This window comes from Phacochoerus africanus, chromosome 8 (genome assembly GCF_016906955.1).
Source record: "Phacochoerus africanus isolate WHEZ1 chromosome 8, ROS_Pafr_v1, whole genome shotgun sequence".
NCBI lineage: Eukaryota > Metazoa > Chordata > Mammalia > Artiodactyla > Suidae > Phacochoerus > Phacochoerus africanus.
In genome coordinates, this window is record NC_062551.1 from 84436983 (window position 1) to 84565346 (window position 128364).

Genomic DNA, 128364 nt, shown 5'->3' on the forward strand with positions numbered 1-128364 from the left:
TAGTCCTAGAGCAGATGTTTATTGTTACAAGTTGTGCTGTGCCAGGACTGAGAGTCAGAGGCACTCTTATGTTCTTTATTTGATGTGTGTTTGCAATATGCAGGGCCGCCTAAAACACAGGCCCTAGCTCCAGGGTTAGAAGTGGTGTAAGGGATCAGATACTGAAGGATATTTCAAATATTTACCTGTGTCTTTTTGGTTTCTGACTTTGGATAACAGGAGTTCAACTAGAGAGGGATACCTAGCATTTATTGACAGAGCAGATGTGAGATATGAGAAAGAGAAGTCAAGGATGACACCAAATTTTTGGCCCAAACAACTGGAAAATGGAACTGTTGTCAACTGAAAGGGGGAGTACTTCCAGGACATGATACTTTTTCTGCCAGTTGAACCTCACATGAACTAGCCTCAATCATGCAGATAGTGGAAGGAACCTGGGTGCCTGGATGACAAGAGCACAGCCACCAGGTGGTCTGGACTATTAATTGCCTTAGCAATTCAGGCTGTTAAAACAGAAAACCATAGACTGGGTGGTTAATCAACTATAGAAATTTATTTATTTCTTGCAGTTCTGTAGGTTTGGAAATCCAAGAGCCCGGTGCCAGCAGATTCAGTGTCTGATGAGGACACCTGCTTCCTGGTCCCAGTCTTCTAAATCCTCACACAGTGGAGCGAGCAAGGGAGGGCCTTTGGCATGTGGAAGTTCTGGGGCCAGGGACGGAACCTGTACCACAGCAGTAACCTGAGCCGCAGCAGTGACAATGCCTGATCCTTAACGCCCCAAGCCACCAGGGAACTCCTAAGGCCTCTTTTATAAGGGCACTAATCCCATTCATGAGGGCTCAGCCCTCTTGACCTCATCACCTCTCAAATTCTCCACTTCCAAATATTATCACGCTCTGGATTAGATTTCAACATATGAATTTTGGGAGGATATAACTATTCAGTCCACTGCAATTACAGAAGAGAAAAGAAACTTCTAACTTGTTCAAGCCACGGAATGATTGTTCATTCTCCTTGTTACAGCAGCTTAGCCTTGCCCTAGGTGGCAAGCCCTGAGGAGGTCCCCCCGCCCAACCTAATCGGGGAGCAGTAGAGAAGGAATGGTTGAAGGATGGGACTCCTCATGCTAGAGGGTGGCACAGGCAGCGGTGGAATATTTTCTCCAGTGGCCTTGAGCAGAGTATGGTACATATTGCTGTCAGACATGAAGAGGCTTTGTGGTCTAGATGAGGACACAGCAGCAAGCCACATGGACAGATGACACAAGCCACACGGACAGATGACACCAGAAGAAAAGGAAGATGTCAGTAAGGACAGATGATGAAGACCGGATATACTTTACCCTGCTCCATTCCACCTGTGTATCTTAGCACTTAGATACAGGGGAAAACTCTAAAATTCTTCCTCCTGCTCTGCCCATGGTCACCTTTTAACTTGTATACTGGAACTCATCCCCACTCATCTACTCAAAGACTTTGTTTCTACAAAATTTTCCTCTTTCTCCTGTATCATCAATTTCCCTTTTACTGTAATAAGAAAGGCAAAACTTCCCTTGACCCCCCCCCCTTCAACTATTATTCTATTTTTGTTTTCCTCTTGTCTAAGTGCCTTGTTATACTCCCTGACTCCACTGCCTCACCTCCCATTCTCTTTCTCCTTTTCTCCCCGTTCTGTCTTTAAGCCATCTCAAGTGGGCTTTTTCTCTGGCCAACCCAAGAAACCAGTCATGTCAGCATCACTAAACATCCCCATCCTTTAGGGCCAGTGATCCCTTCTTCCCTGAAGCCCTTTCTTCACTTGGCTTTTGAGACTCAAAACTCTCCTGGTTTTCTTCCTACCTCATCAGCTATACCTTTGCAGTCTCATTTGCTTATTACTACTCCCTCTGCTCCACCCTATCCTCAGTTCCCAACCTCCTAATATGTGGAACTCCAGGCCTGTCTTTGGATTTCTTTCTTCACTCTCCCCAGGTGATCGCGTAGCTTTTGGAACCATCTACATGTTTGTGCCTTCCAAATTACACTTATGGCCCTCACTGGTACTCTACGCCCCAGGTTTGTACCTCTGCCCATTCATCTCACAATCATCTCAAAATTATCATGGCTGAAATGGGAGTTTTGCTTTTCGCTTCTGAATTTGCATGTCCACTCCTATTCCCAGCTCAGTAAATGCCATCACTGTTCACCCAGTTGCTCAAGCCAATAACAGAGAACATCCTTCATTTCTCGTTATTGCTCACACCAGTGTCCAATCCTTTGGTTGGCTGATTAAGTTCCAGTCTCAAAACTTATCCCACCTTCATGATCTTGCATTTGGCAATAGTTTCTTTTCTTTTCTTTTCTTTTTGTCTTTTTGCCTTTTTCTAGGGCTGCTCCCATGGCATATGGAAGTTCCCAGGCTAGGGATTGAGTCAGAGGTGTAGCTGCCGGCCTATGCTAGAGCCACAGCAACGCGGGATCCGAGCCACGTCTGCAACCTACACCACAGCTCACGGCAATGCTGGATCCTTAACCCACTGAGCAAGGCCAGGGATCGAACCTGCAACCTCATGCTTCCTAGTTGGATTCATTAACCGCTGAGCCATGACAGGAACTTCAATAGTTTCTTAAGTATCACAACAAAACATGGGCAACAAAAGGAAAAAAAATTGATAAATTGGACCTCCCCAAAATTAAAACTTTTTTTTTTTTTTTTTGCACGTGGAGGGTCCCAGGCTAGGGGTCGAATCCAAGCTGTAGCTGCCGGCCTACACCACAGCCACAGCAACACAGGATCCGAGCCACATCTGTGACCTACACCACAGCTCAGGGAAAACACTGGATCTTTAACTCATTAAGCAAAGTCAGGGATCAAACCCACATCCTCATGGACACTAGTCGGGTTCATTAACCACTGAGCCATGGCAGGAACTCCCGAAACTTAAAAATGTTCATGCATCTAAAGACATTATCCAGAGAGTGAAAACACAAACCACGGAATGGGAGAAAATATTTGCAAATCACACATCTAATAAGGGATTAATATCCAGAACATGTAAAGAACTCCTACAACTCAACAAGAAACAAACAATGAAATTTAAAACTGGGTAAACGGAGTTCCCATGGTGACTGAGTATCAGCATCAGTGGAATTTTTTTTTTTGTCTTTTTGCCATTTCTTGGCCCGTTGAGCACATAGACCATAATTCTTCCTTTCCCTCACCACCTCCTAAATCCCATTCATTGCTAAGTCCCATTGACCCTACCTTCAAAATATACCTTGACTCCTTCCACTTCTCTCTGCTGCAAACTTGTCATCATCGCCTCTCACCTGGTTGATTGTAACAGACTCCTCAGTGATCTCTGTGCACTTAAACACTGGCGCCCTACAGTCTATTCTCAAGGCAGCTAGATGAATCTTTTAAAAATATAAATCTGGAGTTCCCACTGTGGCTTACTGGGTTAAGAATTTGACTGTCCAAGAGGATGCGGGTTCCATCCCTGGCCTCACTCAGTGGGTTAAGAACCTGGCATTGCCACAAGCTGTGATGTAGGTCACAGACGTGGCTGGAATCTGGCGTTGCTGTGGCAATAGGCTAGCAGCTGCGGCTCTGAGTCAACCCCTAGCCCAGGAACTTCCATATGCCTCTGGTGCAGCCTTAAAAAGAAAAATTTTATATGTATACACAAATCTGTCAGGGAGTTCACGTTGCGGCTTAGCATTAATGAACCCAACTAGTATCCATAAGGACACAGGTTCAATCCCTGCTCCGCTCAGTAGGTTAAGGATTGAGCATTGCTGTGGCTGTGGTGTAGGCCAGCAGCTGCAGCTGTGATTCAACTCCTAGCCTTGGAAATTCCATATGCTGCGAGTGTGCCCTTAAAAAAAAAAAAGTCTGTCGGAGTTGGTGGCATTCTGGGGCACTGAGACTCAGGCCAATCCCTGGCCTGGCACAGTGTATTAAGGATCTGGCACTGCCACAGCTGCAGGGTAGGTCACAACTGTGGCTTGAATCTGATCCCTGGCGCAGAACTCCATAGGCCGCTAGGCGGCCAAAAAAAAAAAAAATCTGTCACTTGTCTACTTAAAAACTGCCTATGGGAGTTCCTATTGTGGCTCAGTGGTTAACAAATCTGACTAGTATTCATGAGAACATGGGTTTGATCCCTGGCCTTGCTCAGTGGGCTAAGGATCTGGCATTGCTGTGAGATATGGTGTAGGTCACAGAGGTGGCTCAGATCCTGAGTTGCTATGGCTGTGGCATAGGTTGGCAACTAAAGCTCTGATTCCACCCCTAGCCTGGGAACCTCCATGTACCATGGGTGCAGCCCTAAAAAGACAAAAGACAAAACCACCACAACAGCAGCAACAAAAAACCTGCCTATGACTTCTTTCCCATTGCACTTTGAAAAAGAAATCATATCCATATCAGAGCCTACAGGCTTTACACATCTGGCCCTGCTGACTCCTGCTGACTTCTCTACTTACCCTCCGTCAAACTAAGCCCCAGCTATGCTGGCCTCTCCTCCATTTCTTTTTGTTATTTCTCTTCTTTTTTTCTTTTCTTTTTTTGGTCTTTTTAGAGCTGCACCTGTAGCATATGGAAGTTCCCAGGCTAGGGATTGAATCGGAGTTATAGCCGCTGGCCTATGCTACAGCCAGATCCGAGCTGCACCTGTGACCGACACCACAACTCATGGCAACAATGGATCCTTACACTGAGTGAGGCCATGGATTGAACCTACATCTTCATGGATTCTTCAGATTCGTTTCCTCTGAGCCACGACTGGAACTCCACATTTCTTGAAAATGCCAAACAATATTCTACCTCAAGGTCATCACCTTCCCCTCTGCCCAGAACATTCTTGGCTAAGTCATATGTCTAAGACCTTCTCAGAAAAATTTCCTGACCTTCTCTCTAGCCAAGTGATTCCCCCTACCTTCTCCATATCCCAATTTTGTTCCTTATCCCTATAGCATGTTTTTTTTCATTCAGAGTTCTGGCAATTTTAGCTGTCTTTGCCATTAGACTCTTCATTTTGCAAGGACGGGGGTCTCATCTGTTCTACACACCAGTATATCTCTCCTTGGTGCCTAAGCCAGAGACTGGCACATAGTAAATACTCAAAGATTTGTTGAGAGAATGGATTAATTAGCCCTGCCCCCGGGGGGAAAAGGATAGAGGACCCAGATACAGTCTTTCTGTCCCATAATGCCATAGTCTAATGGATGAAAAACAAGTAAATAGGTAATTGAAAAACTGGTAAATGGTATGGTGGAGACCAGAAGTGGAGGCAGTAGAAACAGAGACCCATCCTCTGGGGTGGAGTGTGTGTGTGAGTAGACAGGAGGCTGTATTTACATGCTCCATGTTACCAGTGTCTCCCTAGAAGAAATTCAGTTTCTTCTTTTAGTAATACTTATCTAGGAGTTCCCACAGTGGTGCAGAGGGAGTGGCAGCGTCTTGGGAGCGCTGGGTCAAAGGTTCAATCCCCGGCCCCGCACAGTGGGTTAAGGATCCAGCATTGCCACAGCTGTGGCTTAGGTCTCGACTGTGGCTCAGCTCTGATCTCTGGCCTGGGAACTCCATATGCCTTGGGGCGGCCAAAAATGGAAAACAAATTATCTACTGTACCAAGTTCCGTGTACCGGCGCTTTTTTTTTTAGGGCCACACCTGTGGCATATGGAGGTTTCCAGGCTAGGGGTCGAATTGGAACTACATCTGCCAGCCTACACCACAGCCATAGCAACCCAGGTTCTGAGCCACGTCTGTGACCTATACCACAGCTCATGGCAATGCTGGATCCTTAACCTACTGAGCGAGGCCAGGGATCAAACCCGAAACCTCATGGTTCCTAGTCGGATTCGTTTCTGCTGTGCCAAGATGGGAACTCCTGTTTGTTTGTTTTTAATATGCCCAAAGTCATACTGCTTCTAAGTGTTATAGCTGGGATTCAAAGCCAGGCAGTCCCTCTCCCAAGCCTGCATCTTTTAAAAAAAAAAAAAAACAAACAATTTTGAGGAGTTCCCGTTGTGGCCCAGCAGAAACGAATCCAACTAGGAACCATGAGGTTATGGGTTTGATCCCTGGCCTTGTTCAGTGGGTTAAGGATCCAGCGTTGCGGTGAGATGTGGTGTAGGTCACAGATGAACTTCAGATCTGGTGTTGCCGTGGCTGTGCTGTAGGCTGGCAGCTGTAGCTCTGATTTGACCCCTAGCCTGGGAACCTCCATATGCCACGGGTGTGGACCTAAAAAGACAGAAAGACCAAAAATAAATAAATAAATAAATAAATAAATAAATAAATAAATAAATAAATTGAGGTGAAATTCACATAATACAAAATTAATCATTTTAAAGTGAACAATTCAGTGGCAGTTAGTACATTCACAGTGCCGTGCAACCACCACCTCTAACTAGTTCCAAGACATTTTCATCATTCCAAAGTAAAACCCCTTACCTATTAAAACACTTTTCCTCCATTACCGTCTATGTACTATTTTTGACCCCCCACAATCACCCAATTGTACCACGGAGGAAAGTGAGGCTCTGAGAAACTCAGCCAAAGTGAGAAGTTCAGAAGTTCGTTTACATAGCTAGTAAATATGGAGCAGTGACTTTGAACTTCAGTTTTCTGACTCCAGCGCCTAAATATTTGATTATACACATCTTTGGGCAAACTCACAATTGGGGGGGGGAGGTGGGGGCTGGATTTGGATATCAGGGAGAGTAATTTTGGGGAGGCAGGGATTTATAAGCCACAAATGCGCCCTCAGTTGCTGTGGAAAAAAAAAAAAAAAAGCACGTTGAGGTAAAATTGCAGTTAGTACTGTTCAAGCGGCTGGCAGAGCTAAACCTAATCTCAGCCTAAGAGCAGCTATAGGCAGAGACTTGGAAAGGTCAGCACTGCAGGAAGCTTTGCCAAAGCCTCAAGAACCAAAAGTATGGGAGTTCCTCTTGTGGTTCAGTGGTAAGGAAACCCACTAGTATCCATGAGGTTGCAGCTTCCATCCCTGGCCTTGCCCAGTGGGTTAAAGGATCCCATGTTGCCTCGAGCTGCGGTGTCGTTCCCAAACGCAGCTCAGATCTGGCATTGCTGTAGTCGCGCGACTCGGATTCTTGACCCCTAGCCTGGGAACTTCAATAGGCCCTGGGTGTGGCCATAATAGGACAAAAACAAACAAGCAACAAAACAAACAAAAAACCACAAGTTTGCAATTCCTTGGACTACCCCTAGATGCCCCAGGCAGGGAGCAGTTAGGACACGTAGCTAGGATAGGAGGGCGTAGCTCGCCTTCCGGTGGCCGGGCCTAACCAGGAAATGCCTGGCAGTTCAAGAAAGAAGCTGAGGGTGCGTCTGGATTAGACACAGTAGGAAGCAGGCCTCAGACCAGTTGCATCCCACTCTGAGGGGGCCTGTGGGGCGCGAGGGCTCTCAGAGGTGGAAGGCCTCTCCTTAGTATCCGCCTTCTCCCTCCTAGAGGAGCTGTCATCACTCTAGCAGCCAGAAGGCCCTGTGTAGAAACAACACAGGGGTGCTCTCTCTGGGGCCTCTCTATTTCTCTCTGCAGGTCAGCGACCCTAGAGTTTTTCCGTTTTTAGGGGTCTCAGAGGGCACTCCTCTAAGTTGCCTCTCATGGTTTCCTCCTGGCCCTCCAGTGGGAGGCTTCTTCTCACAAGCTCATCTTCTTCAGGGACCGGGTGGCGACAGAGGTTTGGTTCAACAATGCAACACACTCCACCCAACCCGCTGCCAGGGGGCAACTCCATGGAAACTGAAACCTCACAACTCCGTGGAGGTATCGCGAGAAGCGCGGTTGCGCCAGCGGCCGGGGAGAGGAGGAGCGAAGGCGGGAACCGAGAGCGAAGTGGGAGGAGCCTTAGGCGCTTCCGAGGTTCCCGGCGGGAGACCGTCCCTCCCAGCGGCGCCCCCGCGTGACTGCGCTTTACATAATCGAGGCCGCGCGCGTCATAAGTGGCGTACTCGAGTCCAGACCGAATCAGAGTCGTAAGAAGCTCCGTGTCCCGCCCCTTCGTGCTTGATAGACATCTAAATGAACCAGTGAACGGGCGTTCAGCGCCGCCGCGCCCGCCCTGGTCCGCCCGCACCCGAGGGCCCGCCCGCCTGCCGCAGCCCGCAGCCTGCCGCCGCCAGGTTGTACCTCAGACTGTCAGATAAAGCGGCGGGCCGGGCCGGCGGGGCGGTGAGCACGGCCCGGGCCGGACATGGCGGCGCTCTACGCCTGCACCAAGTGCCACCAGCGCTTCCCCTTCGAGGCGCTGTCTCAGGGGCAGCAGCTGTGCAAGGTGCGCGGGCTGGGGCGGCGGCGGGGAACTGGGACGCTGGAGGCGCGGCCCGGAGCTCCCGGTTCTGCGGGGACGCCCGGCGGGGTCCCCCGGGCAGGGCGTGGCTGGCTCGCAGAACTGAGAAACCGTACCCGCCCCACTGGGGCTCGGCGAGGCTTGTAGGGGAGACCCAGGCCCTATGCGGCCCCCCGCGGCGGGCGTGTCCGGGCGCTTAGCAACCGCGAGGGATTGTTCTCCGACCCTCCGAGGTCGGGGGAGGGGACAGCGGGTCCCCCTCACGCCCCTGACAAGCCGCGCCCTAGGTCGCTCTTGGGCTGGCTTCCCCGCTGCCGGGGTCTGCCTGGTTTCAGGCTTAGGGACCCCGTGCCTCGCCTGGGACTGAACTCCAGAGTTGGGTGCTGCCTGGGAGGATCGTCTCGAACTCGGGCGTCTCGCGGGCACCTCTCAGCCAGTTTCGGAGTGGGAGATAGTGAGGCTTTATAATAAAGCCCCACTGTCAAGCTCACGAAGCAAAAGGATGATTTTTCAGCATCTAGTTAGTGACCTTCGGTCCTCGCCCTAACCAGCTGCTGATCAGTTTTTACCCCGAAGGTCCAAGTTCTCTTTTTTCGTTTTAAGTTGCTTCATCTTGTTTTGCCTATTTAAATGAGTAGAGGTGTTGTGAGGATACAGTAAAAGTCACTAAGCCAACTGGAGAGTGATGTTGAGATATCCCCAAATAATCCAGAGTTTGTGTCTCTGGTATGGATAATTCATAATTGTATGTCATTATTGCCTCAAATAGCCAGGACTTCTTCACTTTTTGTTTACTATTTATGAGAGAACTCAAATGTTTGAGTGCCTTTTTTGGACATATATATATATATATACATGTATATTTAATCATGTGTTTGTGTGTGTGTATATATATATATGTTTTTTAGGGGAGTTTTATGTTTGTAAGCAATAATGAATTTAATTCAGCACTTTGATTTCAAAAGTGAACCTGCTGAAAAGAATCACACAGTGGCAGAGGGAGAACCGGACTAGAATCCAGGGCTTCTGATTCCCTAGTCTGTGACTTATTCATACTTTTGTTTCACAATTTATGACTAGTTCCATATAAATTCTTACTTAACTCCCACATCAATGCAGGGTGGTGATGCCAGAATCACAGAAGAAAGAAATTAGTCCTAGAAAGTTTAAGTGACTAACTCAAGCACAGTGGATATGCTTGGAATAGTACCCAGGTCTCTGCCTCCTACTGAAGGCTGTTTCCATTTCTGACTGCCTTTTAAAATTATATCCTCATTTCATTTCAGGAATGTCGGATTGCACACCCTGTTGTGAAGTGCACCTACTGTAGGACTGAGTACCAGCAGGAGAGGTACAGTTTTCCTTAACCATGAAATATGTTAGCAGACTTTTCTTCTTAAAATCTGTAATTGATTGCATTTCAATATCCAGATCTGTAATCATTTGCATTGTAACATACAGATCTGTAATCAATTGCATTACACACATATTCTGATAATTTACTGTTTATAAGACAGTCAATGGAGGTAAAATACACATGTTGGTTCCCTAGTTATCCAATGATTGCTTAAATTATTATTTTTCAGATTTTTGATAGTTTTATATTGTGGCTTTGATCTTTTTGATAGTAAGAAACCAATCCCATAACAATAAACGTAAGCCTCATGTTCTAGTATGTTTTCATACGAAGCTTGAAGAATTTATAAGCCAAAGGAAGAACTTTTAGAAATGTGATAATCCTGATAAATGGTTTGTTAGCCCTGGTCACATCTGAGACTTATTTGCCTTTACACTTGCCTTGTGTGAATCTCATTTTGAAAAGTGTGAAAAACACTTAGGTGTGAATGAACACACATATTTGGTGGACTTTTTAATAGCAAAGTGGCTTATTGGTATAGTAGTTCCACTTTTGTGGAACTGCAACTGTGGGTGATACTGTCTTCAGCAGGGTGGAGTCAGTTTGCAAGCTCACACATAGACCTAGAAGCCTAATTTTAATCAGCCTCATTTCAATTCTAGGAATATTTTCCCCATTTTGTTATGAGTATTTTCAAACAAAACAAAGGTTGAAAAAAACTAGAAAAAAACACCCATCTACCCACTATTTAGATTCTATAATTTACATTTACTATATTTGCATCTATCCCTCTCTTTCAGTATATTAATCTGTCTTCTTTGTGATGCATTTGAAAGTTGTGGACATCAATGTACTTGATCCTAAACACTTAAGCATGCGTATCATTAACTAGAGTCCAGTATTTGCTTATGGCTTTTAAATTATTTTATTTTATTACTATTTTTTTTAGGGTCACACCCACGGCATATGGAGGTTCCCAGGCTAGGGGTCTAATTGGAGCCGTAGCCACTGGCCTATGCCACAGCCACAGTAACTCGGGATCCAAGCCATGTCTGCGACCTACACCATAGTTCATGGCAATGCAATGCCGGATCCTTAACCCACTGAGCGAGGCCAGGGATTGAACCTGAGTCCTCAAGGGATGTTAGTAGATTTGTTTTCACTGAGCCACAATGATAACTCTTAAATTTTTTTAGAGTTAAAATTTTGTGCACAGTGAAGTGCTCAAATCTTAACTGCATCATTCAGTGAGTTTTACAAACAGTATACATCTGTGTAACCCCAAACACCATCAAAATATAAAACATTATTATCACCCCAGAGAGTCTTTTCACACCCCATCCCAGTTAATTCCTACCTTCCATGCTTTTTCCAAGTAACTACTGTTTTGATTTTCTCTTCCACAGTAGATTAGTTTTACCTATTCTGGAACTTCATATAAATGGAAATATATGGAATATCCTCTAGATGCTTGATATTTTAGCTTTTACATTTAGGCCTGTGATCCATCTCAAATTAGTTTTTGTGTGTAGGGTGAGATATGACGTTTAACCGTTAACACCATACATAAAAATTAATTCAAGATGTATGATAGAAATATGGGTTTTGCATTTTTTTTTTCTAAAATGTCAGGAACATTTGTATGTATTGATATATATGTTTCACTCATTAAGTAGTAAATCTAGGATAAACACAGACGTTCAATACCACAGAATCACTGATGGTAATTCTCTTTCAATGTGCTTCCTGAACTGCCTTTTTTAATCTAATGTTTTCTACTTTTTTTTTTTGTCTGCTTTTTAGGGCCCCACCTGCAGCATATGAAAGTTCCCAGGCTAGGAGTCAGTCGGAGCTACAGCTGCCAGCCTATGCCACAGCCACAGCAACTCAGGATCCAGGCCGAGTCTGCAACCTACATCACAGCTCATGGCAACGCCAGATCCCCGACCGACTTAGCAAGGCCAAGGATGGAACCTGCATCCTCATGGATACTAGTCAAATTTGTTTCCACTGTTCCACAGCAGGAACTCTTAATCTTTTCTACTTTGAGGTTTTTCTTTTGTCTTTTAACTTTATAGTCACTTTGATAGGAATTGTATGGGAAAATAATCACAAAGTATTTTCACGTGATTGTATTTTAGCCCCAAAATGTTGTTTAAACTGTTCTTAAACATCAGGCATTTATTTGTACCTCCCTTTGTGAAAAGTTAGGCTTAATTTGAAGATGACTTTTCCCCCAAGGCAGTTTATCAGTTTAGGCATTAGTCAAGTAATCTCGTAAATTGATTCCTCATAAGGGAAAGGGTAATTTTATTTTGTCACTGCTTCACTCTTAGAGATCCTGGAAATATTGACAAAATATTTGGTGTAAGCATGTTTCCCTACATCTGGGATTTTCATATACATTTACTTAGAGAGGGGAACGTAGACATGGATAGAACCTCAGAGCTTATATTCCAAACACAAATACTTTATTCTTCATCTCAAATTTCTCAGCTAGGTGTCTGAATTGAGAATTAATTTCTCTCCTGATAGTCCATTTTGGTCTAACATAATTTTCTTTTGAGGGTCTTCTCCATATCTGATAATTTTACTGAGTGATACTTAGAGATGTCATAATCAGAAATAACTCACTCTCCATTTTAATTAAAGCCTTGTTTTATTTGAACTAATAATAAAACTCATAACTGCAAAATAATTAACAGTGTTACTGAACAGGTACTCAACTTTCAGTTAATCAAATATCCAGACCATATTTCACCTTGGCACTTACTAATGAACAAATTCCTTGGACTTAAGGAAGAATCAGTTTTCAGATGTTCTAAGTAAAATGACTCTTTTCTTATAAAACCTTGTGTCTCGTTTTTCCCTAACAGTAAAACCAATACTATATGCAAGAAATGTGCTCAGAATGTGCAGTTGTATGGAACGGTAAGTTTGACTTCTCCGTACCTAACAGTGAGTACTCAGGTCTCTTGGGATCTTACATTCTGTGGATTATTCATATAATTACAATATTTTTATTAGAAGACTTAGTTATGTGTGAAAATGTTACCAGAAAAATTTAGTGTTTTAGTTTTCAAACTTAGCAAATACCTAGTAGTACGGAGTTCTTTGTTTATACAGAGTTATACAGCAGGATTGTGATCATAATTTTCCTTGAGAAGCTTCAGTAACCAGTATGTAAAGAGAAGGGGAAGAGTTCTCTTTTGGCACAGTGGGTTAAGGATCCAGCATTGTCATTGCAGCGGCTTGGGTCCCTGCTGTGGTGCGTGTTCACTCCATAGCCCAGAACTTCTGTGTGCTGAGGGTGCGCCCAAAAAATAAAAAATGAAAAAATAGAAGAGGAAAGATGAATTCTTTGACTTGGCCTCTTTAGTAACAATTAACTATTCATTTTGATGATTTTTTTTTCAGTATTAGTGTTCAGTATACTCTGTCCTTAGGCATTCTTCCATTATGTTTATATACTGATAATGGCAAAGAGGCTTTTTCAGAGACTTGGAAGCACTTGCTGGTTTTTCCAAAGAGCAAATTTTGTTGAATTTGTTATAGAAGTGATAGCATATATGCTAAGTGATAGCATATATGCTAATGCTTTTTGTTGTTCATTTATTTACTTAAAAATCAATAGTCCTGTGCAGAAAAACACTTTACATGATGTTAGGGATTGGGCTATGTTTTATCATTGTAAAGGGAAATTTATGAAGTTGAGAATGCATTTTTACCATGACTAATGAACTATGTATAATAGAAATCATTGCTTTTAAAAATGCACTAGTGTTTTGTGGTATACTTACTTGATACTTTTTTTTTCTCTTTAAGCCCAAACCTTGTCAGTATTGCAACATAATTGCAGCATTTATTGGCAACAAATGCCAGCGTTGCACAAATTCAGAGAAGAAGTATGGACCACCATATTCTTGTGAACAGTGCAAACAGCAGTGTGCATTTGACAGGAAAGATGATAGAAAGAAGGTAAATCTCTCTGTTTTTCTTGATATGTTTTTCCTTTTAGGGAAATTAAAGTGAGCCAATTTCGTTAAAAAGATGGGAGTTCCTATTGTGGCTCAGTGGTAATGAACCCAGCTAGTGTCCATGAGAATGTGGGTTCGATCCCTGGTCTCACCCAGTGGGTTAAGAATCTGACATTGCCATGAGCTGCAGTATAGGTCACAGACATAGCTTGGATCCCACGTTGCTGTGCTGTGGCCTAGGCCTCAGCTGCAGCTCCTATTTGACCCCTAGCCTGGGAACTTCTATATGCCACAGAGGCAGCAATAAAAAGAAAAAACAGGAGTTCCCGTTGTGACTCAGTGGTCAACGAACCCAACTGTTATCTATGAGGACTCGGGTTTGATCCTTGGCCTTGCTCAATGGGTTAAAGATCTGGCATTGTCATGAGCTGTGATGTAGGTCACAGATACGTCTTGGATCCCGTATTACTGTTGCCAGCAGCCACAGCTCCGATTTGATCCCTAGACTGGGAACCTCCATATGCCACAGGTACAGCCCTAAAAAGACAGAAACAAAAAGCAAACGCTCTAGTGGCTTAAACTTGCACTTATAGTAAAACCTCAGGAGTTCCCATTGTGGTGCAGTGGGAATGAATCCAACTAGTAACCGTGAGGTTGCAGGTTCGATCCCTGGCCTTGCTCAGTGGTTTAAGGATCTGGCATTGCCGTGAGCTGTGGTGTAGGTCACAGATGCAGTTTGGATCCTGTGTTGTTGTGGCTGTGGTGTAGGCTGGGAGCTACAGCTCCGATTTGACCCCTGCCTGGGAACCTCCATATGCTGCAGTTGTGGCCCTAAAAAGCAAAAAAAAAAAAAAAAAAAAAAAAAAAAAAAACAGACAAAAACCCCAAATCCTTCCATAGCCTGCAAGGCCTATACCTGACTCTCAGTCTCATCTTCCATCACACCTCACTTTTCCCCTTGGTCAGCCACACTGACCACCTTTCAGTCCCCTTCAGACATGCCAGTCTCATTTCCATCTTTGTGCTGACTGGATTTGCCTGATACACAGCTTTCTTCAGAGTGTCATAACTGGATGCTCATTTCAGGTCTCAGCTCAAATGCCACCTCCTCACAAAGGCCTCTTTACTATCATATCTATCATATTACCCAGTTTATTGTCTTTGGAAAATGTAACATTATGAGAAATTATTTTATTTATGTTTTTACATGTTTTGTCCATCTCCACTAGAATATGAGCTCTTTATCCATCCTGTTTTCATGCTGTATTACCAGCAGCCTGGCACATGTAGCTGCTCAATAAATATTTTTTTGATGAAAGGGTGTAGTACCTATACTCTATCCAGAGGTGCTTTTCAGAGATGCTTAGGCTCTCAAAAGGTGACTCTTGCTGGAGTTCTGTTGTGGCGCAGTGGAAGTGAATCTTACTAGGAACCATGAGGTTACAGTTTGATCCCTGGCCTTGCTTGGTGGGTTAAGGATATGGCATTGCTCTGGCTGTCCTGTGGGCCGGCACCTGTAGCTCCAATTTGACCCCTAGCCTGGGAACCTCCGTATGCCTCGAATGCAGCCCTAGAAAGCAAAAAAAAAAAAAAAAAAAGACACTTGCTAACTGAATTCATTAATTTGCAATGAGAGGAAATAACTTTCCAGTGACCAAAATATCCTACCTGCCAACTAGGGCACCCCTTCCCTGAATCAAGATATTGGAGAAGGTGAATTAGTAATCCGAAGGCCCCATGTAATAGTTGTAGCATGAGTGTTTCAGTCCCACAGACCTGGGTCCCATCCCACTCCTGGTTTAGCTGAATGTGATTATCCTGATCCATAACTTACTCATGTTATCCATCAATTTTGTCATCTTTCCAGTGGGAATAACAGTACCTGCTTCTCAAGGACATAGGGAGATTTCATTGAGATAGATATATAAAACACTTAAGTTTGAGCCCAGCAATGCTATGTATACCTCAATAAATGGTACCTATATTATTACTAGTAGCATTACACCAGAATTAAGTTTCTCCTTTCTAGTTACAATCTTATCATAAGAGTGTACATATTTTTAGATATTCTCAATCACATATTTATAGACTTTAGGAAGACTGAGTTTAGGGATTGAGAGACGATGATTTAGACTCCGAGTACCTGGGTTGAAATCTGTTGTTCTGTCATTTGTTTGTTGTGTGACTTCAAATCCTTCCTCAGTGAAAGCTCTTTCCCAGATAAGGTCTCCTAGAGTATTTTATTTTTATTATTTATTTATTTATTTATTTATTTTTTTGCTTTTTCTAGGGCTGCTCCCACAGCATATGGAGGTTCCCAGGCTAGGGGATGAATCAGAGCTACAGCTGCCGGCCACAGCCATAGCCACAGCAATGCAGGAGCCAAGCCATGTCTGCGACCTACACCACAGCTCACGGCAATGCCAGATCCTTAACCCACTGAGCAAGTCCAGGGATCGAACCCACAACCTCATGGTTCCTAGTCGGATTTGTTAACCACTGCATGATGGGAATTCCTCCTAGAGTATTTTAAAGTCAGGCCTCAGGCTGTATCCCATAACCATGAAATGCACCAAATTGAAGTTGAATTTCAAAATTCATTTATACATTCAATTATTAATTAACAATTAGTAATAAATTAATAAATAGATGCTTATCATGTATCAGACAGTGTTCTGGGTATTGGAAATACATTAATGAACTGAACAGGAAAGACCTTATTCTCTCAGAACTTTTGTTTGTGTGTGTGAGAGATGGATGAGAACAAACAAGGAAATAAATGAACCACAGATTTTAGATGTAAGTGGTATAAGGAAATAGAGTATACGATAGAGAGAGACTGGGGAGGACAGTTTAGATTGGGCAGTCAGGAGGACCTTCAAGGAGATAACATCTGAGCTGAAACTAGGATGATAAGAAAGCAGACCGCAGGAAGCTCTGGAGGCCAGAGATCCATTGCCCTCGAGGTTAAGAAAGATCAGCTACGAAAAGACCCTGAGGCAAGAATGAGCTTGGCAGATGGGAAGAACAGAAAGAAGGCAGAGTGAAAAGGGGGTAGAGACAGGCAGGTAGGGGCTACCTTTAAGTCAACATAGGCAGGAAGCATGGTAAAAAGTTTAGACTTTATGGGCATTCCATGGTGGCTCAGAAGGCTAAGAATCTGGCATTTCTGAGTGGTTCGGGATGCTGCTGTGGTGCATGTTCAATCCCTGGCCTGGGAACTTTTGCATGCTGTGGGCATGGCAAAAAAAAAAAAAAAAAAGTTTAGATTTTACATTAGAAAACAATGAGAAACCATTAGGTTTTAAGGAGAAGAGAGGTATAATGAGATTTACATTTAAGAAACCCTCTTTAGGAGTTCCCATCCATGAGGACAAAGGTTTGGTTCCTGGCCTTTATCAGTGGGTTAAGGATCCGGTGTTGCTGTGAGCTGTGGTGCAGGTCACAGACGAGGTTTGGATCCCAAGTTGCTGTGGCATAGGCCAGCAGCTGTAGCTCTGATTGTTGGACCTCTAGCCTAGAAACCTCCATATACCAGGAGTTTGGCCCTAAAAAAAAAAGAAGAAGCCCTCTTTAGCAGCTATTTGGAAATGGTTTATATGGGCCCAAGAGAAGTAGAGAGATCATTTGGGTGGGTCTTGCAGTTGTGAGAGATAAGATTGGTTTTACTTCAAGTTCCTATTGTGGCTCATCAGATTAAGAACCTGACCTAAGTACGTGAAGATTTGAGTTCAATCCTTGGCCTTGCTCAGTGGGTTAAGGATCCTGCATTGCTGCAAGCTGAGGCATAGGTCACGATGTGGCTCGGATCTGATGTTGCTATGGCTATGTTGTAGGCCTGCAGCTGCAGTACTAATTCAAACCCTTTTCCTGGGAACTTCCATATGCCACAGGGTGACCATAAAAAGAAAAAAAAAAAAGATAATAGCTTTACTTGGCAGGAAGCAGTGAAGTTGGAAAGAAGTGGATAGATTTAGTGTGATGGACTTGATAATAGGTTGGGAGAGTGGGTTGCAAAGAGGTTTTTGCTAACAAGATAAAAAATACTTTAGATAAATGATGGTGTGGCCTATCATTTATCTGGTTCAAGATGGGGCAGAAGATCTAATTTAGAAATAAGACATGAAAACTAAAACTAAAATTCCATAAAATGTCAGGACACTCCCTCCCCAACCTGAGTAATTCCACCCAGTTCTACTGCCCTCCCCACCTGCACCAGGCCACCCCATCAACCGTTTTGTAGTCTGAGTGCTATTCAGAGGCTCCCCACTTTCAGAGAATTATGGAAACCCCATTCTGCTTTCCTAGCCCTGTGCCCTGGTGCAGAGCTGCTTCTGCCCAAAGGGATCAACTTTTCTAATTCAAACAAAGTGCCTGGGTAGGCCACCACCAGGAGCTGGGGCCCTGGAAGCCACTCACCCATCAGTCTTTTTCTGGGGACATTCTTTCCGGCAGAAAAGATATCTAGCAGACCATTTTATGAGCCGTTTATAAGGTAGTAAAACAAGTATAAATTTTATGTTTCATCTCTGTCTTCTCTTCTCCCTGCTGAATTTTCCTTAATGAGCACCATGGAGATACTTGTGTCTTTTGGAATTCTCATGGGAACTTTGTTTTGGTCTATGTTAAGTTGAAGAAAACCAAAATTAAAAGATACATATAAAATTAGCTCATATTTTATTGAGCAGTTTTTAATGTGCCTGGCACCATGCTTTACTTATGTCACTTGCACCAGCCCTCTGAAGTAGGTACTGTTATCTTTTTTTTTTTTTTTGCTTTTTCGGGCTGCACCCGCAGCAAATGGAGGGTCCCAGGCTAGGGGTCCAGTCGGAGCTACAGCTGCCAGCCTACGCCAGAGCTACAGCAACTCGGGATCCAAACCGTGTCTGTGATCTGCACCACAGCTCACGGCAATGCCAGATCCTTAACCCAATGAATGAGGCCAGGGATTGAACCTGCCATCTCATGGTTACTAGTTGGATTCGTTTCTGTTGCGCCACAACGGGAATTCCAGGTACTATTATCCTTCACTTTATAGATGAAGACATTGACCCCAGAAGAGCCCAAGCTACTTTGTATCAGGTCACAGAGCTTCTAAGTGTCATATCTAGGACTTAATGAGAGGTTCTAGCTCCAGTACATGTGTTTTCAGCCACTACACTAGCATATTCCTTTTTTATCTTGGTCTCCTCGTCTTTCAGGTAGATGGGAAATTGCTGTGCTGGCTGTGTACACTTTCATATAAACGGGTCCTTCAGAAGACCAAAGAGCAGAGGAAGCACCTGAGCAGCTCTTCCCGTACAAGCCACCAGGAGAAGGAGCAGTACAGTCGACTGAGTGGTGGCCATTATAACAGGTAACCCCAAGATGCATGAGATAAGACTTAGAGGTGCTGGGAGGTCAGATGTCATACAGAATGTAATGCAGAGTTAGCCATGGAATACCATTTCGTCTAAATTTTCCTATTTTCTCTCTAGTTACTAGTCTATAGAGGGACTCTCCTTTGTTGTGTTTATGTTCATGTATCATTCAAGGGCCAGAGAGACATCTGTAAGGATTTTCAGACTGGTTTTTGTTGTGTCTTAAAAGTTTGTGGAGGAGTTCCTGTCATGGCTCAGTGGTTAACAAACCCAACTTGGACGCAGGTTCAATCCCTGGCTTCACTCAGTGGGTTAAGGATCTTGCGTTGCTGTGAGCTGTGGTGTGAGTCACAGACTCAGCTCGGATCTGGCATTGCTGTGGCTGGTGGCTACAGCTCCAATTGGACCCCTAGCCTGGGAACCTCCATATGCCACGGGTGCGACCCTAAAAGCAAAAAAAGAAAGAAAGATTCCAGGAACAGATTTCCAAGAGACAGAGGCTGTCCTCTCTGAGAACTATGACCTCTTAAGTCTCAGTTCAGTCAAAATGAGATGTTTTTGGGAGTTCTCTTGTGGCACAGTGGGCCAAGGATCTAGCATTGTCACTGCAGAGGCTCTGGTTACTGCTGTGGCGTGGGTTTGATCCCTGGCCCCAGGAACTTCCGAGTGCCATGAGTTCAGTAAAAAAAAAAAAAAAAAAATTTTTATAGATGGCCAATAGGCACATGGAAAATGCTCAATATTGCTAATTATTAGAGAAATGTAAGTAAACAACTGCAGTGAGGTACCACCCCACACCAGTCAGAATGGGCATCATTAAAAAGTATACAAATAACAAATTCTGGAGAGGGTGTGGAGAAAAGGGAACCCTCCTACACTGTTGGTGGGGATGTAAATTGGTTCCTCAAAAAACTAAAAATAGAATTACCATCTGATCCAGCAGTCCTCTCCTGGGCATATATCCAGACAAAACTATATAATTCAAAAAGATATATGCACCTCTGTGTTCATAGCACCTCTCTGCATACTAGCCAAGACATGGAAACAAATATCTATTAACAGATGAATGGATAAAGATGTAGTACATATATACAATAGAATATTACTCAGTCATAAAAATGAATGAAATAATGCCATTTGCAGCAATATGGATGGAACTAGAGATTATTGTACTAAGTGAGGTAAGTCAAAAAGAGAAAGACAAATACTATGTGATAGGAGTTCCTGTTGTGGCTCAGGGGGTTAAGAACCCAACTAGTATCCATGAAGATGCAGATTCAATCCCTGGCCTCGCTCAGTGGGTTAAGGATCCTGCATTGCCATGAGCTGTGGTGTAGGTCACAGACAAGGTTCGGATCTGGCATTGCTGTGACTGTGGAGTAGGCTGGCGGCTGCAGCTCCGATTCGACCCCTAGCCTGCGAACTTCCATATGCCGCAGGTGCTGTCATAAAAAGAAGGAAAAGGAGTTCCTGTCGTGGCACAGTGGTTAATGAATCCAACTGGGAACCATGAGGTTACAGGTTTGATCCCTGACCTTGCTCAGTGGGTTAAGGATCTGGCGATACCATGAGCTGTGGTGTAGGTCGCAGATGTGGCTCGGATCCCGAGTTGCTACAGCTACAGCTCCGATTAGACCCCTAGCTTGGGAACCTCCTTATGCTGCGGGAGCGGCCCCAGAAAAGGCAAAAGGCCCCCCCCCCCCCCAAAAAAAAAAAACATAAAAAGAAGGAAAAAAAATCTGATTTCATGGAAGTAGATAATAGAATGTGGTTGCCAGGGGCTGGGGGGAGATGGAAATAGGAGGTGTAGGTCAAAGGGTACAAACTTTATAAGAACTAGTATTTATGAGGATCTAATATACAGCTTCATGACTGTGGTTAATAATTGAATATTATATGCTTAAAGTTGCTGAGAGTAGATCTTAAGCATTCTTGTAAGAAAAAAGAATTAAGTATGTTAGGTGTAATGGGTGTATTATTTTGATCTTGGTAATCATTCCATAATGTACATGTGTACCAAATTGTCACTTTGAGTGTATTCAGTTGTATCAGTTATCCCTCAATACAGGGTGGAGGGAAAGGATGGCATGGTCAAGGGTGTTAAATATTGAAAAGAGGCCGAGTAATAAAAAGTCTGAGGCATCTTTGGGGCTTGGCAGTTGGACATTCATTAAGGTAAAAGGGTTGCACACCATTTTTAGGGAGTAAACTTGTTGGGATTAAAACTGATTTTTAGTGTTGTTGTGGGACTCAAATACCAATAGATTCACAGAACTAGAGTAAAGAATAACTAAACTTGGGAGTTCCCGTCGTGGCGCAGTGGTTAACGAATCCGACTAGGAACCATGAGGTTGCGGGTTCGATCCCTGCCCTTGCTCAGTGGGTTAAGGATCCGGCGTTGCCGTGAGCTGTGGTGTAGGTCGCAGACATGGCTCGGATCTGGCGTTGCTGTGGCTCTGGCGTAGGCTGGTGGCTACAGCTCCAATTCGACCCCTAGCCTGGGAACCTCCACATGCCGCGGAAGCGGCCCAAGAAATAGCAAAAAAGACAAAAAAAAGACAAAAAAAAAGAATAACTAAACTTGGAGTTCAAATATGTCAACCTGGTGTCTTGTCCCTGCTTCACTGCTGACTAGCTATATGTGTATCTTGAGTAGGTCAGTTAAACTTGATGAGCCTCAATTTCTGTGAAGTAGAAATAATCCCTTGTATATACCTCACAGAATTATAAGATGCATATGAAACAATGAATGGGAAAGTACTTTAAAATTATAAAATAGATTATACTTCTTATTTAGATTTTAGTAACTGTTCTCATAGTTATCAGTAGAGCAGGTGGTATTTAATCAAAACCAAGAATTTGAGGGAAGATGATGGAAACAAGCTACCCCGGCATCTAAGACATATGAAATCAATACTTTGGTGGATTTTAATGAACAAGAGTAAGTAGCTCTTGCATGGAAGAGCTGCTTTGGTCCAATTGACAATGCTTTCATTGTCATGTTTTGTTAGTCTTTGATTTCTAACGTGTGTGTGTATCTTTTTTTTTGCCATTAAAAGTCAGAAAACACTTTCTACGTCTTCAATTCAAAATGAAATCCCAAAGAAAAAATCCAAGTTTGAGTCAATAACAACCAATGGAGACAGGTAAGCCAATTCAAGTTGTGTGCATGCTTCTGCTTGAAACACATGCACAGTTCCTGAAACAGGAATACATTTTGGAGTGTGCATGGAGTCAGTCTGTGATTGTCAGTGAACTTCTTGGGGTCACTACACTAGCCACTTGGTATCTTATAAATAAAAAATACTGACATTTATTTATAAATCTATTTTGTCATTAAAAGGCTAGAACATATAACTGGATTTAACAGAAATTGAATTTTGCAGTCCACAAATAACTTTCTCACACGAATTCTAGGACGTCAACAGCTAGATGGTTTTTATTGTGATCTGTGCCTGTAGCCTCCTCCAGGTAGAGCAGGAGTTGGTTTCCAGAGGCAAAAGCAGAGACAAGTTGGAGTGAAGGTAGTATTGCTCAGTCTGTGAGGGATAATTCATGCTTCCTTAGCATTAAGAGAGATAGCCCAATGCAGGTGCCTGCTCAAGAGAAAAGACGCTTGTAGATATCTTTGTTTTGAGGAGTTTTCTGGTAGTCTAGTGATTAGGACTCGGCACTTTCAGCACTGCGGCCCGGCTGTGATCCTTGATCCGGGGACTGAGATCCACATCAAGCTGCTGCAGCCAAATAAATAAGTGAATAAGTAAATATTTTTGTTTCACTGTAAGCCTTTCTAAATGTATTTTTCTATTCCTCCCTTTCCCTTCTCCTTAGTGATGCTTCCACTTATGAGCTACTTTCTCCTAATATCCAGAGTGCCCCATCCATGTTGGTGCAGTGGACTGCTTCCCAGTAGTCCCGGGGCCAACTAGTTTCCTCTTCCTCCAGGCCTGGGTGACCTGAAGTGAGACCACCTGGCAGACTCTTCCCTAAAATCCTTGGAATCATCTCCATTCTGAAAACTCCCATTCTTGGTTCTTCCTCCCAGGCAGTGGTGGGTAGGGGAGCTGACCAGCATATGGGGTTTCCAGGGCTGAATTTTATTTATTTAGGGGAGTACACAGTGGCTATGAGGTTGGCTCTTTTCCTGTTACCTTTTTCATTAGCTTGATGTGAGACTCTGCAAGATATGTTTTTAACGTTAGTGTCACTGACTTTAAACTTCTTGAATTGATCCTTCTAGATATGCTTAATTTAGATATTGATTACATAGGGGAAGGAACCATACAGACCATCTTCCTGGTTAGCCTTACTGTTCTCTGAACAGCTAGTTTGACCATTCTGAAGAAAGTAGATGTGGCATCAGTTGTTCGATCACCTCTTCCAGGGTGCATGATCCTGTAAAAACTGCTTCAAGGAGTGAGACATTCTATATGCCCTGCTTTATAAAGGCCCAAGCCCCAGGAACCACAGACTTTAGATTCATCATTTCTGTTTTGTGCTGTTTATGATGCAGGCTGTGTTTGACCTGGAAAAAGCTCATTCATATCCTTTATTTTAACCAACACTCCTTAAAGTTTGCCTTCTACTTGTTTATTTTGTTCTTGAGATACTGCCAATATTCCTGCTGTCCATTGCCATGGAGACATCAAGCCAAAGACTTAAACTTTCCATTCTGGAGTTCCCGTTGTGGCGCAGCGGAAACGAATCCGACTAACCAGAGGTTTCGGGTTCCACCCCTGGCCAATGGGTTAAGGATCTGGCGTTGCCATGAGCTGTGGTGTAGGTCAAAAGTGCTGCTCAGATCCTGCATTGCTGTGGCTGCGGCATAGGCCGGCAGCTGTAGCTCCGTTTGGACCCCTAGCCTGGGAACCTCCATATGCCATGGCTGTGGCCCTAAAAAGAAAAAAAAAACCTCCCTCCATTCTGAGTGTTTTATTGCATTTGGTTACTAGCAGTGATTGTTTTCCTCAAGTAAGATGCTGATGCTTAACTTAGGTGCATGGTCTTTCACAACATCCTCTGGAAAAGATTTTTAAAAATAATTTTTCCTTGAAATGTACACAGTAACTTAATAAAATAACTTCCCCTAATAAATTGAAAATTTGGAAAATTTTTTTCTGCCACAGAGCTTACTTTCATACATATATAAGTTCCATTCAACTGTTCCTGCATTAGCAATCTAGCAATCTTAATCTATTCTACTTGTTTGCATTTCTGTCTTTTTAAAGTTCGTATACAACAAGGTAAATTACATTTTTCCTTTTTACTTTTTGTGTTTTTTTTTTCCTTGCTTTTCCTTTACTTTGAAAACATTCTGACAATACGTTTTCTTTTCTTTTCTTTTGTCTTCTTTTTTTGGGGTCTGCACCCATAGCATATGGAAGTTCCCAGGCTTGGGGTTGAATTGGAGCTGCAGCTGCTGGCCTACACCACAGCCACAGTAATGTGGGATCTGAGCTGTATCTGTGAACTATGCTGCAGCTTGTGGAAACACTGGATCCTTAACCCACTGAGCAAGATCAGGGATTGAACCTTCATCCTCATGTATACTAGTCGGGTTCTTTACCCACTGAGCCACAATGGGAACTCCTTTTTTTCTCCTTTATTTAAATTTTTTTAAAAATTAAAAAAAATTTTTATAGCCCTCCTCCCCCACCCAGGCTGTACCCTTGGCGTATGGAAATTCCCAGGCCAGGGATTGAATCTGAGCTGCTGCTTCGGCCTGTGCTACAGCTGCAGGAACACTGGATCCTTAACACACTGTGCCAGATGATGGATTGAACTCATGCTGCCACAGAGATGCTGGATCATTAACCCACTGAACCACAGCAAGAACTCCTACAGTCCTTTTTTAATGTCATGCAGACCAAAAAATTTTTTTCTGCTGAATATCTATTTTGTGTTTTTCTCTCTTTCTTTCTTTTTTTTTAGTGCCACACCTGCAGCCTGTGGAGGTTCCCAGGCTAAGAGTCGAATCAGAGCTGTAGCTGCTGGTCTACACCACAGCCACAGCAATGCGGGATCCAAGCCACATATGGAACCTTCACCATAGCTCATGGCAACACCGGATGATCCTTAACCCACTGAGCGAGTCCAGGGATAGAACCTGCATCCTCATGAAATGCTGGTCAGATTCGTTTCTGCTGAGCCGCAACAGAAACTCCCAAATGTCTGTTTTGAATTCAGTTCTGTAGTAAATGTTAGTTCAGTTTTGTTTCTGAACTATCTATTGTAACTGCCTCCCAGTTTTTAAAATTAATCACAATCCACTTTCCTGGTCCCACTCTTAAAAATATCCATATGCTTTTGAATTTATGTTTTTATTCTTTCATTTTTATCCCCTCATGTTTTCTGCAGGTTGCTCTCCAACAGTTTTCCGTTGACCTTTCTATACTGCAATATTCTTCTGTCTTATTTATTTTAAAAATATTAAGGTATATTTGATTATTTTTTTCTTTTTCTTTATTCATTAGGCTTCTGTATCATACAGAGAACTCATTACTTTAGGGTTTTTTTAGTATAAGACCATTTTTCTTATGGTTTTATACTTGTAAAATGCTTATACTTATAAAAATACCTTTTCTTTTTTAGTATCCTATAAAATTCACAACCTCCATCTCAATATTTTCTATTTTGTTGAAATTATAGCAAAACTTTTCAATTTGAAGAGAATCTGAGTTCATTTTTAGCTTTCCTTCCCTGAGAAATGCATTTTTTAGATCATATTTGTTCATTTTTCTATGGACAGTAAAAAAGCAGTGGATGATCTCCAGGCACACCTCATGGTTTATTGTTTCTAAAGGTTATTCTTTGTAGTTTTATTTTCCCTCTGAAATATGCCTAAAAGATTAGACTTACTCTGTGTGGCCTTTGAGGACAGACTCAGGACCAATGGATGGGACTGAGAGGGAGGCAGGTTTTGGCTCAACCTGAGGAAAGATGTTCTTTTAAGCTTTTGGAAAAGATAAGAAGCTTCTTGGAGAAACAGTGAGTTCCCTGTCATTGGAAGTATTTAGAAAGAATGGATCTGATTTTCTGACTTGGTAACCCATCCATCTTTTTTTTCATTTTGATTCCCAGCAGTTCTTATTAATCAGGAGTTACAGAGTTAGAGAGGTCAGGCCCTAACCAGAATACACACACTGGTTTTGTCAACAATTTATTGGTATGGGAAGAGTCCACCCTTAAGAAGCAGGTAACAGAGTTCCCTTTATGGCTCAGCAGTTAACGAACCCAACTAGGATCCCTGGCCTCACACCCACCCACTCAGTGGGTTAAAGATCCAGCGTTGTCGTGAGCTGTGGTGTAGGTCGCAGATGCAGCTGAGATCCTGTGTTGCTGTGGCTGTGGTGTAGGCAGGCAGCTACAGCTCTGATTGGACCCCTAGCCTGGGAACCTCCATATACTGCTGGTGCGGCCCCTAACAAGCAAAAAAAAGAAGCAGCAGCAGCAGCAGGTAGAGCCAAAGCAATCCTGAGAATGAAGAACAAAGCTGGAGGTGTCACACATTCTGATTTCAAACTATATACTTCAGAGTTATAGTAATCAAAACAGTATGGTATTATCACAAAAACAGACACACAGACCAGTGGAACAGAAATAATAAACCATACTTATATGGACAATCTACAAGAAAAGAGGTGAGAATACACAGTGAGGAAAAGATAGCCTCTTCAGTAAATGGTGTTGGGAAAACTAGATACCTACGTGCAAAAGAATCAAACTGGACTTTCTCACACTGCATGCAAAAATAAACTCAAAATAGGTTAAAGAATTAAATCTAAGACCTGAAACCGTAAAACTCCTAGAAGAAAATATAGTATGTTCTTTGACATTGGTCTTAGCAAAGTTTTTTGGATATGTATCCTCAGGCAAGAGAAACAAAAGCAAAAGTAAACATGGGTTTCACTGTGGCACAGTGAGTTAACAATCCAACTGCAGGAGTTCCTGTCGTGGAGCAGTGGTTAACGAATCCGACTAGGAACCATGAAGATGCGGGTTCGTTTCCTGAATTGCTCATTGGATTAAGGATCTGGTGTTGCTGTGAGCTATGGGGTAGACTGCAGATGTGGCTTGGATCTGGCATTGCTGTGGAATAGGGCCAGTAACTGTAGCTCCAGTTCAACCCCTAGCCTGGGAACTTCCATGCCATAGTTGCAGCCTTAAAAAGCCAAAAAAAAAAAAAATCCAACTGCAGCATCTTGGGTTGCTGTGGAGGTTCAGGTTCAGTCCTTGGCCCAGCATGCAGTTGATTAAAGGATCCAGCATTGCTGCAGCTGTGGTGTAGGTTGCACTGTGGTGTAGCTTGCAGCTGTGGCTTGCATTCAGTCTCTGGCCTGGAAACTTCCATATGCCATGGGTGTGGCTATTAAAAAAAAAAGCAAAAGTAAGCAAATAGGACTACATCAAACTAAAAAGCTTTTGCACAATGAAGGAAACTGTGAACTACGAAAGGCAGCCCACTGAATGGGACAAGATATTTTCAAATGATATGTCCAATAAGGGGTTAATATCCAAAATACACAAAAAACTCATTTATCTCAACGTCAAAAAAAAAAAAAAACCAAACAGGAGTTCCTGTTGTGGCGCAGCAGAAACAGATCCAACCCGAATCCTCTATCCATGAGGATGCAGATTCGATCCCTGGCCTCACTCAGTGGGTCCGGGATCCGGCGTTGCTTTGAGCTGTGGTGTAGGTCACAGACATGTCTCAGATCTGCTGTGGCTGTGGCTGTGGCCGGCAGCTGTGGCTCCGATTCGACCCCTAGCCTGGGAACTTCCTTATGCTGTGGGTGCGGCCCTGGCAGTGGTGGAGGGGTGGGGGGAAGCAGGTCTATTAAAAAATGGGCAGAGGACCTGAATAGACGTTTTTCCAAAGAAGACATACAGATGGCCTACAGACACATAAAAAGATGCTTAACATCACTTATCATCAGGGAAATGCAAATCAAAACCACAATGGGATACCGTCTCACACCTGTCAGAATGGCTATCAGAAAGACAACAACAACCAACAAGCGTTGAGAATGTGAAGGAAATGGAACCCTGTGCACTACTGGTGGAATTGTAAGTTGGTACAGCTACTGTGTACAACAGTGTGGATGTTCCTCAAAAAATTAAAAATAGAACTGCCGTATGGTCCAGCAATATTACTTGTAGGTATTTATCCAAAGAGAACCAAATACTAATTTAAAGAGGTAGATGCACCCTAATGTTCATTGTAGCATTGTTTATAATAGCTAAGAAAGGAAAGCAACCTAAGTGTCCATCAATAGACAAATGGATGAAGAAGATATGATATACATATATACTCCCATACAGAGTGGAATATTACCATAAAAAATGAAATCTTGGAGTTCCTGCTGTGGCTCAACAGAATCCGTGGCGTCTCTGCACGCCAGAATACAGGTTCCATCCCCAGCCAGCACAATCAGTTAAAGGATCCGGCGTTGCCACAGCTGCAGCTCAGATCTGATACCTGGCCCCAGAACGCCATATGCCACTGAGCAGCCAAAAAACAGAATGAATGAATGAATGAATGAATAAAATAAATCTATCTTAGTGTTTGCAACAAAATGGTTGGATCTAGAGGGTTTTACGCTAAGTGAAATAAGTCAGAGAAAGACAAATACCATATGATCTCACTTTAAAAAAACAAAACGGGAGTTCCCACTGTGGACAACAGAATTGGCAGCATCTTGGGAGCGCTGGGACGCAGTTTTGATACCCAGCCCAACACAGTGGGTTGGGGATCCAGTGTTGCCACAACTGCAGCTTGAATCTGATTCCTGGCCAAGGTATTCCATGTGCTGTGGAGGGGGCAAAAATGAAAAAACAAAACAAAATGAAAACAGGCTCATAGACATGGAGAGCAAATGGGTAGTTGCTAGAAGGGTGGGGGGATGGGTGAAACAGGTGAAGGGAATTGAGAGATATAGACCTTCAGTTATATAATCAATAAGTCATGGGGATGTAATATACATTATAAAAAATATGGTCAATAATTTTTTAATAACTGGGGGGCAGATGTTTATTACACTCAGGGTAATCAGAAGATATGCAAATGTCAAATTATTATGTAATATACCTGAAATTAACATAACATTGTATGTCAACTATATTTCAATTTAGAAAAAAGCAGCAGGTAGAGCAGAGTACTAGGAGCTTTAGGGACAACAATAAGTTATTCATACTAGCCCATTACTCCCTTTCATTTGTCACTCTGGTTAGGGGTCTAAATAGATTCTGTTGGGTTGAGGGAAGACAGTCCCTTGGGGAGTATGGGAATGGTGGTGATTCTGATGGGTCCTTTCAATATTTTCTCCTGTGTGCCTTGTTTTATTATTTACATTTACTTTTTGTTACCCAATAGTTCTGCATATTTATCAGTTAGAAAAGCAGTGATCCAGAGTTCCCACTGTGGCACAGTGGAAACGAATCCGACTAGTAACCATGAGGTGGCAGGTTCAAACTCTGGCCTTGCTCAGTGGGTTGAGGATCCGGCGTTGCTGTGAGCTGTGGAGTAGGTCACAGATGCAGCTCGGATCCCACATTGCTGTGGCTGTGGTATAGGCCAGCAGCTGTAGCTTTGATTCGACTCCTAGCCTGGGAACTTCCATATGCCTCGGGTGCAGCCCTAAAAAGACAAAAAAAAAAAAAAAATCAGTGATCCACTTTTCCTTGGACATTCTTCTCATATGCTTCACTTAGACTGAAGGGGAATATTCTTATCATTGGACAGTGTCTTCCCATTCTAGCCCTAGAGATGTTTGACTTGGTAACTATGAGCAAGTTTGATCAGTGGTTTGCTTTGCTATTTGGAGTTACCTGTGTAGAGAATTGCTGGTTATTAGATGTTTAGATGTAGGAAAGAACCAACAGCAAGGGGGAACCTAGAATAGTTGCTGTATTGGTATAGGGTGTTGGGATCAGTATTCCAGAATCTGCTTAGGAAAAACAGCTTTGTGTTTTACTTCAAAGGTTGCCCTGGGGAGTTCCTGTTGTGGCTCAGTGGTAAAGAACCTGACTAGTATCCATGAAGACATGGGTTCGATCCCTAGCCCTGCTCAGTGGGATAAGAATCCAGCATTGCTGTGAGCTGTGATGTAGGTTGCAGACGTGACTCAGATCCTGAGTTGCTATGGCTGCGGTTTAGGCTGGCAACTGCAGCACTGATTCAGCCCCTAGTTTGGGAACTTCCATATGCTGCAGGTGCAGCCCTAAAAAGACAAAAAAAAAAAAAAAAAAGCTGCCCTGGGAAAGTAAAGAGCTTCCTTTGGGAAGTCTCTAGAGAAGGGCAAAATTTGACTCTTGGCAGTGATTTAAATTCTTTGAGTCTAAGACTCCTCTGACCAGCCTGAGAAAGCTGTAGATTCTCACTCTAGAAACCACTCATTGTATATATACACAGAATTGTACATACAATTTCAAGACTTTACAGATTCCTGGTTAAGAAACAAAAAACAGAGTTCACCTGGCACTTTGACAAAATGAAGTGCTCAGAGATTGTGACGGGGAGGAATCAATTGAAAACCTAGGTTGTGGTGTGACTATAGTTTGCCACCTCTTTGTTCCTTTCCTAACTAAATGTCACAGGATTTTTTTTTCCTTTTCTTTTCCAGGCTGTAGGTGCGGCATATGGAAGTTGCCAGGCTGGGGGGGAATCAGAGCTACAGCCACTGGCCTACGCCACAGCCACAGCAACACCATATCCAAGGCATAACTGCAACCTATGCAGCAGCTGGCGGCAACACTGAATCCTTAACCTGATGAGTGAGGCCAGGGATCGAACCCATGTCCTCATGGATACTACTTGGATTTGTTTCCGCTGAGCCACATGGGAACTCCAGTGTCACAGAATTCTTAATATTGAAAGTGACAGTCAAGAGTTCCCATTGTGGCGCAGCAGAAACAAATCCGACTATGAACCATGAGGTTGCTGGTTCGATCCCTGGCCTCACTCAGTGGGTTAAGGATCTGGTGTTGCCGTGAGCTGTGGTATAGGTCGAAAATGCGTCTCAGATCTGACGTTGCTGTGGCTCTTGTGTAAGCCGGCAGCTGTAGCTCTGATTCGACCCTAGCCTGGGAACCACCATATGCTTCCGGTGCAGCCTTAAAAAAAAAAAAAGCACAGAAAGTGACAATGGGCCAATTGTAGCATGGGGAAGTTGGCTTCCTTACTATTAATTTTATTTTTTTATCATTTTTGAAAAGGGTTGGAGTGCAGCAGCTGCACCGTATCACAGTCTTTGGAGACGAAAAAAAAAAAAAAAGAGCCAAAAACTCTGTGGGGATCTGTAAAGAAAAGTTCATGAGGTTACAATTGATAATTTATCCAGATTCTAGGGAAATTGTCTAATCACAAAAAAAATATTACTCTTACCCATAAATAACTGGGAATCTTTCAATGAGCCTGAAGCAGAATATCCTTGGCTCTTGTGAGACAGCATTCATTTTAATCCTGAATACGAGCAAGGATGGTGCAGGAACACTGTGGGTTGTGGCTTTGGTTGGTATAATTTGATGGCCACCTTGCCCAGGAACTGTGCTTGATGCTGGGAATCCAAATACTTGCTCTAGTTCTTGAATTTGTAGTCAAGTGGCCCGTGATATATCCTTAGGAAGAAAAAAATTTATCCATCCAACTGTTTTTCCCCTCTATTTTTTCCACTCAGCTTTTCCCCAGACCTGGCCCTGGACTCACCAGGTACTGACCACTTTGTCATCATTGCCCAACTGAAAGAAGAAGTAGCCACTCTGAAGAAGATGCTGCATCAAAAGGATCAAATGATTTTAGAGAAAGAGAAGAAGGTACTGTTAGTCGGTGCTTCTCAGGTCAGAATGATGCAGGCAGGTAGGGTACATGGTATAGGGCATGATGCTGACTCTGTGTAACAGATGCTTGTCTGGTACTTACCATTGATGCTGCTGCTGCTGCTGCTGCTTATTTTGGCTAAAGTAGGGCCACATCCGCTCACGGCATATGGAAGTTCCCAGGCTATTTCCCAGGTCAAATCGGAGCTACAGCTGCCGGCCTACACCACAGCCATAGCAACACCAGTTCCAAGCCAAGGCTGCAACCTACACAGCAGCTGGTGGCAACACTGGATCCCTTAACCCACTGAGCAAGGCCAGGGATTGAACCCACATCCTCATGGGTACTAGTCGGATTCATTACCACTGAGCCACAATGGGAACTCCACCATTGATGTTCCAATAGAGATCCAGTGGCAACATTGGGATGTCCTGGGGAGAAGCCTACTGTCTGCCAGGATGAATCCTGGCGTGGTATTACTGCCATGAACCCACTTCAATCAAGTGGGTTTAGAAAGTTTATTTTTCTTTCATTCATTTGGAGGGAGTGGCCACTTCTAAGGGAGGACCCATGTTGACCAAGCATACAGAGATGATGTATAGAACTATAGTGTCTCTCTCTTACTTCCCAGTGGGGCACAGCAGAGCACTGCTCTTCTCAGCACAAGCTGTCTAGGAAGATTGTAATCAGAGGGTGCTGAATGAGCATGGAGTTGGGACAGGATGAGGTAGTTATGTAATTGGAATTTTTAATGCTTCAGGGAATCTGATACCTCCATCTCTATTATTGGGATGGCTGTGTCCATAGAACTCAAAATATGTGGGCCAGGTCTCTCTCCTCCCTGGATAATGTTCAGGTAGGCCTTCCTCTGTGACTACATCACTTCACATCCATTGCTGACAACTCCCTTCCTGAGCGACCTACTCTTTAATTTCGGTAATATCTTCAGTGAAGTCTTATTCTGGTCTAAGGAGAATCCTCCCTCTTTAGGGGAATTTTCTATGTCCTTGTTCGGATTCATGTCTATTATTTCTTATTTTCCATAGAGAGTCTTATTTTTACCTTAATATTTTAATGACAGTGATAACAGCTTTTTTTTTAATGCTGTGTGCCTAGCCCTATTCTGAGTACTTTATGTGTGTTAACTCATTTATCCTCATAACAACACGTTGCGGTAGGAATTACTATTATTATCACTTCATAGATGAAGAGTGCCTTCAGTATTTTTCCTCTTAGGGTTCCAATTGCTTCCTCTCACTCTGTTTTCTCCCTGAGGCTGTGTGTGTTTTGTACTGTGTTTGGAATGCAGTGATTCATTCCGAATGGTTTACAAAGACATTTATAATGTGAAAAATCTTTACATGCATTCTTTCCATCTGATTTCTATCTCATTTTACAGGTAAGGAAATGAACCCAAAGAAATTAAATGACATGTCCAAATCACACAGCTGGTAAATGGCAGAACAAAGGAATGAACCCAAGTCTTTCTGATTCTGCTGTTCTTTCTGCTGTGCTGTGTTTCTGCTCTGCCAGTAAGGTGGAGATTCCAGGGAAGAAATCAGTGTTCTTTCCAGTTTACTACATGACTGTCAGATGAAAGCAGATCCAAGTGTATTTTCTTCATGAACTAGATCAGAATGGCACATAAAAGGATTTTTGCAAAGTAGAGACAAAATGAACACTTGTTTCTAGTGCTTTGCAAAGTTAGGGTTTAAAAGGGAACATAAACAAATAGTAGATCATTTCCCACAACTTTCAGGATCCAGGTCATACTCCTTGGCTTGGAACACAGACACTTCTGCAACATGCCTGCCTATCTGTGGCCTCATCTCCTGCCACCCTCATCAGTCATTTGAACAAGCTCTCAATTATCTCACACTCTGCCTGTGTCCATACTGTTCCTTTTGCTTGGATGGCCTTTTCTTTACCTCGTGTGCCAGTTGCTGCTTGTATCTCAAAACTCAGCTCACATATCACTTCTCTGATTTATATCTGTCTTCTCTGTGCTCTTTGAATAACAATCAGTAGAAGAAGGCCTGGAGTTTGAATTCCAGCTCTGCTACATGCTAACATGTATGATCTTGGCCACATCACTTAACCCTTTCTAAGCCTTGATGTTCCCATCTATAAAATGGGAAGAATAATATTTAAGCCCTCCTCCTCAGGGTTATCATAGGCTTGAATGAAGTTATATAATCAAACAGTTTGCCTGGAGCTGGGTAAAAATTCAGTAAATGGCAAAAGCTGTTATTTTCATAGCTTCTCTCAAACCATCAGTTTTATTTGTTATAATATCTGATTTATTTGAGGGTGAATATTTGAAAGATTATTGCATATATTAAATACATGAAATCTCTAAAACTTGCTAGTGAGTGGTTCAGTATCAAATATGCTGTTTCAGGGTTTTGTGTAATTTTCAAGAAATCATTAGAAAAAATAGGATACAGAGTTTCCTGACTTTGATTTAGGTATGGATCTTTTGGAAAGCCCTGGATTTCATTAATTTGGGAGACCATTTAGCTCTCTGGTAACAAAACACTCTTCATTGCACAGAAATTTCTTGTCGTCACTCTGCCTTTTTTCTCTTCAGATCACAGAGTTGAAGGCTGATTTTCAATACCAAGAATCTCAGATGAGAGCAAAAATGAACCAGATGGAGAAAACCCACAAAGAAGTCACAGAACAATTGCAGGTGACTGCTTATTTAATGTAGCAACTCTGGTGTATTTAGCTGATGATACTTTAAGTGATCGTCTCTTAGATTTCTTTTTCTCAAAGAATTGACAGATCACAATAATCTACCTTGTAGATGTCTTTTACTGTTTTACTCTTGGATGTGCTCTGATCTCTTCCCCTCCAAAACAGTGAAATTAATAAATGTGTTCTTTGATTTTTGGATAAGCCAGATGTGACTCCAGATGTCAGAATTGTAAAGTCTGATTACCCACCACATTAAGGCACTCCATGGTTGGTTTGTGTTGCATAAAGCATCCTTCTGTAACAGTGGATCCCGAGAGGTTGAAGTAGACTGATTAACCTCCAACAAATACTTTCTTCCCCCTGAACCAAGCCCTAGAGCTTTCTGATGTTTTCTACCTCTAGAATTTGTTCACTTCTTCCTGACCTCTCTATTGCATTAGCATCTGCATGAAAAACATATCCTATCCTGCTAAAACATCCTTCCTGCACTGATTTTTTTTTGTTTGTTTTATCTATTTATTTTTAGGCCAAAAACCGAGAGCTCCTGAAGCAGGCAGCTGCCTTGTCGAAGAGCAAGAAGTCAGAGAAGTCAGGAGCTATAACCTCTCCATGAGAGACCACAAGGAGGCTCCCGGCAGCAGCACGTGGATTCCTGGGTTAGGGTGGCAATCTGGCTATTCTTTGGGAATTGCAAGCTTTCTTAAGAAATCTCTATTTTATTACAGTTATCCTCCTTTGTGTGATTGCAGTGGGCTGAATGGAAACACCTGGTTTGTGCTGTGTTAGGACTGCATGCTTGAATGTTTGGGGTTTCAAGCTCTCTCTCTCTCTTACTCTCTCACACTCTCACTCCCTTTCCTCTCTCTGAACCTTTCTCTTAGTACTACTGTCTCTGTCTGTCTCTCTCTTTTGGTACTTTTTTTTTTTTTTTTTTGTGGTGGTCACTGCTCAGTGTTATGTGCAGAATAATTTTTTTGTGTGTCCATCATTGCATCCTGCCATACCTGTGAGCAAATAGTTTGGCATTAGTTATGTATCACTGCCACCCTCTGAACTTCGAAAACTGCCACCTTAAGACTGGGTACAATGGAAGAGACTTTCTCTCTCCAATAAACCTTTTGCTTCAGGGTATACTCTTGGGTTTTTTTCCAGGTATATTATGTATGAACTTTGTACTATGTATAGCCAGAGTTTTATTTATTTTTTAAAAAAGGAAACCTTTTCTTGATAAAGGAATAATGGTAGCCTAGCTTGTTCTTCTTGTAAAAGTGACGCCTCTTAAAAAAGAGTCCTACTCTCTAGCTTTTAGTGAAAGAACCAGATCTTTTCTTTCTTGTTACCTTGGAGTCTTAAAAACTGATTGCTAAGGTAAAACAATTAGATATGTAAGTGTGGAGTTAAGTGCCTTTTAGAGGATTTTTTTGGAAGAGCATGTAAGAAGATACTTAAGGGAGGTAGCAAGGATTTGGACAACCTGCCTTCCTAAGTAAGGGCAGAAAGATTGTCCAGGTTGTACTGGACACTTCCCTCCCCAACCCTTTCCTGATTGTTGTATGTGACTGATTTTAAATTCTCACACTGCCACCTCTTTTTAAAAAAAAATACCCCTTTCCTATAGCAGCCGTCATACTGGGCCATTGTCAGAAAACTTTTTTTTTTTTTTACATGATTCAAAATGAGATAATTGAACTGCAGAGCACTTGGAGGCATTGGTCCGAGTGGCTCAAGTATGGACTGTGAGTCTGGGAGAAAACCTCCCCACTCCTCTTCATTCACTCCAGCCTGTACACTTCCTGCTTTTAATGGAAATGTGTTGAAAACAGGTGCTTCTCAAAAGCAGCTTGGCCCCAGCCAGAATTGTGTCCTTTTTTCCCTTCTTGACCCAATAGGCGTGCGGATTTACTTTTCCAGGAGAGAGGATAGATTTGTATTTCTAGTCATACTCTCAGGTCCTCTGTATGATGTTTGTGAAAGAAATTAGAGCTGTGTAGTGTGCCATGAAACAGTAAAACCACCTACCTTGGAACTGTTAATGTGGGGGGAGTGGGTATAGAGTTAGAGGTAATCATAAGGGCCGGTGACATTTGTACCTCAGTCTACCAAAAGTGTAGCAGTAAGTTTAGCTTGCTAAGCATTTCCTAGAAGCAAATGCTTCTAATTTTTGAGCATTCTCACAAGTGGAGCCATGCACATAATTGGACAGAGATGTGAAAATGGGTGGCTTCCTTCTGGTAAGAGGAGCAATGGACCATGTTGCTTATATATCACTCTAGTAGGGGATGTCATTTTCCCTTCCAAGCAAGGGAAATAGCAGTGCTAAATAGTTTTGTAATTTTTTGAATGAGAAACTTTTAGGTAAAGATAAACTGTCAGATAATATTTTTCAGATGCATTTACATTGACTCTGGGGAAAAGATTGTGAAAAAAGTTGCAGTCATGGTTTTCTTTTGTTTTGCTTTTAATTTTAAAGACTTGAGAAATTCTGTTACATGAGGTGACAATATAAAAACATATTTAGTTTTATACTAAGTCTTTTTTTAAGGTCTTGGCATTTAATATAAAAGCAAATCCACACATTTTCTAACTTTCCACAAGTTCCAAAAAGGGAAGGAAATTTTGGTTTTTAAAAATCATGACACTGTTTTACCATGAAATTGAGTAGCTAACTTTTGGTAACACCTTTTGTTTATTTGTATGTTTGTAATAATGGACATTTTAAAACACAGGAATGTTTTGGTTTGTACAGACTTTGACAATTGTGTGTTAATAAAAATTGATATTGACTCAAATATAATTGTTGGGCTTTTTTTCCCACTTTTTCTTGCTGGTTCACCAATATGACATATCCCATAATCCTTTTCAGCCTAGAAAAGAGTCAGGTTCTCTTGCTTGTAGACTTGAAAAAATTAAAAGCCAACTCTAATGAGTTCCCACTATGGCTCAATGGTAACCAACTTGACTAGTATCCATGAGGACGTGGGTTCAATCCCTGGCCTTGCTCAGTGGGTTAAGGATCTGGCATCGTTGTGAGCTGTGGTGTAGGTCACAGACACAGCTCAGATCTGGCGTTGCTGTGGCTGTGGCGTAGGCTGGCAGCTGTAGCTCTGATTGGATCCCTAGCCTGGGAATCTCCCTCCATATGCCAGGTGCGGTCCACCATTGATTTTATATTTACCATTTTTCGAAATGTAATTCATGATGAGTCTTCCTAAGTTCTAAGTGAAAGTTTTTTGAGATGCCATCTCAAGGAGAGGGATGTATTGGTTTGAAACCTTGGTGTTAGTAGATTTACTGTTTTTTCTTTTGGCGGTGCCCATGGCATGTGGAAGTTCCCAGGCCATGTATTGAATTCATGCCACAGCAGTGACCCAAGCTGCCGTGGGGACAATGCCGATCTTTAACCTGCTGCACCACGAGAGAACTCTGTCAGTAAGTTTCCAAGTAACAGGAGCATTTCAGACATTATCACTGTCACACCCTAGTCTGTTCTATAGGCTCAGTGACAACTTATTTTCTCTAAATAATGATAGGTTTTTTGTTTTGGGTTTTCTTTGGGTTTTTTTTTGCCATTTCTTAGGCCGCTGCCGTGGCATATGGAGGTTCCCAGGTTGGGGTCGAATTGGAGCAGTAGCCGCCCAGCCTACTCCAGAGCCACAGCAACGTGGGATCCGAGCTGTGTCTGGGACCTACACCACAGCCCATGGCAATGCCGGAGCCTTAACCCACTGAGCAAGGCCAGAGATCGAACCCACAACTTCATGGTTCCTAGTCGGATTCGTTAACCACTGAGCCACGACAGGAACTCCTAAATAATTATAGTTTTATAAGTGCTATGATTTCAGTGTTTGTGTCTTGCCCAATTCATATGTTGAGATCCTAACCCCAGAGATGATAATGTTAGAAGGTACTGGTCCTAGTGTCCTCATAAAAGAGGCTCCAAAGAAACCCCTTGCTCCTTCTACCATATGAGAACACAGCCAGAAGTTGCTGGCTCTTAATCTGGAAGAGAGCTCTCACTAGAATGCTAGCCTCTTGATCGAACTGGAGCCACATCAGTGTCCCCAGCCACTGCGGTGACAATGCCAGATCCTTAACCCACTATGCCACAGGAGAACTCTGCCTATTTTTAAAAACATAATCTGCTCCATAGGGAATGGATTTTGGAACCAAACCCAAAATCAATAGAGCAAGGCAGAAGCTGCAATGTCTTTCATGCCCTACCTTTGGACATCACACTGCATCATTTCTGCAATACCCTATTGGTTACAGAGATAAATTACCAAAACAATTTAATGTGGAATGGGACTACCAAGGTGCATTCATATCAGGAGGCAGAATCATTGGGGTCCATTTTGGAGGCTGGCAACCACACTGACTTTTGACCTATAAGATTGAAGAACAACAGAGCTCCCTGGTGGCCTAGTGGGTTAAGGATCTGGTGATGTCACTACTGGGTTGCTACGGTGGCATGGGTTCCATTCCTGGCCCAGAAAATTCTTCACGCTGAGGGTGAAGCCAAACAAACAAATGATTGAGGAAAAACTATGTGAATTTCTGGATTGTGAAGGCAGGAATGAAAGTTGCCATTTGGAGGAAAGGAGTTCATATTTCTTAGTTATCACTGGAATCAGTAACTACTTTGCTTGCCAGTACTTGTCAGGCTGTCGTTGAAACAGATTATCAACTCTACTTGAAAAGGGAGATTGTGTCATGCTGTGGTTAACCCTGAAGTCATACCGCCTGTTCTATTTGGGTTCTATTTACTTACCTTAGGGCTCTTGTGAGGATTAAATAAAGTATGCAGAAGTCTCTAGATTACAGAGTATGCACTCAATTTTGTAAGCTATTATTATTCATGACTTCATAGAATCTACAATTTCTGTTTCCTAAGATGGAAAATAATAGTGAAAAACCAGAATGAATACACATGTTCATTTGTTTTTTTTTGCTTCCAAAGTTACTTTATCCCCAGATAACTCTTAGGCCACCAGAACATTCATGCAACCTACAAATTTTACACCTTTTTGTCAACTCCACATTGCCCACCTCGGGCATACCACTTCATGGCACACATCCTTATAGTACCATTTTTTTAAAAAAAAGTTTAGTAAGACATATTTTCCATTTAGTAAAATTTGTCCTTCTTAATGTATAGATCAAAGGATTTTGATGGATGTAGGCAGTTGTGTAATCACCACAATTACATGGAACGTTAAGGAGTTCCCTGGTGATCTAGTGGTTAGGACTCTGCACTTTAACCTCTGTGACTCAAGTTCAGTCACTGGTCTGGAAACTGAGATCCTACTACATCAAGCCACTGCATGCTGCAGTAAGGGGAAAAAAAAAAAGAAAGAAAAGAAAGACAAAGGATATGGAATATTTCCATCATCCCAAAATCTTCCCTTGTGCTCCTTGGCAGTCAATGTCCTTCCCCAACTTCAGCCCCTGGCAACCATTAATCTGATTTCTATCCCTGTAGCTTTGACTCCTCCAGAATATCATATAAATGGGACCAACAGTATGTAGCCTTTAGGAGTTCCTGCTGTGGCTCATCAGAAACAAATCTGACTAGTATCTGTAGGTTAAGGATCCTGTGTTACCCTGAGCTGTGGTGTAGGTCGCAGAAGCGGCTCAGATCAGTCATTGCTGTGGCTGTGGTTTAGGCCAGCGGCTAGAGCTCCAATTTGATCCCTAGCCTGGGAACTTGAATGTGTGCTGTGGGTACGGCCCTAAAAAGACAAAACAAACAAATGAACAAAAAAAACCCAGTATGTAGCCTTTTGGGTCTGACTTCTTTCATTTAGCATATGCTTTTGAGATTTACCCAGGTTGTTGCATGTCAGTAATTTATTCCATGAAACATGGAATAGTAGTTTGTTCCTTTTTATAGCTGAATAGTTTTCCATTGTATAGCTGTACCACAATTTATCTATCCAGCAGCTGATGGATATTTGAGTTATTTCTAGTTTTGGTTTATCACAAATAAAGCTGACTTACATATTTGCATATAGGTCTTTATATGAACGTGTTTTCATTTCTCTTGGGTAAATACCTAGGAATAGGATTGCTGGATAGCATGATAAATTTACGTTTAATTTTCTAAGAAACTGACAAACTGTTTTCCAAAGTGGCTGTACAATTTTGCATTCCCTCTAGCAATGTATAATGAGCATTAATTTTAATGCAGTCTTCTTGGCAAACTTCTTTGAATGTCTCCATTGACCCTTCCCTACATTTCCCAGAAAGCTTGTCATATTGGTGATAATGATACTTAACTTTTTTTTTGGCCACAACCACAACTTGTGGAAGTTCCCTGGCCAGGGATCAAACCTGCACCTCAGCTACTGCAATGCCAGATCCTTAATGTGCTGTGCCACCCGGGAATTTCTGATACTGTTAAAATAGGAGACTTGGAGTTTCTGTCGTGGCACAGCGGAAATGAATCTGACTAGGAACCATGAGGTTGCAGGTTTGATCCCTGGCTTCGCTCGGTGGGTTAAGGATCTGGCGTTGCCGTGAGCTGAGGTGTATGTTGCAGATGCAGCTCAGATCCTGCACTGCTGTGGCTGTGGTGTAGGCCAGCAGCCGTAGCTCTGATTGGACCCCTAGCCTGGAAACCTCCATATGCCACGGGTGCGACCCTAAAAAGCAAAAAAGGAAAAAAAATAGGACACCTATTTACTGAAGTTTAGCATATATACAGATGAGGACACACAGAGAGATGACTTGATGAATTTTTACAAAGTAAACACACCTTTATAATCACCACCAGACCAACAAAATCTGTTACCAGCACCCTAGCCCACCTCATGTGCCCAGTCCTAGTTACTCCCTCTCTTTCTCAAAACTAAGTGTGTACTATTCTGACTTTTAATAATATTGATTAATTTCACTGGTTTTGAATCTCATAAATGGGAGCTAATACAGAATGTAATCATTTTTGTCTGGCTTCTTTTGCTAGATGTTGTGTTTGGACAAGATCACCCGCATTATTTGTGTAGCAGTAGGCCATTTATGTTCATGCTCCGTGGTACTAGAATTTATTTATTTACTTATTGTTTCTCAGGGCCATACCTGCAGCATATGGAGGTTCCCAGGCTAGGGGTTAAATCAGAGCTACAGCTGCTGGCCTACACCACAGCCACAGCAACTCAGGATCCGAGCCGCATCTGCAACCTATGCCACAGCTCACCGCAACACCAGATCCTTAACCCACTGAGCAAGGCCAGGGATTGAACCCAAAACTTCATGGTTCCTAGTTGGATTCATTTCCACTGTGCCATGATGGGAACTCCTTATTCATCCTACTGTTGATGGACATTTGGGTTGTTCCTGGTTGGAATTTGTAAAAATAAATGCTGCTCTGGCCTTCTTCATAATAGCCTCAAATTGGAAAAAATTCAAGTGCCCATCAATAAGAGAATGGATAATCAAACTGTAGTAAAATCATATGATAAAATACTATTCAGCAGTAAAAAAACAAACCACTAACATATGCAATATTATGGATAAATCTCAAAAAACTTAACTGAAACAAGCCAAAAACTAAAGAACACAAAGTATGATCCCACCTCGATGAAATCCGAGAAGAGGCGAAACTAATCTATAATGATAAAAATTCAAAAGTGATTTCTGGGGATGAGGGGAATTGATTAGAAAGGAGCACAATTTGAGGAAAGTTTTTAGGGTGATGATGAAAATGTTCTGTATCTCTGGGTGTTGGTTACATGGGTACATAGAAATGTCAAAATTCATTGAAACGGAGTTCCTGTCATGGCTCAGCCATTAACAAATCCAACTAGGAACCATGAGGTTGCAGGTTCGATCCCTGGCCTCGCTCAGTGGGTTAAGGATCTGGCGTTGCCCTGAGCTATGGTGTAGGTCACAGACATGGCTCAGGTCCCGTGTTGCTGTGGCTCTGGCGTAGGCTTGGCAGCTACAGCTCTGATTCGACCCCTGGCCTGGGAACCTCCATATGCCTCGGGTGGCCCTAGAAAAGGCAAAAAGACAAAAAAAAAAAAAAGGAAATTCATTGAAATGAACACAATATCTGTGCATTATTGTATGACAATTATAATGCAATTAATACAGAAAAAATGCTGATTAGTCCTAAAAAATGCTATTGTGAACTTTCCTTTGCTTGGTTTTTGGAACACATATGGATGCACATCTGTTGAGTGTATGGTTAAAAGAAGAATTGCTGGCTCATAGAATATGTATGAATCATGGTACTGCAATTTATTTATTTATTTATTTATTTGCCTTTTTTTTTTTTTTCCATTTCTTGGGCCGCTCCCATGGCATATGGAGGTTCCCAGGCTAGGGGTTGAATTGGAGCTGTAGCCGCAGGCCTACACCAGGGCCACAGCAACGTGGGATCCGAGCTGCGTCTGCGACCTACACCACAGCTCATGGCAACCCCGGATCCATAACCCATTGAGCAAGGGCAGGGATCGAACCCGCAACCTCATGGTTCCTAGTCGGATTCGTTAACCACTGCGCCACGACGGGAACTCCTGCAATTTATTTTTTTAATTTATGATTTTTATTTTTTAAATTATAGTTGATTTACAGTGTTCTGTCGATTTCTACTGTACAGCAAAAGTGTTCCAGTTATATGTATATATATGTATATGTGTGTATATATTCTTTTTCTCACATTATCCTCCATCATGTTCCATCGCAAGTGACTGGATATAGTTCCCTGTGCTATACAGCAGGATCTCATTGCTTATCCACTCCACACGCTATAGTTCTCCTCTATTAACCCCAGGCTCCCATTCCAACCCACTTCCTCCTCCTCTCCCTCCGCCTTGGCAACCACAAGTCTGTTCTCCAAGTCCATGAGTTTCTTTTCTGTGGAAAGGTTCATTTGTGCTGTATATTAGATTCTACATACAAGTGATATATATGGTATTTGTCTTTCTCTTTGGTTCTGCAATTTAACAGCTGCATGACACCAGGCAAGTACCCAGAACCTCTAGAGAACACAGTTTCCTTATCTGTTACCAAGGAGCTAATCTCACCTTGATGGGTTCGAGCCATGAAAACTGTTTTTGTCAATTAGCAAAAAGACATAATGCGAGAGACCTCATTTTCTAAAACCACAGCTTTTTTCAGAATATTTGCTATTTGAAATATCAGTGAGAACGGAATATTCCACTCTTGCCTGGAAGATCTGAGTTACTTTGACATGGAGAAACAGCCTCAATTTCCAACCCAGGTGCAGAGCTTCAGATAAGGGGTTTCCAGATACAGCATTCCACATTTATCCTCACGTTGTAGTTTCCAAGGAAACAGGATCCTGAGTTTGCTTGTTAGCTCAGGCCTGATGATAATCCCTTTACACATAGCCTAGTGTGCTTTGAAACTACTGAATACACTGCTTCTTTTAAATTTTACCTACACTCCCTCTTTCCAAATCCTAGAATAATTCTCTCTCTTTCTGTGCTTGGTGAGATACCACGTGATTCCTCTGGTGTGTAGCCCCTGTTGCAGCATTAAGTTAATAAACCTGACTTAGTTAGACCATAGGTGGTCTTTATCAGATGTGCTTTATCTTGAGGATTACCAATGGCTTTGTAAAATATGTTCAGTTGCCTGAGTGGGCATTTAAGTTATTTTTGATCACTGGCATGTAAATTCAAAAAATGTTCATTTGACAGCCAGTATTTATATGCAAGGCACAAACGTATTGCTATGAGAGATAGCACAAGATAGCCAAGACACAGATGGAAAACCACTTTTATTTGAGATGGAGAAAGAAACCAACAATAACAACCACCACCATGTCTTCAATCCTCAGAGAAAAATACATTTACTGAACTTGACTTTTTTTAAATCTTTTTTTTTTTTTTGGTCTTTTCTAAGGCCACACCAGTGGCATTTGGAGGTTTCCAGCCTAGGGGTCTAATTGGAGCTGTAGCTGCCGGCCATAGCCACAGCAACGCAGGATCTGAGCAGACCCTGTGACCTATGCCACAGCTCACGGCAACGCCAGATCCTTAACCCACTGAGTGGGGCCAGGGATCGAACCTGCAACCTCATGGTTCCTAGTCGGATTCGTTAACCACTGAGCCACACGGAAACTCCAAACTTCACTTTAAATAGAGTCAAATGTTAATGAAAACATTCTCAAGAAGATTTTATAGGTAATAAAGTAAAATTTACATGATTTGCTATATGACATAAAACTATGGATTCTAACAAATGGTAGGGTTTTAATAACCAGAATGAGAGCCCCTAAATGTCATCTGTCCTTTTCTAAAAAGAAAAAAACAAAACAAAACACCTCTCTTACAAATGCTCTAACAGAAAATAGAGATAGCCTTGCTTACAAAAGTTCTAAGGCTGAATGCAGGCTCATTCACCCATTTGGGGTGTCCCCCCCAACTCAGGCAAGCAGCTTCCTGCCTTGGCTATTTCGCAGAGATAGTAAAGCAGACTTGGTGTGAGGTGCGGTGGAGAACACAGGAAACAAACACTGCCACTTCGCCTTCACGTCTATCTTGATCTCCTCCCAAAGCAAAATCCTACCCCTGTATTTCCATTTATCATACGCTTACAAAATGCAGTCTTTTATGGGAACATTGAGGTCATTCACTCAAAATGCAAAAAAGGCAAAAAAAAAAAAAGAGAGAGAGAGAGCGCTTCAGAACAACTGGATTGCAGTGAGGGGTCACACATAATATGTGCTCAATAAATCTTACCATTATTATTACCGTTTTATTGTTTAGACTACAAGACTACAAGAGGGGTGGTAGAATGAAAGCGATTTGTAAACCATAAAAGTTCTCCACAAATCCTACCAAAGCCTTTGAGGCTGGAAGCAGAGTGAGGGATTTCAGGAGTTTGGTTACGCATCTGAGCTTCAAGGTTATCAAATTCTCCCATATTTGGGCCTGAAGTCTCAGAATAGAACAGAATAGGACGTTAGGGCTGAGATCATCTGGTACAATTTTATGCTAATCGAAAAATTCTTGCCTTCTTGTCACCGTGCCCTGGCAGTAAACAACACCGCCACCCCAGATCCTCCAATCCGAGCCCCAAAGGTATGATGTCATCGCTCCGCCCTGCATCCCCAAGCCCCAGAGCGTCAGGTCTCCAAGCTACCCATCTCTGCACCAGTTCCAGCAGCGCCTGCGCATTGTGGGGCCGGTCGGGTCGGGGACGGACGCGTGCGCGCTGCGAGGGGGCGGGGCTAGTGCGCACGCAGCTTCATCCCCTTCCCAGCCCTTTCTCTTCCCGGTTTCCCTGTCAGCCTGCGGGTCGGGTCTGACGGCTGCTTCCGGTAGGAGCGCGGTGCAGGGCAAGTCGGTCTCGGCTCCTCGTCATGTCCTACGGCCCCCTAGACATGTACCGGAACCCGGGGGCCTCGGGGCCCCCGCTCCGTGACTTCAACAGCATCATCCAGACGTGCAGTGGCAACATCCAGCGGATCAGCCAAGCCAGTGAGCCGGGGTACCGGGCTGGGGGGCGGGGACCATCCTGGGGACAGGCCTGGGTGAGACTGCCGGGACGCGGAGCCCGGCCAAGGCCACAGCCGAGGCCGTCTCGGGCTCTCCGCTCTGGGTGCGGCGGGCTGCCATCCTCGAGTCTGCCAGGCCCAGGCTCCCTGAGAGTCCCTAGCCCCAGCTGAAGCTCGAGTTTCTTCTCAAGAGTTCTGCCCTAAAGGTGTTGGGGCCAGGACTACAGTCCTGACAACTCCGGGGTGGGAGGGTGTATATGTGTCCTCTCCAGAGTACTAAGTGAGTCGACGTGGTGCAGTGGTCAGCCGAGTTTTTCCTGTCATCTGCCTCCCTCCACCCACCTCTCTTTCCTCTTTGATCTGGGTCTGGAGTTGTTTACTGGTTTAGACTTTACTTTCTGCTCAGCTTCTGGCTTCTTGGACGTCAGCAGCTTTCAATTAAGGGAAGTGGAGAGTGCATATGTTTTGGTGATTTTAACCCAGTTCTTTCTGTAATGGATTTTGAAATCAGACACAATGACTTTAAGGGGTGAGATTCTGCTTTAATAAAGAGATTTCACCGAAAACATTTCAATTTATGTTGTCTTTGTAGCAAAAGATATACATATATTTTTGGATTTCAAGCCAATGAGGGTTTTGTTTTCCTTCCCCATTTAGTTACTCTTTTGAACTAACATGAGACACGGCAAAGGGACTTAGTCTCCATCAGCTAGCAAGTAAGACATGGCAGAGTTGGTGGTGGATTTCAGAATGTCATTGCTTGTCTTAAAACTACACACCATCCAACATTAGGGTCTGAATGAGACTGCAGTTGAATGAGTCAAATACAAGCTATTTCTTGTGCCTGAAAATCAGATCAGAACCTTGTAAACAAGAGGTCAGCAGCAACTATTTGGAAAGAATGGTATCATCATCATCTTTGTTTTTTATTGTGTTTTTGTGAGCTTGGTTGTCCTCTGTTAATAAGTAGAACTAGCTGGCCCTGAATTACAGTTATGTTCTATCTATCACTTTGCTTTAAATTTAAATGTATAATGTAGAATTTTGAGCTAGGGGAAGTTTCTGATGGAAAGCGTTTGAGCCTGGATGCTTGGAAAGTGGTAAGAAGAATATGTGGTCTATTAACTGCAGAAATTTCAAACAAAAATTAATATGACCACTGGTTAGAAAGTATAGTACTTTGTGTTCCAATTTCCTTTTGTGAGGGAGCCGTAGCCCAGATTAGATCAGAAAATTCTGGTTCAGGGCTGAAAGTTTCTTGTTGAGGCCAAATCTGATTTTAATGTCTATCTGTGAAATGTTCATTCTACATCTGTTTGAGTATCAGGCATGTAGTATGTATAGGAACTGGCATGGGTTCTTTTAACAGGGAATCCGTGGCATACATAACAACCAAAATAAAAAGTTGAAAGAGATCAGTACTATAGAAGAGGTGTAATAAAATTATAGATATTCAGGAGAGAGACACCTTTTTCATTTGGGGAGGGGCCAGGGGAGGTGTTTGGGCATTTGAGCTAGGTTTGGAAAGATGGTGGGAAGGATTTGAACTTTTGGCAGTAAAGAAGAGAATAAAATGAACAAGGTGCAGTAGTGGGAAAGCATGTGGTGTGTATAGAAAAGTAGAGTGATTTAATTTGGCTATAATGGTGAATTCCAGAAAGTAGTGGAAAATAGGATTGGAAAGGTAACTTGGGGCCCAAACATGGAGGACTGTAAGTGCTAAACTAAGGGGGCTTGGATTTAATTCTTTAGAAACATGTAAATTGAGTTGGAAGGGAGCGACTGGAATCATGGACACCAGGTAGGAACTGAAAATGCAAAGAAGGAAGGAAAAGATAGGAGAGGTATCTTTGGTGATAGAATTGATAAAGTTTATCTGTTGATTAAGCAGGCATGAGGGGAGTTCCCATTGTGGCTCTGTGGTTAACGAACTAGTATCCATGAGGATGTGCGTTTGATCCCTGGCCTTGCTCAGTGGGTTAATGATCTGGTGTTGCCATGAACTCTGGTGTAGGTCACAGACATAGCTTGGATCTGGTAGTGCTATGGCTTTTGTGTAGGCCTGCAGCTGTAGCTCCAATTCAGCCCTTAGCCCAGGATCTTCCATATGCTGCAGGTGTGGGCCTCAAGAAAAGTGGGCATTAGGCTCAAGTGGATAATTGAATTCAACTATTAATAACATTAATAACTGACATTTGAGTACATACTGTATGCCAGGTAATATAAATGCTTTATAGGAGTTTCTGCTGTGGCTCAGCAGGCTAAGGACCTGATATCGTCACTGTGAGGATTCGGGTTCAATCCCTGGCCTGGCTCAGTGGGCTAACGATCTGGTGTTGCTGCAAACTGTGGTCTAGGTCCTACGTGCAGCTCAGATCCAGTGTTGCCGTGGTTGTGGTATAGGTTGCAGCTGCAGCCTTAGTTCAACCCCTGGCCCAGGAACTTCCATATGCTGCAAGTGTGGCCATAAAAGAAAAAAAAAAAAGTGCTTTACATGCATTATTTTACCTAATTTTGTAACAACCCCGTGAAACAATTACCAATATTACTTCTTTTTAAGGGGTTAGGAAACAAGCTGAGAAAAGTTAAATAATTACCCAGCTAGCAAATGGCAAAACATAAATTTGAAACCAGATCTATGTCTTATGACCAGCATTTAGCCTTTTTATAGTTTTTAATTAATATTACAGTTTTGTAGCAGTTAACGCTTCAACAAGTTACAGGTGACTTTTTCTTTTCTTTCTTCCTTCCCTCCCTCCTCCCTTCCCTTCTCTTTCTGTCTGTCTGTCTTTCTTTCTTTCTTCCTTTCTCTTTCTTTCCTCTTCATAGGAAACTCTGGGGAATACATGAGCCTGTGGAACTTTTTTCTTCTTGTGGTGTGTATACTTCTGCTAGATTGTTAGTTCCTTTGAAGAATGGGACATGACTCATTCGTCTTTATATTTTTTGTACTTATCTCAGACCTAAGCATATGATAGATTCATTCATTCATTCACTGTTCAACAAATATTCTTTGAGTGTCTGCTGTGCACTGGGGATGGAGTGGTGAATAAGACAGACAAAATCCCTGCCCCGATAGTGTGTGTATATGTGTGTATGTTTGTGTTATGTATATATACGCACACACATATGCATATATACACATGTATAAATAATAGTAATCATAAGTGCTTCGAAGAAACAGTAAAGTAGGGTGAGGGGCTAGAGAGTGAAGACACAACGAGGGTGGGTGTGCTATTCTGTATTTTAGATCAGCTGGTCAAGGGAGGCCTTTCTGAGGAGGTCGCTTGAGTAGACACCCAAATGAAGTGAGTAAGGGGGCAACATGAGTAGCTGGGGGAAGCCATTCCTGGCAGAGGGAGTGGTAAGAGCAAAGATCTTGCTGTGTTCAAAGAATAGCGAGGAGGCTAGTGTGACTGGACTGCAGTTAGAGACTGAAACGTAGCAGGAAAAGAGGCCAGGGAGGTAGCGAGGGATCATATAATTTAGGGTCTTTTTTTTTTTTTTGTCTTTTCTAGGGCCGCACCCGCAGCATATGGAGGTTCCCAGGCTAGGGGTCTAATCAGAGCTGTAGCTTTCAACCTACGCCTGAGCCACAGTAACGCCAGATCCTCAATCCACTGAGTAAGGCCAGGGATCAAACCTGCAACCTCATGGTTCCTAGTCAGAGTCATTAACTGCTGAGCCACGACAGGAACTCCTCATTTACGGTCTTGATGCTTACCAAATTGTATTTAGTAGATTTGAGTGAATGAGGTTTTCTCTATAGTCTTGGAACCCTTCTTGCCTCATGGGTACCATATCCTATTACCCTAGGCAATGTGAGTTGAAATTCTTCTTCCCTTGGGATTGTCTGGTGAGGCAAGAGGAGTCTGAAATTGGTAGGGTGGATTGCTTCTACCCAGTTATCAGGCTTGTGCCCAACCCTCAAACATGGCCAGCATGCTGTAAATATACAGTCTGAAAGTGAGCTCCCAGACATATACCCCCATCCGTATAGTCCTGCAAGGACCTGTGCCCAGTGACAATTTAAGAGTATCCCTGTTCTTTTTTCTCAGTTGTTCAGCCACAGATGTAGGTTTGAAATTGCTGAGCAGTTCAGCCTGAAATACAGCAGGCCACTGTGTGGGTTGTTATAGGTACAGCTAAGGTTGACTGCCTGGTACAAAGGGTTGTTATCAGTGTGTGGGGGCTACAGAAGAAACCTGCTTGACTCTGCCTGTTGTGGAACAAAGGGTCTGGGCAAATATTGCTGAGGCAGATATAGGAAGTATTCTAACAGACTCCAAGTTATCTCTGAGAAGATTAAAGAACAGCATTTCTGTTCTTTAATGTTGCTAATTTTTTATACGATTTTGTTTACTAAAAAAATAAAAGAGTTGAACTTTTAAAACTGATTAATGTGAAATTCTGTGTGTGCGGAGGGTTCTTTCAAAGTTATTTTCATAGTGGGCCCTTGCTCTTTTTTTAACTTACTTTTTAAAAATTTATTTATTTTTGGGAGTTCCCGTCATGGTACAGTGGTTAACGAACCCGACTAGGAACCATGAGGTTGCGGGTTTGGTCCCTGGCCTTGCTCAGTGGGTTAACGATCCGGCGTTGCCATGAGCTGTGGTGTAGGTTGCATACGCGGCTCGGATCCCGCGTTGCTGTGGCTCTGGCGTAGGCTGGCGGCTACAGCTCCGATTTGACCCCTATCCTGGGAACCTCCATATGCCGTGGGTGCGGCCCAAGAAATAGCAACAACAACAACAAAAAGACAAAAAAAAATTTATTTATTTTTGGAGTTCCTGTCATGGCTCAGTGGAAACGAATTGGTCTAGGAACCATGAGATTGAGGGTTCGATCCCTGGCCTCGCTCAGTGGGTTAAGGATCCGGTTGCTATGAGCTGTGGTGTAGTTTGCAGATGCAGCTCAGATCTGGCGTTGCTGTAGCTCTGGTGTAGGCTGGCAGCTGCAGCTCCGATTCAACCCCTAGCCTGGAAACCTCCATATACCAAGGGTTCAGCCCAAAGGAAAAAAAAAAATTATTAATTTTTTTTTATGGCTGCCCTCACGGCATATGGAAGTTCTCAGGCCAGGGATTGAATCCCAGCTGCAGCTGCAACCTACTCTGGATCCTTTAACCCACTGTGCCAGGCTGGGAATCAAACCTACGCCCCGACAGCCACATGAGTCGCTGTAATCAGATTCTTAACCCACTGTGCCACAGCGAGAACTCCTTGGCCCCTTTGCTCTTTATTTCATTGCCATCCTCTTCAAGTCTTCATAATCTCAGCACCTCTAATCCAGCAGCATACACTCAGTCTCTGTTCCTATTCTGGTTCATCCTGATAATGCTATTAGCACTATGTCTAAAATTCTGTTTTTATTGTATTTCACTCACCTCCTCAAGAGGCTGCAGAGGCTCTCTGTTGCCTGCTTCATCAGCTCTCAACATTCTACCTTGCTTTCACTCTTTCTGTCGTCTTAACCCAAATTGGTTGTATTTTCTACTCCTCTTCACCCTTTGAGACAGGCAGGCTCTTTGCCTTAATATCCCTAAACTGGTTTTTGTTCCGTGATTTTGCTCATTCTGTTCCTCCTTTCTATAGTCTTTCCCTACCTCACTACCTTCCTAAATTATGCAGATCCTATGAGTTGTGCTTAAATCCTGCCCCTTGTAACTAAGCCTTCCTTTGCTTTTGAAAGAGACAGAAGTCTGAAAGGGCCTGGGCTTTAGGCTCAGCAGATCAGTGACTGAGTCCTTACTCCTTTGTGTTGTACTGTTATCCCTGGGCAGGCTAGTGCCCGTTTTGTCTGTGAAATGAAGGGTATTGTTAAATGGGATGTCTGAAGGTGCCTAGTATGGTGCCTGGCACCTAGTAGACATTCAGTAAATGGTGACATTATTGGTGGAGTCCCTTTCCCCAATATAGTTTTGTAGTTAAGTGAGCAGGCTCAGAAGTCAGACTGTCTGGGTTTGAGTCCTGGATCTGCTTCTTAATAGCTACGTAGGCATATGGCTGGACCTCTCTATTTTTCAATTTCCTTATTGTTAAAATGGAGTTAATAATAATCTCTGCTTCATAGAATTGCGAGAATTAAATGAGGTAATTTATGTAAAGTGCTCAGAAACAGTGCCTTCAACACGGTGTTTAAGAAATGTTCACCATCATTTTTTTTGTTTTTACTTTGAATTTACAAGCAGTTTCCTTTAATAATTTAGCGTTTTATTCTGTAGTTTTTAATTAATTCATGCTTTTTGACCTTGTCATTCCAGCTGAAAGATCACCATTAGTTTTGTGGGGATGGCGACTGTGCATTGTACACTTCTCTTTAGCTACAGTGCCTGGCACAGCAGCGGATACGTAGTTGGCATTCAATATGTACTTAATTGATTTTATCATTGCTAAGTACATTTTCTTGGTCTCAAGTTTGATAATAATAGCTATCCTTAATTGTGTTCTTTTAAGTGCCAGGCTTTGTTCTAAATTTAGCTTCATATTATCTTATGTCATCCTTACAACAATCATATGAGGATTTTCCCTTTTTTTTTTTTGTCTTTTTGCCATTTCTTGGGCCGCTCTTGTGGCATATGGAGGTTCCCAGGCTAGGGGTCTAATCGAAGCTGTAGCCACTGCCCTAGGCCACAGCCACAGCAACGCTGGATCCGAGCCGCCTCTGTGACCTACACCACAGCTCACGGCAACGCCAGATCCTTAACCCACTGAGCAAGGCCAGGGATCGAACCCACAACCTCATAGTTCCTAGTTGGATTCGTTAACCACTGCGCCACGACGGGAACTCTGTTTTTCCCATTTTTTAGGCAAGGAAACTGAGGCATGGAGGAATGAGCCTTTTGCTCCAGGTCACAAAGCTAGGAAATGGTGGAACCAGGAATACCACAAAGGCAGTCTTAGTTCAGAGTCTATGCCCTTAACTGCTACGTGTTCTTACACTGGTATGGTAAATATAAGATTATACCTTTGATATTTAGTATTCATATTCAGTTTAGTTTAGAGCTTTACTGTTGCAATAGAGTGGCTTCATTTTAGCGGCCACGTGGAACCCGTGCCACAGCTCTAACCAGAGCCACAGCAGTGACAATGCCATATTCTTAACCCACTGATAAGAATGGCTACTTTTAAAAAGTCAGATCGTCTTCATTATAGCTATGCAAAAGCAATACATTTTTACCTGTATGGTAGTTGCTTTTGATATCACTAGACTTTGATTTAGATTAAGGTTCATCTGGAGATTGAGATTCTGCTTAAAGCTGATAACAGCAAAAAGCACATAAAGACTTCATTTAGAGTAGTTCTTAGTGTGGATATTAGCTGTAATATGCAATAAATTGATTTGCTTCATAGTCTTTTAAAAGTTTTAGCCAGGACATGCTTTTAAAAATGAGAGGTCAGTGATAAGAGAAATTGAGACCTAGTTTTAAAAATAACAAAATTGCTTACACAGAACTGAAGGACTTTTCTTTATATTTGGCCTAGTCATCTGGTTTCCAGGATTATATAGCATTTCCTAGAGGATAGGGACCAATTATTTTCATACAAAATGTTTTAAGAAATCAATCTAAAGTAAAACTTACTACAATGCTTGAAAAGGATTCTAACCAAGCTGACCAGAAAACCTTTTTTAGATTCAATCCATTTTGATAAAAATTGTTCCAAAAAGTATCTCTTTACTTTTCGACATTTTAAGTACATTCACCTGAAGATAAGTGTATATGCAAACATTCTGTTTCTTTTTGTGCATTAGGTTTAAGGGATACAGTTCTTTTTTCTTTTCTTTTCTTTTCTTTTTGTCTTTTTTGTTGTTGTTGTTGTTGTTGTTGTCGTTGCTATTTCTTGGGCTGCTCCTGCGGCATATGGAGGTTCCCAGGCTAGGGGTTGAATCGGAGCTGTAGCCGCCGGCCTATGCCAGAGCCACAGCAACGCGGGATCCTTAACCCACTGAGCAAGGGCAGGGACCGAACCTGAAACCTCATGGCTCCTAGTCGGATTGGTTAACCACTGCGCCACGACGGGAACTCCGGGATACAGTTCTTAATTGTAAAACAGATCAGTCACTGAGACAGGATTTTTGAATAAATCCCTGGTGTTGTTGATTATGGAGGGAAGTATACAAAACAATTCTATGTCTTTGGGTTCCAGTGAACGAAGACACTGCTATCCTTATAATTTGAGTTTTGGGGCATCTGATAGCTGAGTCTTGTTGGAAACTTTTAGGAAAATATCAATATCCAGGAATTTAGATAGAATTGATGGAGGCTTGGGTTAATTCTGGTGCTTAGCTATAAAGGCCTTAAGTCAGAAAAGTCTAGGTTAAAAAAAAAAGTTCTCAGCTGCAAATATATAAAGAACAGCTGATTTTAATTGATTTTTCCCCATAGTCTATAAAATCCCAATTACTGTTTAGGGTATTTAATAAGTTTTGTGGGTTTTCTTTTCTTTTTTTTTTTGCGTTTTTAGGGCTGTAGTCATGGCGTATGGAAGTTCCCAGGTTAAGGGTCAAATCAGAGCTGCAGCTCCTGGCCTATGCCACAGCCACAGCAATGTGGGATCTGAGCCATGACTTTGACCTACACCACAGCTCACGGCAATGACGGATCCCCAACCCACTGAGTGAGGCCAGGGATCGAACCTGCATCCTCATGGATACTAGTTGGGTTTATTTCTGCTGCTCCACAGAAGGAAATCTGTGTAAGTTTTGTGGGGTTTTTTTTTGTTTGTTTTTTTTGGTTTTTTTTTTTTTTTTTTGCTTTTTTTGGCCAGCTCTCACGGCATATGGAGGTTCCCAGGCTAGGAGTCCAACTGGAGCTGTAGCCACTGGCCTACACCACAGCCACAGCAAAACAGGATCTGAGCCATGTATGCGACCTACACCACAGCTCACAGCAATACCAGATCTCTGACCCACTGAGTGAACCTGTGTCCTCATGGTTACTAGTCGGATTCATTTCCGCTGTGCCACAATGGAACTCCCTCCATGTAAGTTTTTTTTTGTTGTTGTTGTTGTTGCTATTTCTTGGGCCGCTCCCGAGGCATGTGGAGGTTCCCAGGCTAGGGGTTGAATCAGAGCTGTAGCCACCGGCCTACGCCAGAGCCACAGCAACGAGGGATCCGAGCCTCGTCAGCAACCTACACCACAGCTCATGGCAACGCCGGATCGTTAACCCACTGAGCAAGGGCAGGGACCGAACCCGCAACCTCATGGTTCCTAGTCGGATTCGTTAACCACTGTGCCACGACGGGAACTCCCCATGTAAGTTTTGATAAATAATTAATAAGTTGAAACTTTGACATTATCTCTAGTATAAGAAGAGTGCCCTGTATAGAGACAGTCAGTTAGATGAGCTCTGTTTCCTTCAACTAGGATACTGGTAACATTTACCTTTATGTCACACTTTATTCAACTGATTATTTTCAAGGGTGTGTACATATGTGTGGTTATGCAAATAAAAAAATGAGTAGAATGTGATCCAGAGGCATGTCGTTAGTCCAGTCCCATTTGTACATAGGCGGAGTCTCTCTAAGCCAAACCCTGGCTTGCAAAAGCACCATTTGCAAGCATCATTCTGGGAGCAGAGCTTCTTCATTATTGTTGAATTTTAGCATTAAGCAGTGATGGGAGTACTTAGAGAATATTTAGCCCTTATATAACTGTAATAATTTAATAAGGAAAAAAGCCCCACTCACACAAATAGTAAGTACTGTGGCAAATATATGTTAGTTAAACCCTAATATCGTATACGATTGGTGAAAAGAGACCCAGCAACATGAAATGACTTGCTTGGTGCCACACATCTAGTTAGTGGTTGAGTCTGGCTTAGAGTTTATTCCTAACTCACATTCATTCATATCTTCTGCCTTAAAGTGTCAAGACATAAAACAAAGGCTAACTCAATTAATCAGCAGTTACTTTGTACCCACTGGGTGTTCAGCACTCTGCTGGACTCTGTTGAATACACAGGAACATTCTCAAAGGTGGGAGGGAGTTGGGGAAGGGAGCAGGTCAGAGCAAGGGCATCAGCTATCTGGAGCAGAGAGCTGTTAAGTTAGGGAGCTACCAGATAAGCAGGGTGGGGCTAAGTGAGACATTGGAATGGAAGCTGCCCTATGTCGCTACATTCTGTTTATTTCCTTTAGGCACCAGCCTTTTGAGAGAACATAATGTGCCGTAATGAACATAGCTATTGGAATTAGCCCTGGGTTTGAATTCTGGTTATTATGACACTGCTCAAAACCATCAGTGGCTTCCAATTTCACTAAAATTTGAAGTTCTAGTGGGTTAAGGATCTGGCGTTGTCACTGTTGCAGCTTGGGTCACTGCTGTGATGCAGCTTTGATCCCTGGACTGGGAACTTACACATGCATGGGTGTGCCCCTCCCCCCAATTTGACATGCTCGCCTAGTTTGCAAGGCCCCATGGAATCTAGCTCCCCGCTCCATCTTACCTCTCTCTTGCTCACTCTAGCCACCCTGGCCTCTTCCTGTGCCTCCATCACAAGTGCTCTTGCCCTGGGGACTTTGTGCTTAATACTCTGCTAGAAAGCTTCTCCCCCAGATATTTCCCGTAGCTGCTCTTTCACTTCCTTTAGGTCTCTGCCCTATGTCACCTTATCAGAGAGGTCTTCTCTGACCACACTAAACTAGTGTAAACTAGTACCCTCTCCCTGCCTTGTTTGTCCAGCCCTTACCCAAATTTATTTTTCTTCATAGCACTTATCACCACCTGATATCTCTTTTCCTTAAAATATAAGCTTATTGAGAGCAGTTATCTTCTAGAACATAGAACAATGTAGAGTAGGTACTCTGAATAAATGAACGAATGAGTTTTGTAATGCTTATGAGACTCAGTATGTCCATCTGTAATAATGCTGCTGGACTCTAGTAAGATAATGCTTATCAAGTGTAAAGGAGGAGTTCCCATCGTGGCTCAGTGGTGAACGAATCCGACTAGGAACCATGAGGTTGTGGGTTCGATCCCTGGCCTTGCTCAGTGGGTTAAGGATCCCGCGTTGCCGTGAGCTGTGGTGTAGGTTGCAGAGGTGGCTCAGATCCAGCATTGCTGTGGCTGTGGTGTAGGCCGGCAGCTACAGCTCTGATTAGACCCCTAGCCTGGGAACCTCCATATGGTGCAGGAGCGGCCCTAGAAAAGGCAAAAAGACACACGCACGCCCGCGCGCGCGCGCACACACACACACAAAGTGTAAAGGAAAAACACTTCTCTTGTGTTTCTTTCATCCTCAGTACTTCTGATACCAGATGTTTGAGTTTACCATACACCAAGCAGTTCTCAGATTCTCTGAGCATCAATTAGGTATCCTGTAGTTTAACTTGATTCTGACACTATTTACCTGGAGTTAGATCAGATTCCACAAGTTAAGGCCTTAGTCCCACGAGACTCCACCCCCCCACCCCCACCCCCGCCGCCTGAGCCTTTGGTTGCCAGTTTTAAGTCCAAGTTGTTGGTCTGTGCTTCTGACTAGTAGGCTATATTGGAAGTTCCCATGACTCCCTCTTTGGGTTCAGTTAGTTTGCTAGCACAGCTCACATAACTCAGGAGAACATTTATTTACTAGATTACTGGTTGATTATAAAAGGATGTAATTCAGGAATAGCTGGATGGAAGAGGTACCTGGAGGAAGGTATGTAGGAAGAGGCTCAGAACTTCCAAGCTCTCTCTGGGCACTGATACCCTCCCCATATCACCATGTGTTCTCCAGTCCAGAAGCTCATCAAATCTAGGTCAAGAATTTGTAGAGTTTAATCTGTGCGTGTCCCCCCTTGCCCCCAACTCCACACTATTCCCCTTTCCAGCGGTTGGTGGGTAAGGCTAAAAGTTCCAATCTGCTAATCATTTAGTCTTTCTGGTGACTAGCCCTACTTAACCTAAGGCTATCAGGGGCCCTACCCTAAGTCACCTCAGTAGGTTAACTTGGTATGCTCAAAAGGAGCTCTTTATGAATAACAAAAGACACTCCTATCACTCAGGAAATTACAAGACTTTAGGAGTTTTGTGCCAAGAACTGGAGACAAAAACCAAATATTTTTTTTTACTATACCACATCAAGTACCTAGCTCTATGTCTGACACAGGGTGAATGCTCAGTAAATACTAATGTCTGTCCTTTTTCTTAAATTCTTTTTTTAACCATCTAGCTGATGGCTTTAGTGACATTCTGATTCCCATTTGACTTAGATAAGAAGGACACTGTCTCTTAGTGATGAAAAATGGTTATTTATATCTTATGTAATGCTTTTGTAGCAGAATGCAGGGTGTTTTTGTTTTGTTTTGTTTTGTCTTTGGCCAAACCCATGGCATATGGAAATTCTTGGGCCAGAGATTGAATCTGAGCTGCATCTGCAACCTACATACACCACAGCTGTGACAATGCCAGATCCTTAACCAGCTGCACCACAGCAGAAACTTCAGAATGCAGTATTTTATAGTGCTTACATTTTTTTATGGAACCATTAAGCTAAAAACCCTCATTTAATAGAATAGTTATATTTTTGGAAAGTTTGTCAAAAGACAGATCTTCTATCAAGTGAATCCTTTATTTCTGTGATAAAATTGGAGTTGTATCTTTGCTTTAAAAATGGTCTCAAAATAAGATAAAATCATAATTTGAAGTGTTACAAACTTATATATTCTCGACTTTGAAAACTTGCTTTATAATACCCATGATGACATAGTGATTTGGGGTGGGGAGTGTTGACCTAAAACAAAAAACTGCCAGATATTTCTCCAGCAAAGAAAGGTGTATTCAGGATCAGCAGAGAAATGCCATTTGGGGCAGTAGTCATGGCAAGCCAAGCGCAAGTCCCCTCATGGCTAGGGAAGGAGGACACTCTTGTAGAGGGAAAAGGAAGTTGGGCAGGCTATAGTAAACAAAGGGTCCAAGGCTTTTCCGTGACTAACAGGGCTACCTGTTGGGCTTTGCTCTTGTGTCAGGATGTGAGAGCTCCCCCTTCTGTTCTCCCAGCTCTGTTTAATTGAGGTTTTTTTTTTTTCTTTCTCTTTTTTTAGGGCCGCACTCACAGCATATGGAGGCTCCCAGGCTAGGGGTTGAATCAGGAGCTGTAGCCGCCGGCCTACACCACAGCCACAGTAACACCAGATCTGAGCCGCATCTGCAGCCTACACCACAGCTCATGGCAACACCGGATCCTCAACTCACTGAGCAAGGCCTGGGATCAAACCTGCATCGTCATGGAAGCTAGTCAGATTGTTTCTGCTGAGCCCCAATGGGAACTCCTAATTGAGGTTTCTGATTATTAATTTTTATAGGAGAAATAATTTGTACACTCTGCTAAGGATTAGGTTATGGGTAGTTACCCAGCGATCACCTAGAAAATTTTGTTTAATCCCTATTTCTTAGCAGATTTAGAGGCTATTAGCATATCTGTGGGTTTTTTGTTTTTTTGGAGGTTTTTTTTTGTTTTTGTTATTTTTGGTTTTTAGGGCTGCACCTGCAGCATATGAAAGTTTCCAGGCCAGGGGTCAAATTGGAGCTACAGCTGCTGGCCCACAGCACACCACAGCAACATGGAATCTGCGACCTACACTGCAGCTCATGGCAATGCAGGATTCCCAACCCACTGATCAAGGCCAGGGATTAAAATATTTCCTCATGGATACTAGTTGGATTCATTTCCGCTGCGCCACAAATGAGAACTCCCACATATCTCTGTTTTTTTAAGGTAACTGGTGCTTAATAAACTTCAGCTTGCCTTTTTACTACTCTTGGTGACCAAATTAGGGATAAATTTATGACTATGATACCCAAATTTGGTTACCTAAGGAATACTGTTGTGTGATAAACAGTTTTTAAAATTCAGAAGTCTAATAAATGAAGGTTCTTTCTCATTGGGTATGGAAGCCTTGTATATATACTGTTCCTGTGATATACACAATTAAATATATACATTGTTAATTTGTGTATATCATAGGAACAGTATGTACACTAAACCAGTCATTTAGCAATCTGGTGTTTCACAAGTGCAACTTCATATTAATCCTGAGAGGATAGGAAAGGCCCTCACAAAGGAGACTGTCTTTTGACTGGAGGAGCCATATACCTATTGTGTTCTCTTCTCTCTTGAAGTTCCAGTGAAACTTGAAGATGATTGTTTCCCTTGGCAAAGAGTACTCTATTATTGTGTTCTGAGTTCCAGCTGCTTACAGCAGAGGACAGTGAATGCTCTTAAATGCAAGTATGCAAGCAAACAAAAAAGTCGTACAATAAAATTCCAACCTCTATGAATGAATGAATGAATCTCCCTCATCCTCCCCTCCAACCAAAAAAATAAAATAGAAAGTAGAGCACAAGAAATCAAGGGCTCTATTCCTAGCACAGAAATCATTGAGGGACAAGGGTGTTCAGATTCCCAGGCGGGCTGGTGTTAAGAGTGTTTTTCCTTTTTTTTTTTGGTCTTTTTAGGGCCATACCCATGGCATATGGAAATTCCCAGGGTCGGGGTTGAATCAGAGCTGTAGTTGCTGGCCTGTGGCACAGCCCACAGCCACAGCAATGCCAGATCCAAGCTGGGTCTGCGAGCTGTACCACAGCTCATGACAATGACGGATCCTCAATCCACTGAGCAAGGCCAGGGATCCGATCTGCGTCCTCATGGATACTAGTCAGATTCGCTTCTGCTGAGCCACAAGGGGAACTCCAAGAGTGTTTTTCCTTATTGATAGGTAATCAGTTCCTCTGGACCTCTGCTTTCCTAGTCCAGGGCCAGGGGCCTAAACATTAGCATTCAAACATGATCATTTCTAATCTTAGCAAAATACCTAGGAAAAGGTAGAGAAATCCGAACAAAATGATCCACTGACTACAGACAGCATAGCTGAAAGAACATAGGCATTAGAGTCTGAAGTACCTAGGACGGAATTTTTTGCCCTGCTACTTACTGTGTACCCTTATAGAAGATACTTAACTTCTCTGAATGTGTTTCCTAATCTGAAAAATGAAGATACATCTATTTCAGACTGTCACTATGAAAACGAGTAAGATAATATGTACAAAGCTCCTAAGATAGTACTTGGCACAAAGAAGTGCTCAATTAGTGGTAACTTATTATTAATAATAAATGTACATTGTCTTTCCAGAAATATTTACTATATAAAATTATTGTGTACTAGTGTATTTAAGTTTTTTGGTTTTTTTTTTTTTTGTCTTTGTCTTTTCTAGGGCCACACCCATGGCATATGGAGGTTCCCAGGCTAGGGATCCAATCGAAGCTATAGCCGCTGGCCTACGCCACAGCCACAGCAACGCCAGATCCGAGCCGTGTCTGCGACCTACACCGCAGCTCACGGAAATGCTGGATCCTTAACCCATGGAGTGAGGCCAGGGATTGAACCCGAAACCTTGTGGTTCCTAGTTGGATTCGTTAACCACTGAGCCATGATGGGAACTCTGGATTTAAGTTTTTATCGTTGTGAATTGATACCTGGTATCAAGGCCATTCTAATAAAAGTGACATTTTAACCAGTGCCATAGAGATCTAGCAAAATGAAGTGACGAACAAAACCACCATCCTCTGCTTGGTGGCATAGTTACTCTAGTAGGAGAAAGGCAGACCGCATAAGTAGTTTTCGAAAAGAATGTATATGTCAAGGTCTTGATCATAGCATGCTTTCTATTAGTTGTTTGTACTTATTCAGGATGTGGAACGTCCAGTGATATGAGAAGTAGGTGCTCCTGATGACTGTATTTTTCTTTTTAATAAACCTTCTTTCCCCTTCTCCCCAGCTGCTCAGATAAAGAATTTGATGAGCCAACTGGGAACTAAGCAGGATTCCAGCAAGTTACAGGAAAACCTGTGAGTAACCTGCTAACAAGGTTGGGATTTGTGAGGGCCCTTTGAGGACACACTAAATGTCCTTGCTGCATGGGCAGCTGAGGTTTCAGGCCTATGGAGTCAGAACAAGAGGTGGTGGGACATGAGGTCATAGCGGGATCTATAGAAGTTGCAACAAAATATATTAATGGGTTGTGATCTCTTCTGCGTCTCAAAGCCCTTGAACTCTGCTTCTTTCTTGCCTTGGGCAGTTTAGCAGAACAATTTAGGGAAGCAGAGAGAGAATCCCTACCACTCTTAAAACTACATTCTGTTTTATTTTTTTATTTTTATTTTTTATTTTTTGTCTTTTTGCTATTTCTTGGGCCGCTCCTGCGGCATATAGAGGCTCCCAGGCTAGGGGTTGAATCGGAGCTGTAGCCACCGGCCTACGCCAGGGCCACAGCAACTTGGGATCCGAGCCGCATCTGCAACCTACACCACAGCTCACGGCAACGCCGGATCGTTAACCCACTGAGCAAGGGCAGGGACCGAACCCGCAACCTCATGGTTCCTAGTCGGATTCGTTAACCACTGCGCCACGACGGGAACTCCTACATTCTGTTTTAATGAGCTTCCGTGTTGGCAGAGGACTCCTGATGATCTACAGAGCTTGTCCAATTTAGCTGGATTTCCAACTATATGTAATAATAGGAAAATGTATTCAGAAAGACCTGAGGAGAGTCTGAGCAAGAGAATAGTAGAGTAGATTCTTTTTATCATGTTCTTCTTGACTCCATCTCTGCTTTTAGAAGTTCTCATTTTCATCTTTAGAATCTACTGCATCATATTCTTTGTTTCCTGTCCTAGATGTTGTGAAGTGGGAAGTAACTTACTGCCTTGAGCTTTTCCCAGGGAGATGTGAGCTCTGCAGATGTCCGTGCTGTCTGGGATGTTCAGGCTACTGATTGACTCCCTCTTTGGGTTTTTGTTTGTTTGTTTGTTTGATTGTTTATTTTGACTCCCTCTTGGTTTTGACTCTCTTATTTTGGTTTTTTGTTTTGTTTTTGTTTCCTTAAATCTCAGGGACCCCTTTGCAGTGAAAAAACACTAATAATTAGTGTGGTTTCTCTGTCCTCCCTTAAAACCTCTGTAGAAATGACCAGATAGTAGAGGAGACAATGACTGAAGGAAGATCTTTTTGTTATTTCCGCTACCCTGCATTTCCACTTAATATAGCACATACTCTTTCCTCTTTAATTTCTTTCCCCCTCTGCTCCTTACATTTTTTTTTTTTTACGCAGTATAGGGCTTATTTGTTTTGGAGGGAAGAGCCAGAAAATCAAGCACAAAGGCCAGGTAGGGAGCCAAGGGTAAAGTTGAAAAAGCAGCAGCTTTAAGACAGAATGTAGGAGGTTATCTTTAGAGGTTGTTACCCAGGGTAGAAGCTGTGCTTCTAATGCACCTTTCGCCCAACCCAGTGCCTGGATTCTGTCGCTAGTCAGTGGGCTGTTACAGGCAGTGACTGTCCAGAACTCCTGGGCGTTTCAGTGTGAGAGTTGTGGGAGTGATTCGGTGTGTTAAAACTATTAGATTGAGGTGTGGGAGTGGTTGCTCTTGTATTTCTATCAGAACTGCTGAAAATGCTTTTCTTTTCTCCCCAAAGAGTTAAAATACCTAATCAGCAGGTTTCTTTGAAGCAGGTTCTTTCTACTCAGTAATACGAAGACAGCTGGAAGGGAGTGTAACCAGGTACTGTTTCCTGAATTTTGCTGTGAACCTGGGCATCAAGGAACCCGTTTCTTCAGATGCCTTTTCATTCCCTGGCTAGTGAGAGGTTCTGGGAACAAACTGATACTATAACTATAACAGGTCTCCTGAAACATATCTTTTCTTTTTAGGCAACAGTTACAACACTCTACAAATCAGCTTGCCAAGGAAACAAATGAATTACTGAAGGAATTAGGGTCCTTGCCTCTTCCTTTATCTACTTCAGAACAGGTTGGTATTTTCTGGGTATTGGGTTTATTTATTTGATAAGCAAGAACTTTATTTTAATGGAAAGGCAGTGTGTGAGACAAAAGAAACTTGGCCTTTGGTTCTAGACAGACCTTCTGTGAACCTTAATTTCCTTATCCATAAAATGGCTAAGTGTCTGTTGTGACAAGAGAAAGAACATACATATGCACCAGATCTTGTGAGGTGCCTGACATGTAGTAGGTACTCAGTATGTGGGAGCTGCTGCTGTTATTAGCAATAATGTATTAGTATATTAGTCAAATGGGTTTAACTGAAGAATCTCAATGTTTGTGTCTTGTTGGGGTTTGACTAGCAGCTTTATGCTTTCAGCCTTGATCATAGTTTGTTTTACATCCAGTATCTATAAATTTCAAGCAAACGTTCTTTATAGTTTGCAGTCACTTTCATGTTACATCATGAGTCATTTAGAAATACTCAGGAAAAAAGATTTCTCTTTTCAGGTCATTTTCTTTTTCTTTTTTTGTCTTTTTAAGGCCACATCCATGGCTTCATGTGGAGGTTCCCAGGCTAGGGGTCAAATCGGAGCTGTGGCTACAAGCCTACCCCACAGCCACAGCAGCGCCAGATCCTTAACCCACTGAGCAAGGCCAGGGATCAAACCCGCGTCATCATGGATTCTAGTTGGGTTTGTTACCACTGAGCCACAACGGGAACTCCTGGAATCAGTTTGTTGACCACCTCTTTCAAGTCGTTTGTTTGCGCCTCTCGGGTCATGATTTCCATCATCTTCTTCCAGATTTGGCAGACCTGTTGGTGCTGGTCCTAAGAGGTTTTCTGAATCTGTTGCATTTTTTTTTTCCCAGTAAAACCCACACAGAAATAGATGAAGCAAATAACCATTGGTAGTCTTGACATTAACATGAGCTTCAATCATAGTCTGCCATTTTTTGACCATGGAGCACATATTATCACAGATAAAATCCATGACATGAAAGCTGGTTAGGTGGTTTTTGCCCTACACATCCTCAGTGCTTGAATTTTCCTTTTTTTTTTTTTTTGCTTTTCAGCGCCCACAGCATATGGAAGTTCCCAGGCTAGGGGTCGAATTGGAACTACAGCTGCTGGCCTACGCCACAGCCACAGCAACGCAGGACCTGAGCCGCATCTGTGACCTACACCACAGCTCACAGCAACACCAGATCCTTGACCCACTGAGTGATGCCAGAAATTGAACCCAAATCCTCATGGATACTACTCATATTCGTTTTTGATGCACCACAACAAGAACTCCTAGCTGGAATTTTCTAAATGCGGCTTCATCGTTCTGCAGATCAGCAAGGTTTATACTTCAAACATATGACCCCATCAGATGCATTTTTGCTTCCTTGAGTGCTCGTGACTAGTTTTTTCCCCAGTATTTCTCATATTGCTTTCACATTATAGCAATGTTTCTTAGAAAATGGGTCAGCCACTTTCTTCTTGGCTCCCTTTTTGCCACCTTAAGGCACTCATTTTTGTCAACGGCTTTGGTGCTGCTCAGAGAGCCGAAAGGACCTTCAGTGTCTATTTAAATCCTTTAAAAACACACACTCTTTACTGGAATTCATTGTTCCTGTGATATGCCATGCCTCTTCTTGACACGTTCCTGAACTCAGATGTGCCCCCTACATTGTGGCTTGACTTTTTTACCTATTATTCATGGTCTGCCTCAAAACCTCTCTGTTCCAGGACAAAAACCTTCTCCATCTATCTTAGCCTATTGTGATTCCATTTTGCTTTGAGCTTCTATACCATTCATGGGAGCACGTAACTTATACTGCTTTTTATTATTGAACTTCTTATATGTTGATATCCTATCTCTGATAGCTCTAAAGATGAAGCCTCTCACTTACCTGACTCAAGTTGCCTGTGAGTTGTGGCTGTTGAAACATAAAATAATTTAATTTATTTACTTTTTATGGCTGCAACTGTGGCATATGGAAATTACCAACTAGAGACTGAATCTAAGCTCCAGCTGCTATGCCACAGCTCTGGCAATGCCAGATCCTTTAACCCATTGTGCTGGACCAGGATCAAATGTGCACCTCTGCAGTGACCCAAGCCATTGTAGTCAGATTCTTAACCCACTGCACCAGAAAGGGAACTCTTTTTTTTTTTAAATAATTTTAGTGTGTTGTAATCAGCATTTAAAACAATTGAAACAGAGTAGAAATACTACATGTGTAACCATGTAATGCGGATACATATTGTTACATGAAACTTTTGTTTTATAGATTTGTATATATATGGTACTAGGTCAAGATGTCACATTCTTACTGTGTTTCTGTCAAAAAAGTTTGAAAATCATCAGTTTAACCCATACCTAGAAAACTGCGTGATGAAGTACATGTTCAGCCTTTGAAGTTTTGGCGTCTCCTTGCACAAAAGAAAGGAACCAAAACTAGGTGTTTTGTCATCCTGTTACAAAGTAGTAACCTTAACATAAACACTCTGGCTATCCATGTATGTGCTGTTATTTTAGTTGTTACTCATGTGATATTTCAGTCATGGCCCACTTCCCCTTTGCCATCCAATATCTCAAAATTGTTCCTAATCACCCTTTTCCTCCTCCCATCTGTGCACTTAGGGAATACACACTTATAGATGGTTTTAGTAGTAGTAAAAAAGGGGTCTAGAAGTTCCCGTAGTGGCTCAGCAGAAATGAATCTGACTAGCATCATGATGACACAGGTTCGATCTCTGGCCTCGCTCAGTGGGTTGAGGATCTGGTGTTGCCGTGAGCTGTGGTGTAGGTCACAGACATGGCTCGGGTCCTGCGTTGTGGTGGCTGTAGTGTAGGCTGGCAGCTACAGCTCCAATTCGATCCCTTGCCTGGGAACTTCCATGCCAAGTGTGCAGCCCTAAAAAGAAAAAAAAGAAAAAGAAAAAGGTAGTCTAAGAGTCTGATATAATCAGGGTATTGAAAGTACTTAATTTTATTTATTTATTTTTAATTTTTAAATTTTTTTATTTTTTGGTCTTTTTGTCTTTTAAGGGCTGCACCCACAGCATAGGGATGTTCCCAGGCTAGGGATCAAATTGGAGCTGTAGCCACTGGCCTACACTATAGCCACAGCAACTCGGGATCCGAGCCACATCTGCAGCTCACACCACAGCTCACGGCAATGCAGCATCCTTAACCCACTGAGTGAGGTCAGGGATCGAACCTGCATCCCCATTGATGCTAGTCAGGTTTGCTAACCGCTGAGCCACGATGGGGACTCTGAAAGTGCTTAATTTTAAATAGTAGCCTAAGAAAGATAGAAATAGAAAGTTAAATTATCTTGGATAATTAAGAACATGAAATAGGTCTGCAAACACATTCTGTCTGGTGAAATGCAAATCCTTGGAGAATAAGAATCTGACTGTTATGGTTTGGGTTGCTGCAAAGCTGGGGATTCGATCCTTGGCCCAGCACAGTGGGTTAAAGGATTCAGTGTTGCCACAACTGTGGCTCAGATTCAATCCCTGGCCTGGGAACTTCCACATGCCGTGGATGCAACCATTAAAAAAAAGAAGAAAAATGAGTTCCCATTGTGGCACAGCAGAAATGAATCTGACTAGGAACCATGAGGTTGCGGGTTAGGTCCCTGGCCTCGCTCAGTGGGTTCAGGATCTGGCATTGCTGTGGGCTGTGGTGTAGGTTGCAGACGTGGCTTGGATCCTGCATTGCTGTGGCTGTGGAGTAGGCTGGTGGCTACAGCTCTGATTAGACCCCTAGCCTGATAACCTCCATATGCCTCAGGTGCGGCCCTAAAAAGACAAAAAAAAAAAAAAGAAGAAATTCTTGATTCCCCTCCTCCTATTGTGCTGAGTGCTCCTTTCCCTTTCATTTCTTTATCTAATTAATCTTAGCCCTGTCACCCATTTTTTTTTGCTGCTGGACGATACATCAAACCATACATCCTACTTGTAACATTTTTGTCATACTTGTGTACTATCATCAGTACATCAGTACAGTGCTCTTCCACCTGCCAAATCCAGTGGCATTAAAGGGCCGCCCTGCAGCATGTGGAGTTCCTGGGTCAGGGATCAGATAGAGCTGCAGTTGTGACCTGCACCATTGGCAATGGCATACCAGATCCTTTAACCCACTGTGCCCAGCCAGGGATGGAACCTGTGTCCTGGCACTGCAGAGATGCCGTGATCCCACTGTGCCACAATGGGAACTCCTCTAGTGGCCTTTTTTGTTTTTATTATTATTATTTTATTATTTTTTGTTTTATTTTCTTTGTTTCATTTGATCCTCTTGCCCATCCTGTCTTCACTGAAATTTCTCTCCTCTTTCCATGATCTCCTTTCCTTCTGTCCCACAGCTCTGGTGATCCCTTTCTGGCCTATTTTCTCCTGTGCCAGCCTCCTTCTCTGAATCTGTATCTTCCTAGAAGTGAGTGTGCCCCAAGGCTCTTCCATTGATCCTCTTAATTTTATTATTCTATGCTTTCTGCCACAGGAATTTTTTCTACTTTCATGAGCTCCATGTCACCTTCATGAATATGACCCCCAGATCTTTTTCCAGTCCTAGTCCCTAAGCCTCTAAGTAATTGGCTCTTATTGCCAATTCCTGTTGTGACATCTCCTCTCAAGTATACTAACCTCATCTAAAATTTAATGTGTTGCTTATACTGAATTCCTCCTGTTTCACCCAAACTTCTTCACTCAGCCGATTGACAATGCTTAGTCATAAAAAAGTTTGTGCCTTTTGACCTAATATTCCCACTCATGCAGATTTGTCCTGAGGGGAAGAATGTTCTAAGAAAGCAGCTATATACTCTGGAGCCAAATTTCCTGGATTTAAATTCTCTCCCTACTACTTACTGTGTGATCCTAGGAAAATTGCTTAACCTCTCTGTGCCTTGTTTTTCTGACCTGTAAAATTGGGGCTGTAATAGTAAGTAATACAAATTACTAATAGTACTTAATAGTAATTTGTAGGTTGATGTATGGATTAAATGAGTTATTATAAAATAAGTACTTATGACAGTACTGGTACATGATAAGCACTGTATAAATATTAGTCGTTGCAATGGGTCTCACTTTAGCTTTATTTAGAATAGTTAAAAATGGAACAACTGGAGTTCCCATTGTGGCTTAGCAGGTTAAGAATCTGACACAGTGTCAGTGAGGATGCAGGTTTGATCCCTGGCCTTGATCAGTGGGTTAAGAATCTGGTGTTGCCGAAAACTGTTGTATAGGTCGCAGATGCGCCTTAGATATGGTGTTGCTGTGGCTGTGGTGTAGGCTGGCAGCTGCAGCTCCAGTAAGACTCCTGGCCTGGGAATTTCATATGCCACAGGTGCAGCTGAAAAAAGAAAAAAGAAAAAGAAAAAAAAAAAGAACAAACTAGGAAGTTCCCTCGTGGTACAGCAAGTTAGGGATCTGGTGTTGCCCCAACTGCAGCTTGGGTTCAGTCCCTGGACGGGAACTTCCATACACCACAGTTGCGGCCCCTCACCCCCAAAAATGGAACAGCCTAGAAGAAATGTTTACATAAAATTTATTAAATCAGCTTAATGGAATATTATGTAACAAAGACCATAATTATAAAGGTGTAACGTGGAAAATTTTAATGATATACTTAAAAGATAGTATTTTTGGATAGTGAGATTGGGAAATTCCCCCTTATTGTTAAAATGTTTATATAAAAGTTAAAATCCCAGAAAAAGGATAAAAAGTTCCTCACCTTGGAGTTCCCGTTGTGGCTTAGCAGAAACGAATCTGACTGGTATGCAGGAGGACGCAGGTTCGATCCCTGGCGTTTCTCAGTGGGTTAAGGATCCATCGTTGCCGTGAGCTGTGGTGTAGATTGCAGGTGTGCTCAGATTTGGAGTTGCTGTGGCTATTGCGTAGGGGTACAGCTACAGGTCCAATTGGACCCCTAGCCTGGGAACCTCCATATATCTCAGGTGCGGCCCTAAAAAAAAAAAAAAAAATCAATGCCCCCCCCCCCAAAAAATTCCTTACCTAAATCTGCTTTCCTGGGGAGTTCCCATCATGGCTCAGTGGAAAAGAATCTGACTAGTATCCATGAGGACGCAGGTTCCATCCCTGGCCTCGCACAGTGGGTTAAGAATCCAGAGTTGCTCTGGCTGTGGTGTAGGCTGGCAGCTGCAGCTCAGATTTAGACCCCTAGCCTGGGAACTTCCACATGCCTCAGGTGTGGCCCTAAAAAGACAAAAAAAATTTTAAATAAAAAAAAAATTAAATTTGCTTTCTCTAGTACTATCACACTCTCAGGTGTGAAATTTGAGTCATTTCTTGACTTTATCTCCTTTTCCCCACAGCCAGTTATATAATGTTTCTTAGATTCATTTCTTTCTTTCTTTCTTTCTTTCTTTTTTTTTTTTTGTCTTTTCTAGGGCCACAGCTGCGGCATATGGAGGTTCCCAGGCTAGGGGTCCAACCAGAGCTGTAGCTGCCAAGCCTACGCCAGAGCCACAGCAACACAGGACCTGAGCTGCATCTGTGACCTACACCACAGCTCAAGGCAACGCCGGATCCTTAACCCACTGAGCAACGCCAGCGATTGAACCCTCAACCTCATGGTTCCTAGTAGGATTCGTTAACCACTGAGCCTTGATGGGAACTCCTAGATTCATTTCTTGGTTTCTCATTACTGATACCTTGTTTTCCGCACCTTAAACATAGATTATCACTGTCATCTTTTTGACTTGTTTCTTTTTCCCATTCCATTGTGTACAGCATCACAGACTGGTTCTTCTAAGTTACCATTTTGTACCTATTATGTTCCCTTCACAGAAATCTTCATTGTTCTTTGTTCTTTAGAGGTTAAATCCCAGCCTCACTAGCTTGACATTTAAAACCTTCAGTGGCCAGCCCCTTCCTTGCTTTTCAAGTTTTATCTTTTAGCTATTTTCATGAAAAAGCCTTTGGTTCCAGCCAAACCGTCTTTGATCCTCTGTAAATTTCTACCACGGTACCTTTGCTTATACTGTTCTCTTGCCTGAATTTACCTTACCCCTTTTCTCTACTATTCACGCTTCCTTTAATGTCCACCTCTTCTTGAGGCCTTTTTGGCCACTTGGAGTCTTACTGATTATACTTGCCTCTGAACTCCTATAGTACTGTTGAATATAGCAAATTACTGATTTTTTGCTTGTGTATGTAAATTCTTTATCTACATATAGATGGTAAGCTATTTGAAGTCAGGAGTGAGTTTTTACTTCTGTGTTCTCAGCACACAGCAAATGCTCTCAATATGTGTTTTTTGTTAGTATCAGTAAGCTTAGAAAAGGTAGCCTGTAACCGTACAAAGTAGTTTTCTCAGAGATTTTGAACCTCAGTACAGTGTGAAGGAAAATGATTGTATGGGTTTCAGGTAAGCTGAGAACTCAGTATAGATTAATACAGTTTTAACATTTTAGCAAGAACACCATCTCTGTTTGGGTCCAATCTGAGTCCATAGGTGTTTTTCTGCTTTTAGATTCTCCAGGGAACCAAAATTCTGAATTGCAGTTCCCTCTGAGATTCCCTTACAAGGTAAATGACACACAAGTCCCAGATTTGTCAGAATGAATGAAGGAAAACTCTGAGTTAGCAAAGAACAAATTTATTAATTTAGGGAAGAGCCTATTTCATAGTAATTTTCCTAGTTGGAAATCTTTAGGGGGCATAATTTTGCTTTTAATTGGAATTAAAACCAAATAATTCTAATATTGTATGTCAGTTCTACTTCAATTTAAAAAAATGATGTCCAAAAAAAACCCCAGATGATTCTAGGTTAATATGAAATTTCAAGTTCTTGTTTAATTTCCTCAGCGCCAGCAGAAACTTCAGAAGGAGCGTCTCATGAATGACTTCTCTGCAGCCTTAAACAGTTTCCAGGCTGTGCAGAGAAGGGTGTCTGAAAAGGAAAAGGAGAGTATTGCCAGAGCAAGAGCTGGATCTCGTCTTTCTGTAAGTTTATTCCCGAAAGAAGACCTTTGCAAATGTCAGGATGTTCTTTCCTAAGGTTTTTTGTTGTTGTTGTTGTTTTTTAAATTTTTGATCATTTGTGTTTGTTTACTATCCTCCAAATAATAAATATAGACATTAACTGCTGTAACAATGTCAGATTGGTATAACCTTTGTTTTTTTAAAAAAAGTGTGCATATGGTCAAAGACAGAAAGAAATATGTACAAAGATTTACAAAAATGACAGGTAAAATTACTTGTAATTTTTTTCTTTTTATTGTTATGTTGATATTATGTTAAAAACTTCAAAGTGGAATAAATCCATTTCCTAGAATATACCAGGCTAGGTTATTTGGATTAGCCTTCTCTTTGAAAAGAATTAACAAAGACTAGATTTTAACAGCATAACTCTTCAAAAGTATCAAAGAGCCATGAAAATATTAAGGTCAGAGTCTAAGAGAAGCTGTAAACCCGTAAAGGTAAGCAGAGCACTGAAGCTGCTTTTGTGCAGAGTACTTTTTACTGAGGGCAAACTTGAATTTAATGTTGCTGGTCCTCGTGTCATGGGGCGGGAGGCAAAAGTCAAAGCCAAGGGTCCACACAAGGTGAATAATCTAAAATAAGGTGCTCCTCCTGCTGTAGAGCACTAGTTACTTGTGATGGAACATGATAAAGTATAATGTGAGAAAAAGAATGTATATATATATATATATACATATGTATATGTATATATATATATATATATATATATATATATATATATGACTGGGTCACTTTGCTGTACAGCAGAAATTGACAGAACATTATAAATCAACTATAATAAAAAACTAAAAAAAAAAGGTGCAGCTCAATTTAAACTGGGCCCTAAAAAATGAAAAATAAGCCCCCCTTTCCCCTAGCAATCTGCAAAAAAAGATTGCATTGGCATTGAGAATGGCAGGATGGAAAGGAAATCCAGATAATAAGGTGTACCATAAAGTAATCTTCAGATAAATTTACTGCCCAAATTCATACTACCTGAATGGTCCCAAAGCCTCAAGTTTCAAGTAGTCCTGGACTGGTAGAGTACCTGTGTACCAAGCAGAAGCAAATACAAATCCTCTCTATTTAGACTTTGTCCTAACCCTAAAAGAGTACCTTCGAATAATTTTCCAAGTGTAGTGAGCAGCCCAAGGTGCACAAATAAACAAAAACCACCTGAACAAGAACTAGTAGAAACAACAGTGAGGTGAAATGGACCTTCAAAGACTTCATACATTAGAATTATAAGACAACTGTACTTATTACGTTTAAAGAAATAGAAGAGAATCTTAAATACATCTACAGGAAGCAGGAAACTTCTCAAAAAGCTTTGGAAAGAGTCAAAAGATTTTCTAGAGTTGAAAAATATAATGTAGAAATTAAAAGCTTAAAGGCTGTGGGTTTAACTAGAAAATAGATTAGAAGGTATTATCTAGCATGTAGGACAAGGGGTTAAGAAGTTAAATCGGGAGAAAAGATTATGAGAAATGGGGAATGAAGTGAAAAGATCTAAACTGGATTTAAGTAGAGTTACAAAATGAGAATAGAGCAGACATAGATCAGCGGTGATATTTGAAGAGATGACTGGTAATATTTCAGAACTGATGAAAGACACTAATCTACAGTTTCTTTTTTTTTTTTTTTGTCTTTTTTGCTATTTCTTGGGCCGCTCCTGCGGCATATGGAGGTTCCCAGGCTAGGGGTCTAATCAGAACTGCAGCTGCCAACCTACACCAGAGCCACAGCAATGCGGGATCCGAGCTGCGTCTGCAACCTACACCACAGCTCACAGCAACGCCGGATCGTTAACCCACTGAGCAAGGGCAGGGACCGAACCCACAACCTCATGGTTCCTAGTCGGATTCGTTAACCGCTGCGCCACGACGGGAATTCCCTAATCTACAGTTTCAAGAAGCCTGACAAATCCCAAGAAGGGTAAATTTTAAAATTCTCATTTAGGTATATCAAAGAGAAACTTCAGAACACCAAAGACAAAGAGAAAATCATTAAAAAAAAAGGGGGGGGGGGCCAGGAAAACAACAGAATACCTTTAAAGATGCCATAGGTAGAGTGACAGCTGACTTGTCAACAGTGACAGTTGAAGCAAGCAGAGTGTTGCCTTTAATGTTATGAAGGACAATGATTGTCTATCTAGGATTCTAAACCTAGAGAAAATAGCTACTCAGAATGAGGGCATTTTCAGAATGAAAGACATTTTCAGTCAAAAGAGAGTTTGCTATCAGCACACCTTATGTAAGAACATTCTGAAGGATGTACTTCAGGCAGGAAGGCGATCCCAGATAGTGAGTCTGAAAAACAAAGAAAATGGTAAATATTACAGACGAATCACAAACAAGGAGATACTGCTGTATGTACAACTGACAAAAGGCTAATATCCAGAATATATAGGAGTTCCTTTCGTGGCGCAGCGGTTAACGAAAATCGACTAGGAACCATGAGGTTGCGGGTTCGATCCCTGCCCTTGCTCAGTGGGTCGACGATCTGGCGTTGCCGTGAGCTGTGGTGTAGGTTGCAGATGCGGCTCGGATCCCGCGTTGCTGTGGCTCTGTCCCATTAGACCCCTAGCCTGGGAACCTCCATATGCCACAGGAACAGCCCAAGAAATAATAAAAACAAAACAGAATATATAAAGAATTCTCAGGAATCAATATGAAAAAGACAACCCAATAAAACAATAGTTTCTCAAACTTTTTGATCTCAGGACCCCATTACACTCTTAAAAAGTATTAAGGATTCCAAAGAGATTTTGTTTGTATAAATTATATCTATTGATATTTATTGTAATAGAATTAAAACTGAGACATTTTTAAAATGTTTATTCATTTATAAATAATAAACCCATTATATCCTATTTTATATTTTATATAGTAAACATAGTTTTATATTTAAAACTATTTTTTGAAAAACAAGTTGCTGAGAAGAGTGGCGTTTTCATTTTTACGTGTATTTTTATTATCTGGCTTGCTAGAGGAAAGCTACATTTTCATAGTTATTTCTATACTCAGTCTATTGCGGTATGTTGTTTTGGTTGAGTTATCTGAAGAAAATCCAGCCTCACATAGATATGTAACTAGAAAGGGAAGGAGTATTTTAACTAACCTCTTCAGATCATTGTTGATATTCTTCTTTGATACTGCATCAGAATTTGACAAAGTTAGTTGCATTGTGGAATCTAAAACCATATTAATGACTTTTTCATATTCCGATACATTGAAATCTGTTGGTATGTCTTACACTTTGATTGGCTCTTTTATTCATGCACAATTTATAACATCAGGTACTTATTGTTTGGAAAATGTGGGTTCCCTAAGTTCTAAATGTTAATGTATTTTATTTCACAATGTCAGAAAATCATGTATTATCTTCAGCTTGATCAGAAAAATCTTTTTTGGGCAACTCTCAGGTTTACAAGCAGTAAATACAAATTTTCCAAAATTTTTTTTTTTAATTTGAAAGCTATATTTTTATCTGTGGCAACAAACACTGTCCATTATTTTCCTTGAGGTGATAGGCTTACCTTGTTTATTTTCAAGAACTTGTCTTTCAAATACCCATCTGAGAAACCATAGATTGTTGTTATGTTCTTTTACGTATATCATATATATAAAAGTTTGCATATATATTTAAGCAAATTTTATTAAAAGTTTAGTATTTTAACAAGTTTATAAAAATTTCGTATCTAATTATAAGCCATATTGAATAAAATGCTGTTCCCCCCAAAAAAGTAGCTAGTTCACTCAGCAACTCATTCACACAAGTGCTTTTCCTAGACACAAATAGCGTTTTTTGGTCTGTAGCAGACATGCTTTATGTATATTTCTCATTTCATCATCAGAATATTAAAAAGACAGGTATTGAGATTTGATTAATTATTTCAATGGCTTTATTAAGGACAAACATCCTCCCCCCATGTGTGGTGATAAAGAATAAAAGAATCCCAGCACAATTGGGTGCCACTGCCTTGATTTGTGTTAAAGTGCCAGGAGTAGTTTTGTCCACCTTGTTTTTGTCAACACGGTGAAAAAGGCAAATAATGTCTTAGTATTATTTTGAGGAATGGTCAAACAAATGGAGAGGTACTCAACTTTTCAAAATTATGTGCACACTGAGGGTTATTGCCATGGATATGATATAACAGAAACTTCTTACCTGGCCAGTGGTAGCATGAATTAGAACAACCACTGGAAAATATTTTGGCTATAATTTCAGAACACATGAATACCTTATGAACCAGCAGTTTTATCCTAGAGAACATTATATGTTTATACCAGGATATAGGTACCAGAATGTTCATGGCAGCATTATTTGTAGTAGTCAAAAATTAGAAACATCCAAATGTCAGTTAACAGTAGAATAGATAAATATGTTGTGATTGTATAATATCTTACAACAAAGAAAAGGAACCACTGTTATTACATTTAGCATCAGGGAGGATCTGGTGTAATCCAGTGTGATCCAATCTAAGCATGAAAGAATACAAACAGTAAAATTCCATTCACATCAAGTTCAAAAATCAGGTGAAATGGAGTTCCCGTCGTGGCGCAGCGGTTAACGAATCCGACTAGGAACCATGAGGTTGCGGGTTCGGTCCCTGCCCTTGCTCAGTGGGTTAACGACCCAGCATTGCCATGAGCTGTGGTGCAGGTTGCAGACGCGGCTTGGATCCCGCATTGCTGTGGCTCTGGCCTAGGCCGGTGGCTACAGCTCCGATTAGACCCCTAGCCTGGGAACCTCCATATGCTGCGGGAGCGGCCCAATAAATAGCAAAAAGACAAAAAAAAAAAAAAATCAGGTAAAATGATGTTAAATGTCACTCTTAAATATACAAGAAAATGATTCTCACGAAGTCAGGATAATGGTTACTTTAAAGGAGAGGGAGGAGGTTGTAATCGGAGAAGGGCACATCGGTAGGCTTTAGGACACTAGCAGTGTTTCTTGATCTAGGGAAAGAATAAAAATTAAAAAAAAAAAACCCACAGTGTTCCTCTGGGTGGGTAGAATTTTGAAATTTTCTTTATTTTGCTTATCCTTTTAATTATTGCTAACATAAAAAGGAAAGGTTTTTTAAAAATAGGAAAAGATTGCTTTTACCATTTTTTCTTACACAGGTAATTAGACTGACTTTTGAAGTCAGTTTGCCACTCTAGTACTTAATGTGCTTTAAGTGTCCATTTCAAAAATCTTCAGAGGTTCTGAAAATTTGTTTCCTTGCACATTTTCAACTCTTTTCTCTTAATCCACCTCCCTCCAAATTTTAAAAGGTTATTATTAATTTTTATTTCTTTCTCCTACATGTTCTCTCCATCTTATTTAGTATGGTTTCTGTTCTGAACCCAAACTGGATGCAGATTTGCTTTCAACTACTCCACACCCATTTCCTAGTCAAGACAGATTGCCAGAGCCCTGAGTCATCTTACAGATCCTGTTGGAGCCAAGGGATGTTGCTTCTTACCATAGCTAAGCTAAAGGAAGCCATTGTTTGTGTGTGTGTGTGTGTGTGTGTGTGTGTGTGTGTGTGTGTCTGTGACATGTTTCTGGATAACAGCAGCAATGATGCCATCTGCTTTCTAGGCGGAAGAGAGGCAAAGAGAGGAACAGCTCGTCTCGTTTGACAGGTAAGGGAATTATTCTAAGGTGGATGGTTGAGATGGGATTTTATACTTTACACTTACTTTTAATTTTAAAAATCATTGAGAAGGAGTTCCTGTTGTGGCGCAGTGGAAACGAATCCCATTAGAAGCCATGAGGTTGCAGGTTTGATCTCTGGCCTCGCTCAGTGGGTTAAGGATCCGGCGTTGCCATGAGCTGTGGTGTAGGTCGCAGACGCGGCTCGGATATGGCGTTGCTATGGCTGTGGTGGAGGCTGGCAGCTACAGCTCCCTAGCCTGGGAACCTCCACATGCTGTGGGTGTGGCCCTAAAAAGATAAAAAGACCAGAGTTCCCATCGTGGTGCAGTGGTTAATGAATCCGACTAGGAACCATGAGGTTGCGGGTTTGATCCCTGGCCTCGCTCATTGGACTAAGGATCCGGTGTTGCCGTGAGCTGTGGTGTAGGCCAGCGGCTATAGCTTCAATTGGACCCCAGCCTGGGAACCTCCATATGCCGTGAATTTGGCCCTAAAAAGCAAACAAACAAACAAACAAACAAAAAACAATGAGAAAAAAGAAGGAAGAATAAAGGGAGCCCTATGGTGGGTAATTTATAATCCCCCAAATAAAAACATCAAAATTGTGGGCTTTTCTAAGATCTTTAAGTTATGGAAGGAATAATTTCAAGTGAATAAAAAACTTCTAAGAAATCTCTGATATCTCTGTGTTGGGAAAAGTGTTTAGCTCACTAGGAGTAGATATGAACCCACAAATCTACAGATTAGGAGGTCTAAATAATTTTACCTCTAGTTCAGAATTAAGTTCTTCAAAGTTCTTGGGTCTCTGTTTACTTTTCTCTGAAATGGAGGCAACACATTCTTCAAGGAGTATTAAAAGAAAAAGCAGGAGTTCCTGCTCTGGCACAGCTGGATAAGGATCTAGCCTTGCCACAGTTGTTGTGTAGGTCACAGCTGCAGCTTGGATTCAGTCCTTGGCCTGGGAACTTCCATATGCCTTGAGTGTGGCTGGGAAAGGAAAAACAGTTTGTTTCTGAAAGCTATCTCCTTTCTTAACTTCTCCACACTGAATTAACAGTTGCACGGAAATGTACTGATGGTATTAGTTCAAAATGTAAAATGTCTTATCAGAGATATTATCTTCCCCCCACTATACTATGAGCACCTCAGAAGCCTCTAACTCAGTTTTTTTATCTCCAGCACATGGAGGAAATTCTTTAAATATTGTTGAGATAATGTGTGATTTATGTGTACTGTTGGAAAAATACTTAACACTGGATTTGCAAAGTGTTCTGGGTCTAGTATAATGTGTCATATGCCTTTCTTCTAAATATGGTACCTGAAAAGAAGAGTTGTATTTCACTAGCTTTTTACTTTGATTTACTTTGATTTTATAGTCATTTAACCTAAAGCATAACCTCAAGGAGATTCCTGAAAACCAGGAGATGTGATTCTGTTGGACTAGTTGGTGAAGCACCAACAGGTCGCTTAGCCTGCTCTCCTCTAAGGATCTCATGTAGGACCTGAGAGACCAACACAGCTTGCACTTTGAGAGTGACCTGGGAGAGAATAGGCTAGTTTACTTTGTTGACTTCAAATCTCTGCCCACTGCTTGTCTAGCAAGCCCCAGCAAGATTGCAGAGTGTACCCCTGAATGGAAACAGCAACAGGTTTCATCTGTCACAATTCTACTTCCTCTTAGTTTTACCCATGAAAGCTAAGACTTTATTTTCTTGGTGTTACCAGCTCTTTGCCTCTGGTGATGAAGAATGTGGCCTTCAGGGCCTTGTACTGATGCCAGAGGAGTTGGAACCCTGGTACTGTCTTTGGGCGGGCTTTGCTGGCACCTTAGAGAGGAGGAATCAGCTAATGTGCTTGTCTCCCTGCAGCCATGAGGAGTGGAACCAGATGCAGAGCCAGGAGGATGAGGTGGCCATCACTGAACAGGATCTGGAACTCATTAAAGAGAGGGAAACGGCGATTCGGCAGCTGGAGGTGAGAACCAGGTTATGTTTTTTGTCTGACTCGCATCTGTAATCTCTAATCCACCTTGTTTTTTCTCTTGGTGATTATGAAAAAAGATGAAATGAGTTGTTGTGTAGTTTGCATATTATGTCTCAAGGTAATCATGGTGAATTTGGACTACTCTTACGACAGTATTGTCTATCATGTCTGAGAATACCCCAATTCTTTTCTCAGTCATCATATCTTATATGGTCTGCATGAGAGTATGTATAGGGAATAGAGCAAGGCAAACAGGTATTTTATTGCTCATTAAGACGCTGTCTCCAGAGTTCCCATCTTGGCACAGCGGAAACGAATCCGACTAGGAACCATGAGGTGCGGGTTTGATCCCTGGCCTCACTCAGTGGGTTAAGGAACTGGCGTTGCCGTGAGCTGTGGTGTAAGTCGCAGACGTGGCTCGGATCCTGCGTTATTGTGGCTCTGGTATAGGCTGGCGGCTTCAGCTCTTATTCGACCCCTCGCCTGGGAACCTCCATATGCCACGGGAGCGGCCCAAGAAATGGCAAAAAGAAGAAAAAAAAGACGCTATCTCTGAACCTCAGTGCCAACCTCTGGGTTTGGTAGAGCTCTGCAGAGAGCTTAGACCGAATAGCCCCAAATAAAGGCAGGCCAAAATGTTTGCTCCGTTTTTGTGCATCCCAAAGTTCACTCCCAAGTTGTGGATATCACCTCAGTGGGTCAGAGAAATAGGAACAGTTTCTGAGGTAGGTGTTGAGGGAGAGGTCTTGAGGCCTTTCTTAGCTGAGTTCCCCAACTTTAATTTTGCGCAATGACCAGTAAAATATCCTTAAACCCAAGAACTTTTCTCATGGAGATAGAAGACTGCCATCCCTGGGGGCAGTGGGGAGAGGAGGGTTGTAGAGGGAAACTTGGAGTTCTTCATTGACCTTCATCTGTGGCAGTGGTTCTGAACCCTGACTGCATTTTAGAATTATTTGGAGATTTAAAAAATTTTTATTGCCTTCAAAGATGTCATATCTTTTCTTCCCCCCCACCCCCTTTTTTAATGGCCGAACCAGAGGTATTGGGAAGTTCCTGGGCCAGGGATTGAATTCGAGCCACAGGTGCAGAACACCAGATCCTTTAACCTACTGCACCAGCTCGGGGATGGAACTTGTGCCTCTGCTGCGACACAAACCGCTGCAGTTGGATTCTTAACTCACTGTGCCACAGCAGGAACTCCTTTTTCTCTTTTTCACCTGTTGCTCCTAATCATCAGCTTGATTCTTTAACATTAGAAATACTGTTATAGCAGGGAGTAGAGTTAGGGTTAAGGAGTGGACTGCAGTGTATGTCAGGAGTGTAGTGGGCACTGCACATTCAACAGAATTAAGGCCAGATTCCTTAGGGCTGGATTTTCATATCCAGTCATTTCCTGCATTTAACATACAAACCCTATTCTAATGGTGGAGTAACACACTCCTGTGTGTCTCTTCTGTTCTCAGACTATACCTTGACACTTCTGGCCCCCAAATGTGTGGGTTTTTTCCCTGTCAAGCAATTCTGCCACACCATAGGGATGTCCTAATTTAACTCAATGCTGACGCTTTCTACCTGGAGTTAGTTACATCGGATCACACAGATTGAGGTTTCAGTTCCACAGGACACACACACACACACAGACACACAACTTCAGATACCAGTCATAAGTCCAGATTGTCCCCTGTGGTTCTGACTGACAGGCTGGAAATTGGAGGTTCTTGTGACCACCTTCCTTTAGTTTGATTAATTTGCTAGAGCAGTTCACACAACTCAAGAAAACAGCTTACTCCCTAGATTACCAGTTTATTATAAAAGGATACATCTCAGGAACAGCCAAATGGCAGAGAGGCACAGGGCAGAGTTTGTAGTAAGGGGCACAGAACTTCTGTGCCCTCTCCAGGTGTTCACCAACCAAGAAGCTCTCAGAACCCTGTCCCTTGGGCATGATTGATTAAATAACTGGGAGTTCCTGTCATGGCTCAGTGGTTAACGAATCCGACTAGGAACCATGTGGTTGCCGGTTTGATCCCTGGTCTTGCTCAGTGGGTTAATGATCCGGCGTTGCCGCGAGCTGTGGTGTAGGTCACAGATGCGGCTCGGATCCTGCGTTGCTGTGGCTTTCGTGTAGGCCGGTGGCTACAGCTCTGATTAGACCCCTAGCCTGGGAACCTCCACATGCCGTGGGAGCGGCCCTAGAAAAGGAAAAAAGACAAAAATAAATAAATAAATAAATAATTGGCACTTGGTAATTGATTTAACTTCAAGCCCTCCCTTCTCTCCCCAGAGGTCAAGATTGGGGCAGAAAGTTCCAACCATCTAATCACCTGGTTGGTTCCCTGGCAACCAGCCCCCATCCTTAGGGGTTTTCCAAAAGTCAAGTCAATAACAAACTCAGGAATGGTTGAAAGAGGCTTGTCATGAATAACAACAGACATCTTTATCTCATTTATCACTTAGAAAATTTTAAGGGTTTTATGAGCTCTGGGCTGAGAATGGGATAACACCAAATATATATTTATTACTATGAATCATAATATCACATCTATATTATAGCCAAATTGGGCTGTTTGCTCTTAATCTAGCTAATATGACTTCTTTTGCTCTAAGTCACAACTTAATTCCTATCTCTTTTGCCATAGTCCCTCCTTTTTTTGACTTTCTGTACCATTCATGAGTCATTTCCCATGTAATACTCTTTATTCTTATTGTGTACTGATTGCTCCACTCCATTAAGCCCTTTTATATTCACAGCAACTAGCAGTCTGTCCTAACTATAGCAGACTCTTCGCAAGTTACTGAGATGCTGGCAAGAACTATTCTTGCTGAGTTATGATTAGGAAGTCATTGCTTTGAAAGCATCATTTTGTACTGTACATTCTGAGAGGTAGTGCATTGCAATTGAAAGACCATGGACCTCAGGGATATAATCCTGGCTGCAATGCTTAGTTTCCTCACCGATCGGTTATGTGACTAGACAAGTTACATAACCTCCCTGAACCTCATTATCCTCAAAGATACTTACTTCATAGAGTAACTGAATGGTTAATTCAAGTATTAAGGAGGCATAGTAACAAAACATTACGAACTTTTTAATTCTCAATTTTGCCACTTGTTAGCTGAGCTACTTTGGGATAAGTCGTTTAACCTCTTTGAGTCTTGATTTTCTCTTCTGTAGAATGGGAATAATACATGTCTCATTGGGTTGTCATGAGGACCAGTTAGGTGATAGTTATTAAGAGCTAACACTTATGAAGTGCTTATTGCACAGTTCTAAGAGCTTTATTGAGTATTCCTGAAAAGCCTGTGAGATAGGTACTGTCATTGTCCACATTTTAGAGAAGAGGTACAGAGAAATTCTTAAAGTTGTACAACAAGACTGTGGAGGATCAACAATCCTCTGAAGCTAAAGTCTGTGCTTGGAATTACCTTCCTGGTATATGGTACTTGGCACATAGTTGTCACTTAGTAAATGTTAATGATTAACTTTCATTTGCTCTTTATGGAGAAAGCATGATTTATAAACTTTAAAAACACATGTGGGAGTTCCTGTCGTGGCTCAGGAGTAATGAACCCGACTAGTATCCATGAGAACATGGGTTCAATCTCTGGACTTGCTCAGCGGGTTAAGGATTCAGCATTGCCGTGAGCTGTGGTATAGTGTAGGTCATAGTTGAGGCTCAGATCCTGCATTGCTATGGCTGTGGTGTAGGCCAACAGCTGTAGCTCTGATTCAACCCCTAGCCTGTGGGAACTTCCATATGCTGCTGGTACGGCCCTAAAAAGCTAAAAATAAAATAAAATAAAAACAAATGTGTTAACATTAATAGCCAAAACTTTAGGTAAGTAGAGAAACAAATTTTCTAACATGTTGCTTGATGTTAGTTGATTGTTATTTTGTGTTTCTTAGGCTGACATTTTGGATGTCAATCAGATATTTAAAGATTTGGCCATGATGATCCATGAACAAGGTGATCTAATTGGTATGTATTATTGATACCTTTAATATAAAGGCGAGTTGATGGTATTTATGTACAGAAAGGTCAGGAAGATGTGTCTTAGGAATTTCGGAATACCATTTAAAAATTATTAAGTTCATTTTTTAAGCAATTTCCTTATGTTGTCAAATGTGATGTTAAAATGAGGCTCCCATGAATAGTTGGCTCCATTTGCTTGCCATAGCCTCTTGCTAAGTCTTTGGCTATTTAGGGAAATAGCTGTCAGTTACCCAGTTTTTATCTTCAGAAACTTGCACAATTGTGGGTTTAGTAACCCTTTTTAAAAACTTTTTAAGGGAGTTCCCATCATGGAAACAAATCCAACTAGGAACCATGAGGTTGCGGGTTTGATCTCTGGCCTCACTCAGCGGGTCAAGGATCTGGCGTTGCCATGAGCTGTGGTGTAGGCCGGTGGCTACAGCTCCAATTTGACCCCTAGCCTGGTAACCTCTGTATGCTGCAAGTGCGGCCCTAAAAAATAGAGACCTATATATATTTATATATATATATACATATATATATATATTTTTTAGGGAGTTCCCATCATGGCTCAGTGGTTAATGAATCTGACTAGCATCCATGAGGACACAGGTTTAATCCCTGGCCTTGCTCAGTGGGTTAAGAATCTGGTGTTGCCGTGAGCTGTGGTGTAGGTCACAGACGTGGCTCAAATCCTGCATGGCTGTGGTTGTGGTGTAGGCTGGCAGCTACAGCTCTGACTCGACCCCTAGCCTGGGAACCGCGATATGCCTCGGGTGTGGCCCTAAAAAGCAAAAAAAGAAAAACTTTTTATTTGGAGGGGTTCCCATTGTGGCTCAGTGGGTTAAGGACCTGACATTTTCTCTGTAAGGATGTGGGTTCCATCCCTGGCCTTGCTCAGTGCTCAAGGGTCCAGCATTGCCATAAGCTGCAGTGTAGGTCACAGATGTGGCTCAGATCCAGTGTTGCCATGGCTGTGGTGTAGGCCCCAGCTGCAGCTCTGATTTGACCCCTGGCCTGGGAACTTCCATATGCCACAGGTGCAGCCATAAAAAGAAAAAACAAACTTTTTCTTTGGAAATAATTTTAAATTTATAAAAAGTTGCCAAAATGAAAATAACTCAGAATTCCTTTATAACCTTTACCTAGATATACCTCTTGTTACCATTTTACCCCATTTGCTTTTTATTTGCGCTCACTCTCTCTCTCTCTGTGTATATACCTGATGTTCTCTGAGCCATTTGTGGGTGAGTTTCATACTTCATAACCCTCTACTCATAAATACTAAAGTGTTTGTTTCCAAAGAATAGAGCTATTCTCTTAGGGAGTTAGTAACTTTTGATTTCATGGCTGGATAGTTGGCGTGAGGGTGCTGAAACCAGGCGTCAGAATTTTGTTCAGTTTGCAGTCTTGAAACATCTGAGTGTGTTAAAATATCTACTGCCCTTCTTTTTTGCAGACAGCATAGAAGCCAATGTGGAAAGCTCAGAGGTGCATGTAGAAAGAGCTACTGATCAGTTACAGCGAGCTGCTTACTATCAGGTAAAAGCAGGTACCAAGGAAAGTCATTTTGTGCTGTAGACGTTGAGGGCCATCGGAGTACAGGGACACACTGAGAACAGCTCCAACCTTTTGCTTAGGCTTCAGCTGGAGGCAAGTAGTCATGATTGCAGTCCCAGTTCCATTTTTAGTATTTTCCCTTGCAGAGTGATTTACAAAAAGGCATCAAACTTTGAATAAACTGGCATAGAAGCCTCTTAGCTACAAAGCCAACCCTCTAGGAGTTCCCAGCACGGCACAGCGGAAACGAATCTAACTAGGAACCATGAGGTTGTGGGTTCAATCCCTGGCCTCGAGCAGTGAGTTAAGGATCCAGCGTTGCTGTGAGCTGTGATGGAGGTCACAGATGCGGCGCGGATCTGGCGTGGCTGTGGCTGTGGTATAGGTTGGCAGCTGTAGCTCCAATTCGACCCCTAGCCTGAGAATGTCCATATTCTGCAGGTGTGGCCCTTAAAAGCAAAAAAAAAAAAAAAAGCTAACCCTGTCAACTAGCATGATACTAATCTGGTGTAAGGCTGATTTTATAACCTAAACAGCTGACATTTGTTTCCATTAGGATAATAAATGTACAAAGTAGAACTTTGCAGATATTTTCTGTTGAATTTTGCTACAAAGGATGGACATAGAATCAACTCTGACTGCTTATTTATCTATGAAATAATAGGAACTTATCATTTTTGTGGTTATTTTGTTATAAATAGGGATGAATCATTCTACTTTTGATAAAATGATATTCTTCTATATATTGGTTGAAACTCTAGTTTTAAGACTTTTTATCTGGGTCTTTACCTCAGTGTACAAATATTGTAAATGAGGTTCTTCTCATTCCATCTCAGTTTGGTGTTGCTTGGCTTTTTAGAAATAAATAGCTTTCACTCATTTACCATGTTCTTAAGATAGCTGTATTTCACCTGGGACTGTTCTTAAATTTGTATTTAATATTAGTGTTTCTTTTTAAAAACTGAATGATGACTTTAATATCCAACAGTAAAGAAACAATTAAGTAAATTATATATATCCACTCAATGTTGTTATGTGGGAATTAAAACAGATGTTTATAAAGAATTTGTAATATCAAAATGTTTAATGCTAAAATGTTATGAGAAAAACATCAAACATCATACAATATGGTCCCAATTATGTCAGATAACCATATGCTTGGGTAAAATATCAGAAGGAAATACAATCAAAATGTCAGCTGTTGGAGTTCCTGAGTGGCTCAGTGGGTTAAGGATCCACCATTGTCACAGCTGTGGCTTGGGTCACCCTTGTGGCTTGGGTTTGATTTCTGGCCTGGGAACTTCTGCATGCTGTGGGTGAAGCCAAAAAAAAAAAAAATCAACTATTTTATCCATGGGTTGTTTTTTGTTTTTTTTTGTTTTTTTTTGTCTTTTTTGTCTTTTTAGGGCTACACCTGCAGCATATGGAGGTTTCCAGGCTAGGGGTCGAGTAGAGCTGTAGCCACTGGCCTATACCACAGCCACAGAAACGCAGGATCCGACCCATGTCTTCAACCTGAACCATAGCTTATGGCAACTCTGGATCCTTAACCCACTGAGCCAGGCCAGGGATCGAACCTGTGTCCTCAGGGATGCTAGTCAGATTCATTAACTGCTGAGCCACAATGGGAACTCCAAGTGTTTTATCTGTGGGTGACTATTTTCTCTTCTGCTTGTCTGTATTTTTTTACAATGAATATAAAATTTTATAATAGGCATAAGACCTTTATTAAAATTCACATGTACAAATACCTTATTTTATTGCAAATAATGCCTAGCAACATAGGTATAAATGGCTCCTTTGCAAAACTGTATTAGTGAGCCTGGAATTATCACTGCTGCCTAGCACTGGTAACTTGAGATTTTTGAGAAGGTCTATACATAATCATGCACGGATAGAGTTAATTTTGAATTACCAGGAGGCAGATTGATGAAGCACTCTTGGAGTCTTAGATATAAATATTTTTCACCTGTCTCATGAGTATCTTCTTTACGTATTTCTCTCCTCAGAAAAAATCTCGCAAGAAGATCTGTATCCTGATCCTTGTCCTGTCAGTGATTATTGTAGTCTTGGGAATTATTTTGTGGATAATTCTAGGTAATAAATGAAGTGATTGCCTCCAAGCCTTCTTCCGCTGACTGTTTTCAAGGGCAAGTGCTTGTTGGAATCTTGCCAGAACAAACTGATCACAAGAAGAGAGAATACACCAGAACGTCCTGTAATCATTTAGTTAGAAACTAACTACTAACTAGTCCTTGGAATTAGTGACCTATGGAGACAGTATTTATCACCTTATGTATGCATTCTATTCATTTATCAAATTAAGAATTAATTTATGTGGATTTTGTTTTCTCTTGTATTCTGATTGCCCTTCATCCCAAGTGTTTATCGAAAATTCCATTCTAGATATTCTTGTTTTGGCAGGTGACACTACAGTCTTGTAATATTGTCTTTTTATGTGTATGGAAGATTTACATTTTGACTAGCAACTGAGATAGAATTACTTTCTGGCACCAAACCTACTAGAGTTCATCAGAAACTGTATAATAAGCCAGCAATTTTTATAATTTAACATTTTAATTTGAATTACTAAGAAGCCTGTTCCCTATTTGCTTTGAAAGATTTTGGCAATGCATTTAACTAGAAAACGAAAAATTGCACATGTGATCCAGATTACATGAGAAAGTATCTATTTGAGCTGGCCAGTTGTTGGGAAACATGTTAATCTGGGTTTTAAGTTTCTTATCTGCTAGTGTCATCTATTGCAGTTCATCCATATATACACTAAACCATCTTGTTCACTTTTTGAAGAGGTTAATTTAATTAACGTTACTATACTCTGTGGGGTCCCTCTCCCACCTGTCTGTATAGAAGGGGAGTATTTGACAAAGCATGCTTTGGAAAGCAAATAGGAATTGTTTGGAATGATTTAGTCTTTTTGTTTCATTGCTAAGTTGTGGTTATACATTCCTGGTGAATGATGAAGGTTGCCATCAAAAGGCTGCCCATCCCTCATAATGGTTGCTGGGCATTTGATGGCAGGAAGATTTTAAAAGCTAGACTGAAGTTGGTTTAAAATTTAGTCCTGTGAATCTGGCGATAAAGCAAAGAAAAGGTTCTTTTTTGTAAATAATATTGGTTTAGAATAGTGATGTTAGACTTATCCTAATTTATGACTAAGAGATTAATCTCTCCCTGCATAGTTTTAGACAAAAAAATGTTTCAATAAAATATTGCTGTCTTGTAATATAGATGTTGTCCTCTCCCATTTTTCTCAGGTCTAGGTACATTAAAGGGAATGTAATTTCTTTAGGCACTCAAAAAAATGTGAATCGGGTTAACAATTTCAGTTCCTCCATTAGTGAATTAGAGGATTTGCTACCCTGGATATATTTGTATTTATTTCTTCCATTTCCAGTAATGTTACTTAATATTTACTAATGTGAACAGCAGGGAAACAAGGGCTAAATACATAAGTTTCTTTGCACTCCTGCACCATCCCACCACAAATACAAATAAACATTTCAAAAGCTTTTGTAGTAAGTTTTTATGAGTTAACATCCTGATGCAGTAGCTATTGGGTAATGTGCTATCTGGAGAAAAACTGAGACCTGCAAGAAGACTGGAGAGCAGGTGAAGACTGGCTTGGGGTGGGATAGGTGCTCAGGAGTCCTTTCCTTGAAGAACAGGATAGAGCTATTGGGGTGTCACAGTGGCCCAAGCAGCAGCTTCAGAGCTAATTCCTTGGTTCTGTAGTCACTGCCCTTTCAGTCTAGATTATAGCTGGACTTGAATACATCATCTGTAATTCCAGGAAGAAAAGTCTTGATTGTGAAAAAACTTTCAGCCTGGGTAAAATGAAGCCACCATAGTTCTGTTCTATAATACTATGTAATCCAGTGGTGGTGGTGATAGTAGTAGCAAGTATGACCTTGACCTAGAATTTGAATGGACTGGAATTTGTAGTAGTTACCAAGAGATTCTGCTAATTGGTCCTAATAAACTTGTTCAAGAATCCTCCTTGGAGTTCCCGTCGTGGTGCAGTGGTTAACGAATCCGACTAGGAACCATGAGGTTGTAGGTTCGATCCCTGGCCTTGCTCAGTGGGTTAAGGATCTGGCATTGCCGTGAGCTGTGGTGTTGGTTGCAGATGTGGCTTGGATCCCGCGTTGCTGTGGCTGTGGTGTAGGCCGGTGGCTACAGCTCCAATTTGACCCCTATCCTGGGAACCTCCAGATAATTCTTTGTTTGTTTGTTTGTTTTCCAGGGCCTCACCTGCAGCATACGGAGGTTCCCAGGCTAGTAGTCTAATCTATGCCACAGCCACAACAACGCCAGATCCAAGCTGCATCTGCGACCAACATCACAGCTCATGGCAATGCCGGATCCTTAACCCACTGAGTGAGGCCAGCGATTGAACCTGCAACCTCATGGTTCCTAGTCAGATTCGTTTCTGCTGCACCACGATGGGAACTCCAACTCCAGATAACTCTAATGTGTAACCATAGTTGAAAACCATTGGTTTGGAGGTCAAAAACGAGACTGGGGTACAGAAGGCCTAGAGAATCTTAGCTTGGTCATTAACTTGCTGTAGGTATTTAAACAAGTTATTTAACCCATAGGGCCTGAGTTTCCTTGGTAGCTCTCGTACAGCCATAAAACACAGGGGTTTGGTCTGAACATACAAGTTCCATGCTTGTCTCTGAATTCCTTTCCTTTTCTCTTTCTCCCTTTCTCCTTCCTTCATGGAGCGTTCTCTCGTCAAGTGAATTAAAATAGTAGTACTGTCATATAGGGTAAAGTAGAAATGTTATGCTGGCTATACTTCCTCTGTGAATGTCCTAGAACAAGAACTTGCTAGCTGCTATACTGATGTTTCTTGGGCAGGTTTTGTTTTGGTTTGGTTTTGCTAAGGGTTGGTGGTAAAACACTGCCTTGTACCATCGGGCAAAAATATCAAAGTGAAATTACATTTTAGTGGAAAGTAAAAAAACACCCTGAGCCTCCTCCATTCAGTTTTCTTAATTATTATTATTTATTTTATTTTATTTTTTTGGCATTTCTTGGGCCAATCCCGTGGTATATGGAGGTTCCCAGGCTAGGGGTCGAATTGGAGATACAGCTGGCAGCCTACACCACAACCACAGCAACAGTAGATCCGAGCCATGTCTGTGACCTACACCACAGCTCATGGCAATGCCAGATCCTTAATCCTCTGAGCGAGGCCAGGAATCAAACCTGCAACCTCATGGTTCCTAGTCAGATTCGTTTCCACTGTGCCACAACGGGAACTCCAGCTTTCATTCTAAACTGTTTCTTACAGCTAGAAATCACCTGCTTCCTCCCAGCTTTTTTAGGCGTGTTTACCATATTCCTAGGTTTTGAAGAATTTTTCAATATTGCTTTCCAGTGGTATGAAATACAGCTACGTTAGAACTTCCATTTAGCCAGGAAATTAGCTTGAATCAGTTTTGATTCCAACCCTTGACCCTGCTTTTAGGCCAACTGAGTAGTTCACTTTAATATTTACCCAAAATGGAATTTGACAAGTTAGTACTTAATTTTAATTTTTTGGCTGTATCCTTGGCATGCAGATGTTCCCAAGCCAGGGATGAAACCTCTACCGATTCAGGGACCCAAGCCACAGGAGTAACAATGCAATACCAGATCCTTAACTGCTAGCCCACCAGGGAACTCTAGTACTTAATTTTTGAAAGATAAATTTGAAATAATAGAATTTTTAATGTCAGACTCTGATTAAGGACCACGTTGTTTTTGTTTTTGTCTTTTTTAGGGCTGTGCCCACGGCACATGAAGGTTCCCAGCTAGAGGTTGAATCAGAGCTGTAGCCACCGCCACCGGCCTACGCCACAGCCACAGCAACACCAGATCCGAGCCACTTCTGTGACCTACACCACAGCTCATGGCAACGCCAGATCCTTAACCCACTGATCGAGGCCGGGGATTGAACTTTTGTCCTCATGGATGCTAATGAGGTTCGTTTCCACTGAGCCATGATGGGAACTCCAAGGACCAAATTTTTATAGTCCATGAAGAAATGAAAAAATAATGTAGTGGCTTTTTAAAGTACCATCTTTGCATCTGAGCTAATGGCCTTCTTACTTTTTAAGAGGATAAAAATGAAAAAGTGGTGATGTTAGATGACAATCTTCATTTAAAAAATTAACGCAAGTGTTCCCTTGTGGTACAGTGGGTTAAGGATCTGTTGTCACTGCAGCAGCTCAGGTCACTGGGGTGGCATGGGTTTGATCCCTGGCCCAGGAACTTCCGTGTGCTGCAGGTGTGGCAAAAAAAAAAAAAAAAAAAAAAATCTCTTTAGTTGGCAACATAAAAGTTGACACTGTATATTACTTTTATTCCCCCGGTCTATAATATCTCTAATATCTGGACCACTCATCTAGACTAGCCCCATCACTTTACAACTGAAGAAGGAATGGTAATCTACTATAAGAATTTCAAGGCTCAGAGTTCCTGTCGTGGCTCGGCAGTTAATTAACCTGACTAGTGTCCATGAGGACGCAGGTTCAATCCCTGGCCTTGCTCAGTGGGTTAAGGATCCGGCATTGCCGTGAGCTGTGGTGTAGGTCATAGGCCAGCAGCTACAGGTCCAATTTCCCTAGCCTGGGACCTCCATATGCCGCAGGTGTGGCCCTAAAAAGCAAAAAAAAAAAAAAAAAAAAATATTTCAAGGCTTGAGGAAGTGCTCTGCATGTGAATGGTCATTTGTGGGGTAATAGTTGACCCCTTTGCAAGCAATTTACTATGCTAACTTTTACTTTTCACATTTATTCTACCAACAAAGCCATCAAGGAGATGTATTTTTCTTGTCCTCTTTTTATGGATTAGGAAACTGAGGCATAGTAGGTAAGTGATTTGATCACAGTTTAGGAGCAATGGAGCCAGGATATGACCTCAGGAACACTCTGACTTCAAAACCATACCTTTGGACATTATACCCTGTCTCCGTTCATCACTGATATAAACTATCCTGCCCACCACCTCTTTCGTGAAGCATTCCTTAAAAGTCTGGAGTAGTGGCAATTTCTATTCAGTTTTCATGAACATCTTTTGTTAGCACCTTGTAAATTTTTCATTCACCACCCTGCTAAGTGAAGTCTCCTGATTGTACCATCTATATATAAACACAATTTTTTTCACTCTTTCCACTTGATCATATATCTATGATGTTGTAAGGAAGTTTTTCGATATCAATATGCTCCTGATGTCTTCACATGAGGAAGACATGTTACACTTAAAACACTCTGAGGAAGCCTCAAAGTCCAAAGTCAGCTAGCCCATCAGTCCTTACATTTCAAAAGGTTCATGTCCCAGACTGCTGTCCTCCAGTTTGCTGATCTACACTGACATCACTGGTGCCCAAACAAAGAGCATTTTGCTTTATAAGGCCTGGTTAAGGGTAAGGTGCCATTACATCAGAGGCCAGTGTGAATATCAGCTGTGCTGGCAACAGGGAACATGACCAAGGAGTAAAGAATTACAAGGGTAAGAGTATAGCTTTAGGTTTCTTGGATGTATACTCAGCATTATAAGGGATTAAATAATGGACCACCCACAGAAGCTGAGAGACTGAATAGCAAAGCTTACATGTTATTTGTTCACTAACAGATAGAAATGGCTTCAACACTACCTCATGACTGAAAAGGGAATAATAGAGCCTCAAAGGCCCACACAATCTCTGCAGATTAAAGTATCTTGCTTGGGCGTTCCTGTTGTGGCAGAGTGGAAACGAATGCGACTAGGAACCATGAGATTGCAGGTTCAATCCCTGGTCTCACTCAGTGGGTTAAGGATCCGTCCTTACCATGAGCTTTGGTGTAGGTTGCAGACTTGGCTTGGATCTGATGTGGCTATGGCTGTGGCTGTGGCCAGGAGCTGTAGCTCCGATTAGATCCCTAGCCTGGGAACCTCCATATGCTGCAGGTGCAGCCCTAAAAAGCAAAACAAACAAAAAAAAGTATCTTGCTCTTTTCTGTTACACTTAAAACACTTTTGAGACTATTTAATTCCTTCTTAAGAATCAAGTCCTTGTGCTCAAAGGAGGGAGCCATAGCCTGTTTTCCTGAAACCAAGTGTGAAACTATCAGCCTAGTCTATCTTTGGAATCACAAGGCCGGAAAGGAGGATATTAACAAGTCATTTGATAAGTGATTGGATCTGTTAACAATTCTTGCTGGATGAGTTTACTGTGCATTTGAAGACCAGAGGAAAAGGTGATTCTCCTACCTGCTTAAGAGTTGATAATTTTAAATTCCAAGTTAATATCATGCTACAGTTAAATCTTGATGCTTGGAGAAGTCACCAAGGGCAAAATCTTGAACAGGATGATGTTTGATTTAAAATCTAGAGGACTGGAGTTCCCGTCGTGGTGCAGTGGTTAACGAATCCGACTAGGAACCATGAGGTTGCCGGTTTGATCCCTGGCCTTGCTCAGTGGGTTAGGGATCCGGTGTTGCCGTGAGCTGTGGTGTAGGTCGCAGATGTGGTTCCCATCCCCGATTTGCTGTCGCTGTGGCGTAGGCTGGCGGCTACAGCTCCGATTAGACCCCTAGCCTGGGAACCTCCATATGCCGCGGGAGCGGCCCAAGAAATGGCAAAAAGCCAAAAATAAACAAATAAAATCTAGAGGACCAAAAAAATTAAAATAAAATGGAGTTCTCTTGTGGTGCAGCAGGTTAAGGATCTGGCATTGTTACTGCAGCAGCTTGGGTGGCTGCTGTGGTGCAGATTTAATCCTTGGCCTGGGAGCTTTCCCATGCCACAGGCACAGCCAAAACAACAAAGAAAGAAAAACAGGACCAGTAGTATGGAATCAAGAACAAAAGTAACTCCATCATGGAAAGGGATAAGTTGCTGTTCAGTGCCTCTTTCTGGGTGAACAATAAATTTGCATTTGGCTTCTTTTAAAAGAGAAAAAAAAAAAAAAAAACACAGGTCAGATAATCCTCCCATATTTTCTACAAAACTGAAAAGCTGTTGGGGAATTCCCACTATGGCTCAGTGTGTTAAGAACCCAACATAGTGTCTGTGAGGATTAGGGTTGGCTCCCTGGCCTCGCTCAGTGGGTTAAGGATCTGGCGTTGTGGCAAGATGTGTTGTAGGTTGCAGATGTGGCTCAGATCTGACAATGTGTGGCTGTGGTGTAGGCCTGTACCTGCAGCTCCAATTCAACTCCTAGCCTGGGAAATTTTTATATGCTGCAAGTACAGCCATTAAAAAAAAAAAAAAGTGTTGGGTTTCATTTGCATGCGAAATATGATAAATATGATCGTACTAATATCAAAGTGTGAGAGACAGTGGTGACTAAAGACCGTGGCCTTTGGCATTACTGATTTAGATTTGAACCCCACTTACTACTTGTTCTAGCGTGAAGCTGGGCAACTCAATCTCTCTGAGCCTCCCCTCGGAGATCAATCTCTCTGAGCCTCCCCTCGGAGATCATAGTATTTCAAGAGAGTTGTGAGAATTAAATGAGACGATCCATACAATACTTGCCCAGATAATTAAGCACTCAATAGACAAAGCCATTATAACCAGAGGCCCTGCTGATGGTCTTTCAGCCAGCTGTAGGCCTAAGGCACGCCTGAATCCTAATGCCTCCTTACACAATCTAGTAACTATGATCAAAATTTTAAAATTCAAAGGGGCCTCAACTTGATTAACCACTTCATTCATGCACAGTGAAGATGTGGAAGCCTGCCATCTGGTTGGATGCATCCCTGGCTCCAGTTTGTCCAGAGTTTGGATGACGCCCAAAGGTATCTTCTCAGATCTCTACAGAAGCCTTCAAGGGCCAGATTTGGATTAGGATGGGGAAGTGAGTCCAGATGCAGGTAGCTGTATGCAGAAGGGCGGGAAAAGCAGAAACAAAATGAGTGATCACTGCAACCTCTGAGATCTACCCTCCAGCCTCTCTTCAGGCTGGGGTCGAAAGGCTGACGGTGCAAGCCTGGAACAAGGATGGGGTCGCAATATTTTAGCACCTGGGAATGCGTCCACAGGACACAGAGGGAAACCGAACCCTTCCACACAAGCCCCTTTTCCTCAGACAACTCCTGGCCAAGAAAAGCCTTGCCCTTCGGAGAAGGCCAGCGCTCTAAAATACTGAAAAGGCACTCAAAACCCGATACCAGTCTCCATCGCTGCCAGACGCGCCCACTACGTCTGTGCGCCCGTGAGTGAGTGTGCGCGCGCACGCGCAAACGCACAGGCTGCTGGGAAGCCGCCTCGCCACTCTGGGTCTTCCAGTTTCCCGGCGTGCTTCGGGCCCGCCAAATGGGAGGGGGAGACGCAAGATGGCGGCAGCCGCGAACTCCGGCTCCAGCCTCCCGCTGTTCGACTGCCCGACCTGGTGAGTGGCGGGGCGACCAGCGTTGGAGTGGCCTGGCCTGCGCTGGCCTGGGCTGGCCGGCCGGCTCATTTCTCGCAGCGAGCCGAACGGCCCAGACGCTCTGGGATTGACTGAGGGAGAACTGCCCGTCGGGCCGGGCGGCGTGTGGAGGAACCAGGAATCCGGAGCCCGGGCCCAGGAACTGAGGAAACCTAGAGTTGGAGACTCTGAGGCGCTCGCTTAGGCAACCCCTCGACGATCCCCCGGTTGCCCGGGCGCTTTGGGGCCTTTGCCCCAAACTTACCCAACTCCTGACCGAGTGCCTGGACCTCTGGTGGAGCACCATTCCTGCCCCCCAGTCCTCTGTCCCGAGCGCGCACGAGCTAGCTTCCCGCCCCCACCCCCACCCCCTTAGAGTCCCGCGTCCCGCGGTTGTTGCTGCAGCCTGGGTGCGGTACTTGCCGGTCTCTCGCAGACTGGGAGCTCCCTGAGGGCAGGAACGGCTCAGACCTACTCCTGCTCCGAGCGACCAGCGCGAAGCCGGGCACCAGAGGGCATCAGTGATTGTTAGGATGAACCCTTTTCCTCCCTCCATAGGTTCTTGGGACTAAGGAAAAATTTTAATTTAGTTTTTGAGGAGGATACAAGATGAATACATTTAAATTGCCTTTCGGGAAGACTCATCCGAGTTAGAGCTATTTGTGCTCTAGCTCATCACAGTGTATTGTTTGTTACTCCCTGGCTCCTGTTGTATTGAGATTTTTCAAGGGCAAGGGCCGTCTGATACATCGTTATGTTCCCAGCTTTTAGGCCTGAGCCAGGCATGTAGTAGGATTTCAGAAAGCATGTTTTGGATGTAACTTGGCTCTCCCCGTATTTCAGACAAAATGGTCATTTGTCCGATGCACTGTCCTTCCAGCAACCTCCATAGAGGAGTTTGGGTCAGGATTGTGAGATGCCTGTGTTGCATCTTCATTTGGATGGATGGGTGCATTTTTGTGTGTGCAAATAGGGCCTCTGGCAAGATTGTTCAGACTTCAAAGGAGCAAACACAGGAAGCAAGTGCATAGGTGGCAATGTCTGGGTCCCTTTGCACTTTTGTACCATCCAGTTGGCGTCAGTCTGCAAATTCTGGGTCCATTTTGGTTCCTTGCTGCATTGATTTTAGAAATTGGACTAGGACAGTAAACTTATAGTTAGACTGTATGAGATGACCTACCATTTCCTCAGCCTGTGGTATATACACCAGGCACCATGTTAGGTGCTTTAACACATATGTATCTCCCTTGAATTGTGTGGTTATAGGAGTATAGAGAAAAGTTCCCTTAAGCATGCCATTGTAGAAAGACCTATTCAAGAGTAACAACTGCCTCATGTATTTATTGGTACCTGGTTTCATAGGCATAGTTTTGAATTGCCCTGCCTCCCTTAATTATGTGATTCTGATTTGGTCTCAGAGATCAGAACAATATCCTCTGCTTATTCTGTGATGAGACAAATCTTGATCAGCCCCAAACATCAACTGATTTATTCTACCTTTATATGGTATTAGTGATAGTAGCAAATCTTAGATTCAGACTCCAAGTGACCACACAGCCCCAGCTCTAGTACTTGCACTCTCTGTGCTGCTTTCTCTCCAAGGTAGATAATCCAGTGTCAAAATATAGGTTTCTTTGGTGCTGCTCTAAATACAGATCCACTAAAATCTTGTTCTAGAGCAGTTGAATCACTGGGGAAGTAAGTGTCAAATGTAGGAAGGAGCTGTAATAACAGTGAAGTAGATGACATTTCTGCTTGAACATGAACTAATTATAGACTGGTAGGAGAGCCACAGTATTGAATGGGATAATAACTGTAAATAGCATTTACAAACTCATCCTGAAAATGCTTTTTTCATTCTTATTTTCTAGGGCAGGTAAACCCCCTCCTGGTTTACATCTGGATGTAGTCAAAGGAGACAAGCTAATTGAGGTATGGAAATACATGTCTTCCCTTTTGTCCCACCACACTAAAGATTTTTGCTAGTGACTCACTTTTCCACCCCCTCTCCTGTGCTTTGTTTTCCAGCAGTGCTGTTTTCGTTCATCCTGATTTTTTTTTCTATTAAAAGCTCATGGTGATATAACACATTCAAACTTTGTATCTCCCATAGACACTCAGTTTTTTGTGACTTTTCTCACCTTCCAAATGAGGGGCTTTAATAGATCCTGGGCCTATAGGCCTCTGTCAAACTGGATGCCCTATAACTTGGTGAATTCCTTCTCTCTGAGTATATGGAGTTATGTAGAAGATGCAAGATCTGCAGTAACTGAAGAAGAAACTTGATTGATATAGATTGAATTTAACTTTTAAGTTGCTTTTATGAGATTCAAACCCAAGTCCTTCAAAGAAGATAGTAAACTGAGATTTTTTGCTCAAAAAGGAGAATGGAATGGTGATGAAATTCTTTTATTCATTCAAAAATTTACTGAATGCGTTCTAGGTGCCAGTCATTGCGCTGGATATAGGAACTTCAGCCATGAACTTGACAAGCATGGCCCTGTCCTCAAAGAAATCATCTGGTGGGAAAGACAAAATCACACAAAAAATTACATGACTATAATTGAAATAAATACTCCAAGGGACAAGTTTAGCAGAATTCCAGTTTTTCTACAAGTCTCTAGAATTAAAACAATATAGAACTTTAAGAGAATATGAATTTTGACTAGCTATTATGTTGTATAACTTTTTTTTTTAAATCTTTATGTTATTTCCAAGAAATGGAAATTAAGCTCACTGTGACTGTAGAGTTGTGAGTCTCCATGTTTTTGACCCATTTAAGTTCAGGGCCCTAATAGTGAGTGCAGTTATTTTCCTCTGATGCATGTAGTAAAAACATTGCACTCCATAATGAAAACTGTCTGGGAGATCTCCTGAAGGATGTTTTGTAAATACATTGTTTTCATTTTTAGGATGTTGTAGAGATACCCATGTATTTTACAAAGTATTAAGGCATGAGTTGTGATGAATTCTGTTATTAATTCATCAAGCTCTTAGCCAGTCACTTAGAGACCCTTTGCTATGGTTCTTCTATCATAAAGATTGCAAAACATCGGAATTATTCAAGGGAATGATTTAGCTAAAATGTCTGTTTTTTCCTAAGGACTGTTCCACACATATAAAATATCATTGCTAAATAGACATATAGGGGATGTTCCCATGTGGCACAGCAGAAACAAATCTGGCTAGTATCCATGAAGATGCAGATTTGATCCCTGGCCTTGCCCAGTGGATCGGGGAATCCAGGGTTGCTATGAACTGTGGTGTAGGTCGCAGATGTGGCTCGGATCCCATGTTGTGTGGCTTTTAATTCGACTCCTAACCTGGGAACTGCAGGTGTGGCTCTTAAAAAAAGAAATTAAAAAAAAGAAGAAGATATATAGGAATCTGTATGTTTTGTGTGTGTGTTTTGTTTGTTTGTTTGTTTGTCTTTTTAGGGCCTCACCCGTGGCATATGGAAGTTTCCAGGCTATGGGTCGAATCTGAGCTGTAGCCACTGGCCTATGCCATAGCCACAAAATCGCCAGATATGAGCCACACCTGCGACCTGCACCACAGCTCACGGCAATGCCAGAGCCTTGACCCACTGAGCAAGGCTAGGGATCGAACCTGCCTCCTCATGTATACTAGTCAGATTCGTTTCCACTGAGCCACGATGGGCACTCCAAGAATCCGTGTTTGGTTTTTTTTTTTAACCAGTTCAGTAAATCTTTAGTGTGCAACAGGAAGAGACAGGCAGGGAGGCCTAGCTTTAATGACGATGTTCCTTTGGGAAATAATTTATATTTTCAAAGCACTCTAATTTGTCAAACATCCCTCTGTTACTGGTTTCTATTAACTGATAACCTCTTTCAGTACTGTTAGGTGTGCTGAGTTGTCATAAAATTGTCATGTTAAAATCCTTAGACATTACTGTATTGTTTCTGAGAGGGATAGACCTGAAATATGCTTATTTTTTAAGGATTTAGGCAGCACTTGATACTAACCGAGCTATCTGTCCTAGCCTTGTGTCAGAGGCTTGTGATGTGTTGTGGTAGCTGGGTTTAAGAAGTGCAATATTAAAACAAAAGCCATGAGTCGGTTAAGCCCATTGTGTAAAGGTACACTCTGAGTTATAACTCAAAGGCACAACTGGATAATGGTCCTAGCCATAACTAGTTAAGAGATTGTGGCTTTAGTGATTATTTGAAAACTAATGCATTATTTCATTCACTTGGACAGAGGAAGCATATTGTTCAAGAATTCATACATTTTCTTCTTTCTGAGACATGTTATTTTCTCCCTACATTTTTATATGTCTGTAATTGAGGTGCCTTTAATAGTGAATGTATGTATTTAATATGGCGGCCCTTTCTGTTTTTCTTCCCCGCTCTAAACATCTAAATCTCTGGTATGTCTTTGGCACTTTAGAATCATAGAAATGTGGTCAGTTTTATATTAGAACCCAAGAGCTGGTGGTCTTATATACTGTTTGCACTGTGGTTAGTAAGTTTAAGTGTATGATTTCTGTGCATATAAATATGAATGGAAAATGCAGTGATACTCAACCTGGGATATTACCTAGAGAGAATAAGATGTTGAAATTTCAGGGCTCTTTCAATTCCAAAGCAATGGCTTGCTTATTTATTTATTTATTTATTTATTTTTGTCTTTTTGTCATTTCTTGGGCCGCTCCTGCAGCATATGGAGGTTCCCAGGCTAGGAGTCTAATCGGAGCAGTAGGCACCGGCCTACACCAGAGCCACAGCAGCATCCGAGCCATGTCTGCGACCTACAACACAGCTCACGGCAACGCCGGATCCTTAACCCACTGAGCAAGGGCAGGGACTGAACCCGCAACCTCATGGCTCCTAGTCTGATTCGTTAACCACTGAGCTACTATGGGAACTCCCAGCAATGGCTTATTTTTAACCCAAGTATTAATACTTAAGTCTGTGCAGACATGGGGGTCATTGTGTGCTTGAGCTGTCAAGCTGTTGCTAAATCTTAGTGCTCCCTAGTACTAGTGGCCTGGGACAAGCTCTGTGAGCAGCAAGTGGGACTGCTGGACAGGGTTTCCCAGAGGTGACCCACATACCTATTTTAAGCTTTATAGGATAAGCTGGAAAAAAAGTGGTTAAGTGATTATTTAGAAAAAAATCAAGAGTGTCACCCATAATTAAAGTGTGACATGTTCACTCCTTAAAATGTTTTGTGCCATATGGTACATTTTTTGATGTAGGAAGAATGAAGAAATACATAGTGTAGTGGTTAAAAAAGCTTAGACTTTGAAGTCAGAAAGACCTAAATTTCTAATCCAGTTTATAAATATCTAGCTGTGTGAACTTGCATATATTAATTTCCTTATGCCTCACTTTTCTTATCTATAAAAATAGGAATAACAGTACCTACCTACCTTATAGAGTGATTGTGAGAATGAAGTGACACAACATAAGAGTCATAGCACAATATGTGGCACGTTAAGTGCTCAGCAGTTGTTAACTGTTATCAGTATGTGAAATATATTTCTGGCTTTGTAAGGAGAACACTAAAGCATGGGGGAGAATAGTAGCCCACTGTGAGTTCAGTGACATAACCAGGAACAAAATATAAGCCTCTTGATTTCTAGCTTGGTACCATCTTAACTTGACTGTACTTCTCTACTCAGCTTCGTGCTGTCTTTGCTTAGGGATTTTAGAAGGAGCATAGTGTGAAACATGAACCGAGCTTAATGAGACCTTGTGTTTATTTTATTTTTTTTAATTAATTTTTTTTCTGTCTTTTCTAGAGCCATACCTGTGGCATATGGATGTTCCCAGGCTAGGGGTTTAATCGGAGCTGCAGCTGAGGGCCTACGCCACAGCAATGCAGGAATGCAGGTTCTGAGCCATGTCTGTGACCCACACCCACAGCTCATAGCAACGCCTGATCCCTTAAACCCACTGAGCGAGGCCAGGGACCGAACCCACAACCTCATGGTTCCTAGTCGGATTCGTTAACCACTGAGCCACGACGGGAACTCCGAGACCTTGTGTTTAAAGAAAGAACATAATATATATGAATGAAGGTTATTCTTCAAAGTGCTCATATTGTAGGCTTAAGGAACTGAAAGAAGTGTTAGCAAAATTTATCTAGGAGTTCCCTTTGTGGCTCAGCAGTAACAAACCTGACTAGTATCCATGAGGATGCAGATTTGATCCTTGGCCTCACTCAGTGAGTTAAGGGTCCCGTGTTGCCGTGAGCTGTGGTATAGCTTGCAGATGTGGCTTGGATCTGGCGTCTCTGTGGCTATGGCCTGTGCCAGCAGCTACAGCTCTGATTTGACCCCTAGCCTGGGAACTTCCATAGGCCACAGGTGCGGCCCTAAAAAGACCTAAAAAAAAATTTTTTTTTAAATCTAGAGACCTTCATCTGTCACAGCCTAGTCTACAACCAATCTGTGGCAAAGACTTTACGGATCTAGGATTGAAAGAAAAATAAAGACAGCCTACTGAGTTTTTCATAAAGCCAAGTTCAGCTCAAAGAGTGATCCTTTATCCTTATACTTATTTGTGGTTAAAATGACCTTTCTTTTATAAAATGATTATGATGATACCAGTTGGTGACAATTTAAAGAAAAGTTGTCAGGTGTTCCCACCATGGCACAGCTGGATGGATGGTATCTGCAGTGGCAGGGATGCAGGTTCCATTCCTGGCCTGGTATAGTGGGTTAAGGATCCCATGTTGCCATAGCCCCACTGTAGGTCAAAGCTTCAGCTCAGATTTGATCCCTGGCCCAGGCAGTCCATATGCCCTGGGACAGCCAAAAAGGGAGGAAAAAATGTTCTCAGGAATTCTTGTTGTTGCTCAGTAGGTTAAGGACGTGAGGTTCGGTCCATGGCCTGGCTCAGTTGTTCAAGGATCCAGTGTTGCTGGAAGCTGCAGTGTAGTTGGCAGATGTGGCTTGGATTAGGTATTGCTGTGGTGTAGGGCATAGTTGCAGTTCCGATTTGACCCCTGGTCTGGGAACTTCCATATGCCACAGGTGTCACCATAAAAAGGGGGGAAAAGTTCTCATTTGGTAAATGTGGGGGCTGTTTTAGTCCCCACAATTTTTTCCCACAATTTTTAATTTAATTTATTAAAAAATTTTATTTATATTTGGCCTCGCTTGTGCCGGGCAGAATTTCCTGGGCCGGGGATTAAACCTGTGCTACAGCAGTGACAATGCTGGATCCTCAACTACCGGGCCACCAGGGAACTCCCACAATTAATTAATTATATAATTACTAGAATATTTTGGGGGAACCACACCCACAGCATGTAAAAGTTCCTGGGGTAGGGACTGAAGCTGTGCCACAGCAGTGACCCAAGCTGCAGTGACAACAGTGAATCCTTAGCCTGTTGTGCCACAAGAGAATTCCCCACGATTTTTAAAATAACAGTTTGCTGGTCTGTGAAATTCCCTTTTCTGCTATTATATTGGGGTATTATATAGTTTTATTTTTTTCCAGTGCAAAGTAGCAACTAGAAACATTTTGGAGCTCTTAGAATTGTTTGAGACCCATGGCATTCTTTAGAATATTATCATCGCAGGTCATTCACACCTAAGGTAAATCCCAGCTCTGCCACTCAACCAACTGGACTGCCTTGGATGAATGACTTAATCTCTCTGAATCTTTTTCCTTAGCTTTAAAAATAAAGGTGATACTTAGTTCACAGAATTGTTTCGAGGATTAGATGAGATAGGTTTTTTTTTGTTTTTTCCTTTTCTAGGGCCGCTCCCGAGGCATATGGAGGTTCCCAGGCTAGGGGTCTAATTGGAACGGTAGGCACCAGCCTACACCAGAGCCACAGCAGCATCCGAGCCAAGTTTGTGACCTACACCACAGCTCACGGCAACGCCAGATCCTTAACTCACTGGTCGAGGCCAGGGATCGAACCCGCAACCTCATGGTTCCTAGTCGGATTCATTAACCATGGAGCCACGACGGGAACTCCAGATAACAACTCTTGCAGGCCATTTACATCTAACAGAATTAAGAAAAGTTCAGAGTTGCCTTCGTGGCTCAGTGGTAACAAACCTGACTAGGATCCATGAGAATGCAGGTTCAATCCCTGGCCTTGCTCAGTGGGTTAAGGATCCAGCATTGCTGTGAGCTGTGGTGTAGGCTGAAGATGTAGCTCACATCTCGCATTGCTGTGGTTGTGGCATAGGCTGGCAGCTGTAGCTTCAATTCGACCCCTAGCCTGGGAGCTTGCGTATGCCGTACCTGCAGCCCTAAAAAGCAAAAAAAGAATTAGAAAAAGTTCTTTTCGTACCAACACTAGACATTTAATCATTATTTTGTGGAGATTAGTTGCCATCCACCTCCTAAAAGTGTTAGTAAATTATTCTGAGCTCTTTATTTTGAAGAATGATAGGAAATATACACACACACACATACTCTTTTTTTTTTTTTTTTTAACCTTCACAAGGAATTTTATCTTCTCAAGATGCTCTACTTGATTGGAAGAATTTTTGCTAAACCTTGTTGAAACAAGCTTTAAGTAATATTTAATTTAATATTTATTTAGAAACTGATTATTGATGAGAAGAAGTATTACTTATTTGGGAGAAACCCTGATTTGTGTGACTTTACCATTGACCACCAGTCTTGCTCTCGGGTCCACGCTGCCTTGGTCTACCACAAGCATCTGAAGAGAGTTTTCCTAATAGATCTCAACAGTAGTAAGTAACTTATATACCATCCCATTTCACACATTCCCTTTTGGGCAATGTGAAAATGCTCTTTTGGGTTCTTAAGTTTTAAAGTCGTGTTTTATTGCTCACTGAGGAAGTTTGATGTTTGGTTTTTAAATCAACCTCCATTCCTGTGAAATCTCCTATTTTCCTAAAATAATTGATGATTGGAGAGAGAAGAGGTTTTGGGGGAGCACTTTCCTGGAGGAAGCACTGTATTTAGAGAGAACCAAAAAAAGCACCCAGGAATCAGGGACTGTGGGTGTTCAAGTGTTTATGGGCCCATCATAGACTGTGATCCAATTTAAGTAGAAGCTGTGAGTAGCTCTATTAATGTAGTCGAGTTGTGATACAGGACATTAAAAAAATACTTGTTTTGGGAGTTCTTGCTGTGGCACAACCCGATTGGCAGCATCTTAGGAGCACTGGGATGCAGGGTTACTCCCTGACCTAGCACAGTGGGTTAAGGATCTAGCATTGCTTCAGCTGTGGCTTAGATTGCAGTGGTGGCTCGAATCTGATCTCTGGCCTGGGAACTCCATATGCCACGAGTGCAGCCAAAAAGGAAAAAAAAAATGCTTGTTTTGAGCAAAGGTTAATTTTTTATAATGGGTTCTTTACCCCAGCTACATTTTGCTTTGACTACTAATAACATAAATTTTCTGGAGTTCCTGTCGTGGCTCAGTGGTTAACAAACCCGACTAGGAACCATGAGGTTGCGGGTTCTATCCCTGGCCTTGTTCAGTGGGTTAAGGACCCGGCGTTGCCATGAGCTGAGGTGTAGGTCGCAGGTGCGGCTCAGATCCTGTGTTGCTATGGCTGTAGTGTAGGCTGGCAGCTGTAGCTCCAGTTGGACCCCTAGCCTGGGAACCTCCATATGCTGCGGGTGTGGCCCTAAAAAGACAAATAAATAAATAAATATATTTTAAAAAATTTTTCTGTGAACACCAACTAATAAGATTTTCAGATTTGTCAAAGGTAGTCCCAAAAATGCAACTGAGACTTACTGCATGGGGCCTTGAAGTGTGTTCATTTTGCCTGCATATAATTATAGCATAAAATATAAAGGATCTGCTTCCTGGGTTGATCATATTTTACTTCTTCCTCCCATCTCCAACACACACACATACACACATTACACATCACCCCAGTCTGCTTATAATAATGGTTTTCGAGAGCCTTGTCTCAGAAGTACTTACTTGCAAATTTATCTCATCTTTTCTCTCCATTTCATAATATGCAGAATGCAGACATGGACAAATATTCAGACTCTCCGGTGGGATTTTGGCTTCCCTTGCCATTAACATTGCACCTGTTTCTGCCAGCTTGCTTTCTTATCCTGGGGAAAACCCAAACATAATGGCCACCAGGCCAGCAGTTCCTATGTTCCTTAGACTTTGGGCTAGAGAGGTCAGACTGTAGCAATTCCTCTCTCCTGCCTTGGGGGCATGGCTCTTGCTGGGTTGGAGCCATTCCTTCTGGACCCAGAATGGATCCAAGCCTGTCTGGCAGCAGAGCACAAGCAGTGGTATTTGTTATGTGGGGTAACAGCAGGTGTGAAGATGTGTAAGAAATCTGCTGAAGAGATTCAAGATTCAGTGAAGGAGTTTCCTTTTCATTGTGACCCATGGCAAGGGATGCAAAGTGGACCCAGTGCCATTTCCATTTTAAAAAGCAAAATTGATGTGCTGGGAGGAGCTGCTCTCTCTTCTACAACTCAGGTTCGTTTTTTATTTTTTCCCTCTCTTACATTTCTGATTTGGTTATTCCCAGCACACGGCACTTTCTTGGGTCACATTCGGTTGGAACCTCACAAGCCTCAGCAAATTCCCATCGATTCCACGGTCTCATTTGGTGCATCCACAAGGGCATACACTCTACGAGAGAAGCCTCAGACATTGCCATCGGCTGTGAAAGGAGATGAGAAGATGGGTGGAGAGGATGATGAACTCAAGGGCTTACTGGGGCTTCCAGAGGAGGAAACAGAGCTTGATGTAATTCTTTTTCTATGTCATTGTCATGTCTTTTGGGACTCTGATTTTTGCAGTTTTTAGCTGTGGTGTGTAGCTTGAAATGCCAGTGACTTAGCAGCTGGAGATTTTCTTGAGCCCAGTAACAGGCCTTTGCCACTTTGGCAGTGTGGTATGGCTCTTGGAGAGCTGCATTGTGTGGGTTTGGCTGTGCATTACCAGGGCTAACTAGGAGACTGGATTTCCTGCCAGTAGACCCTCATGGTTGTCTATCGGATGTTAGAAGCCAAGGCTGGGAGTTACATCTTTAAAGAATTGCACTGTCCAATGCAGTAGCCATTAACCACATTTTAAGTACTCAGTAGTCACTTGTAGCTAGTGACTAACCATATTGAATAGCACTAACAGAAAAACCTTTCCATCATCCAGAAAATTTGATTGGACAGCACTCGCTTACAGAGATTGAAACTTTCATTCATTTATGTAGCTCTTTTTTAAATTGTCCAGTCAGCCCAAGAATCTCCTGAATAAAACTAGACTACTTTTGCTCTGGGCCTGGCTGCCATGAAGGCCATGAATTTTAAAAGATTTAAATTTAATGTGCTAAGGTTTTCCTTTTCTAGGGCAGATCCTAGGAGTTGGTGATGTAGCTGTTGTCTTTACATATCTGTCGCTGTATTGATGTGACTGGTTGTATCCAGGTAGATCAAATGTCAGCCTTTCTTTAACTGCCCACATGCATTTACTATCCCTGTACACCGAGGCAGTTTCACAGCTCTTTGGGAGAAAAGCACAATAGAAATCTTACAACTTAAAAGTTATTTTGTTCTAAGGGAGTTGCCTCATAGCCAGGGACCTTGTTAGCAATCACTCTTGTTCTTTTTCCTCTTTTAGTTCAATATATTAGGTCATCTCTGGGTCCTTGTTCTCAAGACATTGGAAAATCTCAAACTGCAGTGCAGATTGGATTAAGTCCAGGGGATTGGGAAGAGGCAGGCAGCAGCGCTGAGGCCAAGTTAATCATTGAGATGGATGGATAGTTATGAATAGAAATGGGGCCAGATGCAGTGATGGGAAGTGACAAGATATTAATGCCAAATATTCAGTGCCCTGGCAACGTCCTTACAAGTTTTAAAGGAGAGAACTACTGGGAAAGAAGCTATCAGTTGTCCCTTCTCATCTCTGTTTGTTCACTTAAAAACAATTCAGGGGAGTTCCCGTCGTGGCGCAGTGGTTAACGAATCCGACTAGGAACCATGAGGTTGCGGGTTCGGTCCCTGCCCTTGCTCAGTGGGTTAACGATCCGGTGTTGCCGTGAGCTGTGGTGTAGGTTGCAGATGCGGCTCGGATCCCACGTTGCTGTGGCTCTGGTGTAGGCCGGTGGCTACAGCTCCGATTCGACCCCTAGCCTGAGAACCTCCACATGCCGCAGGAGCGGCCCAAGAAATAGCAAAAAGCCAAAAAAAAAAAAAAACCAGGGATTTCTTCTCAGTTGCATTCCTTTAATTCTCAGCATGAAGATATGATAACCTTTCTTCAAAAAAACCCAAAACTTCAGTTCCGGGGTTTTTGCACAAATGTCCTATTTTTAGCTCAAGGCCCTTCACCTCCTTTTGAATATCACTATCCCACTAGTCATTGCAGATGTTCCACATTCTGTCAAGTGAGGCTTGTTGGTATCAGCAGTCTAGGGACAGGGATGAGTCTTTTCTGAGTGCTGAAGAGAATTTCAACTGCATGGAAAGGTCCAGGTTAGCTCCTGAGACCTTCCCGCTCTTTGTTTGGTAACAGTCTCCTTCAGATTCCCTTGTACTTATTCCTGTTTTTCCCCTGTGAACCCTGGCCCAGAACCTGACAGAGTTCAATACTGCCCACAACAAGCGTATTTCCACTCTCACCATTGAGGAGGGGAATCTGGACATTCAGAGACCAAAGAGGAAAAGGAAGAACTCACGGGTGACCTTCAGTGAGGATGATGAGATCATCAACCCAGGTGAGGAATCTTCATAGTTTTTTCTGATGCAAAAGCTGTGATCTAAAAAAAAAAAAAAAAAAGCTGTGATCTTGGAGTTGCCGCATGACACAGCGGTATTGGCTGTATCTCTGCAGCACCAGGACACATGTTTGATCCCTGGCCCAGCACAGTGGGTTAAAGGATCCAGCGTCACCGCAGCTGTGGCTCAGATCTGCTCCCTGGCCCAGGAATTCCATATGCCACGGGGTGTCCAAAAAAAGGAAGAAAGAAAGCTATGATTTCAGCAGTGCACATAACTTGTAGGTCAGTTGTAATGTTTCACAACAAGGTTTAGGATTGCAGGTGCTATGTTGAGGGGAGATATTTTTGTACAGTGTAAACATACCTTGGAGATATGAGTTTGGTTTAAGACCACAACAGTAAAGTGAGTATTGCAAAGTGTAAAATAGCATTCTATCTAAAAAGACAACGTATATGTCTTCATTAAAAAATGCTTTATTGCTAAAAAAATGCTAGCCATCATTTGTGCCTTCAGGGAGTCGTAATCTTTTTGCGGTAGTAACGACAAAGATCACTAATCACAGATCACTATAATAAATATAATAGTATGGAAAAGTTTGAAATATTGTGAGAACTACCAAAATGTAACACAAAGACACAAAGTGAGTGAATGCTGTTGGGAAAATGGCACTTACAGACTTGCTTGACACAGAGTTGCCACTAACCTCCAATTTATAAAATCCCAGTGTCTGTGAAGTGCAGTAAAACAAGGTATGCCTGTACGTGGATGGAATACCCCGATCACTCAAGCATTATCCAGCTGCGATGTGAAAGAAATACCTAAAGGAAGGGTCCATATAATGCAGTGTACAGAGCAAGGCTGCACTTCTCCTTTGCTGATCCAGTATGTCTGTCATAGTGGAGGTTGAGTAAAGTATAGCTCTGTGCTGCCTTTACCTCAAAGGAGTCTTCATGGGCTTCCAAATATGATTTGTAACCCTAAGATTGGAGAGCTTTCTGCCACTTTTTTTTTTGTCTTTTTGTGTTTTCTTGAGCCGCTCCCATGGTGTATGGAGGTTCCCAGGCCAGGGATCGAATCGGAGCTATAGCCACCGTTCTATGCCACAGCAACGCGGTATTCAAGCCGTGTCCGCAACCTACACCACAGCTCACGGCAACGCCAGATCCTTAACCCACTGAGCAAGGCCAGGGATCGAACCTGCAACCTCATGGTTCCTAGTCGGATTCGCCACGGCAGGAACTCCTTTCTGCCACTTTTAACCACATTAAAGACCATAACTTTCAGGTAGTTTGTGTGGAAACATCAGCAAGAAGAGAGCATCAGTTTATGGGAAGGCCGATGAGTTTACCCATTTCTTCCATCATTCAACATTCATTTATTGGGCTCATATTCTATCTCAAGAGCTCTGGGAAGTAGATGGCATAGACCAGGGAGGTGTAGTTTATACAGTGAAGATGGAATTGAGATTCCAAAAATTCTGTTTGGAAATAAATCTTAATGGATGGAAACAGGGATCCCAGACAGACAAATTGCTTTTATTTTCCAAATTGAGATGCAGTAAGAATAACTTTCAAATTATGTGTTTAGTTTCAAAATATCAATTATTTAATATTAATTTATTATTTAAATAAAGAAAATCTGCTCCGGTAACAGCTTGTGGGAAAAAAAGATCTAATTGAAAATGCAGTCTGAGTCATCTGGGGATGTGGAAACTAATCAAGTTTGGTTTAAGATTGCATTAATGGAATCATAGAGGGCAGTACCCTATGGCTGTGTTCTGAGCAGAACACAATGCAAGCGTGCAAAATGCAAGCATGGCCTTAAGCACCAAATGTGTTATATAGTATTGAGGGAGGAGGAGACTCCCAGCTCTACAAAGTGGTCCCTGAGGAACACAGCAGTAACAAACCCAACTAGGATCCACGAGGATGTTGCGGCTCCGAAGTTACAAACCCAGCTAGGATCCATGAGGATGCGGGTTCAATCCCTGACCTCAATCAGTGGGTTAAGGATCCGGCATTGCTGTGAGCTGTGGTGTAGGTCACAGACATGGCTCAGATCCAGCGTTGCTGTGGCTGTGGTGTAGGCTGGCAGCTGGAGCTCGGATTCGACCCCTAGCCTGGGTCCAATATGCCATTGGGTGCAGCCTTAAAAAGCAGAAAAAAACAAACAAAAAGCCGAAGTGGTCCCTGAATGCTGGGAACAATGCATGAGGGAGAACAGATTGGAGGAGGCACAGTCCATGATGGTGGATGTTTGCAAGACTGACCTTTGGGAGGAAGGAGTGGGCGAAACCAGAGCCTGAGTAGCAAGTATTTGGCTCAGCATAAAAAGCAACAACACATCTCTATATTTAAGGGAAGAATTAAAAGAATTCCTCAGAAGGAGTTTGGGGCATTCATTCTACTGACTTTAGTTCACTTTCTGATGATGTGTGAAGAAGAATGATTTACCCCTCAAAGTAGAGGATGCCAAAGGGAATGTTCAGGCGGGAGCTGGATGACTAATCTGCGAAGTTTATTTCTGGGTGCCAGATAAAAGTTTCTAGGGATTGGACCTAGAAATTTGTAGGGTTTTTTGTTTTGTTTTATTTAAAAAATTTTTTCTTTATGTAGCTGCACCTGCAGCTTATGGAAGGTCCCAGGCTAGGGGTCAAATCAGAGCTGCAGCTGCTGGTCTATACCACAGCCACAGCAATCCCGATCCTTAACTCACTTAGTGAGGCCAGGGATTGAACCCGAATCCTCATGGACACTGTGTCGGGTTCTTAACCTGCTGAGCCACAATGGGAACTCCAAAAATTAGTTTTGAATAAGCTCTTGTTTGTACTGATGGACAGCCAACAATTCGAGGATCACCGGACTGGATAATTTTTTAAGTCTCTTTCAGGACTCAGGGTCTGATATGTTCTGTTTTTCTCCTTGAAAAATATTGCCCGGAGTTCCTGTTGTGGCTTAGTGGTTAACGAATCCTACTAGGAACAATGAGGTTGCAGGTTTGATCCCTGGCCTCGCTCAGTGGGTTAAGGATCTGGCGTTGCTCTGAGCTCTGGTGTAGGTCGAAGATGTGGCTTGGATCCTGCGCTGCTGTGGCTGTGGCATAGGCCAGTGGCTACAGCTCTAGTTTGACCCCTAGCTTGGGGACCTCCATATGCCACGGGTGTGGCCCTAGAAAAGACAAAAAAAAAAAGAGAGACAGAGAAAATTATCGCCATGGAACTTTATTTTTGTTTTTTGCTTTGGGCCACACCTGTAGCATGTGGGAAGTTCCCAGGCCAGGAATCAAACCTGTTCTGTGACAGCAACCCAAGCCACTGCAGTGACAATGCCAGATCTTTGTCCCACCAAGTCACATGAGAACTCCCGTGGAACTTTATTAAGGCAGTACCTTCAGGCAGTGTGTGCCATAGTGTTTCAGAGCGTGTGTTCTGAAATCAGAGAGCCTAGGTATGAAATCCACCTCTCTCCACTTAGTGGCTTTGTGACCCTGGCCAAGTGACTTATCAGAGTGCTGACCTCACTGGATTGGTGTGGAGATTAAATGATTACTTGAAAATATCAATGCCCTTGATAAATGTTAGCCATTATCACCATCATCTTCTGCCACCCCTTTTGCCTTAACCTGTGTAGACTTCCTATACCAGAAGTAGACTAAGCAAAAAACTTCTTGGTAGATCTTCCAGGAACAGAGCTACCCTGCCTGCAGATCCCAGCTCTAGGAGTCAAATGTGTAGACAACAAGGAGAGGGTGAGAGACTTGAGCACCATTCAGCCAGCACAGGACAAGATCCCCCTGGATGGCTTAGCCCCCACCTCCACAGGCTTGTTGTGGGGCATATCCCCTGTTAGCCGTGCCTCTTGGGCTCCAATTGTTCCATTTCATTTAACTTTTCTGAAGAGATGATAGGAACAGGGCTCCTATGGTGATGAAAGAGAAAATAAGAGTCCCTTTTTTAGAGACCTTGTTCTCCTGATGAGCCTGGATATATTTTCCTGTTTCTGCTTCCATGTAGAAGCTATTGATTTGTTCATCCATTGAACGACAATTATTTGTGAAGGTACTGCTAGGATGTATTCTTTAGTAGCATACTAATAAGTGAAAAGCCAGACTTAAACAAACCAGGGACTAATTGTTCAAATAAGATCTTTGTATTCCAGTGGGATTCCCAGGAGTGAATACACCCTCAGTGCATTTAAAATAAGTGTATAATATCTATTAGGAAATGTAATAAGTCTGTACTTGCCTATTTCTACCCACTCCGCCTTCAGTGAGAAAGCTCCTATTCATTTAAGTAATCCAGTCCAATCTCCCCTCTGTGCTGAAGGAGTACTGTTTTTGCACCTCTTGAAACACCTCCATTGTGTCTTAGACTATCTGGTTTTACAACTGTGTACTCCTTAAAGGCAGGATAGTTAGTGTCTTGCTCTTTATGTCCATGCCTGAGGTCCAGAAAATGAGTCTGAGAGACTGACTGACTGCAAACACATCCCTTGGTCTTAGCGCTTTGTCCCTGCAGAGTGAATGAATGAAGCTAGAAGCTTCATGTTACTGTAGGGTACAATGATGTGGGTGTGAAATTGTGAAAAGGGAGCTGACTTCCCACCCAGCCTGGACAGGGGCTTTGGATCCTTTAGTGAGTCTTAGTTATACGGGCATACCTTGGAGATGATGTGGGTTTGGTTCCAGACCCTTCAGTAAAGTGAAGATCCAAGCAAGTCACACAGATTTGTTTGGTTTCCCAGTGCATGTAAAAGTTATGTTTCTTCTATAGACTATTAAGTGTGCAATAGCATTATGTCTTAAAAAACAAAGTACTTGGGTTTTTGGTTTTTTGGTTTTTTTTTTTTACAGTGCTTTAGTTAAAAAATGCTTTGTTGCTGGAGTTCCCATGTGGCTCAGCAGATTAAGGATCCAGTGTTGAAACTCCAGTGGCTCAGGTCACTGCTGTGGCTCAGGTTTGATCCCTGGCCCAGGGAACCTCTGCATGCAACAGATACAGCCAAAAAGAATTTTTTGCAAGCGAATAATGAATCAGAAAAAAGAGAGAGAAAGAAAAGGAAGAAAAATACTTTGTTGCTAAAAAAGTGCTAACCATCATCTGACAATGCAGGGTTGCCACAACCTTCAGTCTAATTGAAAAAAAAAAAAAAGCAGAAACAAAAAAACAAAGCACAATAAAGTTAAACACAATAAAAAAAGGTATACCTATATATAGTTGTTCAGGTCAAAAGGCAAAGTTAAGCTAGAAGCCCTGGGTCTGAATTCTAATTCTGTTATTTGCTAATGAGTGTGTGTTAGCAAGGGATGTGATGTGTGACCTCTGGGTATGTCACTGTTTATCAATAGCATGGGATTGGTAATGTCTCCTCTTTTTTTTTCCCTCCCCCTTAAAAAGGGAAGTATACGGAGTTCCCTTTGTGGCGCAGTGGAAACAAATCCGACTAGGAACCATGAGGTGGTGGATTTGATTCCTGGCCTTGCTCAGTGGGTTAAGGATCTGGCGTTCCCGTGAGCTGTGGTGTAGATAGCGGACGCGGCTCGGATCTCGAATTGATGTGGCTGTGGCGTAGGCCAGAAGCAACAGTTCGATTCGACCCCTAGCCCGGGAACCTCCCTATGCTGCGGGTGCAGCCCTGAAAAGACAAATAAATAAATAAAATAAAATAAAAAGGGAAGTATATGAAATGGGGAAGAACTTGGGGAAGGTAGCATAGCACAGTGGTCCAGAGCACAGGCCTGTTTCCGGCTGCTTAGATTTATGTCCTGGCTCCACTCCAGAAAGGCGACTGGGCCAGTCACTTTACCCTTCCAAGCCTGAGATTGTTGTCTCATCTATTAAATGTTTAATTTAGTGGTACTCACCTCATAGGGTTGTTGTGAGGAATTTAACTTCAGTAAACACCTGAAGTGGTAGCTGTGTTTTACAAGGACTTGTGATTGCTTTGTTCACAGCGAGCCCTACAACCTTAATCCTTACAATAGCATACTGAACTAACCCTTCCTTTCATGTCTGTTTGCAGAGGATGTGGATCCCTCAGTTGGTCGCTTCCGAAACATGGTCCAGACTGCTGTGGTTCCAGTCAAGGTAGGAAGCTCATTGCGACAGTGTTTGAAATGTCTTACATGGAGTTCCCATCGTGGTGCAGTGGTTAACGAATCCAACTAGGAACCATGAGGTTGCGGGTTCGATCCCTGGCCTTGCTCAGTGGGTTAAGGATCTGGTGTTGCCGTGAGCTGTGGTGTAGGTTGCAGACACAGCTTGGATCCCTTGTTGCTGTGGCTGTGGCGCAGGTCGGCAGCTACAGCTCCAATTCGACCCCTAGCCTGAGAATCTCCGTATGCCGCGGGAGCGGCCCAAGAAATGGCAAAAAGACAAAAAAAAAGTCTTACAGTCTGGTTTGAAAACCCATTCTTTCAAGTTGTAGGTAAGTGTTAATTAAGTGTGTGCTTAGTTTTTTTTTTGTTTGTTTTTTTTGTTTTCAGGGCTGCACCTATGGCATGTAGAAGTTCTTGGGCTAGGGGTCTAATCAGAGCTGCAGCTGCCAGCTTGCGCCACAGCCACAGCAACACAGGGTTTGAGCTGCATCTGCAACCTATACTGCAGCTTGCAGCAACACCAGATCCTTAACCCACTATGTGAGGCCAGCGATTGAACCGGCATCCTCATGGATACTAGTCACATTCTAAACTGGCTGAGCCACAACTGGAACGCCAGTGTGTGCTTAATTTTAAAACACATTTTTGGTCCCTTTCCTATTTTTCATCCTATGGAAATACTTTTACCCCATCTATATCTGACGATCCTGGAGTACATAGAGAGGCTGCAGGTAACCAGCAGCTTGATGCTACGTATAAATTATGGTGTGGTATGAGTCTGTAAATTTATTTCCAGCAGGGTGCAAGAGGACGAGCAGAAAGGAAAGGACCGGAAGTGAAGGAAGGAGGGAAGTGAAGGGAGGGGAGGAATGGGAGAAGGAAGGAGGGAGTGAGGGAGGGAAGAGGAAGGGTACTGGAGGAAGTGCAGAGGGAGGGAGGGAAGTTGTGAGGGAGGGAGGAAGGGAAGGAGGGAAGGAGAGGGAGGAGGAAGGGAGAGGGAGGGGAAGGGAAGGGAGGGGAGGGAGAGGAAGGGAGGGAGGGGCAAGGGAGGAGGGAGGGAGGAGAGGGAGGGAGAGGGAAGGAGGAAGAAGGACGGGAGGAGTGAGGGAGGGAGGGAGGGAGGGAGGGAGGAGGGCAGGAAGGAAGAAGGAAGGAAGGAAGGAGGGAGGGAGGGAGGGAAGGAGGGAGGGCGAGGCGCCTTGTCTTTCCTTCTTTCTTCTCTTCTCCGTCCTTTCTTTCCTTCTTTCTTCTTTCTTTTCTTTCTTTCTTTCTTTCTTTCTTTCTTCCTTCCTTCTTCTTCTTCTTTCCTCTTTCTGTCTTTCTTTCTATCTATCTATCTATCTATCTATCTATCTATCTATCTATCTATCTATCTATCTATCTTTTTAGAGCCACGCCTGTGGCATATGGAGGTTCCTAGGCTAGGGGTTGAATCAGAGCTATAGCCTCTGGCCTACGCCACAGCAACGTGAGATCTGAGCCGAGTCTGCAACCTGTGTCACAGCTCATGGCAATGCCAGATTCTTAACCCACTGAGCAAGGCCAGGGATCAAACCCGCGTCTTCATGGATACTAGTCGAGTTCTTTAACCACTGAGCCACGACAGGAAAGCCAGGATCCACCTTTCTTTAGCCTTCTCTACTTGACTTGAAATAAGCTATGAGGCAAGGAGGAGGCATTGTTACATTTCTGCATGGCACCTCTGGCTTTTGCCATGCCTTTATTTTGTGAATGGGAATGGCACAGATAGAAAAGCCAGCCCACATCTAGGTTAGATTTTAAGATTAGCTCTGTTGAAGAACCAAGTGGTGGAAGTTATACAGTGTTATAATTGCTCAACATGTGGAAGAACCACCTGACAGGGCTGTGCGAAAGGAACACATGGCCCCTGGAAGTGGATCCCTAGTAATAGAGGTATTCCAAAAGTGATTAGGCATTGTGGCTCAGCAGGTTGAGGACCTGATGTTGTCCCTGTGAGAATTTGGGCTGGATCCTTGGCCTGCCTCAGTGCGTCAAGGATCCAGTGTTGCTGTGGCTATGGCATGGGCTGGCAGCTGTGGCTCTGACTCAGTCCTTGACCTGAAACTTCCATATGCCCCAGGTGCAGCCATAAAAAGAAAAAAGAAAGGGGGGAAAAGAAATGATTTGAAGGTGTTTCCTGGTGGCCTAGCAGTTGAGGATCCGGCTTTGTCACTGCTGTGGCTTGAGTTTGATCCCTGGCCCAGAACTTCCACATGCTGTGGGTATGGCCAAAAAAATAAAGTGATTCAAAGATGCTGGTCAGAGATAGTATAGAGAGTTTTATTTTTTAAAGAATCTTTAGAGGAGTTCCCTTCGTGGCTCAGCAGTTAATGAACCCGACTAGGATTCATAAGGATGTGGGTTCAATCCCTGGTTTGCTCAGTGGATTAAGGATCTGGCATTGCTGTGGCTGTGGTGTAGGCCAGCAGCTGTAGCTCCAGTTCGACCCCTGGCCTGGAAACCTCCATATACGGGTGCGGCTCTAAAAAGCAAAAATAAAAATAAAAACAAAATCTTTAGATTGATAAGATGTGCCAAGTTCCTGGTTAGTCTTTATTTCATCCAAAAGAGTAGGGAGATGAGGAAAGATCTTCCACTGAACTTCAGTCCAGTGGGAAAAAAATACAAGATGACATTTTTCTGTACAACTCCATAGTATTCATGTCACATTTCCCCTTGAGCTCTTTTCTCTTTTCTTCTTCCTTTGGAATTTCCTGTTGTCTTTAAAGTATAATTTGAATTTTTTTTTTCTTTTTTGGCTGCCCTGTGGCATACAGAGATCCCAGGCCAGAGATCAGATCCAAGCTGCAGTTGCAGCTACACTGGATCCTTTAACCCACTGTGCCAGGCCAGGGGTCGAACCTACATCTTGGCATTACAGAGATACCACCCATCCCATTGTGCCACAGCAGGGACTCCTTATGTGAATTTTGGCAGATATACATACCCCTGGGTGACCACCACCATAATCAAGATATGGAAGATCACCCCAGAAAGTTTCCCTATATCCCTTTGCTGTCAGTTCCCTCCCACGCCCAGTCCCAGGCAACCAGTAAACTGCTTTCAGTCATTACAAATTTGTTTTGCTCTCAGATTAATGTTTAAAAATTAGGTGCCGAACATGAAGATACTTTGTATTTTCCCCTCAAAAAAGAAAAATTGAAGTACCTACTACTACCTGTTATCACCTCTGTTTCCTGAAAGGGCATTTTAACATCAGAAAAAAGAGAGGGAGGAGTATGACCTTAGAGTAAGAATAGTCAGTTAAACTGGGTAAGTTTTACTTTATGAAAGCTCACACACTGGCCTCATTTTTCTCCATTTGACATAGGATGGTAAACACTTGTGTGTGGAGCAGTGTTTGGGAGCCATCATGTTAGATGACAGCTATAAGGTCTCTTCAGACCCTGAGAACTCAGGACAGTGAGCTGGGCAGTTTGGGAAACAAAACAAGTTAGAGGTTTAGGGGCCTTCCTCAGTTCTTCTTATACTGCAATAGAGGAGGTAAGAGCATTCTCACGCCTCACTTCTTGTCTCCTTTGCTTCTTGTAAACCACAGAAGAAGCGGGTGGAGGGCCCTGGCTCCCTGGGCCTGGAAGAAACAGGGAGCAGGCGCATGCAAAACTTTGCTTTCAGTGGAGGACTCTATGGGGGCCTGCCCCCCACGCACAGTGAAGCCGGCTCTCAGCCACACGGCATCCACGGGACAGCACTCATCGGTGGCTTGCCTATGCCATATCCAAACCTCGCTCCTGACGTGGACTTGACTCCCGTCGTGCCGTCAGCAGTGAACATGAACCCTGCTCCAAACCCTGCCGTCTATAACCCTGAAGCTGTCAATGAACCCAAGAAGAAGAAATATGCAAAAGAGGCTTGGCCGGGCAAGAAGCCCACACCTTCCTTACTGATTTGATATTTTTGGTCATGGAGGAGGGTGGGATTGGGTGGGAATGGGGTGGAAGGGTGATGGGGGAGCTAATGAACTAGGGGAGAAAAACTTTCCATGTGTGCAGTATCGTCTTTCAGAATGTCTCCTGGGCTCCTAACCAAGTAATATTAAAACTGGGGGGGAGGTTGGACTATCCCAGAAAGACCTGTCTTCAGAACACTTTCATCGTAGAGAAATTTTTCGTACGTTCTTTTCAGTAGACTTCCCTGGCTCTTTCCCAGGTCTTCTATTACCTCCTTTTTCTTTTCTCCCTCTTTCTAGGATCATTTTTATTTAAAGTCACATGTCCCAGGGAGAGATTCCAGGCCCTCAGGTTGAATCCAGAGTTGTGGAGGTGACAACAGCATCACCAGCCTTGTGGGTCCAGCAGCCTAACTTACATTTACTATTTCTCCAAGTCCCAGGTAGCAGGAGGGTTGCCACGGAGTCCAGGCTGATTAACAAGAGGGTTAGAATTCTTCACTTAAGCTAGTTTAAACTCAAAAGTGTTTTCCTGGGTCAGTGGTTTTGAGGTCCACTAGTTAGCCTTTTCTCTTTTGTCCTTTTCGTTGGAATGAGAACATTTTGATTTTCCTTCATTTGTGACCAGTGCCATAGACACAGGTTGATAGTTTTAAACTTACAATATTGTTTGAACTTGTTTTTCTTATTAAACCTGAGTACTCTTCTTGCCCAAGTTTCTCATTTGATTCTAGAGTACTGTTCTCTACTCTCTAAGGCATTACTTTCCTTTTCGAGTGTGTTATGAAGGCAATTTCTAAAGGATATGACCAGTTAGAGCAATTCCAATTACAAAGGAAAATATTTTACTTTGAAATAACGGGTGTCTCTAAGAGGACGTTTTTAGATGTTGGTTTGGAGGCTCTTTCCCCCCCTGGACCGAGGGCTCTCATTGTCAGAGCTCCCAGACTAGACCTGGCTAACAACCATAGCAGACGGAGATAGGAAACATTGGTATGAGCTTTGTACAGAGATTTGTACATTTGTGTAATAGGCCTTTTCACGCTTTATGTGTAGCTTTTTACCTGTAACCTTTATTACATTGTAAATTAAATGTAACTTTTGTCATTTGGGTGTAGTCTGTGGTTCAATCGCCATCAGCTCTGGCATTAGGGAGTACTTGTCAGAGGTACAGCTATCAGGCTTGTGATGCTCTGTCCCCATTTTATTACCACAAATGAAGATGCCCCCTGATGAACGTGGAGATTCTAATGAGAGATTCCAGTCTCCGGACTGCAGCCTCATCCAGCAAAGTGGGTTAAGAGGTGCCTGCTGCCCTTTGTCAGGACACAGCTGGTAGAGTTCCCCAGTGGCCTAGTGGATTAAGGACCCTCGGGATTGTCACTGCTGTGGCACAGGTTTGATCCCTGGTCCTGGAGCTTAACATAGAAAGAAAAAAGGAGAAAAAAGCCACAGGCCTGACAGATGGCTTTGGGGCCCTTGTCTTGGGTGTGACCACCGCCTTCTGGTCATAGCTGCCTGCATTTGATTTATACTCAGGAGGCACAGGAGTGAAAGGCAGCTGGAGTTGAGGACTCCTAGAAGAGAAGATTTCAGCCAGGGTTTAGATCGAATGGGTGTATCTTGCATACTAGACCCTTGTGTGTGGGAAGTGCATTTTGCGTGTGGTGAAACTTACATGTGTGACTGTGGTGAAGATGCCAACTAGGTTCCACATCCCTTGGGTAGAGAGTGTGGACTCACGGCAGCAACAGCCTGTTAAAGACAGAGATCTGGGAGTTCCTGTTGTGGCGTAGCGGAGATGAATCTGACTAGTATCCATGAGGACGCAGGTTCAATCCCTGGCCTTGCTCAGTGGGTTAAGGATCCGGCGTAGCCATGAGCTGTGGTGTAGGTCGCAGTCGTGGCTCAGATCCCGTGGTTGTCGCTGTGGTGTAGGCCAGTAGCTAGGCTACAGCTCTAGATTCCACTCCTAGTCTGGGAACCTCTTAGCCACAGGTGCGGCTCTAAAAAGACAAAAAGACCAAATTTCCTGTCATGGTGCAGCAAAAACGAATCCAACTAAGAACCATGAGGTTGCAGGTTCGATCCCTGGCCTTGCTCAGTGGGTTAAGGATCCGGTGTTGCTGTGGCTATGGCGTAGGCTAGCAGCTATAGCTCCGATTCGACCCCTAGCCTGGGAACCTCCATATGCCGTGGGTGTGGCCCTAAAAAGCAAAAAAAAAAAAAAAAAAAAATTTCCAAACTGGACAAATTACTAGAAGGTGTAATAAAGTATTTAGATCTGGTTTAGATCTAAAGTATTTAGATCTTGGTAGGAGATTATGCCATGTATTAATTTGGTTTCAGAATATGAAGTGCAGAGGAAAACTTGCATTGGCTCTGTTGAGAAGGCTCCACAGAGAATACCTAAGCCTGCAAAGCTCTTTCCCTTCAAAGGCCCATTTGACTTTAATGGAAGCAGGACTGGTTGAATTAGGTGGTTGCACAGCATGCAGAGTGTACATGTGTAGGGAAACCTGGCTTTCTCGGGTTTCTGATTTACTCCAAACATGTTTTATTGCCCTTCAAAGATGAACACTGCAGGAAGGGGCTCAGCTCTTTCTCCTCTCACCCTTAATGCAGCTCTGGACAATGACCCTGGGTAGATAAGCCCTCCTGTTCATCACCAGGATCTGCAGGTGGTCTCTTGTCACTCAGGTGAGCACAGTGCTGCTGAGGGCTGCGGATGAGAAGCAACTGTTGGTTTCCCCAGAGCCCTGGGCCCTTAATGGGGCATCTGCTCATGAGGGAGAGGATGACTCAGGTTCCCCTCCCCAGGCTGGGAGAGGGCGAGAACCCCATGGAGAAGGACCTATTGACAGGAAGTAGCCACTTCTCCAGGTGATCACAGCTCAAAATCAGCTGTTTGATGACTGCCTCCTCATCGTTATCAAGTCAGAATTTTAGAGTCAGAGGTGTTTGTGAGATCTTGCCTGGATCCTTCCTTTGCTTGTGAACAAACCATGGCAGTGGGGAATGGCTTTTTTTAACTAACATGGATTGAACCTGTGTGTTGGGCATAAGGAAGGGTACGGCCCCTGCCTAAGAGGCTGGCCTTCTAGAGGGAAACAGACACGCATACTTATGATGATGTTCAAATGCTGAGAGCTTTAATCTAGGGATAGGCAGGGTGAGGACAGCAGAGGACCTCCCTGGGGGTCAGGAGGGCTTTGATGGAGATGACATTTGAGCTGAGCATTGAAGATCAAGTAGGGGCTTGCTGTGTGAACCAGTGTGGACCACGGTTCTCCAGACAGGAGCCAGCATGAGAGGCATGGAGATGGCTGGTGGGTGGCAGGAGGAAGGAATCAGAAAAGCAGAGGCCAGGTTCTACACTGTAAGCTGGGGTACCAGCTTGGAAGTTCCAGAAGCCAACGAATAATTTTTTCCCTTTACCTAAAAAGGGGAAATTCTCGTCATGGCCCAGTGGTGACGAACCCAACTAGCATCCATAAGGACACAGTTTTGATCCTTGGCCTCACTTAATGGGTTAAGGATCCAGCCTTGGCTGTGAGCTGTGGTATAGGTCGAAGATGCAGCTCAGCTCCCATGTTGCTGTAGCTGTAGGCTGGAAGCTGTAGCTCCCATTGGACCCCTAGCCTGGGAACTTCCATATGCTGCGGGTGTGGCCCTAAAAAGACAAAAAGAAAAAAAGGAAACCTGTAGGCGTTCCCATTGTGGCTCAGTGAGTTACAAACCTGACTAGTATCCATGAGGATAAGGGTTCAATCCCTGGCATCGCTTCAGTGGGTTGGGGACCCAGTGTTGCTGTGAGTTGTGGTATAGAATCAAAACAGATGCAGCTCAGATCTGGCATTGCTGTGGCTGTGGTGTAGGCTGGCAGCTGTAGCTCTGATTTGACCCATAGCCTGGGAACCTCCATATACTGCAGGTGCGGCTGTATAAAGCAAATGATGAAGAGAAGAAAGAAAGGAAATAAAGAATGAGGAGGGGAGGAAGAAAGGAAGGGAGGAAGGAAGAAAATTGTGAAGACATTCTCATGTAGAAATACTGGAAAATCCAGAGACACACACATCACACTCAGATTATATGCACCTGCCTCACCCAGACTGGGGAGACTTGGGAAGATTTCAGACAGGGCAGTAACTGGTTGGAATCAGATATTAGAAAATCCTTCTGGCAGCAGATGAATAAGGCAGCCCCTGACCTCAGGTGAGTCTCCTTGAAGCAGGGGAGACAGGTGTTCTAGTACTCTCTCACACAGTTGAACAAATTTAGAGATAAGTCCTAATGTTGAGAGAATGCGGAAAAGAAAGCTTCAGGTCTTTAAAGTTCCCAGTGGTGGTGAGGGGTGGGGACACTCCAAGGAGGGGTGTCAGGGTGGATTATGGTATATGATGTTGGAGCTGGCGAGAAGGCTGGAGTGCTCAGATTCTGATGGAATCTGTTGCCATGGAATGAAACTCTCTGGGGAGATTGGATTCTGAAGCGTCTTCCTCTAAACACCGACAGAAGTGCAGTTCCAGAGTCAGCCAGCAGGCGGGGCCCTCCTCCCATCCTTGGAGCTACCAGGTTAACTCGTATGAAGACCCAGGATTGTCTGTGGAAGATGAGAGGAGGAAGGAAAACAATCTGGCTCCTTGTCAGACACCCTGATGGCACTTGAGGTGTGTTATCTCCCTAAATCCTCCCAACAGCCCCAAGAGGAGGTTAGTAGTGTCCCATTTTATAGCTGGGGAACTTGAGGCTCAGAGAGAAGGCAGTTGGCATGTGGGCACGTGGTAAAGCAGGGATTGGAACCTGACCCTGATGTTTAGGCCTGTGAACAGCACAGGGGAGCTCCTGACTCAAGTTGTGCCCAGGGTCTGTGAGAAACTCTGGACTTTCATTCCTTTCCTATTTTTCTCAATTTCCTATGCTTCTGTCTCCATCGCTGGTCCCCTTGGGGTCCCTGGAGTTCCAAGGGCTGTCTCTACAGCTGGGCCAAGCTGGGTGACTGAAGCACCCTCCAGACACCCTTGCACTTATGGCCTGGGGCCCATGGCCCCAGTCACCTGCTCCCCAGGCTCCAACCAGAGCTGAAGCAGCACTGCCCAAGTGGGAAGAGCTAACCCAGACTCCGGGGGCTCTAACTCCCATCTGCCCGCCAGTCAGGCGGGACTTGTATTCTCCATCCTCTGAGCATTACTGTGGCCTCCTGAGTGCCCCTTCAGGCTCCTCCAAATGCAGTTCACACAACACACCCTTCTCTCAAATGTCCCTCAATCAGAGGCTCTCCCCCCACCCCCCCACCAAATGTTGGATCAAAGGCCAACCCCCCTCCTGGGGCCTCCAGGGCTCTCACTTGACACTCTTGCAGTTCCTCAGTGTGCACCATCCCTGCTGCCCTACCCTTTATCTCCCCCAACCCCTTGGCTCACTCATCACTTCCTCTGGGCAGCTCTCCTTGGTTCTCAGCTTCGGAAGAAAGGTCTGATTGAGTAACTCTTACTCATTTCGTTTTTCCCACGTGGCTGCCGGGAGGGCAGAGTCTGTGTCTCATGTTTACTACTGTTTCCCACAGTGGGCCAGTGACATGGACAGCACTGAGTTGAGATGTATCAGAAAGCTCTTTCACCCACCCACCCCCAGATCCTTGGGCCCTGCCCCACAGGATCGGGTGAGCTGGTGGTGGTATCCTCCATCCCAGCTAGAAGGGACAGCCAAGTGCAGAGGCTGTGTCCCTTCACCTGTGCCACCCAGTCTCAGACCTGAACCCAGTGACCTCCCAGGAGTGTGGGGAGGAGATAGCAGCAACTGAAGTCACATTTCATCAAGGCTCCCAAGCCCTTAGGGGCAGTAAGGGCAATGAGATAGAGCAGGAGGTTCTGCGGGGAGGGCTTGAGAACAGCCCCTGAGAAAGGGAACTTGTGTCAGGGGCTTCCTGCTCTGAGCAGCCCAGTGGGGATGTTGGCTCCTGGGAATCTGGTCTGGTCTCTTCCTGGCTGCGGAACTTGGGCACACTGCTTAACCTTTCCCACCTGTAAAGTGGAAAGGCCCAGGTATTCTAAGCTTAGGGAATCAATGCATGGAAAGCCGTTCCCACAGCACCTACTGTTTGGGGAGCCAAGTTCCCCTTCCCAGGCCCCCAGGCCTTCCTGTCACTTTCCTGCATATGCAAATTCAAGTGTGTGCAATGCCCAGCCTGAGAATGGATGGGACAGACCCAGTGGTGAGGACATCAGGGCAGAGGGGCTGTCTAGGGGCTGGGGGATGAGCCCTGGGCCTGAGGAAACCCAGGAAGTCCTAATGGGAGGAGGAGAAGAACCCGTGACCTCCATTAACCCCTTTCCATTATAGCTGGGAAAACTGAGGCTAAGAGGTGGCAGCAGCTGTTGCCTGAGTGTTCCTGGGAGCCAGGTCTGGAACTGCGGCCTTCCTGAGCCTACTGCACTGAATGCAAGTTGTGTAGCGTCTCTAGAAGCCAGGCTGTGGCGGTGAGGGTACAGGCTTTAGACTCAGACAATTATTTGGCTCAAGATCACAAGGAAGAGGCTGTGACAAGCCAGGAATCCAGGGATCACAGCTCTCCAGGACCCTTCCCCGCTACCCCAAGGAGGGTCATCCTCACAGGGTCTGGAAGAAGGTGTGGGGGCTGGGAGCGAGGGCAGATCCCATATTCTGGACTCCTCCCATCATCTATTCAACAAATGCCAGGCTGTGTGACACAGGAGAAATACAGACAAGGCCAGCTCTCATGAAGCATATCGCCTACTGGGGAAGAGCTGCTAAGAGAAATCACAAATAAATGCAATGTTTATGGAGTTCCCATTGTGGCAGTGGAAACGAATCCAACTAGGAACCATGAGGTTGCAGGTTGGATCCCTGGCCTTGCTCAGTGGGTTAAGGATCCAACGTTGCTGTGAGCTGTGGTGTAGGCCAGCAGCAACAGCTCTGATTTGACCCCTAACCTGGGAACCTCCACATGCCGCGAGTGCAGCCCTCAAAAGATTAAAAAAAAAAAAAAAAATGTAGTGTTTATAACTGGGACAGGACTCTGGAGAAGGGCTTCATGACACCGTGCAAGGGTGTGGTAAGGGACCATACTCCAATGGGGTGGGGGCAGGATCAGGGAAGTCTTTTGAGGATGTGATGCCATTTTTTTTTTTTTTTTTTTGCTTTTTAAGGCCACACTGGCAGCATATGGAAGTTCCTGGGCCAGGGTTCAAATCGGAACTGCAGCTCCCGGCCTACACCACAGCCACAGCAACTCGGGATCCGAGCAGCATCTTCGACGTACACTATAGCTCACAGCAACATTGGATCTTTAACCTATGATCAAAGTCCCGAATTGAACCTGAAACCTCATGGTTCCTAGTTGGATTTGTTTCTGCTGCGCCACGATGGGAGCCTGGTTGTGATGCTTCAGTTGAGACTCAGGATGAAAGAGGTTATCGAGAGATAATTATTATCTTTCTCTTTCTTGCTCTCTCTCTAGCCGCCCTTGATTTCTGGCACAGGGCTCCTAAAATCCTCAAAATGTCCTAACTCATAGCACTAGGAGCATCTCTTTTTTTTACAATAGTTGCACCTGAGGCATATGGACATTTCCAGGCCATGGATAGAATTCCAGCCACAGCTGTGGCAATGCTGAATTCTTTTACCTACTGTGCTGGGCTGTGGATAAAACTTCTACCTCCACAGCAACCCTATCCTCTACTGTCGGATTCTTAACCCACTGCACCACAGAAGGAACTCCATCTTTCATTTTATTGAAGTCACGCAGAGGAGGGTGGGGCAAGTCCTGATTGGGTCCTGGATGGGGGCTGGTCACCAGGAAGACCAAGCCATGAATAATAGAAGGTTGGAATTTTCACACACACACACACACACACACACACACACACACACACACACACCCCATGCCAACTTCTCCAGAGATGGAAGAGGGTGAAATGGAGTTAATAGTTGATCACGTCTACATAAAAATTCCAATAGCATGGTTTTCGGGGTGCTTCTAGGTGAGTGAATTCACCCATATTCTGGCAGGGTGACACACCCCAGCTCCTCGGGGACAGAAGCTCCTTTGCTTGGGACCTTCCCCGATCTCACCCTGTGAGATCTGGCTGTTCATCTGGATCCTTTGTCAAGACCTTTCATAAACGACTAAATGTGTTTCCCCGAGTTCTGTGAGCCGCTCTAACAAACTGATGGAACCCTAGGAGGGGGTGGTTGGAACTTTCCCTCTGTAGCTGGTTGGTCAGAAGCACAGATGATCTGCTGGGCTTGCGATTGGCCTGAAGTAGGGGAGGGGGGACTGGGGGGGGGCAGCTTATGAGATGGAGCCCTTAACCTATAGAATCTGATTATATCTCTGGATAGATAACATCAGAGTTGAGCTGAGTTATGGGGACATCTAGATGGTGTCACAGAATTACTTGGTGTGCAGGAAAGTCTCCAGGAGGTTGGGGTTCTTCCCGACACAGAGAAGAGGGGGGAATGCATTCCAGGCCGAGGGCATGGCAAATGTCAATGTCCTGAGGTGGAAGGAAATGCAACTTGCTCTAGAAAAGTGCTCCCCAGTTCCCCCGTGGCTCAGCAGGTTAAAGATCCAGCATTGTCTCTATTGTCTCTATTGTGGCCCTGATGACGGCTGTGGCACGGATTTGGCCTCTGGCCTGGGAACTTCTGTATGCCATGAGTAAGCCCCCCCCCCCCAAAAAAAAGAAAGGAAGGAAGGAAGGGAGAGAGAGAAAAAGAAAACTCCAAGTTTGTCTTTTCAGGAGGGTGGACTAGAGACATCTATTTCCCTTTTCTTCCTGAAAATCACTCACACACACACCCACACCCACACACACTGAGGAGAATGAGAAACAGAAACTACTCCATCTTCTAAGAAGATATTTTGGGGGGTATTTTTAGAATGCTCAATTCTGCGGAGTGTTTTGTTTTGTTTTGTTGTTTGCCTTTTTTTTTTTTTTTTTTTTTTTTTTAGGGCCGCACCGTCAGCATATGGAAGTTCCCAGGCTAGGGGTCGAATTGTAGCTACAGCTGCCGGCCTACACCACAGCCACAGCAACATGTGACCTGAGCCACATCTGCGACCTCGACCACAGCTCACGGCAGCTCTGGATCCTTAACCCATGAGTGAGGCCAGGGATCAAACCCATGTCCTCATGGATGCTAGTTGGGTTCGTTAACCTCTGAGCCATGACGGGAACTCCCCCGACACCCTGTCTCCTTCTGGTTGCTATTTTGCCCATACCTGAGTGTATTTTGGGTTTGGATGTCCTACAGACCCCAGACCTCACAACCATCACGACAAGTTCTGTCTGCAGATCCCAGTGGTCAAGCCTACCGTGGTGGGTCATGCTGAAGGGGACCCTGTAAAGTTACTTCTCCCTCGGAGAGTGGTGGCAATAAAACAGTATCACCTACCTGGGGACAGGACGAAGCAATAGCTACCATGAAGGAATTAGAGGAGGTGGGGATTATAAGAGTGGCACAAATCCCATTCAACAGCCTCATGCGACGGGAGGAAACGCCAAACGGCGCATGACAGTGGACTATAGAGAATTAAATACGGAAGCATCACGTATCGATGCAGCAGTTCCAAACACAGCCAGGCTCTTGGATGTGATCTCCTTTTCTCTCGAGACATATCACTGTGTCTTAAACGTGTTTAATGCCTTTCTCAGCATATCTTAGACAAAGGCTCCCAGGACTAGTGTGCCTTCACGTGGGAAGGGAGACAGGGGAATTTTACTGTCTTACCCCAAGTTATCTGCATAGTCCTACTCTAGGTCATGGGACAGTGGCCTGGGACTTGGAGAAATGGGCTCTTTCTCCCTCTTTAGGTCTCTGTCATTGCACAGACGCATCGTGTTCGCCTGTGCTGACTTGCTTTCTCTTTCTCAAGCCACTGTGTCTCTTCAGGAAAATTTAAAGCTCAGGGATGGGAGGTAAACCTAACAGCTGCAAGGACTGGGACAGTCAGTAACATTCTTGGGAAGCTCTCTGGTCTGGTGAGACTAAAGTGATACCCAAGACCTACCTACTAATGATATGAAGGGACAAAATGTGAGGTATCACCGCTGGGAAAAATGCCAAAACTAGGGGTGGTTTTGGCCAGTGGTGATCAAACGGCGACATTGTTACTCAAGAATGAGGGATCGCCTTATCTTTTATCTGAAAAACCTCTGTCCTTTCGAAAAGATGCATGCACCCCAATGTTCACTGCAGCGCTATTTACAATAGCCAAGACATGGAAGCAACCGAAATGTCCATTGACAGAGGAATGGATCAAGAAGCTGTGGTACATATATGCAATGGACTATTACTCAGCCATAAAAAAGAATGAAATAATGGCATTTGCAGCAACATGGAT

General features: G+C 43.0%; 3 protein-coding genes and 1 non-coding gene across 6 annotated transcripts; all 4 read left to right on the forward strand.

Annotated features, from left to right (window-relative positions):
• The first annotated feature begins 8087 nt into the window (after positions 1-8087).
• On the forward strand, positions 8088-36175 carry FAM76A (family with sequence similarity 76 member A). The gene is made up of 9 exons (XM_047792839.1): positions 8088-8289; positions 9591-9655; positions 12538-12592; positions 13487-13639; positions 18840-18994; positions 22058-22144; positions 31673-31808; positions 34403-34504; positions 35039-36175. The coding sequence occupies exons 1-9, from the start codon at positions 8209-8211 to the stop codon at positions 35123-35125; spliced, it is 921 nt and encodes a 306-aa protein (XP_047648795.1). The 5' UTR covers positions 8088-8208; the 3' UTR covers positions 35126-36175.
• Positions 36176-45707: 9532 nt separating this feature from the next.
• On the forward strand, positions 45708-88427 carry STX12 (syntaxin 12). The gene is made up of 9 exons (XM_047792840.1): positions 45708-45962; positions 61742-61811; positions 63671-63770; positions 71568-71705; positions 77316-77359; positions 79241-79346; positions 83266-83338; positions 84792-84874; positions 86902-88427. The coding sequence occupies exons 1-9, from the start codon at positions 45845-45847 to the stop codon at positions 86998-87000; spliced, it is 831 nt and encodes a 276-aa protein (XP_047648796.1). The 5' UTR covers positions 45708-45844; the 3' UTR covers positions 87001-88427.
• Positions 88428-95168: 6741 nt separating this feature from the next.
• Positions 95169-119102, forward strand: PPP1R8 (protein phosphatase 1 regulatory subunit 8). 3 transcript variants are annotated; one of them, XM_047792843.1, is made up of 7 exons: positions 95169-95282; positions 97172-97232; positions 103836-103989; positions 105775-105995; positions 107820-107964; positions 113989-114053; positions 117645-119102. In XM_047792843.1, exons 1-7 carry the CDS (start codon positions 95227-95229, stop codon positions 117996-117998), a joined length of 1056 nt encoding a protein of 351 aa, XP_047648799.1. In that variant the 5' UTR covers positions 95169-95226; the 3' UTR covers positions 117999-119102. The 3 variants fall into 3 exon arrangements, with proteins under 3 accessions (XP_047648799.1, XP_047648800.1, XP_047648801.1); XM_047792844.1 differs by lacking the exons at positions 103836-103989; positions 105775-105995 and having other exon boundaries at positions 117645-118034; XM_047792845.1 differs by lacking the exons at positions 95169-95282; positions 103836-103989 and having other exon boundaries at positions 97183-97232; positions 117645-118034.
• LOC125134818 (small Cajal body-specific RNA 1) lies at positions 99270-99433 on the forward strand. The gene has a single exon (XR_007136813.1). It is a non-coding gene; the product is annotated as a small Cajal body-specific RNA 1 (non-coding RNA).
• Positions 119103-128364: the final 9262 nt, after the last annotated feature.

Bases quoted from the DNA above. Each gene is read 5' to 3' on its own strand.
- FAM76A (XM_047792839.1), top strand. From the start codon at position 8,209: ATGGCGGCGCTCTACGCCTGCACCAAGTGCCACCAGCGCTTCCCCTTC. The intron at 18,995-22,057 runs GTAACCCCAAGA...TGCCATTAAAAG, and splicing joins AGTGGTGGCCATTATAACAG to TCAGAAAACACTTTCTACGT. The intron at 31,809-34,402 runs GTACTGTTAGTC...TTTTCTCTTCAG, and splicing joins TTTTAGAGAAAGAGAAGAAG to ATCACAGAGTTGAAGGCTGA.
- STX12 (XM_047792840.1), top strand. From the start codon at position 45,845: ATGTCCTACGGCCCCCTAGACATGTACCGGAACCCGGGGGCCTCGGGG. The intron at 61,812-63,670 runs GTGAGTAACCTG...TTTTCTTTTTAG, and splicing joins AGCAAGTTACAGGAAAACCT to GCAACAGTTACAACACTCTA. The intron at 83,339-84,791 runs GTATGTATTATT...TCTTTTTTGCAG, and splicing joins TGAACAAGGTGATCTAATTG to ACAGCATAGAAGCCAATGTG.
- PPP1R8 (XM_047792843.1), top strand. From the start codon at position 95,227: ATGGCGGCAGCCGCGAACTCCGGCTCCAGCCTCCCGCTGTTCGACTGC. The intron at 95,283-97,171 runs GTGAGTGGCGGG...CTTATTTTCTAG, and splicing joins CTGTTCGACTGCCCGACCTG to GGCAGGTAAACCCCCTCCTG. The intron at 103,990-105,774 runs GTAAGTAACTTA...GGTTATTCCCAG, and splicing joins CCTAATAGATCTCAACAGTA to CACACGGCACTTTCTTGGGT.